The sequence below is a fragment of the Myripristis murdjan genome, chromosome 14, assembly GCF_902150065.1.
Source record: "Myripristis murdjan chromosome 14, fMyrMur1.1, whole genome shotgun sequence".
Classification (NCBI taxonomy): Eukaryota; Metazoa; Chordata; class Actinopteri; order Holocentriformes; family Holocentridae; genus Myripristis; species Myripristis murdjan.
In genome coordinates this window covers 25,679,056-25,790,931 of record NC_043993.1, presented here as the reverse complement: position 1 = coordinate 25,790,931, position 111,876 = coordinate 25,679,056, and the positions used below count along the sequence as shown (strand labels likewise).

Below are 111,876 nucleotides of genomic sequence, written 5' to 3'. Positions count from 1 at the left end.
ACAGACTGACAGACAGACAGGGGCAGATGTATAGATGCATCTCACCACAGCAAAATGACATTGATTGACCACTAGTGGGCACTATAAGGTCAAAACAAGGTGACACACTGTATTTGCTGCTGACTGCAGGACTGCAGTGTCTAAGTGAAGGGCGTGCTCTCTGCTGCTTTGATTTCAGGTTGTTTTCCCAGGTTTGGCGCTCCATCAAGTGAAATATAGAACATCTATCTTGGCAAGATTTTGTTATACTAGGGCTCTGTCCAACTCAATATATCAGGTCCATTTTTCTGTTTCGTCTGGGTTTTTTCTTTGGGTTTTCTCTAAAATGTATTTGATGCCATGAGACTCTCAGTGGATGCTCCCATAAGTGTCCTTTAGAAACCGCAGCTATTCACTTGTTTTGCTTGCACTCCCAAATGACCAGTTAGTGCAAAGTCTCAATTTACAAACTTTTACTCAATAACGTACTCTCACTGCTGTAATATCATTGTCTTCCTCCATATGGTCAGCAGAATCTGGAACATATGCTGTTGGAAGTTTTGATGATGCTTGTTTTTCATCTAAACTGTCTCTGAGCAGGGATTTTTTTTTTTTTTTTTTTTTCCCACGACGTAGCTGTGTTATTCAACAACAAACTTTCCAGCATGGTGTTCAGCATTAAGAGGCACCAAAATCCAGTAGGGAGCATTTCCTGTAATGTTGCACCTTGGGTCTAGTAAAAACATGTAAACACTGGCAAGACTGCCCAAAGTGATGGTGTTGTAACAGTGCTCGGTCAGGGCGCTCTTGTAAGCATGATTTTGGTGTATTCATGTCCCAGGATAAGGTCACTGACTAACAATGTTTGTGAGTGATTATGGGTCATTATTATGGCAATTCAAACCCCCATGCAACTAACCTTTGCACATGTGCTGTAGGTGCAGAAAGCAGGAGGGAAGGCTCACTGAAACAAGACCTGAGCTCAATCAGCAGCCCAAAACTGAATGGACTGTCAAATTTGCAGAGCTCACTTTGCCTTAAAAGGATACAGTAGAAAAAAGAAAGCCATTTATATATGGTGAATTTACATCTGAAAGCTGAACTGTAATTACACATCCTGTAAAAGTGAACGGCCAAGGTCCTCTGAGGCATTTGTGATCAGGGCTCAAGTTAATAATAATAATCGTTAGTAATGAAATCATGCTGTTACCTCACAGCAAGATGGACCCAGGTTTGATTCTCCGCTCTGTGTGGAGTCTCCATGTTCTCCCCATGTTTCCTCCAGGAGCTTCTGTTCTCCCACACATGCATGTCAGGTGTATGGGAGACTCTAAAACCCCCTGTAGGGGTGAATGTGACTGTGATTGATTCTTTGTCTATCTGTGTTAACCTTGTGATGGACTGGCAAGCTGTGCAGGTTGTGTCCCTGCATGGGGTAGGCTCTGGCCTCTTGTGACCCCAAACAGCAATAAACAAGGAAAGAAAATGAGTGAATAAATGAGTAATAATGATCATGTGATACTTAATTGATCCCTAGGGAACATTTCTTAGCTTCCTTTCGCTTGGCAGGGTCAGCTACAGGCATCAGCTGTTTGCTAACACATGGCCTGGATCAAGGTGATCTGGTTGAACAACCTGATCTCCTCCCAGGTTGTCAAATACCAACACTTTGTCCCACCCCCGCCCTCAGTGATCTCCTGCATCTCATACAGTCACCAGAGGACCCGTTTTGCGTTTGGTATGAGACGGCGAGGTGCCTGGGAGTGAGAACGGGCTGAGTTGAAGGACACGTGAAAAACCTGCTGCACCGAGAAGAGAAAGAATGCCACTTGGGGTGCAAATTAGGAAATACATCTCATAAATGGTGTAGAAATCTCTGGGGAAATAAAATGGTGAATTATTGTGGTGTTTTTGTTTTGTATAACCTGTGAACCTGAAAAGCGCTTTGAGGCTGTAACAGTGATTAAAGGTTCTAAATAAACTTGAACTTGTTTCATAGAGGCTACATCAAACATTTCATATTTCTTTATTTAATTTTCCCCTCACTTGATATGTGATAGATATTCAGCATAGGGCAGTCCTCACTGCAGGGCCCATTTTGAACTCTCGTCACCTTAACAGGCTTACAAGAGGCGTAACCGACACCTGCTGGGATTAAATGAATCAAAGATGAATCAAGAACCCTGACTGCAGATCGTGAGGTAACTTTCCAAACAGCTGTACATGTGAGGGGAATATCGCAGCTCAACCCTGCTCTCCCATCCCAGCAGCTCTAACATGGCAATGAAGGAGATCATATGAACACTGTGAGTGTGAAACGCACGCCATCAACCATCCATCACCTCTGTGGTGCCACAAGACAAGACAAGATCAGCTTTATTAAGCCTATCAACGGAGCTGGGTTACCATAGCAGCAAATAATACAGTGTAAAGAAGTATACAATTATTATTATTTATTTATTTATTTATTTAGCAGACTCAGGTCCATACATACACACATAAAACAGGACAGAGATGATGATATTAATAATATTAAAGATTAAAGATTTAATGTTTCCATGTTTCCAGTTAACTTTCTTGCTATATCTGACCAGCCGTCTGGCCTAAAGTATAGCTGTGATAACCCGAGAGCTGCTCCATCCCATCTGCATTCCTGTGGACGGTGAAAGGCTCTCCCTTATTGAGAAACCATAAAATACCAATGCACATCACTGATTCCGGTAAGCCTTGAGGCTCCAGGATGTCTCTGATGAGTCACGCTGGAATGTGCTCAAAATGATATGAAATGTGAGCGGGACCTTTGGTGTCACACTGGCTTCTGCTCTAATGTATATTTCTTCTGTATCTGTGAAGTTTTAAGCTGCATGCATTTGCATTGATTAACCTCCTCATCTTTTCAAGGAGCGTAGGTAGTCATGTTTGGTGCTAAAATGTTCAGGAAATGAAATGCTTCCAGTTTATTGCTGTCTGTGTCACAACTGTCAGTGCTGTGTAGATTTGGAGAGAAGGGTCTCTTTGCCCAGTCAAAGAAACACTCACCACACACCCTGCACACCTCACCGTAGTGCCATTGAGTGTCACTGTGTGGGTGTTTCTTTGAGTGGGTGTATGGACAATACTGGATTTAAGAGCCTAATTCAAATTCAAATTGTTTGTGCATATGTAATGAGCTGTTCCCTGCCACAGCGTTACCACCCACATAAAACATCCTGCGACAAACTTGCAATGATGACTTTAAACAACTCTGTCTCCCAAGACATTTATTTTGCTTTACAGAGAACCTCCTTTGAAATCACTGAAACTAATAAAATAGAATAGAACAGAATGGAATATAATAGATCAGATCTGCACTGAACAAAAGCAACAACAACAACAACAACAACAACAACAAAGCACTCAGTAGAGCCAAGACCTCCATTAAGATCCTCTTTGTGTTAAGTCACACCATCTTTTAGCAAAGTTTTTCCACAGGACACGCCCCTTTTGGTCAGTCACCATGGAAAAGGTCAGTACTGGCACCTTGACCGATGACCAATCACTAATTTGCGTTTCCTAGTGAAGTGATAGTGGGTGGTCATTTTGGCTTATTGGTTAAGGTTAAGGTTAAGGTTAAGGGAAACATTAGGGAAAGGCTGTAGACAGTGAATTTAAGCCATCTCGAAATTCTGTCGCTGTACTAGGAAACACAAACTCGCTAACAAATATCTCCACTGGTTTTTGTGATATTGCATGAATGCATTTGGAAGCCCTGTTTGCGCTAAGCCTCACCCATTACCACGCCCCCTTGAGGCCAGTCGGAAAGTCACTGAAGAGCTCCTTCCATGCTGGACCATGACCAACCATCGCACTGAGTTTCATGCAAATCCGTTTGGTACTTTTTGAGTTATCCTGCTGACAGAAAAGCAAACGGACAGACATAACCAAACACAAAATACTCATTGAACAATCCATTAGTCCAAATGTTACATTCTGACACACACAGATCACCACAGTGCGTCTGTGCCTCCTTTGTCTGCTAACCTCCACAGAGGGTAGGCCAGCGAGACCGTCCCGCCGCTCTGTCCAGCTGGCGGCGTGCTGCAGCCCTCACGCTCCGTCCACCGCTCTTGTCCTGCTGGAGCTCAACTCTGAACAATCACCGGACGTCCATCAGCCACCTGGGCCTCATGGAGCCGAGCGTTCTCACAGACGCCCGGCTCCAGCATGCCTCATCCCCCTCAGGACGTCGGCTGGTCGCGGCCTGTGTATTATCATCATCCACTGGGCGTCATTCATGCGTCACACGTAGTCATCCTGCTACATGACACTTTCTAAAACACGTCATAGCCTTCATTACGGCTCTGTGTAGTTAGTGACTCAGCACAAGTCCATGCAGTCATTTCTCTTATTTAGTATTCATCTAAGTCAGCAGCCTTTATTGCCTCTTTATTGCCTATCTCTTGGCTGAGTCATGTATCACACTGCTCTACTCCTGTTGTGTATTGTTTATTGTTTATTTTAGGATCATTAGCTAATGCACCAGCAATTACTAGTCTTCCTGGAATCCTCTGTGTTCGCTGAAATATTAGTCCATGCTCACGCAATCACCTGCTCTTACACTGCTACTCATTCATCATTATAATTCAGCCGTAGATCTACCCCTTTTACTGTCCACTGCAACTATCTACAAGTCATGTAGTCTGCTATTATGTGTTCAAACCTTGTTTTCTCTTAAAACAAGGGGGGGAAATCTATCAGTGGGATGAGATAACCCGCCACCTGTTTCCAATGCCAATCAACATTTTTTCCAGAAATTTCTTGAATCAAGTGTCATATTCTTGAATCGAGTGAATTGATCTGCCTTGTTCTGCCTTGTTTTAACATATTAAAAAAAAAAAAAAAAAAAAAAAAAAAAAATCCTGAAAAAAATTATGAGACCAGCTTGTTAAAATGACAGTTGCTTGCTGTGTAGATTTCATATTCACTTGTCATTTCCTGGTTACTGAGTGCGCTCAAATATATTCTTTCACATACAATGACTTCATGTGCTCACTGTGTGGGTTCAAGTATTTGGTCCTTCAGATCAGACCTGTTTTCTGCAGCTGTTGTCCTGTTGGCTTCATATTTGAGTTATATTTGAGTTTGAGATTATTTTCATTCAGGCTCACAGCTGGCAATTGAATAGAAGTAGAATTTACATTAAAAAAAAAAAAAGAGAAAATATGTATTCATGGTTGTACATCATAAAATATATAAAACTATACATATGTTTACCTACAGACATGCACCCATACATTGATGTTCATTCATACACATTCACTAATATATAGGACCATACCTTTACATACAACCATGCATGCATTAAACTGCAATATACAACACAAACACACACAAAAAAAACTACCTAACTAATAAAACCCCTGAGACCTCAGCCATATTTTGTTCATTTAAGGTTTTACTGAAAGTTGTACTGATATCAGACACCATTGATACATATTCAAAGTACACTATGTTGGATTTTGACACATTTTCATACTCAGGAAGGATGTCTGGCTGGTGCAGCACTGGGACTTGCATTATCAGGTTTACTGATGGTTACTGTTGCTACAGTGCAAGTATCATACAGACATATCCATTTGTTATTATGCATTGTGATATGAGTTGGTGGGCCAAATCTGAATCAGTAAATCAGGTAGAGACTTTTCTCCAGATAAAAAAAAAACTGTTAGCTGTGAGAACGGCCTTGCGTTTAGGCGTGGTGTGTGAAGGGCCTGCGGTCTTGGCAGGCGGAGAGATGCAGCGGCTCCTCAGGAAGCAGGTGTGCCGTCTCAGGGAAGAGTGGCAGCAGGTGAAAAACAAGCTCCCTTCCCAGAGGATCCTCTTGACTTTCTGGATGGGAAGAGGAGTTATGACTACAAAATGGACAGCTGAAATCTTGCAGGCCCATTAATATCCACTATGATCAAACGGATGCATCTGATGGAAACGTTAATGATTCCCTCATTTTCAGCCTTGTTCCAAAAATTGAGCCACATTCAGGATAATTAAATCATTCAGCGTGATTTATTTCATTACCGCAAGACGTGGAACTACTGGCACTGCTAAATGTCTCTGCTTGCTGTTTTTCTCAGCAGCTGTGAATGCTAAAATCACTTAACTGCTGAAATTAACATGGATCTGTTCACTGCATATTAGTCCTTGTTATCCTCACATTATTGGTGACTATGGCAGATGTGTTCACCACCACATGACTTGCAAAAATAAAATCTCTTGTACTTTGCCTCATTTGGCTGCATTTAGAGCTGGATGTTGCTGTGCTCCTGTTTCATAATATAGTACATAGTAAGCCCAAATGTTTTCCTGGAAACAGAGAAATATGGGTTTCCCTGCTGGTCTTGAAAGACCAAAATGTTGCTCAGTTGTGTAACAAGAGAAGAACTGCAAATATCATCATTTTCCGTGCATCTTAGCGAATACTTTTGTTAGAAATAAAATGAAATTAAATGTGCAGTGGTCTTGAAAAAGGCTTGACAGCTTCTTTTGAAAATAAGACCTTGATTTTGATCACAGCATCTCGAGTGTCAGACAAAATATCTAATCAGAGAGAAAAATGGAAGAAATCTTGAGAAGGACAGCAGAGAGAAGAGACCACTCCCTGGCCAGACAGGTGCGCAATAGGTGGCGCTCCAGTGGGTAAATGACCAAAGACATACATTTATAATTCAAGAAGACACTTACACTGAACATCTATTCAAACACATCTTATTATCATTTATTCACCTACTTTATTAAGCTTAATATCATTTATTATTGCAGTTTAGACAGTTGCAACACAATACAAGGTTCTCATTATGTTATGTTGTTCTCTGAGCCCAACCTATTAATCTTGAATAATCATAATTCATGAATAATATCAATGCATAACTAGGTAGTCATGATATTATCCAAAACAATAAACAAATTAATTGTAACATCTCTTCAGCCGAAAACTCTTTATCCTCTTGTGCAATCGTGTTTCTAAAAGATTGGAGCTGATGTTTGTATCCTGTAACATTTTGCAAGACACAGCTAACAAGGATGCAATTAGCACTGAGCAGCTAATTACACTTGTTTTCTTGGTGTGTGTGTGTGTGTGTGTGTGTGTGTGTGTGTGTGTGTGTGTGTTGAGCACACATGATTTTAGCACCAAAACTGAATTAATGACATATCCATGGTGCTTGGCTAATGTTTTATCCTTGTGTGATGTTATTTTTAAGAACCTCCGGAGGTTAAAGAAATAAAAAGATATGATGTGTGTATGTCAGATCAATATCTCAGTCACACAGCATCAGCAGTATCAGTGATTACTTTGCATCCATGTGGCATCACAAGTCAGGGGTCAGTTGTCCAGTTTACAGTTCTAGTAAAGAGTTTATATGTATTGACTGAACTGTCCTGGGACACAGGGGCGACATGCACACACTGTTATATTCTTATATTGATTGACTGACCCACATGGAGTACCCAGGTCACAATATACAAAATAAGTCATAATTTCATTTAATTTGTTCATTTATTCACTCTTGCTTTTATTCTTGTAGCTGTAGTAATTCATTTATAGTTACTTTCTCTTTTCCCTCTTCTGCCTTTTTATCTCTTTTACCATCTTTCAACATCCTTCTATTTTCTTTATACTGCGTTTGGCATCTTTTGTTCTCCTGGTGCAACCTCATCTTGATTTTCCCCTTAATTTTGTTTCGCTCTTGTTCTGATGTTATTTTGCTCTCTGAGCTTTGTAAACGGTGTTTTTTCAGGCGCCATATGAATAAATCATATTACTATTACTATTACTATAATAAACAAAATACATAAGCATGGATTCTTAAAATAAGTGACATTTCCCTTTAATTTTGCCTGCCTGCAGCCTTGCACCATTATCCAAAAGAAAGTCCTGTGATAATCTTGTAAGGACTGACAGTGTGTCTGCAGAACTCAGTAGTGAGACATTTCATCAAACTTTACAATAACAATAATAGGACTAACACTAATACTAACACTAATACTAATACTAATATTAAGTATTAGCAGAGTTGTTGAGCTTCCTCAGATACTACAATTGATTTCTCACAGGAACACAGTTCTACAAATGGCATGGTACCATCTTGTATTATAACATTGATGTATTATATATATATATATATATATATATCTGTAGTAATTCATTTATAGTTACTTTCTTTTTTCCCTCTTCTGCCTTTTTTTTGGGGGGGGGGGGTCCCAAAACAATCCCCCCCCAGCTCTACTAGGCCGCACGTGCTGAGTGTGCCACCGCTCTGCCTGCCTTCACCACATGTGTTTCGCCATTGGTCTGGGATGATGTCATCCGCAGCACAGACAATAGACCCCACCCCCCCATCACTGTCTGCTCACACAGGCAGCGCAGCTCAGAGTGACACACGCTCAGACATGACGCCGCCTGAGTTGGCCAAGCACTTTTGATAAACATTTATTTATTTATCTGTCTATTTGGAACCAGGCTGAGCGGTGTATCCTCTAGTCACAGCAGGAATTTATTATTTTCCTCTTAAAAAAAAAAAAAAAAAAAATCCATGAACAAACAAGCAGGCAGGGTAGGTGTTACACATCTGGATCATACCAATGCATCGGGTCGTCCTACTTGGGCCACCACAGACATGAGGATTTCTTCTTACGCTGCGCATAAATGATGAATACACTACGGGACTGCCATTCCTGATGTAAGTGATGTTTCATTTTAGTAATGCATTTTTGTAATGCACTTATCGTAGCAGTCGGTCGGCCTGCAGGCTCTTAGTCTCTGTGTCCCATCTCCAGTGTTTAGTGCAGCGGCTGTCATAGCCCTACGTGTCGGCGAGCTTTACGCTTACAGCTCCGAAAATCGCCGTTTGAATGTCTTGACGCTCCTCGTTAGTTATTTGTAGCCTCGTCAAATTGTCTCGCATCATAAATCATGCGCTGCATCCTCGTGTCATGTTATGCTGGGGATCGCGTTATGAAAACCAATCAGTGTGCTGTGTTTTTTTTTTTTTTTTTCCTTTGCCATAATAACCGGTAATTATTTATTGAGACAAATCACTGCAGCCATGTGAAAGCGCAAGGTGTTTGTTTTTATTCAAGCAGGGTAAACAGCCTCATAAAACAACACAGGCCGATTGGCTTGGGCCCTGCAGCCCCCCACATCAGCTTTGCTTTTATTTCCCTGTTCTCTCATCATCATGGTGAAGGTTCAAAGACTGTGCAACGAAGATGCGAAAAAAATAGAGATTAGGCAGTGCGCCATCCAGTGGGCAAAACCACGACGCAGCCAGTGTGAGAGTAAACACAACCAGAACTCTTTTTTTTTTTTAGGGGAAATGCATCGTAACTAGGGATTTTTTTCTTTATTGTGTTGCAGGATTCCACTTTAGACACGGATATGGGTAAACGGTGCTGGGTAATAATAGAAATTGTGATCAGAAATAGCTGGTTTGTTTCTGCTCGTGTTGTGCTGATGGGCACAACAGAGAGCTGATGCTGCTGATGTGGGGGGTTTTATGTGAGGATGGAGGAGACAGTGGTGGCTCTTTTGACAAAGGGGGGAAGAAAAACCCACAATGTAAAGCATACTGTTGTGTGTTTTTGTGTGTAACATGCCTCACACTGGTGTTAAACCAAGGTGCTGTGTAGGAAACAGTGGGGCCAGAGGTGGTGGATATTTTTATGTCAATGCCAGAAACACATGGGAGAAATGTTTTTGAAAGGAAGACTGGAGCATATCATACATGTATTTGACTGTAACCGTCATTAATTAAAGAAATTCATTTGGACATGTACAGTATCATAGTCAAATCTCTTGCATTTCCTAAATGGTTGTTGGTTTTGGTGCAGCTGTGACAAGAGACACTGGAAGTTCACCTCTTAAATTCTGCTGGTCCCATTGGAGGGTTTGTCATCACTGCATGTCCAAGCTTTGTTCAAACCTGCAAAACTTTATTTTAACTTCTAGTGGAGATTCCAAGGTTCACAAAGATACCAAATATGTCCTGTTGATTCCAGGGAAATTTGTATAAAATGATGCACAAGACATCTAGATATTTTATATTTCATGTAATAACACAATGCCATCTTGAGGTTGAATATTGCTGTAGCCTCAATGAAGTGTTGCAACCAGCAGATACAGAATATCTATGTGACATTATTGTCCAATATGGAAAACAGTGTCTTTTCTAACTTTGAAGGTACTTAATGGGACATTTACAGGAAAATTTATGTGTCAGGGGTTAATGAAATGCCCATCTGCCTTGGTATACAGAGATGGAGCGGCTGATCTATAATTACCTGATGAAGACTAAAAATGCCACGGACCTATTTGGAGGTCAAACACATTTTCATGGAAAAATGTATGAAGAAGAGATTTCCCCTCTCATGACTGCATTTACTTTCCAGCTTCATGCTTAAGATAATTTAAGAAATACAAGGGTTCCCAGCAATGCCAGCTCTGTATTTTAGCATTTCTAGGTTCAGTGTGAATCCAGCCTCCGAGCTGCAATCACAATTCGATTTTACTTTTCTCAAAGCGATAAAAATATTGTAAAAGCAGGCTATAGTTAGCTCACTTGTAAGATATCACGCACATGACAAGCAGGTTGCTCATCAAGAGTGAGTAACTTGACAGGCGTGACACGCTGTACAGACAGCCGGAGCACTGCGGTGCATGTGGGAATCACAATTTGGGTTATTACAACTGACAAGCCGAGCAACAGAAGGACACAAACAAGTCAATTTGTGAGAAAATGACAAAAATAACAAATCACAAATGGAAGACTTGAGATATCAGGCTTGTGTGTGTGTGTGTGTGTGTGTGTGAGAGAGAGAGAGAGAGAGAGAGAGAGAGAGAGAGCATTTGCATATGCATGTGTGGATATTAGAGAGCTCAGTGGCTCTAGGTCGAAACCTGTGTGGGATTGCAGCACTGAAGGATAAAAGAGAGACTTGACTAGAGGATCTCAGAGGCCCCACAAGGAAAGGAGAGAAGCCTTTTGCAGCGAGTTATTATTGATCATAAACAATGATAAATGGGTTTTGATTCAGGACATATATACTAACAGTCTCATCCTCTGACATGAGCAGGAAGCTATTTCTACAGGGAATGAGCTCTGTGGGAGAAAAACACACAGGGCTGTAACCTATGTGTGATTGCTCTGACTAGGTGTGTAAGCAGAGAGTCAGTGATGTATTATGGAACAAGGCCATTCATCGCTTTGCATGATAGAAGTTAGACTTTGGTAAAGATAAGTATGATTGTGATCCTCTTTTCTGGCTAATGTGAGCTGTTGAGTTTTCAATGAGGTAAATGCTTTAGGGTGTGAGGCAGCAAGTGTATTGGAATTATCTGTTCACAATAAAAGAAAATCATTGATCATAACAACGGGAGATTATTAAACCTGGAGATATTTATAAGATGAATCCATTGTTGCTGTCTGGTGAAAACACTCTATCTCAAAAAATGTCATCTATTCATGAACCAAGAGAAGCAGTCTTTTTCGTAGTTTGACAGCCACTCATTTTTTTTTTTACTGGTTTTGAAAAGCCTCCATTCACCCAACAGCAGAGCTCTTTAAAGGCATGAATGACCATACACTTTCAATTGAAATTAAAACATAAAAATCACAAACTGGATTGTGATGTAGGAATAGCTCTACTGAGTGAGAGATTTAGTTGGGCTCTATGGTGCTCAGGAGTTAAAATGAAAATTGCAGCTGTGTCTGTGTACAGAAAGTTACTTGTTATCCATCCTTTCATATTTAAAATGTAGGATTCAAAACTGTTGTTTCACTGGGTTTTACTGCAGTGTAAAGTTGTGCGTCGTCTGCGTAAGCGAATTAAAAAGTTGTGTATCGTCTGCAGAAGTGAATGTGAGAAGAGCAGCTTCGCAGTGTCACCATTTTATAGAATTGCTTTATTGTCACTTTATAATGCAAACAGTGGGAAGTATGCTATGTGAAAACAGAGGAGGAGCAGTGAAGCTGGCTAATGAAGCTGTATGAAAATAATTAGGGTTTCCAAAAGTTGTTAGTCATGATGTCATGCTCCTGTGAAGAAGGCTTAATTGCAGGCTAATCAGCCACTTCATGTCAGTATCAAAGTAAGGCCCTATAGCTCCCAAGATGATAGTCATTAATGGGCTCTGCAGTGATAAAATCTGAAATGGGATATTAAAACATGGCTACATAATTAGGGTTTAATACTTTAGCACTGAGCAGAAATGGCCCTTGGCTTTTGGTGGCCCCAGATAAAATTGTGTTTAGGGCCCCAAAACGCTCTAATCATAACCATGAGATTGCTCCCACCATCAATAATGTAATAATTCCCTCATGTGGCCCTTCTTCTTAAGCATGTTTATGCCACAGGCTGGCTAAGCCACTGAGGTGCTATGATAGCCTCAGGACGTCCTGTGTTGTCTTTCTCACGCGCGCACACACACACACACACACACACACACACACACACACACACACACACACACACACACACACACACACACACACACACACACACATTTCCTCCGTCTTCAAGAATACAAAGACACTCTCTCATAAACTCCAGAGGGCAAACAGAAGCAGGCTGCTGATGCCATGTTGCAACTAACAGATGTTGCTGTTAAATTTTTGTTCAAGTTGAGCAACCCCTTGTCAAACAGAATAATGTCAGGCTGTTTTTATTTTCCTGATGGCGAAGGTCTTTCGGAGGCAAATTAGGTTTGGGGACCCGTGGGACCTGCAGGACACAAGGGGAAACCCTGGATCTGTGTCTGTATCCGGACGCTGTTTGAAGTCTTAAGCTAAATTTAACTAAAGTTAGAGAGCCCAATTTAACTACCAGCCGAGCGGTGACACCATAACTGGTTCAAGCCTGAGTCCTCGCAGTGAAACAAACACAGGTCACATTGAAAACACTCACACAGTTGCTGTTGCAGCATGTAATTATTATGCCGGACTAGCATGAACAGGTTGGCTTGATTATTACCTTCATCAACCAAAATGGGAAGAGGTTATGTACTCCTCCTGTCTGTTTATTTGTTTGTTTGTTTGTTTGTTAGCACGATAACAACTGATTTAACAATTATCACTTCGTAGCCAGAATTATTATGCTCAAATTCTGGTGGGAAAGTCTGACAGCTGGGACTTCAAAGTTGGCTGCTTAACAGCTCTGCATCGCCGTTTTCTCAGAAAATCAAACCCGCAAGACTGAAAATAAACAAACATAATCTGTTATGAATGCTGCAGCTTCCAAAGTCGAAGAGTGGTTGAGCGAGTTTGTGTTCTCAAGGTTTGCACTCTGCCTTCTTAGTTGTTCACTGGGAGTTACTTCTTCAAACTTCTTGAGAGAAAAAATAATGTGTACGTAACTGATGAGGACAGAAATGTAACAGGGCAATAATCAAAGTAACAGAAACAGGCAATTTACATCGTTCTAAAATTATTTATTGGATTTATTGTGTATATATTCTGAAATACAGCTACTGATATTGTACGATGTGCAGGGTTTCAAAGTGTTTCAAAGACAGTTCTGGCTTATATAATGATTTTTATAGTTTTATGTATTTTTCTATAGACCTTCCACCAAGTTCCAACTTCGCTCTTTCATCAAGCATACATACATTTTTTTAACTGGTGTCAGTTTTTATTCTTTTCTTTTATTGCTTGTGTTGATTGAGTGTCTTCCTCTGACAAATTTAAAATGTGCAAGGCAAGGCATACGGTCTCTGAGACTGGTTAATGAAATTGCTAATGAGGAAAAAATTAGTCTTATGAAATAACCAGTGGGTGTCCAAGGGTGCACTGCCCATCCAGAGGCCGCAGGTCGTACAGTCCAAGTCAAAGGCAGTGAAATCAAGTCACGAGCAGAATCTAGTAAAAAAAAAAAAAAAAAGTTAAATTTGAGCTTGTGAATCTCAATAAGGGCATATTATATTAATGTTTATGAAAATTGTTGCGCTACAAATCACTTTTGTATTCAACATATGAGGCTTGATATGCTCTAATTATTTGTTAAAAATTGGTCTTGGCCTATTTTAGTAATGTGTGTATTTCCTTGTGGCAAGATCTGCCACATGTATTTTTTAAAGTTATTTTCTACAATAACTTAAGTGAATTCCTCATGGGAATAAATAACAGTGGTTGTTTTTAAACCTGAATGTGCTCTAATGTGAAAAGCTGTTTAGCCGGCAGAGAACAGACTTTTCACTTTGCTAATAATTTGAACAGCATATCAGTAGAATAACTGGAACCAGAGGACTGTTCCAAAATAATTTAAAAGAAAAATGGAGGGTGAAATCTATTTGAAAAAAACAACTTTTGTAGTATTTATGTTACTGCTACTTAAACCCCTCTTGAATCAAATTAAGACTTATTATAATTGGAATAATGTAGTTTTGGAAGGAAGTCAGTTTTACCCCAAAGAGTTAAATGTGCACCTTCTGTCTTATTATTTTCTCATTATGACAGGTATTAAATATTGTTGGTGTAACTGTGTGTCATTTTGGCATTCATGGAAATTATTTTGTAACTATCAGTAGTGATTACCATAAGCATGCCCCATGAATGAATATGTTTTCCTCATGCATTTATCTCGCTGTGGATTATAAAAGTTGTGTACCCACACGCATTCTGTCGGTTACAATGGAGCTTTGCTGTCTAATCTTAATGCACACTTGCAACACATTTCCTGCAGGCTCTTGCTCTTGCTGTGTGTAAATAACAAACCGCCTGAGCAGCAACTTAAGTTAGGAGAAATATCGAAAAGCACCATAATCATAATCATACAGAGAGGATGCAGATGGTTTGGCTCTGGATTTGTGTAGGTGACATAGTTACGTCTATGCAGTCCAAACATTTTGTATCACAAACTGAGTGGCCGGTCTGTGCTGGTCGCTCCCATCCCTCTCTGTGTATCTGCTGTGATGATGTGGCAGTGGGATACTCTGATTTCAGTCGATCAATGTACGGTAATTATTTTGACTTCCCCTCTGCAGCCCATCGCAGAGTGAGCTCTTATGAGAGGGCAAAACATAACAGATTGCAATATAAACTCTTTTTTGAGTCATTGGAGATGAATTGCAGACCATACAACAGTGCTGATTATGTTTTTAGTTCCACTTTTCTGACTCCACTAAACACCTTGTATCATGGATGGAGACATTTGGAGAAGTCAGTTTTAGGCTTTTTTACTAATAAACAGAAGGCTTCACTGTCTGTGCCTTTATTTTATTTGTGTTGCTACACTGTTGGCATAACATGTTTTAACCTCTGTTGTGACTCTTTTGCCTCACAACAAAGGCTCAGCAGAAATATTCTTCTCTGGCAATAATATTACAATCCTCCAACATATCTCATGATTTTTGATTTGATTGATCAGTTGATTGGCAGTCCTGGTACCAAACAGCTTGGTCTAAGAATTGGTTGACCATCTTCTGCTGCAGTGTTTCTTATTCGTTTCGTGGAGCATAATACTATTGATCTCTTTCTTCTGTATTCAACACCAATTTCTAGTCAAGAGGTTTTTGTTCTACAACCACTTGACGTGTAAACTGTGAAAAGACGTATGCATCAGGTGTTGACAGTGCACAAAGCAGGATCAATAACAGTGCCGCTCTCCTGTCTTTTTTGGCTTCACATAGTTAGACACGTTCACCGCTGGGTCCCGTTCTGTACATCAGCAGTGCCGTGCTGTCGGCTGCAGGGAGGTTAAATAGCTTGTTCAGAGCCACTTTTCACTCAACGTGGTAAGCGGCCCTCTGTGCAAGGTGCTGTTGTTGTCATAAATGAGATATTATTTATATCTCATTAACAGTTTGAAGGAGGTGCTTCCCTCCTGCTGCCCCTCCTCATCCACGTCCCGTCTTGATGCCTTGATAATTAATTTCTCCACCACGCTGAATTCTAAACAGGAGGCTCTGAGTGCTGCTTTGATACTGATGTCCAGACGCTGCCCTGTCACCACAGACAATGAATGGGTAGAACCGGTACGGGCCTTTGGTTCATGGCTAATTAGAGCATTTCCGGCTGGTTCACCTCGTCATGGCAACAGCGGTACACGTTCAACAGATCTTACCACATCGGCAGAAGAGTTTGTTCACGTCGAGAAAGCTGATGCACAACAAACAGAATCATGTTCTGTTTTCCCAAAAATAATAACCCTGTGGCTCTTGATTTTGATTTAAAAAAGCTGGTTTTTGGAGGTGTTGAGCAATACCTGGTTGTTTTGTACTGGCTTTGCCAAAACGTTATTCAATAACTTTGATTACAACAATGCAACTAATTAGGATTAACACAGCTCACATCTAATTAGCTAAACTTTTAACTTTAGCAGCACAACAGTGATTTTAATTAATTTTGTGTGTTAACTTTACCTTCCCCCTGGTTGTTGCTGCGAGCTGCGCACACGGTGACGGAGAGAGCCAGGTGCCTGCTTTCTCACAAAGGAAGTTTCAATAAAGTTATTCAAACAAACTCTTGTGCCGACGCGATGACATCAGTGAACGCTGTGGCAGTTTTCTTAGCAAGGTGCACCACCCGGAAATACCGCAGTCCCACGCTGGTTCTACTCATTCGGTTTCTGTGACTGTCACGCTGTGATATTTCTAATGAATTAGACTTAAACCACACCTGTGATGACTATGTAACTTGAATGCTTTGAGTAAACTGAGCCAAAAGTATCTTCCAGGTCCAGAAACACAATATTAAATATATTTTGATTATATTTTGCTGTTTGGCTGATTAAATTGAATGCCAAATCATACTTGTGTATTTAAATAAGCATCCTGGTATTCCTGCTTTTGCATTGATTTGTGAATCAGCTCATTCCTTTGTAAGTAGTTTACCAACATATGCACAAATTAAAGAGAATATTTTCTTCTATATTCAGCAGCCACAAGGCCCAAAATTGGCTTATGGCTGGAGAATCTTTCACTTTAAATATAATTGTAGCATGAGCAGTATGCAGCCAATGTATAGGCTAATTGCTCCAGTTCAGCGGTTTGGTGTCTAAGCTCCGGAGCTCCTGGGGTGGGGTTTAAAAAAAATGTTTAAACAAATATCATTCCTCTGACTGCCACCAAACAGATGGCACTTTCATCAAGTTTCTCATCGCATTTTGTTAAAAACAGACAGTGGTTGGGGGTAAATTACTTCATCTCTTTGGTACATGACAGCTATGCAGAGGCTCCTGTCAACCCGACTGTGTGTCAGTTTGCATCAGTTTACATGCAGAGATGCTGTTTTCATTTTATGTATGAAATATGCTTTATTTGTGTTTTTTATTATTACATGATGGAGTTATGTTACCAAACTATTTAGCCCACTCAATAAAAAATTATGCTTTTAAGCTGGCATTTCAAGATTTATGTTACTGGTGGATTATTATGACTTTAGATCTGTTAATAGGTAAAACGGTCTCAAGAAAGACAAAGTGTCCTGCTTCATGACTCGACGGCCAGTGGCTCTGACCTTCAGACAAAACAAAGTGCCCGCTACTGTCCAATCTCAAACACATCACACACCTGGTTCCTGAGGGCAGATTTTGCAGCTGGTGCTCCACCTGTCTGACCCCTCAGGTGCTGCTGCTGTGTGCGGGACGTCCGCATCCTCCTCTACTCCCTGTGCAACGCTGTCTGCACCTCCTCCTCTTTGTCTGTCACATCAGTTGTGTTTGTGGGTGACACAGCAGAGATAAAGAGAGGGTCCGCCTCCTGTCACAGTGCATCAACCCCTCTGAGTCAAACGTGCTTAAAAAAAAATCTGAAATGGGAAATGAGAAATGGGAAACGGGATTGTCTGTGAATAGAAGCGGCCTGCTCATCACCCTCTGGAAATCAATGTCTAAATTGTGAACACAGCTGAGCCGTTGGTGTCCCTCCACTATCATCAGCACCCTTTAATGTGATGAAAACATCCACTGTCCCTCCTGCAGCCGCAAGAGAGACGCTTGATATCTCACAACCAATTTTCACAAGTCAATAACCGAAAGCTTTCTCACATCACAGCCGGAGTTTTCCTCCGCCTCTTCCTGTGTCGGGCTCCGACACGTTGCCCGCACCGACGAGTGGGTGTTTGGCTGTCAGACGCTGTTGATGAAGGAGCTGTGTAATTCCAGGGCGGAGAAAAAGGACCGGAGGGACTGCCACCAATCCTGCACACACAGGCAACCATCTGTTCCCCCCTAAAAAATACCTGCCACCTCAACAAGCCTCTTCCCGAGAAGAAAAACACTCACCACTCCTCCTCTGCTGCTGCAACATACTGTCGGCCACCCTGCATGGAGCCACACACACTGACTGAACGCACTAATCACTGCATATTGGAGGAATAATACACCGTTTACACTTTATTCTAAGTCTTGCACTGTCCTTTTGCACTGTATGTGAAGCCCCGTTGACCCCTGCACCACGTGTCAGGATGTACTGTGGCACTGGTTAAGCTGTCAATATGTCCTTGCACCACGCTTATCAGGACATGTGCATTAATTGCACTTGCTAAACAAAGTTATTCTGATTCTGATTGACTTTTTTTCTCATTTTACATATCGAACAGTTATTATGTTATGCGAAAGTGATGTGATCGGCTGCTACGACGCCAGTTCAAGCCGATCCAGAAGGACAAAGCAGATGGAAATTGAAAGTATGATTTAAATCCTTTATTCTAAGGCAAGCAGGGAATATGTTTTATATTGCACATTTTCATTAGGTATTCAGGAACATAAAACATGTAGGTTGGTGGTTGGAGAGTTCAATCGTCAGGAAAAAAAAAAAAAAAAAAAACGTTGGTGGATGTGCAGCCCTCTCTCTCTCTGGCTCGTGGCTGTGACTGTAAGCTGTTATCTTTGTTGTGCTGGCTGGGTAGCAGGAAGCCGAGGGAGGGGAGTGTCACGGTCGCCCCTGTAGGCTCAGCTCTCACTAACTGTAACTGAGTGGCACTTCTCTCTTTTATCTGTGCTATTTTGTGTTTCACTTCATTACACTTGCATGGGCTCAAATTCTGAATCTAATAGCATTACCGCGAAGCTTAGCATACTTTAGCTCTTACCTTCCACGCTAATGCACACTTGATCGTACATTTGTATTTGCCTTTCCTTTTCGTGATCCATCCTGCAACATGTTTTTTTTTTTTTTTTCAAGCAGCTTGCCGCATCAAAATTTTCATGTATCCCATGGCTGTATGCCTCAGTTCTTCTCAGAGACTCTCATAATGTAATAAATACACACTTTGCTCTTATATTTTCAAGGTGTGTGCAGAATAACAGATGTAGATATGTGATCCAGAGCACTAATATTGTTGATTGTCTGACGTTAAGTTCTTACTTTAATGCAATTATGCGCTCAATTCTCAGTTGTAATTCTTATGAGAATGAGCTCTGCCTGTAACCTCTTAGCACATTCGGATTTAAGAGCTAATTACTTCGCTCAGTCCTGCTCGATTTATTCTCGCCACATTATGGAATCATTTACGAAGTCAGACATTAAGGACTGCCCGATGGCCCGAGGCCAGTAACACGTTGAATTGGGCCAGTTAATTGGCCCAAGGGTTTATAGTCTCACGGTTTCTCACCCAGTGATAATCCTGCTCCATTTTTCTCTCTGCTCTGTCACTGTTCCAGTGTCCTCTCTGTTGTATGCTTTTTCTTTCTTTCTTTTTTTTTTGACCGCTGAAATTAGACGACACCTGATCCTGAGAGAGTTGTGTGAAGCTAACTACAAAAGAGCTGTCAAGTTGCAAAGCAGAAACAGCCAGTTTCTTTCATCATGCAAGCAACAGTTTTCTGTGCTGAAAATGCATAAATTCCATACGCTTTGTACTGTTTGTCAGCAATTTCCAGGAAAGGTAGAGTGAGCTGGCTCATGTTTAAAAGCACAGATAATTAATGCGAACACACACTTGGTGTCCGTGACAAGACTCAGCAGTGCCCAGCTTGTATGTTGGCAAAGCAACTACCTGAGAGGCCTTTATTAGGTCCCATTAAGGTGTGTGAGAGACGGATGAAGTGAGGAAGAAACTGGCCCCATAAATTAAACATGAACATGACGTAGCACAAAAAGTACTCGTGCAGAGGGATTGCATCTACTAACACAGCCTTTTTACAGTCTTAGCCTTACAATAGAGCCCTCGGCAGTGCTTAGCCTTCAGAGACCGAATGCACATAGATCAGAAAAGATATAAACTCTCAACAATCTTTGGCTTGTCCCGTTAAATGTGTATCTTAACTTAAACCAACGGTGTCAGAGAAGCTGTCAGAAACGCACTCTCGAGAGAAACCAAGAGGGATATCAACTCTTCCTTTTCCTGAAAATGTGTCTTGATATTGGTAACATAAAATAAAAATGAAATAAATCCAGACTGGCTGACACATGATCAACCGTCCCACTGACAGATGACTGACGGTTTCCTCGAAGCGTTCCTGCAGAGCGCTCACATGTGAAGGGCTGGAAATCTTCAAAGTCTCGACACACAACTTTCTCTTGTTATGCATCAAACTCATTTACTTCCAAGTTTAACACAGTCGAGTGTTAACTTGGCTACTGCAGCACAGTTAAGCTGCTTTCTGTCATTATTGTGAGATTTATGTCTTTGTTGCTTTTGAAGCATCACCTGCTACAAGACTTATAAGTGTACAAAAAAAAAAAAATTGTTGTGAAGATTTGAATATCTGACTAGCCAAACAGTCCCAGTTGAACAAATGAAACAGATAACTGTAATGCTGGGTCTATTTGTTATTCTCCACTATGACTCACTTCTCAAATGGCATATTGTCTTTAAATGTCTCAGATGTGGTGATTGTTTTAAGGCATTAACATTTAACATTGGAATTTTTTGCTGCAGTAATTCAGTTTAGTATTTCATTGCCGTGGCCACTAAAGCTGTGACTGAGTGACTGAAAAGGCCACTGGGCTGCCCACAGTTTACAGTGTGTGAGCGAAAAGTGATCAGAGTCATAGTGACTTCCACCATGATAAAACTGGGTCAATGTAACCCCCACCCCCTCCACCACAGGCGAGGCTGAAAAAGGAAAAAAAGATGAGGATACCATCACCAGGCTCTGTGCGTGGATATAAGCATGGAGACACTCGAGCGTGGTTTGCTTTTTCTACGGGTCGGTATCTGTGTTGTGTGGGCCTGAACGTATTCTCTGAATATTTTGACGTGCTTCCTCCTCCCCTGTGGTGTGTGGTACATGGTTTATCGTGTCATGTCACTCTGTCTCCCTGTATTTTCTGTCTCCCGGCTCTGTCTCTGTCTGACAGTCTCTGTGGTGTCCACGGTATCTGCAGTGCTCCTTTCACTCCTTCTGTTAACTTCTTGGTGCTCCACTCCTAAGAATGATAAAGACAGCAAGGCTTTGAAGAAAAATCCACCTAATACCCCAGCACTGTTAACAACAGGTATTGGTGATGTAGCTTGTATTTGATTTTATTCCTGTGGATAATATGGACGACAGGATGCATTTAGATATTTCCTGTAGAGCTGCAACAGAGCAGAACAGCAGAAACATTTCAGGATTTGGTGTTGGCCCCTCAGCGTCCAATAATCATGCAGGGGAAATCCATCAGAGAAAAGCCAATTTCTGCACTGACAGTAGCCTCAATAAACCAAAATGCAATGCAGCCACAAGACATGTTGTGTATTGAGTAAGCAGTGCAACTTCTGATTTGCTCTGACTGAAAAAAAAAAAAAAAAAAAAAAATTCTCTTGTTGTGCAGCACATATAATTCTGGGAAATGTAGGAAGTTACAAACCGAAGGGGTTATTATAACATCATAAAAATCCCCAGAAATGCATTGAACTTTAAATACCGTTAACAGTGTAAGAGTGTCTGAGGGTGGATTTTTCCTTAAATAATAATAATAATCTGTCAAAATATGCTTATACCTGAAAGCAAGGCTCAGAATGAATGAAATATATAAATCTGGAGATGTAAAGACTAAAGCTTGAGTCTTGAAGGTGACCATAGGTGATAATATAAGACTGCCCATCTACAGCATTAATGCACTGTGTGTTATTTTATCACAAGGTAAATATTTGTAAGTTATGGTCAGCTGATCTCTGTTTTCTCTACAGCTGATCTGCAATGTTGTGTTTGTGGTTTCTCTCAGTTTATACTATGGCCTGGGAAAATGTTCACCTCTGATTGGCCCAAAGGTGTCAATTAACTTAATTTATAGCTCAGGCTGGCCCGAACGGTCCGAAGTGATTGGCTGGGGACAGGCCGTGTTGTTTCTTTTCAAATAACCGCACAGCTCTCAAGCATTAAGTAGCACTAAAAATGGATGTGCCACCACAGCGTAAGCATCCCACTGAGCCAATAGCTGACACCGTGATTGACTTTGTTGTTTTTTCCTGCCGAGCGTTCTGCAGATCTCCACAAGCTTGGTGGATAAAGCAGTGCAAAGGCAGCAGTGCAACACAATGACGACACCGTCACTGCCTTTTTGTGTCACAGTTTTCTGTAGTTGATGCAAAATTATTTCCCGGCAATAATCCTAGTATATGATTTTTTTTTTTTTTTTTAGAAAATAAGCTTAAATGGTTTTGTGGGAAAACTATAATTAGCTTGCTAGATAAATTAAGGGACATACTGTTTTACTGCATGCCAGCAACAGATTTTAGTATTAGTCTGCTGTCACACTGGTTCCAGAAATTAAATCTTTCAAACCTAAAATACACATTATTGTCTTTGTCAATGCAGCTAATAGCAGAAATATTGTTTTCCCATCAATTCTCAGACTGTAGGCTGAATCACAATGTTTATTGAATTCTCGTGATAAGATTTAAAACCCACTTTATGATTTTTGTATTTTATTGATCGCCAATGTTCAATGAATTACAAATTTCATAGACTGTTACAGCATCATCACATAGCGCTCTTGTGTCCTGCATAGTGAGCACAAATATTTTAACGAGGCTGGACAGTTTTGACAGTTGACTTGGCTTCACTTATTACTTAACATGGGTGGTTTCGATCCACTGACACAAGTTTGTACGACTTACTCGCCGTCGGTGATGTCATTGCATGGATATTTTCTCCAGAGGCAATCCCTTTTGTCAACGTGGTAGCTAGTTGTCCGAGCAAGCAAGCAGCTAACTAACGAATAGAAGTAAACAGGGTCAGGGTCACACTGACACTGGTATATTCACCTACTATGCAAATTTTCCCTCATGGAACATTTTTTTTGCCAGTACAGCTGAAAGGCGGAGTGATATGTGCAAAGTACGGGCTCCAGTCGCAAAATAGTTCCAGGATATAGCCACCCAATGGGTGAAATAGGCATAGGAATACATTATTGTTGTATCATTTTGTTGTGGATGATTTCAACAATTTTAGCAACTTTTTGTGGATTAAAAGTGTTGGCCATCAACTAATCCTGCCGCCACCTGGTCAATCAGATAATTAGTCAACAATGTCAAACACAGTGATTGCCTCCGGAAAAGTGTTCATGCATTAATATCACTAGCTGCAAGTAAGTCATACCACCTTTGTCAGTAAATCCAAAAACTATCTGATTAATTGCCCTAATTTGTTCTTTAAGGATGAGATGAGGAGTCATCATTGCTGCTGTTGCAAACAACTCGTTCATCTGATGTGGCTTACATGACTGAATTTCAAGTTTGGTGTGTTTATATGCCACCACATTGCTCTGTGAGATATGTTGCTTTCTGGCCAGTGACACCATATAGGTACATGTTTTTGAGGGCAAATATTACACTTTTTGGATCATACTTAATATGTTTAATTTAAACTGCAGCAGATAAACACACAATAATCTGCACAGGTACACCGAACAAAAGCAAAGCCCCTATGAACAATGTGAGCCCTTATTTTTCCTGGGGCGATTAATTCCAGCACCAGCAGCATGGAGCGATTGTGTTTGCTCCCCCCTCCCTCTAAGCTCAAGTGATAATAAGGCTTAGCACTGGCTCATAGGTGTTTTGGAATTACAAGAAGCCTCTTATTTTACATGCAGTGACTGCCCAATTTGCTTAAGTAGCGGGGTAACTTTCTGTAACGTGAGATTATCTTGTTAGCAAGGGCTGGGAGTGACTGCATTCCAGGTATTAGTCAAACCCTCAGGTGTTAACAAGGAAACGGAGATTATGTTAGCAGAAAGTTTTCATTTCAGCGCCTAACACCCCAAATATTATGGACGAGCATTTTCTTTCTGGCGAACGGGCCATGGTATAAGCAGGTTAACAGACTGTGACGTGTATGTTTAAATGGATCCAGCGAAGGCAATCACCCTTGGCCACAGCGTCATCCATTCAAACCTTTCAACATACACGTCATCGGGTCCCTACCCTTACATAATTCAGCCTTTCATTTGCAGCAAATGTGAAAGGAATTATGTCTGACATGTTTACGGTCAAAACTGAGATGCAACTCTGTTGGTCTTTTGGTTTTGTACAGTGTGGTCTTTGTATGTTTTTGGTATGCAAAAAAAACCCATCAACAACAGCTAAAGAATACTTCAAGAATATGCAAAACATCAGAATTTATTATTGCTTTCTGTGTGTGGTGTTACTATTAGTCTGGAGATTGAATTTATTTGACATTACACATATGGCATAATTAACCATGGTGAAGTTGACTGTCATAACCATATTACCCAGTATTTCCTCACATACCAAAGAAAATAAGCATCAGTGCTCGTAACTATAAATATGCACTGTATTATGTAAATATTTTCTAACTGTAAGGCAATATTTATTATTTGCATTGGTGTGTGAATGTATTTGAAATGTAAAGTAAGTGTGCCCCACTAAATATTTATTATGTTTGTGACAGTACCTGACCATTCTTCTCTCTGTTTCTCTCTCCTTCTTCATTGCACAGCTTTGCATAGACCCAGATGCCTCCCCTCCCTCTTGACGAGCGCATAGTGGTTATTCAGCGCCCTAAAAACTTGGCCCTGTGTGAGGGCTCCCCACAGACCATCCCGCAGCCCTCGTCCCAAATATCAGCCTCCGCAAATGGACATCTCGCCCACCCTCCTCATCTCCACCACCCCCAGTCCCATTCCTATTCGCCCACCTGTAACTCTCTGACTCTGGAATGCAAGCGCAGATCGTCCCGCGTGCAGAGGTTCAAGGGCGACCAGGCTGTCGTCCAGGCGGGTGTCAGACACATCCCTAGTCACTGCCACAGCAACGGCACAGTAACTCTCGGGCCGCGTCTTCCCTCCCACACACATACCATCGATATCAAGGTATCATTGGACAAAGGTGTAAAGGGAGGAGGGTACAGCAACTCATTAAGGCGCAGCTCGAGTGTAAAAGGTGGCAGAGGGAAGCGTGTGTCTTTACATTTGGATCCGGGGCAAGGTGAGAAAAAAAACGGAACTACAGGGAGGCCAGGTGGCGCCGATCACACCTCACAAAGAAATCACCAGAGTCAGCTGTCAGCTCCAGCTGGAGGGTTCCTGCAGTTTGTCCCGGCCCAGGCGCAGCAGCTTAAGTTAAGAAAAGAGAAGGAGAAGGACCAAGCTGGTGTTGCTGCTAGTTTCCTGCACAAAAGTGACCAGGAAGTCGCCTCCGTTGGGAATAAGAAGAATTCCAAACTGGGAACTGTCCATCAAAACCATAATCCTCACGGCCTGCCCTACCACCACAACTCGCTCCCCGTGCCCCATGCCGCCATCCTAAACTCTAACTACCCCTCATCCCCTCCCTGCCTCCCCACTCATGCCCCTACCTCGTTCCAGCAGCTCAGCCAGCCCCGCCCGTCCCGTAGCAGGGACCACCGCCCTCACATTCTTCATGGTCTACCCCTCTCCCCCTGCTCCTCCCACGGCGGAGGCTTCCCCAGCCCCGACCACACCTGCACCATAGATTTCAGCCACCCCTTCAGCTGTGGCTGCTGGAAGCTAGTGAAATGCAAAGGGTGTAGGGCGCATTCTGCCAGCTGCCAAGGTGGTGGAGGAAGTCCGTCCTCCTCAATTTCCTGTGTTCACAATGTTGGATCAGTGAACAGAGGCGGCAAAACAATGGGCCTGAAAACTCTGGGCGGGTGCCTCTCCACCGCCTCCACGTCCAACACCTCCTCCTCTAACAGCACTGTGTCTGACTGCCGAGCCGGCCTTTTCAAACCCCTCAGCTGTGCCTCATGCTCCAGCGAGGCTGGCAACTTCGAGAGTCCTGCTGTCCTCCGTAAAAAACTGGTGGGGGGATGCCTGCCTTGCACCCCACTGTCCTCCTCCGCCCCACTCCGGGCGTTGCAGAGCTGCGTGACCGGCTGCAATCCCAAAGCCAGTCAGACCGGCAGCTCCACCTGCAGTTACTGCAGCAGCGACCCCATAGTGGTGACTTTTAACCCGCGCCGAGGCAAGCCTCCGGGGAGAGGCATTGGCTCAGCGCACCCAATGGGTGTGTTCCAATCTGATGACGATGACTACAGTGTGCGCACAATCTGGCCTGATGAATTGGCTAAAAAGATGACCCATTCTAAAGCCCAAAAGAATCACTGTGCCGGGATAGGGGTTGGAATCGGGAAAATATGCATGAGCAAGGGGCAAAACAGCAGTAACGGAACAGGCCTCGTCCTCCTGGACTGTCAAAACCTGCGGGAGTTCACACAGTCGCAGCTAACAGACCATGCTGGCCGACGCCGGCTCCAGCAGGGCAAGATGGCTGCCCTCGATTTTCTCAGTTCTGGGTCGAGGTCTGGGCACGATGAAGGCCAAAACTCCCTGAAGAGGCTCTTGAATAAGGCTGAAGACCCAGGAATGGGAGATGCTACTGAGCAAGATGAAGATGCAGCATATCCTCGCTCCCCTTCTCCCCACTCCACCTCCCCCCAGTCACCCATTTCATTTTCACCCACACCATCTGCCCCCAGCACCCTCATCAAACCCAAACCCAGGCAGAGAGACAGGGAGGGAGGCCACTCTCTCCCATCCGCTCAGTCCCTTCACCTGGTCCTAAACTCACTCAACAGAGAGCAAGATGAGGAGAACAGCAGAGGTAAGAGCCACCTAGACTTATACAGGTGCAAAAACTTGCCATCTTAATATTTAATTTACCCTCAAATTAAAATCTTTATTTGAAGAAAGTCTTAAAACTTAAAATCTTAAAAAAAATAAATAAATAAATAAAAAAAAGTGTAATTATCTGCCAGTCGGGTGAAATATTGGCACTTATTTCCAGTGCAGTTTCACTTGTTTGAGTAATCAGTTTTTTTCAGGAAATATGTATAAATACATAGAAACAAAGCAGAATGAGTCAGATCAGCCAACTAGCATCAAGTAATTAATATTCATTGATACTGAATTCAATAAATTCAATAAAATTCTGAAACAAGTTGATCAGCACTGGAAACAACGGGGATTATCTGATCCCACTGGCAGCATTCTTAGCTTGTTTTAAGAAAACTAAGATTTTAAGACTGAATGTGAGATTAAATGTCTTTTTTTTTTTTTTTTTTTTTTTTTTTTCTCTGTGTGGTAACTGGCAGCAGACAGAAACAAAAGCTAGAGCAGGAGCAGGGGGTAGTGATATGTATTTGTATCTCACCAGCTTGAACTGTAATAACCAAAATAAAAGCAGAACTACTGTATTGTCTCGGTTTTGGCAGTGTATCCCTATCAGAACTGGAGCCAGTGAACCTCTTTCTTACTGTCAACTTAATCAAATCAAAGTACAGGCTCGTAGCAAACCATGTTCTCATGACAGTGAGTCATGGAGACGTAGTTTTCTATATAAAGCAAGCCAAGACCTGGGATTGGGTTTATTATAGAGAGGTTAAATCCTGTTCAGTTGAATGCTATTTATTGTTGGTGAGTGTTCATTTTAATAAAATGAATATGAGAACCTTTGTAAAACTGCAGGTTTTCAGTACTTGAATTGGGAGGAAAAGCAAATTAACTTCACAAAGTCAAGAAATGTAATAATTGAGATGCCATGATTTTTGGTGAGTGTATTTATACTCCACAGAGGAACATTTCGCTTGATTGTGATGACCCTATGAACCGATGATCATCACCTTTCCTTTATTGCTACTCTTATGGCTGTTCAGACCAAATGCAAAGTGAATTTTTCGTGCAAATGTAGTGGCAAATTTTTCACTTGAGTGGAAAAATTCTGCGTTTTTACATCATTCACAGCGCAGAAATTTGCCTCATTTGTGTTGTTTCCATCTATTCATGTCTTTAGATTCATTTTTTATGTAATTACGGCACATGAAAAACTCGCTTCACATTTGGTCTAAACACACAGGCCAAAATTTGGAATCTAAAAATCTATTGGGCAGATTAATCGAAGTTTGATGAGCATTTTGAAGCTCAAACTGGCACGCAAGATATCATTAATGTAAGTAACAGGTTGCCATGATATTTGGTGAGTGCATTCATGCTTCTTAGAGGACGATTCCTCTTTATTTTGATACACACCATCTTTCCTGTAGTGCCACCCTGTGGCCAAAATTTGATATATTAAAATCTATCAGGCGGATTGCCATGAACTTTGGAATTCATGCTACCCACAGGATGAACCCTGTAAACTCTGGTGACCTCATGACCGTTCCTGTAGCACCATCCTCAGGCTAAAATGTACAAACTTCTTAACTACTTTAATTCTTGCCAAGCCAGCGAGACATCAGCAGGGCCTGTGCTAGTTTTAGTAATAGCTCCAGATACCCCAGTAAAAGGTACTAATTGGGTTTTGTCTCTTTCCTACCACCAAAATATTATTTCTATAAACTTATTTGTCTAATGCCCCTTCATCTCATTTGTGCTTGACATCACTCAGTGGCAATAACTTGACTTCCCTCATACAATGCAGCAGACTTTTCTCACCATACTATATCTCTGTGTCTCGTTCTCCCAGTGCATCTTTCTTTGCCGCTCTCCTCTTCACTTCCGGCTTCTCTGTCTGACGAGTCCGTGATGACTCCTGACGCGGAGAATGCCGTGATCAGTCCCATCCTGCCTTTCCTGTTCCTGGGGAATGAACGAGACGCCCAGGACCTGGACCTGCTGCTGCGCCTCAACATTGGCTACGTGGTCAACGTGACCACACACCTGCCCCTCTACCACCTCAACTCTGGACTGGTGCGCTACAAAAGGCTGCCGGCCACCGACAACAGCAAACAAAACCTACGCCAGTACTTTGAGGAGGTTTTTGAGTTCATCGGTGAGTGTGTTTTCATAAAGTAAGACAGAATGTTTTCCATCAGATAGGAAGTGATTTAAGACAGAGGTAATAATGGTCAATGGAAAGACATTAAGGTTTGTACTGTGCTTACCAGGAGATCACGCATCTACTTGTCTTGACGTAATCAGTTATGGCATTTAAACTGGACAAAATGTGGCTTTTAGTTTTGTTGTCCTCTCAAAGCTGCAGAGTACTGTGTGCTTCTCCTCATGTCACTGGATCTGTGGTAGAAAATATTCGTCTTTGGACAAGCCTGTTTAGTGATTGGTAGTTAAATCAAGCTTCAGAGCCAACCCAGTTGTAAACTAAGTAATATTACAGCAGTAGTTTACCCAGTAATAACCAATTTACCCTCTGGAGTCAATAAAGTATTTCTGATTCTGATTCTGAATAGGACATTTGTTTTGTGGTTAAACATCCACCAAGGAACTGAAACCTCCCATCACCCCTATCCGTCTGTCTATCTGTCCAATTGTCCATCTGTCTGCCAGCAGGATAGCCCAAAAATTACTGGACAGATTTACATGAAAAATGGTGGAAAGGTTGATCATTGGCCAGGGAAGAAGTGATTAACATTTCGGGCCATGGTGATGGACAGGGCTTAGCACAAACAAGGCAGTAGTTTCCAAATACATGCACATAACATCATAAAACCCAATGGGACGCTTGTTCCAGAGAAAGTTTAGAAGAGAGACGGCTCACTGTAGAGCCATTCCCTGTATCTGTGCCCCGCCCCTTTAGGAGATACTATCACTTCCACCCATCCACAATGTTCACAGGACTTCCAACATTTCCAAATGAGGTGGGGGGGATACCGCGTCCACGTAGGAGACCACAGCTGTGCACCATTTCATAGCTTCAGCACAGCTTGTACTGTAGTATCTTTTGTACAGAGTATCTTTGGTTGCTCATTGGTTAAGGTGGTGCTGACCACCTTTACATGCTGACTGGCTGAAAGAGGTGTGTCCTATGACGACGACATTGTCTGGAGTGGGTGGAGCTTTGCACAAACCCCTGTTCGTTTGTTTGTTTGTTTCCAAATGCATCCATGTAACACCACAAAACATAGTCGGAAGTTGGTCATGGGTCAAGACGGCACAATGCAATTTTCCCTGCTGATTGGTCAGAAGGGGTGACATCACTTTTGTGGAAAGGAGGCGGGGCTTAGCCAATACAGGGCTGTAACTTCCAGCTGTGACCTTGGTGGAGCTCTTTAGTGCCTTCTTGTTTGACTTTATATTCTTTCATTGTTTCTCAGAGGGAATATTAATTTGTCCATGTATTACTAGATGGATTAAAAAGTAAGAGTAAGAATATGATCCACTGGTTGGTAGATGGGTTAGATGACTTGGTGGTTAGATGTTGACCCACATTTGTTGAGGATGCAACGTAACCATTGTGGCTTCAATTAATGGCATTTAATTATAAAAATTAACTGTTAAGTTGTGGTGAAGACTTTTCTTTGATGTTAAAAATGTATTTGCCAACATGCTCACAGCTGGAAAACAAGGTAACTTTCACTTTCAAAAAGCTGTGTAGGCAGATTTTAATGCTTTCTTTGATGTTTTTTTTCTCTCCTTCTTGTCCACAGAAGAGGCACATCAGAGTGGACAAGGCGTGTTGGTACACTGCCAGGCAGGCGTGTCCCGTTCTGCAACCATTGTAATTGCCTACCTTATGAAGCACACCCTCATGACTATGACAGACGTCTACAAATACGTGCGGAGCCGCCGTCCCGTGGTGTCTCCCAATCTCAACTTCATGGGCCAGCTTTTGGAGTTTGAGAGGGACCTCAACTCTGGGGTCACACCTCGCATCCTGATACCTAAACTCAGCGGCCTGGAGACGCAGGTGTAAGGGACGGAGGTAAGGAGCGTAAGGAACAGAAGAGAGGTTAAGGTTACGGCTCTGCAAGGAGGAAGAAACGGACGTTAAAGCCGGATAAACAAGAGTAAAATAACCCAGAAGGGGTGCCACGCACATAAGATTGGAAAATATGATAAATGCTGCACTGTCATTTGGAAAATGGTGGTGCATTTGGCATATAGTGCACTTTTATTACTGTGAAACATGGAACAAATAACCGGATGGTTCAGTTGTTTAGGTAGTCTACACATTGTAACTCTTAGACAACTTGATCATCATCCAATATACTGTTTATAAAATATGTGCCAATATTTTGTATAGGCCTAATGTCACTCTCAGATATCTCTCTTCTTTTGACTTTCTGATGCCTCTTCCTTTCCATTCCCATAGTTTACATTCACAGCCACTATAGAAAACCGCTGACACTGTTGCCATTAAATACAAATGCATGCAGAGCAGAGAACAGACACAAATACGGAAAGAGTTCACTGTCGGTATCCTACTTCATCTGTAGCACTACTCGGACGTTTCCACCACATGTAGCACCAGACAGGATGTCGCAATGCACTTTACTGCCCATGTATTTTTTTGTTTGTTTGTTTGTTTGTTTATTTGTTGTTTTGCCAACTCAGTTGTGGTGACGGAGTTCGTTTGTTTAATCATCAATGGCTGAAATGTCACAAGACTAAGGAGAATTTGCCACAAAGACCTCAGTAATTGTTTTTAACTAATTTTATTCTACTGTTTTGTTTGTTTGTTTGTTTGTTTTGTTTTGTTTTGTTTTGTTTTTGTTTGTTTTTCATCATTTGGGAAATGTGCAATAGAGTAGCACGGACCTAGCAGCAATGTGAGCAGCATTTATCTGGGAAAATTAATAATGAAAGAAAAAAAAACAACTCGTGGTAACGCTTTACAATGATCTAAGTCCAGTGTAGCAACATGAGTATTAGCACATTGAAAATTATTATATAGTATTATTTAAATGCAGTGTTGTATATAAAATAGTAGTGAACAGTATACAACATAATGAAACTGCGGATGTCAGCACTAAAGGTGTTATTATATGCTTGAAGTATGTTTTTATCCTTTAATATCCAGGTTGATACACTGGAATAAGACTATTGTAAAGTGTTAACCAACTCTTTCACTAAATCATAAGAAACTACAGCTGAGCAGCACTTCCAGTACCTCATCTTGGCTGTTATTTTACACATGACATGGTTTCAGAGTGAGAGACAGTGTTAGTCGGCAGGCGTTTTCCTGCTGTTATAATGTGCTTTAAACAACAGACCTTCTCCAACTGTGCCCTGTTTATTTTTGTGGTGAATTCATACAAAAAAAAATGTATTTATTTTTATTTACATTTTTGTAATGTCGAGATTACGTTGTGTGTTTGCTTTCATTTTAAATATAGATGTGGTGACACAGTAGCTGTGCTTGCCGTGGGCAGATTATAATCTAGTGTTATAATCAAATGGTAGAAATTAGAGTGTGTGGAGAGGACAGAGGAGCAGCAGAGACATTCACACCTGGCCTGGATGATAGCAGCATGTTTTACCGTGCGGTCCAGTCACATTAAATCAAAAACATTTTCAAGATCGCAAAGCCAAACTATTTATCTGTGTTTCATATTTGAAAAACTGTATAAATCCATCTAACTCATCTAAATATACAGACTTTCAACATGTGTTTTTTCCCATCTTTGTCTCTCTGCCCTCATGTCTGTCTGTCCATCAGCGCCTTTGTTTCCTTTTCTCCTCGATTTCTGATCTGACTACTTTACTAGAGTATTTATTCATATTTATTTGGGTTTTGCCATCAACTCAACAAAATCTCGTTTCCCAAATGTCATTTCTTTAATTTTGTGGCGATGTGAACAAGACTCTCAGAATAATTTATGCCAAGAAATATAATGGCCTGGCAGTCAGGTCTAGGGGTCAAAGAAAATATTGTTTGTTCATTTGTTTGTTTGTTTGCTTTTCAATGTAGCACAACAAAATCATAAGACAGATCTGGTTTTGTTCTCGGCAGCCCGTTCCTGCTTTAGCTGATTGCCACTCTTCCTTCCTACCCGTAATTCTTTTCATTTGCCTTTTTATCTGTGTTTAACTTTGCCTGTAGAGGTGTGTAACTATGCTGCTTCTCTTACTACTATGCATTATTTTGAATCATGAAGGCATTGATAGGATTACATGTCACTTTGTTAAGGTCTCGGCCCGGGTCCTCTCCAACATGCATCAAATAACTGGGGATTTGTCACTGCTGGAGCTGAATAAATGGCAAGTTGCCATTTGCGAAATATGCACAGTCATAATGTTCAAAAGGTGCACAATGATGGAGGCAGGGACATTATAATTAGCAGAAGTTGTAAATTGTCATTTGTATTTGAGCCATTTCTGCAAACACATTCACGTGTCGTAAACTGGGAGGATCTTCCTTCAGATCTGAAGTGATTTTTTGCACGTAAATGATCATTCAAATTTCTTCTGGAACCATATTTACCACCTTTGCAATTGTTTTGGTACTTTCATTCATATATAACTTATATTTGAATATTGTGTGCAAAATGCAATTTATCCAGCTCTCAGTTTGAGGATCATACTTCCATAAATCTGTTTCATGTCGAAAACCTGAACTTAGTTGGGGGCTAATAATCTGTGATCTGTTAAGTGTAAGAATTATGTTGCACATTTTCTAAACTGATGCCATGCAAATTTTGTCTTCCTTTTAGATCACTGTGGGTCATGTATTTACTAAGTTGAAGCAGCAGATTTCAAGTTTGGGAGGAAAATGCTTATTTTTTTCTTAGCATCAATGGACAACTAGTAGCATGTGTGTTACGTTTTTAAAGTAGCAGATTAGAGCCACTGAGCGGTGGTTTTCAGGAGCAGCAGGACAAATCTGAAAAAGGGCAGTTCCTAAATGCAAGGACCTTCCTTGCTGTTAAGCTGGCAGTGTAATCGAAAAGAAATTGAAATTTGGCATGCTCACACAGGCACAATGTCCAGTTTGCAGCCAAAACAAAGTGTCAACTAATTGGCTGTGTTTTGTTTTTGTTTCGTTTTTTTTTTTTACGTAGGTTATGTTCTTGAGCCTTGTGATTCCACTTTATTTCCTTCGTTCAAATTATGTTTGTGTTTGTGTTTCCTCCGCTCATTTCCCAAGATGACTCAGGGTGAGACGAGGCTTGCTGAAGTTATGAGAGATGTGCACTTTAATGCCCGTGCAAGCAGGGACTATAAAAGACACAGAGCTGATAGAAAACTCCTGGAAAGAAATCTGAAACAAATTGAGCGTCAACAATCATAATTTGTTCAGGACTGCATGGAGAACGCTGCAGCACTAATTATTGCCAGTTTCCTCTCAGCTCATAGCTAACAACACACTTTGCAAGGCTCAAGGCAATGTATAGATATTTGCTTCAGTTGCTGTGTTTGGTGTAAGATCGACAGCAGCACAAATTCAGTGTCCCGTCTTCTATGCTACCACATTTATTCCCTTGCAGAGAGATCTTTGAAGAAAGATGCATTTAAAAATTAATTTATGGTGGCCCAAACGTCAGCCAAATGTAAACTAAAGAGCCTGCCTGCCACAGAAAACTAAATTACAAAATCAAAAAAAAAAAAAAAAAAAAGTCAAATCAACTGACACAGCCCTTGACATAAATCCAGTGGTTTAATATTAAATGTATTTTGAAGTCGATATTTTGAAGTATCAAAAGCTGCATTTTGAAAAGAGAAGCTTTTATCTTGAAGGTTTCCAGTATTTAAAATAGACGATAGGGAACGGCTAAAATGTGGCTGAGCTGATTTTAAAGGACAAGATGAGATTAATTGGTTTAAGCAAAACAGAACAGATCCGGTATTTGCAGTAAAAAAAAAAATTAAGTGAAAATGCCACAAAAAAAGAAAGGAAGTGTAACATATTAATTATCCCATTAAGTAGCGCATTAGAGCGTCACACTGATGGCCAGGTGTCAGCAAAGTCTCCTTCCTGCAACCTCTGAACTGCTGGAATGACGGGCTTAATTATTATCCAAGCCGTCTTAATTAAATTTTGAAATGACACTGGGAATAAGAGAAGGTGCTCTATATTTCCAGCTCCCCTGACTCAACAGTCTGTGCAGTTTAAATGTGAATAAGCTGAGCTGAACCGAGCTGGGAGCATTTTGGGACACAGTTCACCCCCCGCTTGTATTTCCTCCTTATTTAGGGAAAACTCTGGCATGTGTATGAACTTCAATGACTGTCTGCAGAGAGAAATGATTTTCTCCTGTAACTGACTGGTCCAGACAACAATCTGTCGTCATCAGTACCTGTGGTGCAGTTATCGCCTCACAATGTCCCACCACTGCTGCTGGACCTCGTTCATAGTTTTATTAACAGACTGGAGATTTTTGTCACTTATAAAGTGAATGAGCCCAATACAGACACTGACATCAAGTGGCAGATCAGTGTGAGTTGAACCTTCAGGTGTCAGTTTTCACTTGAGGATTGAAACAAAGCGGATTAGCATGTCAAGTTACCGTTTGCATCTGAAAGTGAAAAAGAGATTATTGCCATCAATCATCGAGTCATACTCAAAATCCCACATGGATCGAGCTATAATTGATTTATTTACTGAGTCTGCAGTTTCTGTTGATTGCATTTTAGAATCTAAATTCATCCAAAACTGATAAATTGACAAAATAGAGACCATAAACTCTATCTGTGCCAGATTTCAGTACAGGAAGTACTGTTTTAAATTAAAAGTACAATGAATACTGAGATTCAATACCATACTAATATCCACTTTGTGTGAGACCTTTTTTTTTAAATTGAAAATTATCTGATCGTCACCCGTCCCGCTCAGCTTTCACTTCAGATTATTCACTGAACAGAAAATGGTTGCTGGGTTTGAGCGGGACAGTCTTGGCCACCCTGAGCCCCTCTGCCCTCCTTCGGCTCGCCTCTGCAGTTGATCGATTATTGATCCTATAGGTGATCATGTGAGATTTAAAGACAGGGCTAATGCTCGGCTCTGTCAGAACCCAAAACATTTATCAAAGCTACAATGAGAGTGAATGCGTTTGGATACAAACTTTTGTACTTGAGATAAGGGTTCACGGGAGTCAGGCTCAACAAAGTTTCGCCAGAAAGTTAATTATTTAGTTAATAAAATTTCAATCCACTGCCAATTGCCCCTTTTCCAGATTTTAATAAAGCCGTTTAATTAAAAAGGCCCTGCAAGCAGTTCCTACAACCAAAATGCCTTCAGTTTATCCTTGTATAATTTGGTCCTCCACTATTGTATACTATGATTTTGTAAATTAATAGTTTCTGAATTTTGTTTCTGGTATTTATTTCCTGACTGGGTGACTTCAATATAGGCTATCTATTTTTCTACGGTCATGTTTCTTCATTGTGTTCACACAGGTTTAGGTGTGCACATATATCCATGTATTTACTTTTTTTTTTATGAGTCTTTGTTTTGTATGAAAGGCGCACCGCTGGGACAGTATGGCATCTTCCAACCACGTAGCAAAAACAAGGATCTTAAGCTGTGCTTGCGTAGCATTACAGTGTTATATTTTCACTCCTATCAGACCTCAGCGAACACAGGTCAACATGCCATCTTCCAGTGTTTACCTCCAGCCTTTATTTGAAGCTGGGGAGCTCAACCCGACATGCCGCTCACCCTTTCCAGCTCATTTCAGAGAAGGATCTACTGCTGAGCTTTGAAGAGGGCCTGCCTGTTGCTGTTGCTCCCTCATTTTTTTTTTTTTTTATACGAACTTTATATGCAAAGTGGTTGTCAAAGCAATTTCTTTAACTACATATTGTATAGATCTACTGTGCAGTGGCTCGCTCACAGCTGACCTCAGAAGTTTGTATTTGGAAGACGCTTCATCTAAGGATGCTGGGCTGGGGGGGGTAGTGAACTTGAACTTGAGCTTTTTCTCTTTTTCATTGATATGAACTGGGAGGGCCGGTGTGTGTCGATGAAGAACCGCAGTGTCAGTGTGTAAAAAAAAAAAAAAAATCTTCTGTTTTTGTGTTTTGCACTTGAACAGAAGACAAATGAAATGGGCTACTTTATGTATGATAAGTTCTGGAAACATTGTGTAACTGTGCATTGCTTATTTGTGGAACCTTTATTACCCTCTGTTTGTATTTTATCGCTCATTTTTTAAACATTGTATTATTTCCTGTACCAAATATTGAATTCCAGGATACTGATGAATATTTGATGAGGAGAATGATGATGGTGTGACTAAGGAAAATGCAGATCACCTCCCTCAGTGCTGACGGGGGTAAGAACTCTTCAGGTATGACTATCGTAGTAAAGCTGTGCTGTTTCACCCCCGCCGCCCCGCCTCCTCCGGAGAGCAAAACCTCCATGTTAACCTCCCTGACCCTCGCTTTTCATAATGAATTGTTTCTCTTAAGCAAATGTAATATTTTCATATTGTAGTAACTGGTCATTGTATTTAGACAATGTTTTTATCTTCATGTACTAACTACCCTTCGTAATTCTTTGTAAAAGAGGTGCACTGTGATTAATACAATGCTGCTATATCACAAAGACGTTGTTCGTACGTCAAGTTCAGCTGATGCAAAGTGGTGAATATCACTATAGGGTGACTGGTACAAAGTGGGCTTGCATGCGGAGGCCGTGCTCACATCCGCTCCGACTGAATCCGGACTCCAGTGCACTGCCGGGGTGCAGCGCCTCATGAGGCCAGATGCATTGATTTATCTCAGTGTGACTGTGTGCACGAGCGTAGGATCTGTAACTGGGAGGTCTCCCTTACAATCATGATAGATGGATTGAAAATAAAAAAGTACGTATGGAGGTGAACGGGTGGTGTAAGCCGGAAATTTCTTCAAACCTCGTCTTATTTCTCACTCAAAATAAAACTGTGATGTTAATTTTCCTGCAACAACGGGCTTCATTCTGGCAACGGAAGTTTTGTTTAGTTTCAGTCCCTGTTTGAGTCACACAGTATGTTAACGATTTCATCCAAATTACACTTTGAAGCACAGGAACATTTGGCATTTTCCTATTGCTTTTGACACTTTTTTTCTCCACAAATATTTTTTTGTCCTGTCCAATTTAGGCCCTGTCCTGATATCAGTGCTCATGTGCAACTCTGAAGATATTTTAGAAGAAAACGGAGCTAAAATGCATCAGAAACATGCAACTGAAAACTGAACAAAGTTGCAAATGTGCATCACAATGTGCATACCTATGCATGTGGCGTTGACATGCACATTTTAATTGTAATTAGGAGTTTGACTGGCAGTAGGAAAACATATATAAAACTGTATGCATTGCTGTGTTTGTGGCTCTACATACATATGCGCCTAAATACAAATGCTAACTAGCTGTCGGTAAGTTAGATTGTGGTTATCATTTTCTGGTTTAGTTTTCACAGTGCAGTTACAAATTACAATGTCTATTTACAAATTACACTGTGCATGTTAACATTAGCATATTGTGATAAATATTTGCAAATTTCAACGCACAACCTTGTTCATGTAGCAAAATCTGGAGTTGATTTCAGCTTCAGAGAGGGTCTCGTCTTTGCTTGTTTGCTCGAGCCGTGCGTTCCTGCTCTTGCGGCAAAGCCTCCACACATTTCATCGATGTCACATGTACACACTCGGGTGCAAAGGTTGTGCACTTTGGTGTGCTGGCGTTCAGCTGCACTTTTGTGCCCCTAAAAGATCTCATGTCATGTTTCTTTTTCCTGGGATCAAGAAAGTTCAAATCTGGCAGGAAGCAATATGCTGTTACAAGTTGGCAAACAGCGTGATTCAGTAATCTGTGATCCCGCTCTGTCCGGAAGAGAGAGAGAGAGAGAGAGAGAGAAAGAGAGAAAGAAAGAGAGAGAGGCTGTCTGTGTGAGCGCTGGAAGGGACAGGGAGGAAGCGAGGGATGACTCACATATGCTGTGCTCTCATCTCGCTATTAATGCTAAAAAACAAAAAGCAACTGGCACAGCTTCAGGACAATGACTGTCCATCAGTCTTAATGCTAATTGGTTCACTTTTAGTCAGCGTAAATGCCAAATTATTTGGCTTAAATTTCATGACAAATGGTTTTCATGTAATCACTATCATGTAAAGACGTTTTTTGTCGACAAAATTAATACTCAACAACAATAATGCATATCCGTCAGTAATCTAGACAGTTACAGGTAAAATCGCTGTATGTTTTATGCCTGTGCAAAAGTCAAGGCAAAATAAATGAGCGACCGCAGCTTTTGCCTTTTATAGCCCATGTTTGCTGTTGGTGTAAACTGCGTGTGAGCATAGAGCAAAGAGCATTTAGAAACTGAAATGTTTCGATCTACTCCGTCACAATAAAAATGTGTTTTTAGCATACAGGCGTGATTTGGATGTGTCAGTCTGAGCCGATCTCAGACATGAAATATGTAGCACAAAATAATATGCAAATAGTCAAACGAGTCGTACCGAAATAACCTTCGTTGAGCACGTGTACCCAGCTCGCCGGCCATTTTCTTTGTTTCCCCCAGCGAGGCTACGTCAGGACTATCATCCCAAATAGAAAGGCAGATATCTGGACTTCCATGAGAGGAATCAGGGCGTGTTGGGACAGGCTCGCAGGTGTGGAAAGGAGCATAGCAAGTACAAAATGTCTTGACCCGAGCAGCAAGGTGACACGACTTTGCTGTTGCTGCTTGTGATTGTCGCCGCTCCGATGGAGATACAAGGACGCAAGCAACATACAACGTGCAGGGAAACTGATACGAGATTTGATTTAGACTTTCTGTGTGGCGAGCCGAGTCACATTTTCATGGGAGCGCTCACTGGGTCGACAGAACCGGCAGTCGAGACAGAGATTGCTCATAAATGTCAAACCGAGTTCACACATACTGTACTTTCTCTTCTGTTTCTTCAACGTTTGATTAGCAGCCGTTCGGAAAAATCTGTTCCCCTGTCGGTCACATGAATGAAGATTTTACACCAAGTGGTTTAATCAGTGTCTTGTCTTCTCTTTCTGTTGGTTTTAGCTGAATATGATAATGTTACCATAATAGCATCCTAAAGTGTGCAGTACAAAACCTGATGGCTGGATTGTGAAGTTGTTCTCCATGTTAATTTCTAGTAAACACACTGGAACTGGCTCTTTTAATAAAAAAAAAAAAAAAAAAAAAAAGATAAGCGTGACTTTGTGGGAATGTTTCTTCTGTCAATTTATTGTAATTTTAGGTCATTTCCCCATCTATAGATACAAAACAGCAACACATAGATGCATATAGGAGTGCACTCAATATGTGCTGATCACAGATTCAGCATTAATTGTTTTAACCCTTTGGCGCATAGCGGTCACTACAGTGGACAGCTGTTTAAAAGTCATTTTCTCCTAAATGCAATGGTTTCTATGGTGGAATTGCATATCAGCTGTTAGAATGCTCTCAGTTCTTGTCCTTGAAAACATATTAATACTAGTATCATGACATGGTAATACCAGTCCTGCATCCTTAAAGAAGTATGGAGACTCACAAAAGTGTTCATGCCCTAAGAAGAGTAAAAACACATAAGAAAAAAAATCTTGACTCAGGCTTTCATAATTCATGCATCAAAGGGTTAAATGATTCAAAATTCAATATGATTCATAATACAATACAGCATAGAAAATATTCCATAAAGTCCCCAAAGCCTCTTGAGTTTAGTTAGTTTTAGTTTTTTTTTTTTTTTTTTCTTGACATTTTTAGTTTAAGTGTTTTTACTGTATTACTCTCATTAAATCAGTAGTCTGGAACCTATATGGCTCAGGTGCCAGAAGTCACATGGATTTCAATAGAAACCACATTAGAAAACACGCAAAGTAAAATAACAAAAACAATTACTACTAAAAAATTACTACTATAGGTCTCTCTCTCCCTCTCTCTCTCTCCCTCTCTCACTCACACACTCACACACTCAGAAACAGAAACAGTCCTCTGACATATGAGACAGTGACGGTTGTTTTACTCATCCTTTTTTACAGTCGTGAAGCATCAAGGCCTGTTTTGACCCCGGCTCTCACACTTTTTTTACCGGGTTTTTCTCCCGAGTGTCTGCTCTGTGTTCTGTTGAGTTTCTGTTGTCAGAAGTATGTAAACTCACCCAAAAAAAACACAATGCACATCATGAATTTTTTCACCCTCGATCAGAACAAACATGGCCACAACAGGATAAAAAGCAAGCACGCTAGACAGTGAATAAAGAGAGGGAGCAGGAGCAGCAAAACAAATGTTATGCAAAGGTTCTTCAGGCTGATAGACCCAGTAGTTTGCGAGATTAGCCGAGGACAGACGCAGACACATAGGCAAACACACGATCCCCTCCAGGCTGCCACCTGGCAGAGACGATAAAAGACTCTTGGTCCACACTGGATCCAGCTGAATGGAGTGTGCTGAGAGCTGGCCTGAACTCAAACATCCACGTCAATAGGGCAAAGCGCTGTGATTGGCTGAAGCTCAGTCTGCTTTCTGAATGAAGTTATGAGTGTGTGGAAATCATTGAGCCATTACATTACAATCAATAGAACGGGCCGATTGCAATTGATGATGCAGATTATCACCCCGCCCATAGCTGCCTTGTTCATCATTACATAAGAGCTGGATTGGCTTACACTGGAGTGTGATTACGTACCCGTGGGTGGGAGGGTGCACATCGACCGCCTGGCTCTTACATGAGGTGTTAGGGAGGGGTTACTGCACACTGTCACTATCTGCCCAGCAATAACTACTACAAGCTAAAAGTATTGGCATGTATGGCACAGGATCGTGGCATGTGTTTCTGAGGTTCATTGTCAAATTAGGTGCTTATTCCACATATTTGGCAGTTGATACTGAAGGGTCCTCACTTCAATCAACCCATGACCAGTTCACATAATGTACCTTTAAAACTAGTGTCATAATTGTTGGAATATTAATGTAACGAGAGCGTGCTGGATGCCTAAATTGGCAAATGAACGCTACCAACCTGCAGCTGAACTGTTGGCAAATCGGTTCCCATCTGTTCTCCTGGGTAAGGATGTTGTGCTCTGGTGTAAATCTTTTGCAGCAGATTTAGGAATCTGAAACTCAAAAGTTGCACCGTCGTTCACCAAACAATTGCTGAATGATCACCTGTAGCATTTCATCATTTTACTCCCCAAAATTATGGAGAATTTTTAGAGGTAGCAACTCTGGACCTTGGTTTGGAAAATGCCAGGCTCTACTGACCAGGCGTTATTGCTCAGAGCCAGATAATGCATCATGCATAGCATGTTTTTTTTCTTCTTCTTCTTCTTCTTGCTCAACATCAACACCACAGTCAGACCTGAGTTTGAAACCCGTCCAGCATGTCAGTGTCTGTCAGCCACTGGGTGCCTTCATTAAATCAATGGCCTAAATGGGTTGATATAAAAATCTTACACCAACACTGTTTCAGTCTCTATTGATACAAACCACAGGCACAACATGGTGCTCTGTCTCCTGAACACAGTTGAATCATCACGTCCGCAGTGGACAGTCTGGGTTTAGTGGCCTGGGTCCCACATGCATTTTATCTGAATGGCTTTCAAAACAGGTTCCAGGTCTCATTCAGGCCATTCAGGTTCCAGTTCATTTTATTCGAGTTTTCTTATAAGTGGTCAACATCACCTACATACTGATTTACATGTGCTTGACAGACTGAAAGTTATATTTTAGATATGTGTGTAGAGCCCCGTGCCGTGAGTCGTATGTAAAACTGCATTCAGCGAACATGTCGAGACAGATCTGAGGTCTCCAGGCATGGGAGGCCCCCGTGTGCCATGGCTAGAATTAAAATGCTAATTAATTAATTATTATTTATTAATTAAAACAAATGAATAAGACTTGAGGAAATGGTTAATTAAACATTCAGTCAGCCCAATTAATTATTTAAATTCAAATGAGTTTATCTGTTTGAGACACTGAATTAGTCCATTTGCGTTTTTGTTGTTTTCTTTTTCCATTTACCACTTCATTTTCTAATTCCTTTTCAATTTGGAAATTCATTTGCATGTATGCTTCATCATTAGATTTTTTTTTCTTTTTTTAATTAGAGGACACGATGTTATTAGATGACTTTCATCTATTAGTTGTCATGCATTCGCAGTCCCACACTAATTATAACAGAACATAACCTGCAGAGATGTAACAGCAGCTCCCATCTGGTGATTTTTTTTTCTTTTTAGAGACATCCTTTGCAATTAGGTGCAGTTTGAATCTACTGGCAACTTGAGGACACAAACACTGAATGCTGAACGTTTGTATTAATTTGTTTCTGCACTATTTTTCCCTGATTGTGGAAAAGTCGTCCATTTTAAGTGTGTAATATTGAGAATATTTAATTGATGAGCCAGCCAGCAGACTGACTAACATGAGATTGAGTTGAAGAGCCTATTATAACACTCTGTTGCATTATCTGGCTAATTAACTTTACCTAGAGCTACAGTTTGCAACCTAAAGGTGGATCTTAGGATTATTATCCAAAGCTGCAAGCAATGTTTGCCAAGGCTGTTCATGTGCTGTTGAATAAAAACGTACTCTTAAAAACTGGATTTGCTGCTTAAAACCTTGTTAGAATTTGCACTAATGGCTTACACACAAGCTTTTCAGTAATTACTTTTGGGCTGCAAGAAAAATTACTTTTTAAAAATGGCTAAGAAAAAGCTGAAAACAAGTGAAGGTGAGTCATACAGTTGAGCTTGCTGCCGTGTCAGATACTGATGATGAATTTTTTGAACATCATTTTGACCCGAGACGTACGAGTCCGCTGTCAAACATCTCTCTTTCCATTCCTGACAGATCTTCAGTTTTTGAGACAGACCTAATAATAAAAAGATTATACATTTTTCAAAAGGGTTCAAATTACATTTGAAATTCATAATGGCCCAGTATAATAAAGGTCAGGTATCCATCCCAGTTTAAATTGGTGATATGCTTCTTCCAATTTACAGCAATGACTTTTCCTGGCTGCTGCGTGTATGGCTTCAGAAAATCATTTAAATGTCAGAGATTACATTTAAAATTCAATCGTTTTAGCTTGGGATACATGTTGGGTGCACTTTAGCTGCAGCTTCACCGGCCTGAACCCCACAGATGAACTGCTTCTCTGCCTCAACATTAGGCCTGCAGTTTGTTAGCAAAAAATTATTTGCAAAATATTTTCCTTGTGAAAAAATAACTGCCTTATTTATGTCTCTCTATTACAAGACACATCAAGCTATTAAATAAATCGAAAACAAATCTCTATGCATAGTGTTGTAGAGACAAAGTCATGTAATAAGGCTCTTTGTGTTATTTTCCGTCAAATTTCAGTGGAAAAAAAAAATATTTCAGATGTTTAGTCGGTCTTAAATTTGCATCGGCAGGGATGCAGGTAGGCCTGTCAGTGTTGTCCAGCAGATGGCGCCGTTACACTGCAGCACAATGTGATGAACTGCACACCCTGTTGTTCTCTGTCAGGCCTGCTGCAGTCTCCACATCAACGGTAGTAAACGATAAAATCAACGATATTACATTAAGAACAGTGCCTCCTAATCTATTTTACATTGCACAATTCAATAATGTGAGGAAACATAAAGTGCAGCTTATAATACCTTCATACTGTAAACAAAACAACAATAAATAACATGTTGAGCTCATTTGAGGCCTCACTTCTCTCCCTTCATGATGAACTACAGGTGCTCTCTGCGTCCGGGGTAAGACAGCGACGGCACGGCTGCACTCATGTCGGGATTTAATAATAATCACTGACTTGACACAGAAATGGCTGACGAACTGGGTGGCAGTGGGAAGCAGCAGCAAGCCGCGGGTTTGTGTGTCACTACATTAGATGTCGATGAGAAGAGTTCACAGCCAAGCGGATATATGGGTCATTTATCCAGACTGGTTTCTGATGCACAAATGATACTTCATGCAAGCATCAACAGTTCAAAAAAATTAAAAAAAATAAAAAAAAAAAATCAGACAGTCACTTGCAAACACAGATTAAAATATATTGGATTTAAAAAGGTGAATGCTACGCTGGCTCAGCTAACCTTGTGGAAGCAGAGTGAGCTGCTGTCATCACTTCTGGCATCAACCCGCCGTGAACTTTCACCCCTCAAATGGCCTGGACTCAGCTCTGTGAAACTTAATGAAAGGGGAAAACAGCTTGAAAAGAGTGATGGCAGCACTATCTGGCCTGTAAACCATCATTTAACATAACCTAAATATTTAATGCTTCAGCATTTTGGGTCAGCCAAGTCACGTCTATTTATAAAGCGCTTTTAAGTGTTCCAGATCCTTTACGTTATAAATAGATCTTCAAATGTCATGGCTGGGGATAGGAATAATTGTTCTTCAATAGGTTTCTCAAGCATATATGGTTTGATTACCGGGCTTTTTCTTGATTTAACCGGAGGAACATCAAATAGAGAAAGTCACAAAACTGGGTCCTGATTGGTTGACAGCTCTGATTTCTCTATTTTGAATGAGCCGGGTTTATGCTGGGAGAATGACTGAAAAGGTGACAGACGCTGAAAAAGAGAAGAATCCCTCAGAGTAAAACGTGAGGATGGTGTAAAAGACGAGTGGAAGATTTCAGCGCTCTCATGAATTTGTAGGATAGCTGTGGAAGAACGAGTAAAATAAAAAATCTGCTATATTTAGCGCCCCAAATCACTGTAGGCACACGAGTTTACAACAAACAAAATAGCCTACGACAACACCTACTTGACTTGAACCCTCATAGTGGGCAAGAAAAAACTACCCAAAGCCCCTGAGATAATGCAGAGAAAGGAGCAAAATCTTGAGATGGCTGGTGTAAATGTAATATCATTAGATATTAGGAAGTTGTGATCCAGCTGGACTTGTAGAAATTGTATGGGGGAAAAAAGTATGAATGTGTCACAAAAGAGACCAATCAGAGAATGGGGAGGTTTGGGAATTTAGATGGAATATGTGGTGAAATTACTCATTCATACATTAATTTGTTCATAACAGCCGTTTTGGATTGAAACAGATGAAAATGCTTTATAAAGGAAAAATGTAAGAAATTGAGTTTGCCCTTTTAGCCTGGGATAAGATGAAGGGGCAAACAATTACGTCTTATCAACAAATCATCACAAATCATCCTGCGAGTAGTGTGACTAGTCAAGACTATAGACAAACAAACAAACAAACAAACAAGCATTAAAGCCATTTTCCTAGACTTCACTAATTAGGAGACACAACAACCTGCAGCTGTTTCACTCGACAATCTGTGGACAAGAACCCTATATGCATCATTAATTTACTTAGCCTACTTACTGTTTTCAGTTTTGTTTTTCTCTTTTTCAAGAATAAAGCCTCTATCTGACTTTAATCTATAAATCTGGTCCTGGTCCTTTTCCCCATTTAAAGGAAAAGCAAAGCAAAGGAAAGGAAAGAAAAAAGAATATAAAAGAGGAAGACATTTTCTCTATCATTTCTTTTATTGTAAGTAGCGTCATTCCCACAGAAGAATCGGGAAGAGTGGCTCTCACTCGGTGCACCTACGGCAACTACAAAGGACAATTTCTAAAGGAAACGCGTGAGGCGAGGCTTCTCTTTCTGCAGAGATAGTAAAAATTGGAGAAGATGGCCCACCGGCGGAGAATAAAATCACGGCCAGCCTTTAATGCAAAGCCGGAGCCTTTCCCAGACCAGCAGACCATCAGACAGGTGCGCGGTGTCCTGTGTGGGCCATCTCGCTACATTTTTTTTCCCTTTAAAACTGCTGAATAAGTTTATAATGAAACTAGCCTATTTTGTGGCGCAAAATGCCAAAAGGGTAATAAAGTGGCATAAAACACAAAGACTATAATTAATCCAGAATTGATGTTTTGGAGATATAAATCACATCCTATTCATTTTTTGTAAGCCGTTGCCATGACGCCGGACACTGATATTTTTCCCATGATTCCTCTGCAACACATTCAAATGGCGTAACCTGGTGCGGTTCCACTCTCTCCTATAAAGGCTCTTTGGACTTTGGGTCTTAGCGCATCACAGGAGCCGCCAAACACCGAGAAAAAAAGCATCAATAGAAAATAATAGAGTGCATTATTTTCTCCATCGACTGTTCTATGCCTTAAATCACTATAACGGCACGTGCAGCGCGCAGGGAAACCAGTTTTCATTGCATTATCAGCCCATATTGGAAATAGTGCCGAGCCATGGTTTGCCTGAATAGAGGAGATCAGTCATGATGTAAAATCCTCAACCAGACTGCAGCAGTCCCCATAGCAACAGAGGAGAGGGGTGGGCATCACAAGCGCGCGGAGGAGCAGAAAATAGCATAGGATTTGGGTTATTATGGTGCACATCCCAAACTGAATTCACTCCTAAGGGTGAAAACAACACCGCAGGACATAATAATCTTGTTTCATAGCCATGCCTGAACCTGAAATCCTCCACTTGCCCCCAAGTTTTGCCAGCGCATATATGGTACGATCCAGCCTCATATGGAGAAATGTGCACCAATGGCCTCCCCTCCCCTCTGCTGGCAGGTACCACTCAGTGCTGAGGGGAGATCCTCTTCCATGTAGCACAGATCTGGTGCTCATTGTAGCAGAATTGCAGTGCACTGGACTGTACAGAGCAGGGTAGCATCAAGGCTGTTGTCTATGAGGGGTGGGGTCCAGCTACACTGATATCACACAAACATATTTGCTGAGAGAGGGTGAGAGGAAGAAAAAAAAAGAGAGAGAGATCCAGAGAGAAGAGGGGGGAAGATTGCACCTGAAGAGGAATATAATACGGGTAAGGAGACTGGGGGGGAAAATGGGGTTTATGAAGGAAGAGGGATGAGAAAATGGGGAGAGGTCCAGGATTCGGTGTCTTTGCTGCTCTGCCTCTTTTTCTTGTTGACAATCCGTCTCTCCTTATTCCTCCTCCGTTATGCTCTTCATTTTTTTTCCAAGGGTGCATGCACATTTATTCCTTATTTGTGTGGCTTATTGTGTGACCATCGTGCCCATATGCAGACATTTCTGTGATATGTTAATTCCTGCTTATAGTGGGGGACTCTGTGTGGGCCATGGAGAATATGTGTATGTGTGTGTGTGTGTGTGTGTGTGTGTGTGCATTTGGCCCAGTTTATAGGTTTCTATTGCATTTGAAAACATTTTTTTTCCTTGGGCCCCTGAAAACGGCTTAATACAGCAGTGCCTATTCAATGACAAAATATCGATTGATATTTATATTGTATCACTACAGATTGACCGATGGCTTGATGTTTGATTCACTCCAAGAATTGCTAACTATGTGGCTGTAAATCCTGTAAATTACTGATATATGAATGTCCTCTTTACCTTTTTAATTTGTATTAGATGTGATACAATGATGCTGTGCTTTGTTTTGAGATGAAACTTTGCCCCTTGAGCTCAACTTAATAGTAATTCACAGCCATGGCTCATATCAGGAAGCGCCTAGAAACTAATATTGCTATTAATAAACCTAGGAAATTCACAACTCAAATGTCACAATCTGCAAACATAATTAACCCATTTTCATCCGTTCTGAACCAGATTTGAATATTCTGTCCAAGTGAAGTATTGTATTTCTTGGTGATAAGAGCAGCAGATTTGTCATCGATTAGGGACGAGGTTGTGTGTAGAGAGGAATTGGATGGTGGCCATTTATAAAAAGAAAAAAAAGGCCAAAATCTTGACTGTGAATGTGATCATATTTGTGGATTTTTCCGTCACCCATGGGCCTGCTGTAGGATGAAAGGAGACACCCCAGTGAATAGCACCATGAGCGTCGGGCAAGCCAGGAAGCTGGTGGAGCAGCTGAAGATAGAGGCCAGTTTCTGTAGGATAAAGGTAAGACAGACCGGATGCTTCCGATTCAGATATGAAACTTATTCACAGCCACAACTCATATTGTACGTTATCCAAACGTAAACAAAGCTGCAGCTGGATCACCACAAACAAAACTCTGCACCACAGGACATTTTTTTGTTTGTGTGTTTGTTTGTTTGTTTGTTTTAAGCTCAAATGAACTGATGGGCCTCTTGATCCGGAAGCTCAACATCAAAATGTTAAATATTGTCTAGACATAAAATAAATTATGGTTTTGGTGTAAGTTAAAGTGGCTTCTTTATATTGGTAAAGCAGATAAATACTGAATTATATTACTGTTTAATCTGTTATTATACAATGAGTTACATCATTTAAAAAAGTTGCAAAAGCCTTTTCTCCAACTATAAATTGAATGATATCAGCTATATCTGCTATATTTATGAATGGCCTCCCATGTGATGTTGCAACAGGCTGGTCACATATGCCCAGTTATTATTCACGAGTCCTATGATGATGTTGCAGACACTGGACATGCCGTCAGTGAGCAAAGAGCAACTTTATTTTGCAGCTGTTGTGTCTGACGCTGCTGGAAGGAACAGAGGTCAAACCTAAAGGACAGCAGCCGTATCGTTGTGTTTTTGGCAAAATTTCATCAGCAACACTGGAGAGCAGACATAGAGCGACACCAGTGACTCTCCCAGATGCTCTTTAAGTCAAGGTTACGTGTCCCGTTGGATGTTTTCCAAGTGTTACTCGCCTCCATCACATTCCTAATGGCATCCCAAGCGACCTGCAGAGCCACGCTGCCGATTGAAAAGCATAAACCATCGCTGCGAAAAAAAAAAAAAAAAAAGGGAAGCTGAAGATGAAAGTATCACACCTTACATAATAACACTAATATTATGTTTCATTGGGACTATTTTAGGTTGCTGTTACCTCCAGTTGCTTAGAGGCTAAACAAAATTTCAGGCAGTAAATCCCAGCTTTAAGGTTGAAAGTTTTGCCGTGAACAGATGGAGGCAGAAGTTTGAACCAGCAGTCGTGTCTTTTTGGCTGCACTCAGCAGAGGAAGAGGTGCTTTTTCCTGTCAGCTCTGAAACACTCTCAGGTGTAATTTCCACCAAGAGGCTCGGCTCTCCTTTGGCCTACAACCAGAGGACAGTTCAAGAGCAGGTAGACAGAAAACGACAAATAGATCCTCTGTCAAAACTGATTAGACTAGTAAGTCAGCGATGATTTACTGTTTCAGTGTATAGAATACCATTTATATGAATCCACACAGCTACTCTGGATAAACATGGATCAAGCCTGATCCTAAACTCAGCTGTCCCAGGTCGACCTCTGGGGTGGGGTAACTTATTTCATCTTTATTAGACACAATTTAAAAAGATATTGTTCTGGATTAAAGAATGCACAAAGGAAAATTCAAGCTCTTTGGGCTCCCAATGGGCAGGAAAATACAACCACTTGTAAATATACATCAGTTCAGGATTTTGATTCATCTGAACATACTAATAACAATGTTGCCAGTGTTGTGTACATATTTATAGTTTCATAATTGTCATTATTTGCATAATTCATGTTTATTTCATAATAAATAAGCAGGTAATACTGTAATATCTGTTCTACCACTCTAAACAACTAGAAGAACTGTAGTGAATCCATACTGTGCCCCATACTTTCCTCTTTGCTTAACTGGTGTTGAAACGGTCAGATCTTTATTTTTATTGCTTTTTTTCTTTTCTTTTTTTTTTCTATTTTTTTTCATATTCTGTTTCCTTTTTAACTGCTGTATCCTGTAACATTTGCTTCTGCAGCAATCTGATTTCCCAACATGGATCAATGAAGTCTCATCTTATGTTACCTCATCTTGTGTTGTGCCATCTCATCTTATCTTGTGTTATCTCTAGACACATGATTACTTTTATTTCTAGAAATTCATTATTCGTGTTTTTTTTCTAATCTTGGTAAAGAAAATTTAATTTGTCTAGATTCTGTCAGTGACTGTAATATCATGCCTGTAGGATGTAAAGATCTAGTCTTGAGTCACATGGCCTGATGTCACATTTGACCTGATTTAAATTAAAGCAGCCTCTCTGGAGTCATGAGCAGGGGCCCAGGTTACGTGTTTGTCCAGAAGAACAAACCTGCCTCAGAAAAGTTTCATTATCCCATCAGAGTTATTAGATCTGGGCTCCCTCCATGTGAACACTTAACCTCAAACCGATGCATCTCGAGGGTGTCTTTCACAGATGAGAACGAAATCTAGTTGCGGACGAGTGACACGACTTTTCAGCATTAATCTGTTTGGTAAATCAGTTTGGTCTGGTGTGAGGTTTGTACCCTGTTTGTGAAACTGGCTCTGAAAGACCTGCAGAGAAGGGGAGGGGAAAAAGGGAGCTAAAATACAAAAACCCATCATATTACATATACACAACAACCAGGATTTATGGCTCAAAAAATATACATAACTAAATATATAGTGAAGATATAGAAGACATAAATAAATATTGGAACCCTGTAGAAACAGAGGATAGTCAGCTTCTTCCTTAAGATCAGAGGAGACACCAGGTTTTAAAATGACCGTTCATAAAGTTTCCAATCGTACAAGGACTGCTTGACTGTCACTCACTTCAAGTCAGGGGTCACATACACCCCTCACACAACCCATAATACTTGCATAAGCTCAGTCCCCATACTCTTCAATCTTTTCATGGCATTTTAAATGGCAGATAGCTGTTCTCTGAAAGTTTCCTAGCATAGGTTTAAATCTAATTGTCCCTTATCTGATTTGTACTGTTTGTATCTGACCCAAGTCCCCACATGTATTAGCCACAACAAATAAGAGACAATGAGCTGGTCAGTAGATGCAATCAAAATTCTGAAAAAGAGACTGATAGATTAATTCAATCAGGGAATACATCAATGTTAATTTGGCTATTGACGTAACTAAGTGGAATGAACAAAACACAGCTTCTTTCAGACATGGCGCTTGATATAATATGATGTATTCTGAGGTGTTGGTGATCTGTTTTTGAAGGTGACCGTCCTCTTCTTCACCTGCAGGTATCAAAGGCAGCGGCCGACCTGATGGCGTACTGTGATGCACATGCCTGTGACGACCCCCTCATCACCCCTGTGCCCACCTCAGAGAACCCCTTCAGGGAGAAGAAGTTTTTCTGTGCTCTCCTTTAAGACCAAAATCAGGGATTGTTGTGATAAAAAAAAAAAAAAAAAGTACAACTGTACAGTATGTACATGTATGTACAGGATGTACATGTACTTCAAATCTAAATAACACATCAATGTACAATAGTAACCTTGCATAAAAGCTGCCGATGTACAGTACATACTCAACTACAAAATGTCTTGAGCTAAATTTCATAACTGCTAGTCTTGATGTTAGAGGGGGAAGAAACACAATATATGGGGATTCCTGATAAAAAAAAAAACATTATCCACTTATCAATAAAGAATCGCTGAGTTTTCGCTATCGAGACCTGAACAAACCGCCCCTAACTTGGTTGAAACCATGTACATCTCATGTTCAGATGCATTACAGGTAACTGCCAAAAAGGAAAACACTGACATCAAGTGTCTTCAGAGGGTGTTGCCCTCGCCACAAATCACAAAAAAAAAAAAAAAAAGAAAAAGAAAAGAAAAGAAAAACAGCTTCAGCGAGCCTTAGTATAGATTCTGCAAATGTCTGAAACTCTAATGGGGATGCTGTGACACTCCTGAATTCAAGAAAAAAGAAAAAAAGAAAAAAAAAAACAAGAAAAAAAGAGTTTCCTCCATTAGATATTTGGATCATGGTGGTGCTAAATACTGTCTCAGATGCTGCTCTGATAAAGTGGCTGCTGTGTCTCTAATAAATAAGTCCATACATCTGAGAAACGGCAGCTGAGACAGGCTATTTACTGGGCTTTCTGGCTCTTTGGATCACTTTGTGGGGGTTGACGTGAGGTAACAGGGGCGGCCGATGCCAATAATTTACGTTGTTTCCATGCTCTTTAAACCATTTCATAACCACTTGTGCCCTGTAGATGGAGGTAATCTCATCCTGTAGCCATCAGTCTTCCATCAGGATAAAAATGAGGTAATGGGTGATCATTCAGAGTAGATTTTTTTTCTCTCCCCCTCATCAACATTTTACCTTCCTCTTTAGGGATTTCAAACCGTGAGATACACCCCACCTATTTTGTATTCCTCATTTACCAAGGTGTGTCTATTTTGGCAGTTACTTGTATCTACCAAGGACAATAGCTGATTGTGAGTGGAGTGTAATCATCCTTTCAAGGTTTTTGTTATATTTAAAAGACATTTTAGTCATTTCTATACTGTTGCTGTAGTGCGTGAGCGTGTGTGCGTGTATGTATAGGTGCTACTGTGAAACTTAAAGCAACAAATCTGAGCATTTGGTCACTGTTTAATCCGAGATTTTATAGTTCAAGCATAGCACACGGACCCAAAACATTCCAATGGTTATGGATCTATAACTAATCGAAGCCATTTAAAGCTAAAATCAGCTATTGGGTTATGATGAGTCTGTCACATTAACAGTTTTCTATTGCTTTAAGGCGAGAATAAATACAGATGTTGGACAGTACTTTTACAGACAGGTGTGTAGTGTCATTTGAGCACATTGTGGTGCGAGAGGTTCTCTGGAGCAGTGGTTCCCAAAGCGGGGTCCGTCAAAGGTTTCCCCCAGCAAAATGAAGGAATAGTTTGATTGTTAATACTGATATTAGGATATACGATTGTGACAATGATGTAGGAACATCCATTTTGACTCAAGGTTTCACTTTCCACATAGCCAGTTGTTTAGTTGTGTATCAAACCATATTCATCAACAAAAAATACTCTCAAATTAGGGAAAAAAAAAAAAAAAAAAAAAAAAAATCACATTCAACAGGGGTCTGTCTATGGTGGGGTTGGGGGATGAAAAATGTTTGGGAAATGAAAATGCCTGGGAACCCCTGTTCTAGAGACTGTTTCAGAAGTTGACCATTTCAGATTTCTTGCAAAAATTTAATTCTGAGCTTTGGCTAAACAAACAAACAAACAAAAAAAGTAACCATGGAATATCAAGCATTGAAATAAAAGCTCCTGTCACCACACATTTTCACTTTGTTTCATTTTATTTCATTAAAAAAAAAGAACCTTTTTAATGAACATGTTAAAAAAAAAAAGTCCAAATCTGACACTCTCCCTTCATAGCTTTTAATAGGAGCAATATAAAAAAAAACACAAAGCCTTTCACAATCAAACACATCAGCCAGTGTGTCAACAAGCAGCATCTATTAAAACACTCGTAGGAAACCGGGCTGCTATACAGGGTTCACTTCTGTCTTCTGAACTGGTGTTTTGTGGGTGCAAGCATCAAATTATGCGTGGAGGAGGATGTGACACTGGGTAAGCAGCATGGACGTCTGCATGCACTACTCAACAACTCAAGGTTCATTGGATTCACTAAAATGTAACAACATGCATTAAGGCATCTCACATGTAGAAAATATAAAAAGACAACATCAAGCTACTGCAGATTAAAATCAGCAAATGTATCGACACTTGACTAAATTAGGCTTGTTGGTCTTCAATATATATATATATATATATATATATATATATATATATATATATATATATATATATATATATATATATATATATAATAAGATGGTAAACTATTTTCATTTAAAGCCAATGGAAACTGATTTTTTTCCCCCAAGCGTTTGATGTAGGCTACAAGACAGATAGCTTATATTATTTCTGCACTGAGTGAAGTCCAGTATAAGATTGGTTGTCCTGTCTGTGGGTTTTTGATTCACAGGGCGAGACTGACAGGGACCTGCTTAAGTTAATCCCAGAATTATCATCTCTGGAAAATAAACAAATAGTCTGATTTAGCCATCTAACAGACAAAAAGAACAAACACTGATGCATCATGGTCTCTGGTACACTTAGGATGGCTGCCGCAGCATACTGATAGTGTAATGGGAACGAGCACTGATTTATATGCAGTAAAGTTAAGTCATACAACAAAATACATTCCCTTACATTAAAAACAAGTCTTGTGGCAGCCATTTTAAGTACATCTAAATGGGCATCTTCAGCCGATTCACTGTAACAAACTTCTGTAGTGACCCTCTGCACTTTGGCTGTTCAAAATGACAGTTTTTAATCCTCTGTTGGGCAAAGCTGGTGGTAATATCTTGTTATTTTGCTGGACATACAGTTGCAAAGATCATCCTTTGGGCGTACAGCCTACACTCATCAGCATCACTGACACATTTTAGGCAGTGTTTGAATTTGCTGCATCCGCATCTTTATTTTTACACCCTTGCATTCATTTTCAAACAGCCTGCAAAATTACCACTTTGGCCATGTTGCTTGTTCTTCTGTAGAAATATTCAAGTTTACTCTTCACATCTCCAAACGTTTACAAAACAGTTTTCTTGGCAGACCAGTCTCAGCACCTGCTCTGATATTGTTTACATACATTATATCACACCCTATAAAAGCCATTTAAAATTTCTGACAGGTGATCCAAGGTTTAAATATAGTCTGTGGATTTTTGTCACTACAGCATTGCCTTTGATATTACGGTGGGATATGAAAATGACCTTTTACATCACCTTCCTTGGGCTTTAAATGAAAGAGGCAAACAGTGGCAAACAGTCCAAAAATTGAGGATGAGTAGAAATATTTAACATTTTCTTATGGATTGTACTGATAAATCATCACCTTTCACAGAAAGAAATGTGTGGCGAACTTAAATTTGAAATTATTTTGGGAAAAAAAAAAGGAAATTGAATTGTTTCTGTGAGGCTAAAATGTTTACTTTTACAACAAGCTGGCATTAGCGAGCATCGCAATATGCCCCGTGAATTACTATATCAATGAAAAAACCATAAAAGTAAAATCCGATCCAGTGATCTTGGAGAAGGTTTAACTGGACAAACCTTCCAAGATCAAGAGACTAGAAAGTGTAAATTCTGTTCTGGATGGATTTTTGGCTCTAAGGACTTCATAGTTTTTACAGTAACAATTTTAGATATACTTCAAAACGAGCTAATTTTTATTAACCCCTATTACTGTGTACAGTGTCAGTTTATATATGGTGTTGCTGTGTTGATTCAATATCACTGAAGAGGTAATGTACATTTGGGACTTCAAAAGTAGAAACCAAAACAAAGAAAGGGACCGGACGCTTTATAGGAAGGAGTCACACCATTCGCGCAGACAGCCGTAGCAGTCACCCTGCTGTTTGGCATTTGCCCCGCAAGTGTCTTTCAGCCAGTCACGGAAAAGCTCCTCGTCTTTCTTTAGCACCAGAAACTGCCCAAGGACAACATATGCCTGTGGCGGCAGAGGAGAGGAAGGAATTAGCACAACAGAAAAATTATCTGCAAGGTCCTATTATGTTGCTGTTTTCTTGCACAAATGTAAATTATATGATATTAATTATATGATACAGTCTAGATAAATTAAAAAAAAAAAAAAAAAAAATCCATCCATTTGCCACACCCACTTATTCCTAATCAGGGTTACAAGGGGCTGTAAGGGACATTGTTGATAGGCTGTAGTCAGAAAGAAGTAGCAAAGATAAATTGATTTTTCAAATTCATAATACGTATTTCCGTGTGACAGCTGAACTTATGGCCAATATTTAAGACAGATTTTTGCAAGCTTAAAGTCATTTTACATGATACTTTGTTTTTGCTCGGTGCAGGAGGGACAGCAGTGACAGTTTAATAACCCAGTGAAACACGGTGTTTGGATAGTTTTGCATACCAAACTTCTTAACCTTGACATGCATTTCTAGTAACATCCTTTTATTTTGAAAAGTACTTAGGAGACCACAACTGTGATGTATAAGGTGTCGGTTAAAGGCAGAATGCGTAGGATTTTCCTAAGGAAAAAAAAATGTATGGACTCCTACAAAAATAATCCCTCTCAATCATCACTTATGCTCCTCATGCAGTGTCAAATCGATGGCCTAACATCCAATAGGAAGCTACGAAAATCAGAGACTGAATTGGTGATAAAACAAAATATAGTAAGGAGAAACACCAAGCAGACAAAGGTCGTTCCACAACGTGAGTGAATCTGGGATTGGCTGTCACCCGCTGGTGAGTACTGAGGCACAGGTAAGTGTTGCTGCGCCAATTTTTTTTCCCCCTAGGACAGCAATGAAATGAACAGTTGCTGTCCTAGGAAACTAAAATTTAGCCAGGGAGAAGAAGCCAACTTTGAGTGTTGGGTTTACAAACCGCAACCGATAAATCCTACTCATTCTGTCTTTAAACAACAATAAATCAAATTTTGTAAAACACAGGTAAAATGACTGTAAGCCAACATAATCTGTGAGCCTCTACACTGCCTTTATCACACCAATATATTTTACTGTGTGTGTGTGTGTGTGTGTGTGTGTGTGTGTGTGTATATATATATATATATATTTATATATTTGTATGGTGCAAAAAAAAAAATATGAATCAATGAACTTCACATCACCTTGTCGAAGCCTTTTTCCTCGAGTCTTTTGCCAAGGACGTCGCCGATGCCCGCAAGAGCCATGACGGACTTCTCACCCATGGGCTCCGCCACGAAATCTTTGTGTTTCTGGGATGTCGATGACATGGCTGCTGTGTTAGGTTTCACAGATCACCAGCTACTGAGCTGTAACGCAAAGAAAAACATGGAGATTAAAACACAGTACACTTCCCTCAGGAGGCAGAGCAGCTGCCTGCTAATCAGAGGGTTCCTGGTTTAATCCTCTGTGTCCAAGTGTTGAACAAGACACTGAACACCTAAAACACCGATGGGCAGTGTGGCACCTTGCATGGAAGTCTTCAGAGTGTGTGTGTGTGTGTAAATGCGAGGCAAACACTGTAAAGCATTTTGAGTGGTTGGTAGACAAGAACAGTGCCATAGAAATGAAATCCATTTGAGTTGATTGGAATCATCTGCTGATCAAAAGTGATTTTTTCAAATAATATCTTGCTGCTAAGAAAAATATAAACAAGTTCCTCTATATTTTACTACAAAACCCAACTAGCATGAGCCTCGACTAGAACTTCAAATGTAAATGAGATCAAATACATGCAACGTTTTGTCTCTTTTACATTTGATGCACTCATCAAAATGGGCGCTGTTAAAAATGTAACCAACAAATTGTGTCATACAAATTGTTTTTTTCATTGCTAGTAACTGATATTAAGCATTCAAATAAAACACTGCCATACTGTGTGGAAATTACATTTATCATTCAATATGCACTTGTCCATATCCAATTACAGAAGATGAGGCTGCATAAACTGGAAACAACTCCAATGCCTCTCAACTTTTCTTGATGAGGGTAAAGACCTTTACTGATATGGCACAAATGATGCATCACTGTTTTATAACTAAAAAAAAAAATAATGATGCAGAAAGGCTAAAACAATCATACACTGGATAAAACAAGTTGGCAGATATGACAATACAATACGTAAATACAAGTTCTATAAAGGCCAAACATTGACATGCACTGGCAGTGCTGTTGTTAGTCCGGTTATTCAAGTAACTTGTTTTTCATTGAAATCGATCAGTGGCTGATTCTGGTGCCATTTTTCTTGTTGGGGGGTTTAGAAAGGTGAATCTTACAACAGTGTCATGATATTTGTTTTCAGGGGGGAGGTGGGCATGAAATGGACTACACACCTGCATGTATACAGTTTACACGCATTAAGCCACACAGTAACCACTCTAAATGGCTTACTGTGGCAGGTGAATATATTATTCCTCTCACTTCTTCTTTTCTTTTTTTTTAAAAATCTGCACAAGCCTACATTCACCCGGTGGTTGCTATATCATTACAAATTAGAGCCACCATTTCCTTCCCATGTGTTTGACATGAGCACACTAGACGAGGCCTGTAATATTTAATTTAGTGATTTATTTGTGGCAACAGGGAGACTCAATAGCAGAAAGCTACTTAATTAAACCTTAACAGGAGTGTGGCCTTTGAGCAGGTTACTGCATGCAAATGCAAACACTGCCTTTGATGTAAGAAACACACTCTGCGCCAGTCCACCCTTTGAAACATTTAAACCTGGACAACACAGTGTACATAAACACATCTTGGAGTAATTCTGAGTGAATCACATAATAAAAATATTTTTATTTCTACATTATCTGTTTTGACTAGAAACTGCCGAGGCCAACCGAACACAGCCTAAACACACAAAATACACTTGAAACATGTCATTATTATTGTCATCAGACTGTTTTAAATCAAAGAGGTGCACCAGAAGGGGGCGCCACAAAAGATACAAAACCGGAAATTACATCACGCGCAAGTTGGCGGTCATATGTCACAATGAAACTATATGATAAACATTTTCATGAAACAAGTACTCTGAGTTGTTCATTTCTGTTTGAACCAAGAACCTCGCTGTTTCTACAGTTATTAGCGCGGACTGGGAATAAAATTATAATAATAAAAAAAAATCAATAACTCGCGCATCATAGCCTACATTTTTTAAAAACTGTGGTTCTGTTTGTTTACATAAGTAATGTTACGTAAAACTACATTCAAAGTAGCTACATTTATCAGTGAGATAAAGCCTAAACACAATCATTTAGATACATAAATTTTTAAAAATATATGTGACTGCGCCAGTTTACTTTCGAAATGCTGCCCTCGGAACGGTGAACGCGCGCGCACTACACCTCCATGCTAACGTGAGCTAACTAGCGCTAACTAACGTCTGACAGCGCGCGAGCTCTAAACACGGTCGAAAAATAAAAGACACGTAGTTTCATGGCGACTCGCCCGTCCCTGGCAGGAGGCACCGTTTCCTATTTTAAGACGTTCCTCGCCGTGCCAGCCATGACGGCGTGCTGGAGGCTAACAAGAAGAAGAAGAAGCAGCAGCTCGAGCGCGTTAGCCTAGCATTCACGCGCATTCAAACTACAGCCCGGCTGAACTTGGCTGCGGGTTATTCTCTACTTTTAGTTTGAAAACACCTCTTAATGATAATAATGATAAGAAGAATCGAGGTGTGTGTTGACTTGCCTGTGTACAATCCGCTCTCCTCGCAACAGGGCCGACCTGGAGATGTGAGTGTATCCTGAGCACCGGCACCCACAATGCAAAGCGGCCGCCGCTCGCTCCAGATAAGCGTTCACGCCCCGTGCTCAGCGACGCCGAGCCGTAACCCCGTTATGCCCTGAATTTACCACGACGTGCGCACACACACTGCCCAAACACACACACGCACGCACGCACTGGGGTTCTCGGTAAGCAGAATAAATTGTAGGGTGTTACTTTATAATTGTAGCTGTTAGATACTGACACTGGTGCAGAGACTATGCATTCATAAAGCACTGGATAATACCTGTGGCGTGTGTCTGCTGCAGTCATTTATCCATGTGGGTCCATGTAAAGGATCACAAGTCCTCCTGTTCGCTTCAGATTTACCAACTCCAGCACCTTAAACCTCCAGAAAACATTATAATACAAATTGTTACCCAAGTTTGTGTGTCTTGACTATCTAAATAGCCTCTGACATAAAACATAACCTAAGTTCTTGTGGGAATCAGGTTTTTCTCCACCCCAAATGTCACATTAACTATCAGTAGTTGTAGTACTACTACAGGTGTGCTGATGTTAAAGAATATTTGAGACAAGTCAGTTTTTTTTTTATCGTTATAAATGGCATGTTACAGTTCCTCAGTGTCATCCAAACCAGCTAAAGCGAATGTGTGTAAAGCCTAGTAACACCTACAGCTACAAAATGTGTTTAGGACATTGAAAATATACACTAGGCCTACCAGTCAAAAGTTTGGACACACCTTCTCATTTAATGTTTTTTCTTTATTTTCATGACTACTTACATTGTAGATTCTCACCGAAGGCATCAAAACTATGAATGAACACATATGGAATTATGTAGTAAACAAAAAAGTCTGAAATAACTCAAAAACATGTTTTATATTCTAGTTTCTTCAAAATAGCCACCTATTGCTTTGATTACTGCTTTGCACACTCTTGGCATTCTCTCGATGAGCTTCAAGAGGTAGTTACCTGAAATGGTTTTCCAACAGTCTTGAAGGAGTTCCCAGAGGTGTTTAGCACTTGTTGGCCCCTTTGCCTTCACTCTGCGGTCCAGCTCACCCCAAACCATCTCAGTTGGGTTCAGGTCCGGTGACTGTGGAGGCCAGGTCATCTGCCGCAGCACTCCATCACTCTCCTTCTTGGTCAAATAGCCCTTACACAGCCTGGAGGTGTGTTTGGGGTCATTGTCCTGTTGAAAAATAAATGATGGTCCAACTAAACGCAAACCGGATGGGATGGCATGTCGCTGCAGGATGCTGTGGTAGCCATGCTGGTTCAGTGTGCCTTCAATTTTGAATAAATCCCCAACAGTGTCACCAGCAAAACACCCCCACACCATCACACCTCCTCCTCCATGCTTCACAGTGGGAACCAGGCATGTGGAATCCATCCGTTCACCTTTTCTGCGTCTCACAAAGACACGGCGGTTGGAACCAAAGATCTCAAATTTGGACTCATCAGACCAAAGCACAGATTTCCACTGGTCTAATGTCCATTCCTTGTGTTTCTTGGCCCAAACAAATCTCTTCTGCTTGTTGCCTCTCCTTAGCAGTGGTTTCCTAGCAGCTATTTGACCATGAAGGCCTGATTCGCGCAGTCTCCTCTTAACAGTTGTTCTAGAGATGGGTCTGCTGCTAGAACTCTGTGTGGCATTTATCTGGTCTCTGATCTGAGCTGCTGTTAACTTGCCATTTCTGAGGCTGGTGACTCGGATGAACTTGTCCTCAGAAGCAGAGGTGACTCTTGGTCTTCCTTTCCTGGGTCGGTCCTCATGTGAGCCAGTTTCGTTGTAGCGCTTGATGGTTTTTGCGACTGCACTTGGGGACACATTCAAAGTTTTTGCAATTTTCCAGACTGACTGACCTTCAGTTCTTAAAGTAATGATGGCCACTCGTTTCTCTTTACTTGGCTGAGTGGTTCTTGCTATAATATGAATTCTAACAGTTGTCAAATAGGGCTGTCAGGGCTGTGTACCAACCTGACTATCTTACTTATCGATTCATAAAATCCAAAAATCGATCTTTTAATTTAACTAGATTTTTCTTCTTTGGACGTATCGTGCAGAGAAGCAGCCTGTGGTGTCAACCCAGCTAGTCTCGCGGGATCAGCATTTAGCGCTGCATTTCATGGCACAAAATCTCGTGAGATGTTGTTACTGCCAGCAGTCAAACAACATGACTGGAGCGAGTACAGCGAGTTTAAAAAGCTGATGTTTGGATGTATTTCGGATTTAACAACAAGCATGAGGAAAACGATGATATGCAAGATATGCCTTGTGATTTAATTTAATTTAAATTAATTCATTTGTGTGTGTGTGTGTGTGTGTGTGTGTGTGTGTGTGTGTTGGTCAGGTCATGTTGAATAAAAGTACATGATTAATGTAACTGGTTTGGGTTCAATTCTTAATGTAAACACAATTATTAATAATGTACCAGGTCAAAAGGTTACTTGTTAAATTCACAGCATTATTTCTCAGATTTTTTTTTAAATATCCAAGTAAAATTGGTATTTTAACTAAAATATCCCTGACTGAATCGATATCGAATTGAATGATTAAGAAGGCAAGAAATTCCACAAATGAACCCTGACAAGGCACACCTGTGAAGTGAAAACCATTTCAGGTGACTACATTATGAAGCTCATTGAGAGAAGGCCAAGGGTTTGCAGCGCTGTCAACAAAGCAAAGGGTGGCTACTTTGAGGAATCTAAAATATAGAACATATTTAGAGTTATTTAACAATTTTTTCTTTGCTAAATAATTCCATATATCTTGCTTCATATATTTGATGTTTTCAGTATGTATCTACAATGTAGAAAGTAGTAAAAATAAAGAAAAAACATTGAATGAGAGGGTGTGTCCAAAGTTTTGACTGGTAGTGTATGTTAATTTTGTTTTCACCCACTTGTCCCCACTAAATAAAAAAAATATGAGCCCCCCCCACCCCCCACCCAAAAAAAAAAAAAAAAAAAAAAAAAAAAAAAAAAAAAACAATATTGAAGATGTTAAACACTGAATTGGGTCAATGGACCTCTAAGATAACAGGAGGGTTAAGAAGCTCAGTCAGTGTGCTTAAACTACACACCTTCACCTGGACAGCATGCTCTTCCACTCCTACAGCAACATATTATTGGAGTAATTTGTTTGTAACATTGACTGGAAAAAAAAAAAAAAAAAAAGTTTGGTCTTTACCACAAAATTCAAATAAGGTAATAGAAGTCTCATTGAAGCTGGTCCATGGATCCTATCCAGTGAAACATTCTTTAAAAAGTTAGAGTGACATAGAGGTGAACTGTTCTTTATGTGAATTGTTTCCTACAACTTGCTCCCACTTATTTGGTCCAAATTTACACATGGACCCCGGAGAGGTATGAATAATTTCATAGCTAAGAACATTTTCTCAGACTTCACTCGTTTTTATAGAGACGTGATATTTGGTTACCATGTTCATGATGACAGAGAGAAAATTGTTCATGATGACAGAGAGAAAATTTTTTCTTATTAATTTGATTTTGCTTTTGGCTAAATTTCATATTCATAAATGTAAAATTGCAGGCAAAAAACAATTTGTTGTTTTAACGAAGGAAGTCTTTGTAACACTCATTTTTTTGTTACTTATTGGTTGTTTTGCGTATACCTTTTTAATGTGTTATTTTGTTATATTCTGTTAGAACATTGTTGCTGCCTCTGTATGCAAGCAATCTTTGTCTTAAAATAAAGTTTTGGAGAGAAAAAAAACCTCTCGCCTTCACTTGAAGCACCACACACCACTGCCATCTATGAATTGCAAAATATGAACAGATTTGAGTGAAAATGAAATGATCAGTACTTTGGACTGATCAGACTATAACAACTCACTCAGCTGGCACAGAGACACACACACTTTGGATCTCAAGTGATGAATCTACTGAGTCTACAGTATTTGTTTTAGTTTCATGTTTAGTGTGTGTGTGCCTGCTGTCTGCCTTTAACTGGATTATTAATTGGCGCTCCTAGTTTTATTGTACAATGACAGTGAAGGCCTTCTGGTTCCTTTGAGGTGGGTGTGTTACAGCCCGAAAGTGTTTGTATCTGCCATGTTAATGATTTGATCAGTCGACCTAAATCAAGGTCATACTTTTTACCAGCATTTGCAAAAGTGTTGCATATGTTGACATGGGTCAGTACAGGTCATCCTGTGAATATAAGTATCAAAACATCAAAACATACGGTCAAAAGTTGTCCTCATGTGAGGCACCAAACCTAAAAACCTCTTGTTTGGAATCATCAAAGTGCATCAATAATTGGTAAATCTGTTTCTGGATATCTGGATCTGTGTCACAACTAAGTGCCACAAATAATAACAGAACAGGGGGATCATATTTATTGACAATAAAATGGTCTTAGACATGTACAGCTGTGCACTTCTGTAATACACAAGACTCAAATGTTGTCCTATTCCTCTGATGAGACCTGATCCAACCTGATCGTCCGATCAGGTTGGATCAGTTTGATTATTATGAATGCTTCTGTGCCACAGGAATTTGTTTTCATTGCTGCATGTTATTGTGTGATGGCTTAAAACTGTTGACTCCTAATTGTTGATGCAAATACTTCAGTCCTGTTCTAACATGCTACAGTCCAGCATGTTCGAACATGTTCAGTAACAGTTTAGTCTTTCTGATTTGAATTTTATTATGGTCTTCACCTGCTTACATTAGTCTGAGATCAAAAAAAAAAATGTTGACATAAATGTATGTAGCCTAACATGGTAAACATCACAACACACTGTCTCCAAGCGTAACTCAGTATATGGGTCACTAAGCAAAAGCATGTCTATGAAATATAGGACAAGTAGGTGATTATTGCTTACAGGGTGAGTTTTATTTACTTAAGCCTGACAGTATAGAGAAGAGGGTGTACAGTCATTTGGAGTGCCGTTCATGTCACAATTGTGCGCATTAATAAGTTCTTTGTGTTTGCGGACATCAGCATCCATCTGATATTTGCACCCATCTTTGGGATGACAAGGAAGCTTTTAAAGGGCGTGTTGGGGTTTGTTAGTGCAAGAGTAACAGCATTCAGGGTGTGTAACTAGGGTGTTGCTAAGCTCTGGATCAGCCTACAGCTCAGACAGGATGTTGGAGGCCAGGCTACAAGTCAGGCCGGTTCCGTCAGGCTCCACGTTGAGCTTCTTCACAACGCCGTCCTCCACCAGCATTGCGTATCTGAAATGCAAGAGAATAACAGAATCAGGATCAGAAATACTTTAGTAATCCCCAAGAGGAAACTGGGTCAGTTGCTCAATTCTCTAGAGAAGAATGTAGAAATACATTTCTAAATAATGTAAGAAATAAGCATCAAAATATGTGCATTCGAAAACTGTCAAAACAAAAGAAAAAACTATGTGCATTAATCCTCATCTATAAAAAAGTATGTGAGACGTGCATTATTAACAATAAATACAGAAGTAAGAAAATGAGAATATGTAAAAAGTATACCCGGATAAACAGGTCTATTGCACTACTGAATTATTTTAAAGTCCTACTGATATAAAATGATTGCACAGATAAATTGACTGATAAATAAATAGTTAAATAGTGTACATGTATCTGACCCTCCACGTGGGGCATATTAGTTTATAACTATACACATAAAAGTATATTAACAAGCCAGATAATATCTGCAACTAGACGTGGAGCGCTATTCTAAATCTAATTTACAACATGTTTTGAAGAAAGAACAAAACCAATAACTTATAGTAACACTAAATCAAAGATAGAGGAATGACTATAGCAGAGAAGTGGAAAAGTGTTTAAAAAAAAGATGTGCGCGCGCACACACACACGTAAATTCACTGAAAGACATTGGTAAAACAAGTCTATTACAGTTTGCTTTTAAAAGAGGATTTTGCCTTTGTGTAACCCTAACCCATAACATTAAACTACACTTCTGCTCATTTGGCCTTAAAAAAGGTCAGCAATGCAGCAAAACTTTTAAAGACATGTAAACCTTCGAAAGCAATTTTATAGCAAAAGGTTAACCACAGATTTAATGTTAAAATTGTGGTGATGTCTTCTTTTGGCACCAGTTAAATCCTAATGATGTACAGTTCACTATTTTGTAAGTCAGTGTTTCAGGCTGTAGAAACTTCAAGCACCACAATATCTTGCAGATGATACAAGGATCCAGCAAGGAATATTTAAATAATAGATATTTGGTTTAGATTGGACAAAATATTTATTACTTGTTAGCAGATTAATTTCTACAGTGTTACTGTAATACAAATGAAAAGAAATTACACTTCCCATGTTTAAAATGGCTTCAGAGTGATGATCAAACACTAAAACATGCTATCGGTCTTCTTTTCTGTATTACAAAACTGAAATAAGCAGAAGGTGTTGTTACCTCTTGGATCGCTTGTTCCCAAGTACCTGCACAATCTGATCGCTGTCGAGTAGCAGGTCAACCGCCTGGAAATCACAGAAAAAGAGAGAGATGGATGTGCACATTCGGCAATAAAACAGTAAACAGGAACTCTGTAAATCGGAGCATTGTGTTGTACCTGTGTAAATGCTCCAGTAGGATCAGCCAGCATTCGAATCTGAAAAACACAGCAGCAGTGAGCTCAATACTTTTCAGTGAATGTGAAATTTATCCTGTAAGAATCCAGGCATCTTCAAGTGCTGATGACAGGAGAAACCGTAGAAATTAAAGACTAGAGTGCACCCGATTTTCAAACCAAAATTAGCCAGTGAGGAAATTCAGCGCGTCAACACTGAGTACAATCAGATTATCTTTGCTCTGTTTGCTAACTGCTAAGGTTGGGGACACACTGCACAGTTATCGAGACAGTTTCCATTAGAGTGGTACATCTTCGAGCGTAAAGTCCACACGACAAGGTCTCTCCAGCTTTGGCTCTAACCAAACCTCCTTTTTGCATGTGTGTGTGTGTGTTTGTGTTTTTTTTTTCTCCCATTAAATTGAATATTAATACATATTCACTCACACTAAATCATGCGAGTTCCTCCAATATTTGTCAGCACTAAAATCAGTTATATCATCAGGTGTGTGATTCCTTGTTCTTTTCTAGTCATCGAGTGTGAATGTTTCTATGATAAAAACTAAATCTGTGAAATCTGTGTGACGAGATTTCTTCTCAGCATTGAGATTACAAAAGCCCTCCAGTGTGTTTCCAGCCTAACACACTCTATTCAGGCTGTGATCATTTTAGCCAAAGGAGAATCCCCTACTTTCAAATGATACTGATCATTACAAAATATCAGGCAGGACGATGAGCATCGAAGATGGACATTAAATCCAACAGTTTTACTCTAAGACCCTGAATTACGTGGTGGGGATCTGTAAATGATTCTGGACAGCTTTCAGCCACTGGCCACTTTCATGGCCAAATTGTAAAGTGACTTTACGGAGACAATGCTGAAAGAGAAGCAGCTCATCAGTGTATGAACTGCATTTGATACCTTGCCCTCTGCTCCATGCTCCTTCCCCCAGGCAGCCATCACAAACGCATCATTGACAGCAATGCAGGCGACCTCCTGGATGCCTTTACCCCGCAAGTCCCCAGCCTGCTGCACAAAACCTGGGAGATGAGTCTGGAAACAATGAGAGAAATGTTGAGTCAGAGAAACTGCGAGAGTCATGCGCTCACGACTGGGTGAGCACAGAGCCAGACTGTGTTGAATTGATTAATTAACTGAAGGGAGAGCGGACCAACCTTGGAGCAACCAGGGGTGAAAGCGCCTGGCACAGCAAAGAGGACTCCTTTTTTCCCCTTGAAGAGCTGATCCATGGCCACTTTGTTTCCTGGCTCGCCCTCCTGGACCTCCACCGCCGGCAGACTCTCACCAACCTGACAGGGAACAGAATGAGAACAATACAGAGTTACAGGAGCAAATGCATGATCTTAACTCTGCATAGGGAGGCACTGGGTGTAATTTTGGAACGAGCTGGAAAACATCATTACCTTAGAAGCATTCCCTTCTTTGACTATTTTTAAAGGCCTTTGTGAAAGAAACATGTTGTTTTCCATAATCTCCTTCACTTGAGGTGGCCTGTGTTTGGATATTGCTGGTGTGGCCAGCATGCCTCTCTTCTTTCACTATTTCCCTTGAGTAGCTTTTATTTATGTTTGTGTTTTTAATGTGAAACTGATAAATAAATTAAAAATAAAATGTTCGTCTGTCCCGGCAGGTCTGTGAAAGCGGCACAGTTGCTTCACAAGCAGTTGCAACTTTTCTTTAGTTAATCGTATCATCAAAGCTTTCAGGATACTCACAGGATACATAGCCTTTGTGGTAGCACACTGCAAATTTCATATTCACAAGATAACATTTTTTGCTCTGGGCTATCTTGATGACTTTCTGATCAACTTTTGAGGCCAAATGCAATGCCACTGAGCAATACTTCATTTGAAACACAGTCACAGTTGCTTGAGAGAAGGTTTTAAGCATCTAAAAACAGACTCTCTGCTAAGTTTGGCTTTGTGGCTTTGACTTCCCACCTATTCTGTTAAAGTTTTTTTTCCCCTAATCTTTGTGCAAATCTGACCACAATGTTCAGAAATGCTTTGCCACTTACAGCTGCACACATATTTTGGTGAATGCAAAAACATTTAGAGAAATAACTGCAATTGTGTGAAGAGCATTTGCACACACTGATGCACACTGATGACTGCACAGAGCACACAACAGATTATTCCAGCTTTTCAGCAATATATTACTCCTAACTTCTGACAGCTCAGTCTCTATGAACAGACTTGAGGATAGAAAGAAATGGGTAGTATTCTCTCAATGATCTGTCATTCAGTAATTCCGCATTTATACAATTTCACCACAGGAATCACTGACGTTTTGCATCGTTTTCCAATTAATTGTGAATGCAGGTTTTTCTTTCTTTTCTTTTGCAAAAGGGAGAGTTGTTTAGGTTCACAAATTCTGATTGAATTTCATGATAGAAACAAGAAAGAAAGGCCATAGCAAACGTGGTTATTTACACACCACTGGCCACTGGAGGGCGCTGCACACCACCGCAGGCAGGTGTGGGTAACGGGGAACGGCCCCTGTGTATTTAAAATGGCTGAATTGCTTTTCTAATTTTGAAACTGACATTGAGCCGAGTCTCTGCGTGTCACTGTGCATTTGGAGCGGGCAGAAATAAGTTAGTTAGCACTAATAAGTGACACTATTAATCACTTTGACAACTGAAAATGCCCCCCACCTGCGATAATAAATAAAAACCATGTCGCGTCTTGGGAGTTTTTGTACAAAATTACAAAGTAAACGGCGCAGTCGTGAAGTAAAAGCAACATTGTTTATGCTTATACATGTTTTGATTTACCCAATGAGCAGGACGCGGGCCGTGCAATTTAACGGCAGGCCTCCAAAAAACGAAGATTATTTGCAACTAGCTACTGACAGGCTACAGGCCACACAGTGGCGAGCCAGCACAGGAAACGTGAGGCAAGATAACATGACAATTTTACATTTAATAGCACCAGATTAAGCTTAACACGTCGCCTGGAAGCTGCAGGTGAAGCCGCCGGCACGACGGAAGGTATAAAACGAACGAATGCGTGTTAATGAGAGCTAACGGCTGTCATGGCGACCGGATCCGTGGAGAGTTTAATAAATCTGCACTCCGTGGTACGGCGGGGATAATAATAATAACAGTTAGCCACTGAGGATGTTTCATACAATCTAATGCCATTAGCAGCATTAGTCACTTAAACCACTTGTAATAGAGGCGAACAAGTGTTACCTTAATGGGCATTTTCGCGACAGGAGCGGTGTGTAGCAGCCTTAGCGTTGCTCCCTGAATGAGCCGGTTGCTTCTGAAAGCCGCTGAGATGGGAAGCATGGTACGGTGGGTTTGTTGTATAATGTGCTGTTTCCTCCTGCTGTCGCTGTTGTTGCAGAGCCCCGACACACACACACACACACACACTCAATTCTCAGTCGTGTCCGGTAGGGATTTAGACTTGCTAGCTTCCACGGTTTGGGTTACACTAATGGTTTATTCAATGCGCCATCTGCTAGCAAAAGCCCGTTTCCGTCTCTGGGTGACTTAAGACCTGCTTGTTTGCACGACATAATGCTGTTGACACAAGAGGTGGGGAGAGTTATGTGAAATATAGTGCCACCAGAGTTAAGTTTGTATGGGATAGGTACGTTTCCAGACCTCAGTGAGAGAGTGAAACTTGTGCAACTGCAGGTACACACTCACTTTATCAGCTCCACCAGTGCAAATGTTCTGCCATAAATTCTTCCTTTTTAATAAAGTTTGGCATGTTCACTTTTGGTTGACATTGTGGGGAATGTGTAACTTATAAATCTAAGTTTATTATTGAGGCTGTAGTTTGCAGAGGTCTTGTACTGGACTACATTATACTGAGAGATGTTTCTAATTTTTTTGTCCTGCGTATTTATATACAATGAGAGGGACAAAATATTGGAAACACCTCAATCAAATGCAGTCCAGTACAACAACAGCTCTATTAGCTCAATGCCGAACATAGAACTGAATGAATACCTCAATGCCGAACAACAGGTAAGATAACGTTTTACACACAAGATACTCTGGACCATGAGAGTAGATACACTACTCACAAAAAGTTAGGGATGTTCGGCTTTCGGGTGAAATTTCAGGATGAACCTAAAATGCATTATAACCTTTACAGGTGAACTTAATGTGACCTTCTGTAAACTTTTGAATGCACATGTCCAACTGTTCAGTGTTTCAGTACTTTTTGCACAAGTTGCTGTTCTCTAACAAGGAGTTTAACGGCAAAATTCACATCAGGTGTTTGATGCTCCAGCTCATCGAGGTCGTATCATTAGGGAACGGCTGCTGGAGACTGGGGTACCTCAAATGGAGTGGCCTGCACTTTCTCAGACCTGAATCCCATAGAAAACCTCTGGGATCAGCTGAGTCGCCATGTAGAGGCTCGGAGCTCTGTACCCCAGAACCTCAATGTCCTGAGGGCCGCCCTTCCAGAAGAATGGGATGCCATGCCTCAGCAGACAATAAGTCGACTTGTGAACAGCATGAGACGTCGTTGTCAAGCTGTAATTGATGCTCAAGGGCACATGACAAGTTATTGACACTGACATTTTTTGTTGTGGTATATCCACCACTGTTGTTGGCTTTTGTTTCAAGAAATTGTTTGAGATGAGGAAATCACCAGTGTATGCTTCTACTTAAATGCCCTACTTTCATGATATAATATCACTGTAGCGTGAACATTTTACATTTTCCATAAATTTCACCCAAAAGCCAAATATCCCTAACTTTTTGTGAGTAGGTGTATAACGGGACAAAAATAATGACATACTTCAGGCATTGGGGGCGCTGTGTTAAAATCTCAACTTTTAACCCTCATTACTGTCAGATGTTAACTTGGAAATTATCTTTTATGTCCATCTGCTTAGCCAGACAAGGTAGAAAAGTGGAAATGACTGAGTAAATAATACACAAGAAATAGGGGAATTGATCAGTGAACAAACATGTAGATCTGCATACAAATAAAGAAAATTTTGAAAGCCAATAAAAACACATGAACATACACCCATCAAACGCTCCATAGTATATTTTTAATGTGCATATAATAAGTGATATTTTTACTGGCATCATCATTACATTAGCTGTAACCCACAGGTGCTGAGATCAATTTAGGTAACCTACTTGTTAATTGTGTTTGTTTTTATTTATAAAACCCTCGAAAGACTTTAACCAATCAAAAGCCCAAGTCCAAGTGCCAGGCAAATTTGTCATTAAGCACATACAAAAATGCAAAGGACAAAACTTTAAATGGGTACAATCCTAACTTAACATTTTCACATTTATTTTTTTTTTAAATCTATTTGTTTATTGTTTTGCTGTTTTTTTTTTTTGTTGTTGTTGTTTGTTTGTTTGTTTGGTTTGTTTTGTTTTGTTTTGTTTTTTGTTTTAGATAGAGTACAGCCATTTAAGGTTTTGTCATTTGCAAAGTGCTCTGGATGCTCACTTGCTGTTGCTGGTGTTTTGTTGGCTGACCTCTAAGCAGTCACTTCACTTTTTTCCTCAAAATATTAATCACAATATTCACTTTCTATGTAAAAGTGGACGTGCAAATGACATTTAAAGGATATCTAGAGAGCTGTCAGTGTTAAAGGAAATCTGTGAGCCAAAACCCACTGTGTTTTTGAAGTTTGACAATAAGGACACATAGCATTGAAAGACCCCCGTTCCGTTCAACACACACAAACTCACACGGAGACATAACGAGACCGATGATGTGAGGTGGTGGTGTGTCCATTTATTACACAGCACAAAGCACCTACAATGTTCCACTTGCCTGTTGCTTCAGAGTGGAAGATTTCAGTTTTTTCACAGTGATTTTTTTTTTTTTTTTTTTTTTTTTTTAATGTGGACATGTTCAGACATGGACATTAAACTCTTATCTAAATGAAAAACAACAAAAAAGAAAGATAAAGAAAAAAAAGTAGCCTATACACAGAAATTCACATTATCACACACAAATATAAAGCAAGTGTCAACAAACAACAGTAAATTGAGTAAAAAATAGAATTTAATCATTTAAATAGTCTTTCAAAATACAAACATTGATTTTAACTTCTAAATAATATAACATTTAGTACAGCTATTCTTCATTATAACTGGTAATGTTAAATTTACACTGTGGCTATACAAGGAAATGTGACATAGGTTTGGTAATTTCTTGTATTGCTCATTTATATGAATGCGCACATACTTAATAGAAACTACAAATGACTGTATAATTTAAACCAGTGACACTGAAAATGACCTGCCTGCCGCCCACCTCCGCTGCACCTACAGCATATTGGTGTGTTTTTTAAAAATCTAACATTGTGTCAATGACCTGATGAGGTACTATGGAGACGAGCCTGATTTATTTTTTAAACAACTCTTAAACTGGACCCAGGCATCTGTAATTGTGTAAATATGCTTCCAGAACTCTAACTGTTAATTAAGAAATAACGTCAGTAAACAACAAATCAGAACCAAGAAAAGAAAAAAAAAAAAACATTTTTACACAACATTTGAAGATGTAAGCTGTAACTTGTGAGACCTTGGTTACGGTCACGTGTCCAGGACCCATGAAGAGTTGAACAGGCTGGTTTAAAACACAACCAAACACATCAGAGCACAGGTGAACGAGAGAGTCGACTCGATTCGAGCGGAAGAGGTCGGTCACGTCTCCAGAGCGCCAGCTGGTGAACACACTAGTTGCCAAGTTTCACTAAAAAAAAAAAAAAAAGAGAGAGAGAGAGAGAGAGAGAGAGAGAATCCGACCAAAGAGCTGTGTGTAAAAAGCTGAACCGTTTGATTTGTGATGGTGTGAACTGCCTCTGTAACACATCCACTGCTTTGGGTGCACCAGTAATGTTGGGAAACCACATAATACACTGGCTTGCCCTTCAGCTTATCAGTGCCACCTTTTACCGAGACCTGGGGCTACTTGAAGAAGCACGATTAAATCAGCCAAACACCTCTCAAAGTGATAGGGGGTTAAAAATTCTCAGGTGTTGTTCAGTTGATACAACTGCAAGACATCAATACGACCCTTTTTCCGTCTTGGCAAATTACTCAAAACATCCGGAATGACACGTTTTGTCTCCACAAAATAGCCAACTCTGCGTCCTCTGTACCCTCAACATGCCACAGGATCCATACGGCCGTGTCAAGTGATCCCTTAAATGACAGTCAATTTCAGAAAATCCTCAACTTCTAATGTTTTAAAAAGAACTAGCATTCAAAACATTCTCAGTGGATCACTTTATTTCGGTTCCAGTCCCACGGCTGGGTGTCACAATCTAAATAAGGTGGCTTGAAAACCTCGTTTCAAGTTCTTGCAAATTTCACTAAATCGTGAGCTGCACAAATATAAGTAATTCTCTTCGTTATAGTTACAAACTGCATGGCTCTGCTGATTATTTAATGTAGAATTCTACATGGTTATTAGACTAATGGCCCAAAATGTTTATATATAGCCTTTCAGAATCCAATTTTGACATGAGATAGTATGGCATGGTGAGTATGGCATGTGAACCTTATTATACTGAAATCATCATTTATAAATTAAGCATAAAAAACAGCCAAATAATGGGAAGAGCTTGCTGAGTGGGTTCAGACAAGGTTTTAAATTTCCAAAATCAGGATCAAATGTTGCCCTGAGCCCATTATGGGCACTAATAATTTGCACTTTAGCAGATGTATATTAACAGAGGGATCTCATATTGAAAACAATCAAGATCCTTTATGCAATGTTCTTCACCTACAGGGGAAAAAAAATGCAGCAAAATCTTATGACACATCTATCAACTGTATGTATGTATTAGTGTTGCACTCCATAGCCCACAAACCAAATAGGTCAAGAATGACACTATTATTTATGACCTGCGCATTCTATTAATGTCTGAAATCCTGGTCAGATCTAGTGAACGACGATAATTAAAAAAAAAAAAAAAAAATACATAAAGGGGAAAAAAAAAAACAAGTGAATGGGGCATTTGCATTCCTGTTCTCTCTCCATCACTGCTGTAGCCACACTGGCTTTAATGTCAAAGAGCTGTGTTTTTCCCTGATCTTGGTGTGTCTCATTGGTTTTGATTGCACATGCATGCACACACATATGCATGCCTGTATGGAAGCCAGTTTGTTGTGTGCCTACAAGATTTACATACAAGACTGAATATATTACCTTCCAAGTAGAGCATTTTATGAGGACACAATCTTTATATTTGCTTTTCTTGGACAAAAAAATTAATTGCACAGCCTTTCATAAAGCACTCTCCACATCATAAACTGTTTACACGAGTGGCTTCCAACTGTGGTCGGGACCGATGTTTTTATATTGAACCAAATTCACCTGACGTCCCGGGTCAACATCAGTCTCTATTAGACAGCTGGAATGAGAACCAGCAGGGCTTCAAGTCCTGAGGACAGCAGTTGAGAGCCACTGGTATACACACATGCGCACGCGCTCACACACACACACACACACACACACACACACACACACACACACACACACACACACACACACACACACACACACACACACACACACACACACACACACACACAACTGGCTGTCTCACCATTTTATCCACATTTTCAATGTGACAGACTGACAATCAAGTATTTGTATTGCTTTTAACATATTGCAAGTAATTCCTATGAATTTGCCAATAAAAGGCAGACTAAATTATAGTAAATACAAGCACTCCGTAGTGCGTGTCCGTCTGACCCTACGCTGGACCCTCCGTCAATGGCTGTTTGCCAGATGTTTCATTATGGCTTTCATGGGTGGATATTGCATTATTTGCAAAAAGTTCAAAAGCCACATGGTTGCAGCCTGGTCTCGGGTACCTTGACGTCGTTCTTGAGTGGTTATGTAACTGCAGATAAATGCTGTGATGGAGCACACCTCAAAGATGGTAAAAATTGAATGGCATTCACGCCGAATGTCTTCACTTCAGTTTTTTTTCTCCACATCTGGATTGGAGTGGGTCTTTTTAACCTTTCGCTGAAGTTTGGCAGTTATGACTTAAGTAACTGACTCCCACTTAACAGGGACATGGATACACAAGGGTTTTCTTCCCTCATATTCTTATCCTTTCTTCATATAGCCTAAAAAGAAAAGGAATTATCCTCCTCATTATTAATTCTATACTAAAATCTTGCGGTTCACGCTGACCACTCATTCACTCTTGCAGACTAGATCTCTGATAAATCTTTCCCTGCGTCCTCTTGCTCACACTGCTTGTCCCTCTAGGGGGAGTCCATCATGGCCTCCAACATCTCCAGGAAGAGTTTGTGCATGGGTACGCCACCACGGGTCTTGATGCTGTAGAAAGTGGTGAGGGCACGACCAGCAGTCTGTCGGAGGAGAGGCAACGTGAGGAGGAGGCGTCCTGCCCGCTGGGGGTCCTCAGGGCGCCGCTGACACTCCAGCTCCAGTAGCGCCTGGTGGAGGAGGTCACGCAGCTTCTGCACAGCTTCCATGTCTTCTATGTAAACAGAGTCTGGAAGAATAGTGAAGCATGGTTAGGCTGCATGTGAGGGTGCTGGTGTTTCTTCAGCTTGTGCCACAGGAAATGATTTAGAGCCTGTCTAGTTAGGTTATTTAACACGTGTAAACTAATGGCAGCTTCTGTTTACAAAACAAACAGTGAATCTGTCATGGAAGCAAGCCACAGGTCTGTTGTTGACAGTTATCGTCAGCAGACTTTGTGTCACTCCTCCTCCTTATATATTCATCTCTATTCTATATGTTTCTCTGTCATTTAAGACCTGTCGGCTAAAGGCCTTCAGAAATTCAAACATTTTTGTTTTGTATTTTGTTTTTCGTACTAGTCATCACCTCAGACCTAAAATGAAACCATGTCGTTCTTTCACAGCCCGTGCAGCTGGTAGATCTCTTCATGTTGTTGTGAGTCTTTGGCTGCTGACTTGCACATAATCACATCCAGCGGGTGAGCAGCCGGCCCTGAGCACTGCAGCACTTCCAAGCTACAAACTGGACTACAGATGTTGTCTGCCACCGTCCTCCTGATCTATTCTCTTTGCAGCCACCCATGCTAAATTTAGCATTTAGATGAGGACTGATAACATCATTGATTTGAAAGCTTATTCCATGAGGCAAGAGGTACACAGCCCCACAATTGTAGGCTGAATTGTTACAAGAACCCATCCGCACTAAACTCAATAAAGGCTCCTAAGCCTAAATAATGTGTGCGTCACTAGGACGAGAACAGAGTTCAATTTTCTGTTATGTGTACGGTCTACCTATTTTTTTGCTCAGTAGCACCACCAAGGATATGTCTCAGTTTGGTTAAATCATGGCAAATGATATGAAAAAAATGTAAGCAAAGATGTGCACCATAAGCAAACATAGGTTGACCAAACATTTTCTTTTTTCTAACAAGGCATACACAAGATTGTTACCGCCTACACTTGGTGATATGCATCAAGCGTACCTGAGTTAGTGAGTGCAATGGCTTTTAGCATGACAAATTCCTCTCGGTCCACGTTCAGGGCACGGAAACGGCGAGCAAGCTGACTGATGGCTGCGTTTAGCTCCGTCAGTCCAGCCACACGTGACATTTCCTCATCGAGAACAAAATCCTCTGCGAACACCACCTCGTCCTCACAGCCGAGGGAGCGGTATGCCACACCCAGCACCAGCACCTCCAGCCACACTGACTGCAGCACTGACATCTGGTCTGCAAGGGACAGCGACAGGAAGCCTGCAGGGAAAAACGGGATAAGACATCAAGATTTCAAGCAGAAAGTCTGATTCTCTTTGCACCTGGCATCTCATTCAGTTTGTATCTGGATGAGATTTACTATATTACATTTGTTGTTAAAAATGTGTCATGCTGTCGTTCCTAATATGCATGTGGAACTGGATTCTGGATCGTGATCTGATCCCTAAAGAAACATTTCAGTTGGGTCACTGATAGGTTAAAATTAGTTGCAATAAACTGATGTAAGAGATCTGGGTGATTACACTCTAGTGACCGTTGGTCATCTGTCTTAACAGTGTACATAATGGCCAAACTGGAGCTTATATAACTACTAGCTACCCAGCAGCAGGCAAGGAAACCACAGACTTAGTTTGTCAGCACAAGTCCAGCAAAGAAGATGAGAAGAACACAGAAAGGTGAGTATTGCATATTTCAAATCACAGCATACAATGTGTGGAAAAAAGCTTCTTAATTAGTTCAGGTTTGTCATGACAATTGGAAAGTGGTTCCTTGTAACTTTTTTTTTTTTTTTTAAATCTTATCTTTTATATAATGCTCTGACAAATGACCAGTATTTACACGAACAGCTAATCAAAGCTGGCACTGTGTGTGTGTCACTGTGTGACACAGTGTTAACTACGGATGTAACAGCTTAACAGTATTACTTGACTCACACTACATGAGCTGCTCTCCAATATGCTCCTTTCAGCCTGCAAAACTCCTCTCAGCCAGCAGATGCCGCAGCAGGATGCTGTGTGCACCATTGTTTTGGTCTTAATGAAACCTAATCCTAATTAACAATGGAATTTGATGGGATTTTTGTTATTTTCAGTGAAGGTGACAGTATTCACTTTGGCTTTATAGTGTTGCGTAAAACCATATCGGTATGCAAATTCTGCATCGGTATCACAGTTCTGTTGGTGCCATTACAGAGAACCAGTGGATTTATTGGCTGTACAATAATAATGCATCACAGTTATGAATTAAAACCGAGAAATTTAAATATAAAACAAAAATGTTTTGTAGTTAAAGGTTAGTTCCCTATTCACACATGCTTTCATTGTTTTCAAAAATACATTATAAACAGTATGCAGATACAAGCTGCATACTGACACTTAACAGTAGGTTACTTAACATAATCCATTTTAAATGATGACTATAGCAATTATTTCTGATTTGACTTCATAATGCTATAATCACTATAATCCAACAGACAGACTTCCATTTTGCTTTAAGTTTGGTTTTGCCTCTTCTCTAGCAGTGGACAGTAAAAGAAAAGGAGAAAATAGTCCCATTAAACTGCGACAGTAACCTGCATGGTAAAGTCACATTAGGACAAAAGCACAACGGTCGTCTCTTTTAAAATGATGGATTGTGTTTGTCAGTGCAGCAGTTTGTCACTGCAAGCTGTTTTCAATGTACTTTTGAAGACAATGGGGAACCTGACTTTCAGAAGGTCAGACAGACCTACAGCAGGACAGACAGCAGGAACTTCTGACTGTGGCAAACACATCGAGAGGTTCCATCTCTTCATATGCATTAATTGTAATGGAAAAAAGCTCATTTAAATGTTATTGGCCTTTAAAATACTCAAACTTGGTACTGGGCTGAGGAACTGAGGACTATTACAAAGCTATTATAACAGTCTGAGATGATTAGTTATCGCTTTTAAACCATCAAAATCAAGATCATCCAGGCCATTTTTTGAAAATAATGGTCAGTTTCTAATTCCCTGAATATACACAAGTACATCAAATTTCTGCCTGGTCAGTGAGATCAGATCACTGTCTCTATCACTGCTACCATGTTAACAATATTTCATCTCTCCTACTTTATCCTTCCCGTGTCCCTTACCAGGAATGTGCTTGGCCCAACCGATGATGACAACCAGCTCGCGGTCAGCAAGGTCACAGAGAGTGGTGAGGGTGCGCTGGGCGGTATCGGGCTGCAGGGGATCGGGCATGGCAAACAACTTCTCTGGCTCTGCCACTAGGAGGTGGGACACGATGATGTTGGAGGAGCCTGTGCCACAAAAATACACAGAAAACAATATGTTAATGTGATTCACAGATGTGGCAATGCCCAAAATATCTGGATTTTCACTGTCTAAATGAATGGACAAAAGGAACAGCTCATCCAAAATACATAAAAGGTGTTTTCCCACTTACCCTTAGTGCAGTCTGTCCATCCAGATAATTTTTGTGTGACTGGAGAGGTTTCCAATCTGTCACAATCTGTCTCCCTTTCATCTGCACACAGTGGTGCTGGGTGGGCATTTGTTGGTGGAGCTCAAGCCACCACAAAATTACATGTAAAAAACTCAACATCTCTCTCTAAAGACAATGACACAGGTACTGAGTATTATCCACAGCTCTCGGGGGCAAAGCATTTCATCGGGAATTACTTTCTGCCGAAGAACAATAGCAGACAGTATTCATCACCCTGAATTACTGCTTGTTTTTCTCTTGCAATTTTTAAAAAGTGACTTGAAAAGCGACTCATTGTGTCGAAGAGCACCGGCCAACTCCATCTATCTGCCCCCGAACAAGTGCGAATTACAGGCAGATAGATGCAGCTGAGCTTTTCACAAGTTAATTTTTGCTGGTTTGAGCTCCACATACCCATCCAGTCCTGCTGCACTGGGGTGACAGGAGACAGGGAAACCTTGCCAAATCACACAGAAACTATCTGGATGGACAGACTACACTAACTAGGGAAAATATATTTTTTTGCATTTTGTGTGAACTGTCCCTTTAAAGGTTTTTGTTATACAACATGCAGGGCTACACCAGTGTGACAGGAATTATATGCAAGTATAAATATCATCACTGAGATTGAGCAAGATTGCGACCTGTGTGTTGCAATTGCTTTACCAACCCACTTGACACACATAAACAGATACAGAAAATTCCTGTTTCAACATGGTTCACAGTTTTTGCTTTTAACTTACTCAAATCATAAGATGAACTCAAATTAATCATAGCTACAAGTTTTGTCATCTAAATTCAGATAAAATAGCACTGTGAGGTTGGAGCCGACTGCACCTACTCAAAATCTGGTAGAGCAACTTGTGACACATAATTTAGCTTCGGCCTCTGGTTGGTTGGATAAATAAAACAAAACCAAAAACATGCTCGCTCTCTGGTTTGTCTGGTCCAGAAAGAGAGAGCATGTTGTAGAGTAAAAATCTAATAAGAGCCAAAAGAACACCTTTTTCACTCTCCTTTCTCAGAGGTAGAGGGGCACTCTGGTAAGTTGCACTCTCCACTTCTGGACGCCTTTTGTACTTCTGTCTTCCCCCTCTGACTCTGTCAAGACGAACTCCTGCATCATAAAACAGAAAAGAATCAGGACTGATGTAGAAGATGTAGAAAATACAGCATAAACATGTCAAACTTAAACATATCAAATGCTGACTTGTTAAAGTAATACCATCAACGCTCACCTTCTTTCAGCATGCCTACTTTGAGGCACTTGGTGAAGCGGCATGCCTGGCAAGCCTTTCTGCGCCTTTTGGTGATCTCACACTCATTCGATGCTGGACAGCTGTATTCAATGTTACCTGTTTGGGATGACATAAAAGTAAATTTAGAGTTCAGAAGATGAAAAAAGAATACAAATGTGGGTGGGTATCAGATAGAAAATCTGCCCCCCTTCTATTTCTTGACCACTTCTTTCCTGATCTTTTCAGCACACTATCTACCCATGGTGGAAATCACAAACACAGAGCTGCAATTTCCCACAGTTTTTGGCCAACCTCCCTCAGACATACAGAAGGAGAACTACATTATATAATTGTAGAGTGACATGCCGTGACATTTTTGTTTAACATACCATTATATACAGTACCCATGGTGCTGGTTGGGGTTAACTGTTTGTAATGAGCCATGTTAAAGAATAACACCATTTTTATGTGGGTCATTTGTCATTCCTGCATGAGGTACATCCTCACACTGTCATATATATATATATATAAATATGTGTGTGTATAATATATCTATATCTATAGATACAGATATGGATATAGATATATACACTATTGTAGAAAAAATAACTACAAATAAAATTTTTGAAAATTCTGTCTTTCATTTCCATTCATGTAAGAAAAGAGAGAAAGTTACAGATCTTGAATATGATCCTTGTTGTGGAACAGACAGTTGTAATTATAATAACTCTGTGATCTGGCTCTAAAAATATGGGCTTTAGAATAGAGGAATGTGGGCTGAAAATGGACATTTTGTATCAAATGTGCTAAAAATCCTTCCTTCATGGGAGTTTGTGCATTTTAAATGACAGGTGAGGAAATTAAAAAAGTGGCCGGTATCATGTAAAAAGGACCTACTGATGAAGGGCCATTAACCACAGGGTATACACTGCACACTCCAAACATAAAACAAGTCAACTGTTTCCATTACATAAAGTGTCAGAGGAATGCAGTTCCTGTGCACGACTTGTATGGTTATATAAACACTGTGAAAGTGAACACACCTTGGATGGTTCTCTTGAAGAAAGCTTTGCAGGCCTCACATGAAGCCACGCCGTAGTGGTAGCCCGAGGCCACATCGCCGCACACTAAGCACAGCCTCTTGGGTAGCGTGCTCAGGGCGTACTTGCACCGCCCTCCTCCGCTGCCAGTGGAGCCCTCTTCTGCCCCGTCGCCACCCTCCTCTTTGAAGTGGCAACGCAGAGCCGTTGTGTACAACGGTGGGGAGTAACGCCTCACACTGTCCCCTCTTGTCCCACCACCTCCACTCTGGGACGAGTCTGAAGAGGCCCCACCAGGGCTGGTCCGACCCCCCCCACCACCCTCCGGACTGCTTGGTTCTGCCTTTATGTAGAGATCTGACCGGCGCTCCCTAGAAGACATGACGTTGTCTAGAGGGAAAGAAAATAACAACAACAACAAAAGTTAAAAGTAAGAAGCTGTTTGAGGAATGCCATCAGTTTCTAATATTTAAAGCTACAATTGTACATCAAATCCCTGCTGTCTCTGTAGCCCAGTAATATGGTAGCAGATCACAGGACTCCACGCATAAAATCTGATCTTGGCAAGGGTGGATTTTGCTATCAGGCACCTTATTACTGAAACAGACCGCAAAGCACTGTGAAATTAGAATTTCTTATCCCCCAAAATGATTTTAAAGTAATAAAATCTCACATTGGCAATGATGTTTGCAGCTGCTTTTTATGACCTGCTACATGTTGCTGACTGAATGTGACCGAACTGTTCCTACCGTTTACCTGTCAATTTTATGAGTGACTTTTCAAAGACATCTTGATCTCAGTGAATTGTCCTGATAAAATAAAGTCAAAGTAAGGCAAAATGTTGCATTGCTGCCTACAATGCCAAAAATAATCCTAACAGCAATGATTTTTTAATTATGTTATCTTTTTTGTCTATTTTGCAAACTAAAAAAATGACCACAGGCACAAAGTGTAACAGCAGACTAATTTCCCGATATATGCCTGCCTGTACAATAACTGACTGTACACATAAAAAATGTGGCATCATCCTCTTTGTTCAGGACACAGTGTGAACAAAATAACACCTTGGCAAGGTCAGGGTCATGCAATGATTTTAAATATTACAAATTACTACTGGGGTCTGCTTCACTATTTTGCATTAAGCAAAAGGAAAAATACCTCGAGGGCTTAAGTAATTATTCCGTATGTGACATCTGAACACTAATTCTTAGCACTTTGAATCTCTGAATGAGCAAAGGAGGCACACTGTGTCTCCAGCAGGGGTTTGAGTAAGCTTGTCTCCCAAAAACGTTGTTGTCTCTTATTCTTGAAACTGTTCTAATAAGTAATTTCTGAATCTGACTCTTTTCTAATTAGTGAAACAGTACAGTGAAAAACTCAAATGTAGTCAAATATTATACACAACCTCAAGCTGGTAGCCGGTGTCAGCATTAAAACACAGACACACACACACACACACACTTCTACCAAACACATCAAGAACCAAATATGGCTGTCTTACACTTGATTTGAAACATCACAGCCCTCTAAGCATCCCCAAAGTATGAATTCTTTGTCTGTGACATTGCTAGAGGTCTTAGCAGGCAAGGTGGCTGGATTCCTCTCTCTCTCACACATACACACACACACACACACACAACCTATGTTCAAATAAGGCAGTAAGAGCACTGCAATATTGTAATCCTTATCAACATCCAAAATGCCTGAGGTCTTGTAATTCACAGGTCGCTCTGATCACATCCACTATAATGTATGTGTGGTATGAGCAACTGGCTCTCTGTCCTATGGTGAATAAATACACACAAAAAAAGGACCCAATGAATACATGTTCATGTGTGCAAAATGTAGTAAAAGATATATTAATGATACCAAACAGAAGCAAACCTGAGCCTCATAAGTCTCCAGACTGTGGTTATAATCAGTCTATGGCACCTTTAACTTTATACATGAGTAGGAAATGATGCTGTGGTCAAATATGAAGGGTGAAGGGGTCAGGCGCAGTCTGCAGGTCGCCAATTTGCCATGCAATACGTGTTTATCACTTAAATTTACCCATTAAACATTACAGAGTATCTTTCTAATCTCAATACTATTTAGAAATAAAGTTCTATCCAAAAAGAATAATAAGATTTTTCACAATACATGAAAGACCCAACCATATTCACCTTCATACACTAAAGATTTCTACACTACCACTCTGACTTCTGGAGACTCACACGATTCTCTAAAGGTGAGGATGCCACAAAGACAAATGCTGAATTCTCAAAAGCTGTATTCTAATTGTAGCTCTCTTTGTGCTGGCATATTAGTGACTCACATTATCCTTCAGTGAGTCAATAGCACTGAGTTTAGACAATTTAACAGAGGCATGATTTTTTTTGATACAGCTGATGAATATGCACTTGCAATATCCAAAAATGCTGCCCTGTGTTACGCTTCATTAGAAATAAAACTTTCTTTGAGGAAAAATTTTTTAAAAGAAATTCAATAACTGTATGAGTTATGAGTGTCCTGCACCAAATGCAAACTCAGTGGTGAGTAATATAAATGGTTCGACCACTATGAGTAATACTGATTAATGCTTTCTGCCCCGATGAAAAACACTGACATAAACTCTTAATGTCAGTCAAACATCATAGCCCAATCTCTTTGATCTAAGGTTATGTTGATATGAAAACGCACAACTGAGCAAGCTAATGAGTGAATTTTTGGGGTTGCAGAGACACTTTGGTTAGACAAGAGAAAGTGGCTACAATCCCATCTTCAGCCTGCTGTGTTTCCCAGATTAGGGTCATTTATCCAGAACACAGGCTCACCATTCCAGTAATTAACCCCCCATAATGAATCCTAGTAAGAAATTTGCCAACACTCAGGACCTTCTCCACTGGAATTGCTCCTGATGCTTTGTACCAAGTAAAGACAAGGGTGTAACCCCCACTGATGGCAAAGAATCTTTATCAACAGCACATCAGGAGTCAGAAAATGGGTGAAAAAAATAGGTAAAAGGTGAAATTGGGGGAGGGATGTATTCTAGCTTGCACCATGTCTGTTTATAATACTTCATTTCCTCTCAAAGCCATTGCTTCTTAGGCTTCCACTGCACTCTTGTTCCAATTTATCTGGACTATGACAGAGGCCATGCGCCCTAAGTGGTCTGAGTCCAGCTGAAAGAGAGGATGATGCGTGATTTTCTCGTGCATATAAACTGGCAAACCAGTACAGTGATGCAACATTTTTTTTCCTAATCAGTTGGGTAGATAATCCAGTTGCAGCCTCGCTGTTTACATAGTGTTGCAATACTGGAGATGCATTGCTTATAGTCGGGCCATCGTTCCAATTCCTCCCCCATATGACCACATTTACAGAGGTATCGGTAGATATAGTAAGTATAAAATGTATATGCAATTGCACTGAAATTGCTACTGTATTTTTTGGGGGGTGGCATTTTTGTAGCTGTAAATGAATGTAAAGGTAACACTGACATGCAGTCTCTCAAAGGATTACCTGCCCAGCCTGACTAAAATGTAATCAGCATCAACAATTAATTCATGTTTACAACATACACTCCACATGCAATCAGTGCTGACCAGTAGAATACTCCACTTGTCTTTAAGTTAGTCTGTGCATTATGATGAACTGTTACATGATAGCTATATATTCTCAGGGGCATGTAGCATGACTGAACAGGCCTCTGCTGCCTGACATCCTGATACGTCATGTCTAAATCACAGGGTGTGTTTGAAAAAATTCAAAATCCAGTTTTGTGTGCTGCTGCTCTCCACTGCATAAACATCAACATTAAATGCAAATCTGAAGGACACAAAAAGTGTACATGAGGCAAGGTACACATGGATTATGTGTCAAGGCACCCTAAACAAAGATCAGAGTCAGACTTTTATTCTGCTGATGCTGTGAGTAGGGCTGCAACAGTTCCTGGATGTCAAAGAGATTAAGTATGGATCGATTTGAGATAAAAATCACAGAGAGCAGAGATGCCATATATGTTGCCAGCAAATTTCTATATTCCCATCGGGGTACGGCAAATAATAGTACACAGAACATTTAGAAGCAGCAGGATGTGCTAATGGTTTGAGAGACCATCTTTCTAGCAGACATCCCCGGTTCAAGCCACTGAACCAGACACTGAATCTCTATCAGCTCCAGGGTCTGTAGCTGACCCAGCACTGTGACCTCCCTGGAGGGGAGCAAGCAAATAAATATTTCCCTACTGAAATAAACAAAGTATCATATTATTATTATTATTATTATTACTACAATTAACCTTCCAATAGGCAATTCAATAATCTCATGATCAGGGGTCTGTGTGATGCTACTGGTCAGAGAAACAGGGGTGCAATGTGTAGGATGATCCCCCTTTTGTCTTGGCTGGTGTATATAGAGCACTGGATCATGAATCCAGTAGCTGGCAGTAAAGCTCTGTGTTTGGAGTTTGCCCCCCTTGGACCTGTGTGTACGGTAGCACTGTTTTGCAAGTAGCCAGAGGGGTGACACGCTGTTTTAAAGTATAGCCTCCCATTTCGACTTCACTTGCAAGCTCAATGAATGGATCAGCCAAGACCATGAGGACTAACTAGTCCATGAGTCCAGAATACGAGCCACGGGGTTAAGTTCATCTCAGGCTGTAAGCAGTGTTTCCACACAAGCCAGCATGTCAGTACCATGTGCAGCGCTGGCCACTTCCACCAGGAGACGTCAGCTTCAGTACAAAAAAATGGGGAAAAGGTGACCACATTAGCTAGATCGATCACTGATCACTCATCCGACTGGGTAGAGCTGAGAAACAGTGTGTGCTGCCAGATATCGTTGGAGAACGCAAACTCAGATTAACTGGCAAGCCTCCCGTGGTTAATGTACACTAAAGTGAGCCAGCAACATGCCCCGGGTGACGTTAGCATTAGCCACCACTGCAGGTCAGCTAACGTTAGCCAGCTAGCTATCTAGCTAGCATAGCTCTAATCCTCACTGACTCTCTTCCTGGGGCCGAGGCTTATTTTTGTCCCCCCCAACCCAGGATACACGACAGCTTACCTGGCAACGGTGACTACTGACTTTCCGCCTGTCCTCGCTGTTATAACATTTAACAAGTTTTACAGGAAAACAGTCCCCAAACGTGAATAGCCGGGTTAACGGTAACTTGTTTAAAACGCCACAGAAGGGCTAGCTAGCTGCGGCTGGCTAGCTCGTGTTGAGATGGGAGGTCTTAACGTTAATGCACATCGCTGGGCCGGCCTACAAAGAGGCTTTCTCACAAATGATAGACGTTGATAGCTTTAATTAAAAAAAAAAAAAAAAAAAAAGATGTTTATACTGTAGCTGGCTCATCATACACACCCCCAAGAGTTTGTTTACTGCTAGAGGATAGAAAACATAGTATGGAAAGCCTTTGGCCGGGGTTACAAAGGGCAGCGGACGCCTGGATTTTTATTTTGCTAAAATAGTGTTGACACTGTAATTTGAGAAAAACACATCCAAGAGGGATATGGTGACACATTCACACATGAGAAAATACAGTAAAAATGTTCCTAAAACTCTCAAAAGGCATTTGAGACACTTGTTCAGCCCTAAGTTGGCAGGTTTGCTGACTGACAGCAGGAGAATAAGTCAAAGGTTCACGTTATTTTACTAGAAACAAAACACTGGAGGAGCGTCCAAATGATGGATGGATAAATGCCAAGATTTATTAGCATTTGACTAGTGCTTGGTGGTGATTTCATGAAGGTTCACCATGTGTTTTGTAGGCATTTGGAAAGCTTTTTTTTTTTTTTTTTTTTTTTTAATCTTCCTCTACTTTCTTTTGGATAAGTTAACTTCAACTTCTAATACGATACCATGATGATATTGAATTAAAATGGAGTGAAATTGGTGCAGAAAGCTGTCCTGCATACAGCACCCCTGGTGATGTGGCTGAGGTTGTCCTTCAGGACTGGTGCTATAAATTGTTAAAAAAAAAAAAAAAAAAAAAAAAAAAAAAAAAGTACCCTTAAGCCTCCTCATAAATTAAAAAAAAAAAAAAGATGGCCCAGCTGTGATCTTGAAAGCAAAGATAAAATGTCAGTCAGCCCCTCAGACTGATGCCTACACTGCCACTTTGTCCTCATTTTATATGTTAAGAACATTTTCAGATTGAAAAAGAAAAAAAAAAAAAAAAAAAAAAACAGTGCTCCAATCTCATTTTTTACTACTTCTCTGTAGGCTAATCTCGTTTTTCTTCTTCCTTGCTTTAAATGCTATATCAATTTTGGGAAAAAAAAAAATCCTAAAAATCTCCACTCAGTATTTCAAATTGCACATGATTCTATCTTCAAAAACATGAACAAGCACAGGTGACTCCTAACTTTAACTTTCACCCATAAAGACCGGTTATAAAGTTGTTATGGAGGTTTTTTCAAATAGTGACTGTCTCATTTTGGAATGAAACTCTATCCTTTGTTGTTACTGTATCCTGGTACACCTTGAAACTCTTGTCGCTTATTAACCCTTTGTTATGACTGAATCATAACTGCCTCCACAGGGAAATCACTACCTGCTCTTAAAAGCTCCCATCCTTCACATTAAAAGCCCCCCTATTGCTCCCCACATGCTCCCAACTGGAGAGTGTTATCACAAAATGAGCCTCATGCAGTAATGTAATGATAACACATAAAAGACACAGTTTATTGGGGTGGTGGCCTTGCTTTCATTAAACAGGCACCTTTTTTTGTCCTGATAATGATCTGTACCAGTGAAGCATTATTTTGGTAAAGCTTCACAGATATTGCTATTGCAAACGTTTAATAGGATGTTAAGCTTTATGAAGCCCCCCCCACCACCCGCTACTACAAACAAACTCAAGTCAACATTTTCAAAACCACCATTCCCCCTTCTTTCTGCTATATTTCCCTTTCTATATCTCCGTCCTCCTTGTATTCTTGGCCCCCCCTTTGTAGAAACGGTGCTAAATTTGCCACCTAAAAGTACAACATAGTCTTACATTTCAGTCATCTGATCAGCATTACAGTGGTTTATCTGCCTTGCTCGGGGCAACATCAAATATGGTTATTTCTGGAGAGGAAAGCCAACATTTGTTTGTTTCCCAGAGGGGCTGGGAATTCAAACCAGCAGCTTTAGAGTCACAGGTTACTGCTGCTGCCATTTGTAATAAGTTCGGTTTATGAGGCTTCATCTCTGAGAACAGCTGCCCTGCTGAAACAAGAATGACTCTGAGGGAGGCTTTGCGCTACCCTACATGAATAACACACCCGATCCCAGCTGAAACATAACATAATGAGTTGTTTTCATCAATAATAAATGATGTGAGGAAAGATTAATTACCTGTTTACCAAACTGCAGTTAAAAATCTGTTTTTCCGTCTCTTCTGGTGGTTGCTCACTGAGGTGCTGCTGGTTTGGAGTCGGCCGAGAAAATGAGCTCAATTCTCCGGTTATCAGGACACCTGCAGAGAAGGCAAAAGAGCATCTGAGTGCAGCCGGAGAATTTACAGCCAAGTCAACGTCGCCACTGTCCATGTTAACCTCCTGTTTGTGATTTTGACGTGTAAACTGCCACAATCGCATGATGTCCTATTCACACGGCTTCATAACATCTGAGATCGAGTTGTATAATTAGCTTATTATAAGGGACTCAATATTAATACCATAAATCAGTCCCTACTGAACAGTGCGAGTATTCAAATGGGCAACAGGAAGCCTTTATAGTGACAATAACTTTATTTCTTCAGTGGCTGCATGCTCACAGCACTGACTTTTCCCCTCCTTAAATACATAGCCCACTGTATCTTTACACATTTCTGCACAGTGCTCTCCTACCCTCCCCCTTATGCTGTGTGACACACTCCAAAGGTCACAGTCACAGGAATGCTTGAAGGACAGACAGAGTAAAACCAACACCTTGTCTCTCACTCTTGCTTACTTAGCAGATATAAGTTTGGTTATAATTATCTCTAAAAAAGTAAAGATACTAGGCAAGAAAACAATTGATAAAATAAAACATACATTTATAGATATAAAAAATATACATATGGCTAATATATTTTGGGCATTTAAAAAAAGAGGACATAATACAACAAAGCAATAAAGTTATTCAGTTTTTCCTCATGCAACTTTAACCTTAAGTGACAAGACTTCAACATATGGAAATAAATTCTTATAAATAAACATAGTAAATAGTTTCTTAGAGATTGTCACATGACAGATGGGAACTTTATTTTGAAAAGTTCAATTTAAAGCACTCAGGCCATGCATTTAAAATAATTTTAGAATAGAATTATTGTAGCAACATGACAAACAACGTGAATAACAAAACTACTGACTGGCATAAACTTAAAGGATCTGGTTAAATCATCTCACACAGTTTTTTTTTTTCTTCCCCCTGCAAATGAAAACGTCAAACTTTACCAGCAGTGGGAGTCTGCAGTCATTCCTTTGTCTTGAACTAGTTTCTTTTGTCAGATTTTTTTTTTTTTAACAGAGAGGACCACCGACGGTGTGTGATAGGTCACCTATAGTGCAACACACTGTACACATTAAACTCATCTGAGAGCTTTACATGCGGCGCGCTGTGGAGGCGACGAGAACAGCAGCCAGGGGTGACCTTGCCTACTGATCTCGAACCGGTGAAAGGTTAATTGCAAAAGTGGATTATGTCTTAAAATCAGCAATCTCAATCCCGGTCCGGTGGGTTGTGTGCCTTGCACGGGTCACTTTGCTGAGATACGGTGCAGAAAAAAAAGCGCAGGCGGGAGTTAAAACACACGCCGGGCTGTTATAGTTGGAGAAGTGTGGGTGTAATTTGCCCAGGACTCGCCTCACAACTGAGGACAGCGAGCCAGACGAAGACAATGTACCTCTGATTCCTCTATACGGCCTGCATCACTCCTTCCCTCTATAGACATGCCTGCAAATACCATTTTATTGCGGATTATTGGGAGTTTCCATGGGATTTTATTGGCGATTAGAGGATAACACATTGCACAGATTGTTGCAGCATTGTAGCCCGGCGAGTGGATTAGTCATAGGGACATTTATGTGTGCATCGGCTGTAGGTTTAGTGGTAAATTGTTTCACTAATGTATAGTTATTTATTGCTGGTGCCCCCACCCCCCAATAACGTGGTCACGCAAACTTAGGTTTAGCCTGGCGAATCATGCATGCAAATTAGACAGACTACATCGCAAGACAGGCGACACTCTTACCAAATAATGATGTTAACAATAATAATAAATGAGCTATGCTCCGTGTAAGCAATGTAATGCTACTTACTGGTAAAAGCAAAAACATCGTAGGGTTGTCTTTATAAGTCAAGTCAGCCAAGTCGCTGCGGCCGGTAAGTCCAGCGCCTGCATCGGTTTAACTTCGCTGTAAAAGCCTCGCAGGGGTGCTAACATTGCACCAGCACCGTGTAATAACCATAACCAGCAAGTGACCACTCTCTTATTAGCCTGTCCGGTTCCGTACACTGGTGTTATAAATTCCCCGTCTTTAGCTGCCACAACTGAGGTTGGAGTTACGTACCAGTGTCAAGTTCACTCGAAGAAATCCGGTAGTTCCGGTTACAAGTTTCACAATAAAACCAAAGTGACGAACATCATCGTGCAGCTTTGCTTGAGCGATGTTAAATAGCGAAGGGGAAGTGAAAATACGTTTGTGGTTTAAATGGATACCGCTTAAAATTGCATACAACCTCCACAGTTTAGGTGTTGTTTTATTTTATCCCACAGTGGCAAAGTGAATGCTTTTATTTCAAAGGCCCCACAGCGACGCTTCCGGCCATGGTCTCCCTGCTGATCGGCTAGCTTGAGGCAGACGGTGACGTCAGCCTCTATCCCGTGTCCTCTCTCCTCCCTCTTCCCAATTGCGTCTGCTGTGTCTCCGTTACGTCGGCACGCACCTTCCACCAGCGTCATCAGCATTAGGCCTGTAACAAATACAAAAAATATGACCTAGTCCACTCTAATCCTAACGGTGTCCTGCTGCATTAGGATCCAATCCCTTCAACCACCCCGACTTCCAAGAATTTCATCTCAGCAAATGAATTTCCTCACGCAGCTCGGCGAAATGTGAGGATGTTGTTTGAGCGGCAGCATCCCATCCCCCAACACAAATCACTGTAATGTTCCTGTATGGACACCGACAGGAGGCTGTGTCATTTCATGTCATATTCACTTACAGGTTTAATAATATTTCTTTCCGCTTAGTTTAACCTCTTTTATCCTAAAATTCATTACCGGATTATTTCACTTCTTTTTTCACAAGAGGGGGTATTAGAATGGCTTTTAAGGCGATTTGCAGATCTCAGCTGGTATCAATTCTATATTTCCATACGTTTTAAGAGACTGCGGGAGGAATAAATGTCCCAATCAGTGCCTTAGTCTCTCTCTCTCTCTCTCTCTCTCTCTCTCTCTCTCTCTCTCCCTCCCTCTCCCTCTCTCGTCAGAGCCGGTGGAAAATGTGGTCATGCAGTCAACTCGGTCTTGTGACACTGACCTGGCTCACTCTGCTCTACTAAAGCGAGCTCCTCTCTGGGCTGCAGCCAAAGTGGTGGAGATCAGTGAATCACCGCAATGAGTCGAGAGAGGAATTCATCAGCGACTGTTTGAGAAAAGCGGCCGGCTAATCGGCCCACATAATTTGCCACATGAGCGTCGAAAGTATCATCAAACAGAATACCTGGCAGGTGTCCTGAACGTCCATAACGAACGGGGGCATAAACAAAACATAAACTCAAGAGATCTGACTGTTTTTCGCACACTGTTTTCTGGCGAATAACCTTGTCCTTCTTCTTGAAATAGGCTACCGCCTGATAACTTGGACATAACAGCTGGCACAGAAAGGCGCCTTGCAAAAGTTGTCACAAAAGAGCTGACAAGCTGGCCCCGTCATTTAAAAATAACAATAAAAGAAGCAGGGAATTAAATTGACTGTGAAACACAAGGGCCACAGTTTCCTTTAGATGTTTTTTTTTTTTTCTAGTGAACTTATTGTCAGCTTCCAATAATAAACAAAGCGTTAACCTAGTCTATTTAATAAACCACACTTGAAATTTATCCACAAAAAAGTGCAGGACAACAGCATGTGTGCGTTTTAATTGAATAATGTGTGCAGAGAGCTCGGGGCTTTGACAGGATTTTCGTGGTGCGCGCATGAGAGGAAAAACTGACGGCAGTGTCACTGCGACCTTGAAGCAAGGTCATTTGCAGTCTCTGCAGACACTGCAATTCAGCGGAGCTGCATCATATTGGTGCAGAGTCTGCATTATCAGCCTGTTGGAAGCAAATCTGGTCATGCTTCGTATATTCACCGAGAACCGCATCATTTGATTTCTCTGCTCTGGCTACACACACTTTAGATTTGCGTTTGGCGGAGATGTGTTGCATTATTAAAGTAGGCCAACAACTGCCTCACACATCACAGGCTGGTGCGCAGTGAGTTAGCCACTGGTGTTGAAACCATGAGGAGAATAGATGTGGGTGAAACACATTTTGAATGCCTGAGGGGTCCCAGAAGCGCTGCTTACAGCCGGCCATGACCTGAGACAGGTGTCGGCTGCAACAAACACTGACAAGTAATTGTAGCCTGCATGTGGTTCACAGAAGGCATTAGGAAGCCACAGACCCATAGATAACAGAAACGAGAGACAATAGTTCATGATTTGTTAACATTAGTGATTTTATTAATTCCCCTGTCCCACACCTTCAATGCCGAGTGGGGTGAGAACTGAGAGAAATATGGGTTTAAAGATTTATAACTTGTAACAGCGGCATGCTCGTCTCCAACCTGCTCTGGTCTGTCCCAGAGAGAATAAACAGACGGCCTCACAGAGACAGAGGAGGGAATGAAGAGACCAGGAAACGCCTTTTTGTAACACGCTTAATTTACATGGCATTACATTTTTAAGAGTACCTTCATGCAACTACAAGCAGTTATTCTTGATCACTTTATGGCCATGTTAATTCCAGGTGGCCCATGCAGCAGCGGCCGCCCCCTAGTGGCAGGTTGAGGTACCGGCAGTAATGTGACCGGTGACGTTTTCACAGCTGAGTGTCTGTCCTCCAGGAAAAGGTCACCCACTGTCACTGCACATCATCGTTGCCTGCAGACTTCCTGATCACTCCGCCTAAACACAGCCTCCTCTGTGGTGAAAGAGTCAGGTTTCCAAAGGCTGGTCAATATTCACAGGCTGCCTTTCCTTGACACAGAGGAAGCGACAAAGCCTGCGTCGATTGGAATAATTCAAACACCAGCTCCAAACAATATGCAAAAGCAAAGTTAGAGAGATTAGAGCCAACTTGTGTTCAGATTGTCATAAGGACGCAAAGTGTCAATTTCCGCCATCTGTTGGTGCGCTTTTGGAAAAAACATTTATTTTCCCTATAGGGGAATTTTAAACAATTTGTTGATGCATTACACCTCGAAGATAAATAGATCAGATATTTAGCGCCATAAAGAAAGAATAAATAAGTTAATTTTTTCCTCATCATTATTATTTTACGTTGGCATGACAGTGCAACTACATATACTTGTGTAAAAGGATTTACAACCAAAACCCTGCTGCTGCACCATTGGCATGCACAGGATGTGTGCCGGTTTCCGTGCTCAGATTGAAACACCAGAATAGCACCAGAAGGGGACATGACTAACACTGATCAGCTGAGGAGTTATAAGATAAAAGGGGCTTATAACCGCTCTAAAGTACATTTGTGCTACAGTGTGTCCACTATGGCAAGCTATTCAGCCGTGGCCCTCTGTCTCCTCAGCAGCTTGCAGTGGTCAGTAATAAATAAAAGCACATTAATGTTTTCATACACCTTATTAAATCGTAAGACTCTTACCTCCTTCTTTTCCCCTCTTTTTCCCTTCAGAAACTACATTGTGAGGGTTCTACGTGATATTTCAAAGTTGCTCAATTTAATATTGCATTTCATACTTGTAATTTTCACATCAGATTGGATCAATCTCAGTGAGAGGTCAAAAATACAAGTATATACAAGGCAGAAAATGCTCTGCCTTGAAAGGGTACATGCCACTGTGCAAAACCTACGAGAAGTGAGCTTTCAAAGGCAGATTCTTAGAAATTTCTGCCTGACAGAGCAACATGCCCCTATTTCCCTTTAACTGTGAGGAGATGCCCTCTTAAAGATTATTGTGATGGCATTTCTGCTTTATTAGACTGTTCACAGTGAACAGTAACAGAAAAAGACGGGGCAGAGCAGATGCAACAATGGAACAAAGGTTCAAGACCGATGTTAAACCGAAGGCACTCAGTGTGTGTGGAAGACGTCTCAGCCGGCTGATTCACAGGACCGTCCAGAAGCTGCCATTTTGCATGAACTTATCCCCTGCCCTGTACAGCACTCTGTGATTATGTCACATCTCTGAAGTAAAGGGAGGGCAATCAGTAGCTCCACTTGCCCTGACTCCTACAGGCTTTCACCTTTTTGATCAAAGATGTGGACACCTTTAGACAGCAGGGACAGCCATCACAACCATCAGCACATCAGGCTTGGTAGTCTTTTGGAAGGCAATGTCTTCTGGAGAAATGTCAATTACAACCACAGGACTGCGGTGTTTCAGTGCCACCAGATCACTTGAAACACAGAGATAACAGTTTTTTAGGATAACACCTCTATTTCAATGGAAACAGAGATGCTGTCTCACCTTGTGTTGTGTAATTTGAAATGTCCATACCCTCCAATCCTTGATATCTAGTTGTCACCGCCTTCTGTTAAATATTCTTAAGATGTGTGTGAGCAATGCACATCTATGAAAAATTCACTGCCCTGGTTATGAGACCTCAGTTTTGTTTTGTTTTGTTTTGTTTTTGTTGTTGTTTTTAAAGATTTGGAAGCAATGCTAATAATAATGTGAAAGAGTCATTTTATGTGGTTTAGAGGTTAAGATAAATAAAATGCTCTAAATCATTAGTTTATGTGTTTTCATTTAGATCAAATCTGGCAACGCTATGCCACATAATTTTCATGGTCATGGATGTGAAAATAAATAAATTACAATACACGTGTTTCCATATTGCTGTATATTGTGTAATTAAGCCTGTAAATTATCTATCACAATCTATAAACAATGATGACTGTGATATTTACTGTATGTTAAAACCAGGGATCCTATAGTCTCATAGAAGAGGCCAATGCTGCCACCAAGAGGCTTCAGCAGGATCTTCTGATATTGTGATCCTGTTGGCCAGCTCTTCCAAGATCCAACATAATCACAGATACTGGACATGGCCAGCAGCTCCAATTGGCCACGGGAGTTCACTTATTATTTTGAACCATTTTTCATTTTGATTCAATAACAAAAACAATTTCTGACAAAAAACAGTACTTTCATGTTTATTCAGCCCACTCCAATGCAACTTATGCTTGCTGATAAGTTTTGTTAGAAGTGTTGACTTAACATTTTTTTCTTTAGAAATTTGAAGGGAGTGCTTTATATAACACACTGTTTGTAGTACAGCTATTATTAAGTTTCCGAGGTATTAACACACCCCACTGCAACAGAATCTTAAAGTTAGAGCTCAAGTGCTTGTATAAACATCTTCAACATGGCTATGAAACTCAATGCTGCTTTCATTCCAAAACTGTTTATTCCACATTTGCAATACAGGAAGATAAATGTTTATCATTGTCTCAAAATGATGATATTATAGTTGTACAGTATTAAAAAAGTTATGTCAGTATTCTGATGCATACTTGATATGTACAAGACTTTGTTTAATTGTTGGCAGGATTCAAGACTAACTGTCTCAGACCAAAGCGTTTTATCCTTGATGTGAAATCCAGTTTTCTATGGCAAACTTCTCGCTGAAAGAATTTCAGGCTGACCTTTCTATATTCATCTTTTCCACTATAGATTGGTTAAATGCCAAAAGCTTGTGTGTACGAGCCCTCATATTTAGAAAGTGGTAGTGCAATTCCACCTTGGCCCAGCAGAGACCACTGACTCCACAGAAATTAATCAGCTGAGAATAAAGGCATAAAAATAACTTCATTATCTTTGGATTGAGGCATACACAGTCTCATGCTTTCAGCATCAAAGGCAAACCACGAGTGGTTAAGTTTCCACAACTTAAGGTATCTGTAAGTAAGCAGTGAATTAAAGCAAATTAAACTGCTACAGTAAGAACTCCTCTGTCGGATTTTGAATACATCTCATATCCAAAAGGATGTTTGTGCCAGCAGTGCAGTTCCTGTCATCAGCTCACATCTTAAGACTCGGGTGGTAAGTTTGGAATAGGCTTGACGGTTCCATTGGGCTCCTTCTTTTCTGGCTTGGAGGAGTTGTTTTTATGGTTTCTATGTGGCAGAGGTCTTCTTTGGCGTCTCCTCTTAGGCTGACGGGAGCGTGCTAAGTTGGGCTGTGCAGGATCCAACAGAGGATTCAAATGTAGTTTTCCACTCTGTGTATCTGAAGACTCATCAATGAAGGCGAGGTTCTCCCCAAAGTAATCCAGAGGCTGAGTAAACAGTGGATCTGGGACAGTATTTTCTTTTTCAGCCTCAACACTTTTTCCCTCGGGCACATGGTCCGTCTGAGTGACCTGAGATCCTGTTTCTGATCCAGATTCTGATTCATTAGAGGAGGAAGAGGAAAAGGAGGAAGATCCAGATTCGGTTTGGCTGTCATTCTCTTGTTGCTTCCCCTCAGGGTCACCAGCAGCTGAGACGTGGTTCCCATGGCTGCGAGAACCATGGCGGCGCTTTCGCCGCCGGCGTTTGAAGGGGTCATCAATTCTTCCTGCAATGCGAAAGTCGACTGACATGTTCTGGATGTTCTGAGTCCAATCAGTCGCATGGGCCCGCAGTCCCTCCATCTAAGAGGAGATGATGAAACAAGACATGATGAAAAGGGATGGACACTGACAAGGTGTGATAAACCTAAAGGGGAGGGAAGGTACCTCAGCTCTGGTCTTCTGGGACAGAACCCGAAGCCAGTTACCAATCATCGTCAGGATAGATGCAAAGTAGGCGAGACCTAGCAGAATCCAAAACCACACCAAAGGTTTATACCAGTGGTCACTCCCTGCATCTCCAGAATCACCTGAAAAAAGACACATAAGCCTAAGTATATAAGGCCAGGCTAAAGCAATACCTGCAAAAATGAAATATCCCAGGAGATGTACCAGATGAGATCATCAATAATTCATCTCTTACAAGAAAATGAATAATTAAAAAGGTAAATGAAAATTGTTTGTGCAAAGTGAACTTAATGCATTACACCTGACATTTAAATAGTGATGTTGCTGGATTCGTGGCAGCATATCCACTGCCATAGAAATTTTACATTGTTACTAAAGGTCAACGTTCCCATGTGAAATGTAGACATAAATAAGACTACAGTAGAAACCTTGTTTTCTCTGTTACTGCTGTCTTTCACTGACAAGGAAATGTCAAGATTGAAAATTTAATGATTAGTTTAACAAAATACCACACGTTTACGGTGATGGTGGGTGTCGATGGGCTGTGTTTAGAAACATTCAGCTGACTGATTTACTGTCACTGTAAGTTTACCTGCAACATAGTCTCCAAACCCCACTGTTGTCAACGTAATGACCACAAAGTAGGCCGATTCCAGGAGCGTCCACCCCTCCACCTCCTGGAAAACCAGAATTGGCACCGCAACAAAGAGCAGGCATCCCAACAGGATAGAGAGGACAGCTGAGATGACACGCACAATGGTTGGACTGACCCGCCACTTCTATGAGGATCCAGAAACAACACAGCGGTTTAAGACAAAGAACATAAAGGTAAAATGTAAGCAAATAAACAACACATTAAACCTCTTCTGAGGGTCTAACCAGGAAGAGAGTCTCTATTTTGGCAATGGCTTTCCTCAGTCCAGTGCCCAGATGGTCTCCAACTCCAGCCAGCAGGATGCCAAACATGGGGATCCCCACCAAGGCATAGAAAATGCAGAACAATTGCCCACCGTTTGTCTTGGGGGAAATGTTTCCAAAACCTGGACACAGTGGAAAGGCAATGGATTTGAAACCGCAAAATGTAAATGATAGAGATCAGGTGTAACTGACTCATTTGTGATTCGGTGATCTTGACAAATTTAATGGAGACCCACCGATGGTTGTGATGATCGTCCCTGAGAAAAAAAATGCACTGGCCAGGTCCCATTGGCTGGCAAAGGTAGCGTTGCTGCTTGGATCCACACCTGCACCAATGGCATCTGCCACCTCCTGGAATGGGACAGTGGAAAAGAGAAATGGAGAAAAAAAAAATAAGTACTGGAGCCTGTTAAACAATATGGACTCTGGCAGCAGGGCATGAAGACCACGCAGAGACAGAAAAGTGAGCAGTGCTGCTTCCTGTTGGTTCTTGGAAATCTGAAGAAGCTCCATCACTGTCCAGAGCAGAAATACTGCCCACAGAAATAATCTAATTCTCTAATTTAATTCCCTATTTTGTGTCCATTGGTACTTGAAGATGTCTGCTGACTCTGAGAGTGATGTTGAATATGAAGCTGTCTTTTTTTTTTTTTTTTTTTTATTTAGCTGTGAACTGCAGACTTCATTGGTTTAAAAAAATTAGGGGTTTATTCTCACACAGAGACAGAGCTGAATCTGGTAAATTCTGTCTCCTGAATTAAAGCCACTTTGTCCGGTTTCTATTACAACCAATTTGATTGTTGTAGTAGGAGTAATTGATGGATAGGTCTCTAATGCTGTCCTAATTCCCTCTGTGACTCACTCCCATTTGAACCACCGACTGCTAGTTTGCCAAAGTCCAATTTTATGTACAAAAAAAAAAAAAAGATAATAGATTAAAGACAATAGTTAAAGATAAACAGGGCAGCAGATAAAAACCAGTGGGTTGTATTTTATTGTGCCTGTTTTCAATTTGTTGATGTGCCAAATGAAATGAAGGAATTTTGACCTAAACAACATCCTGTCTGTGCCTGGAGTTCTGCCCAGATCCACCTGGAGTGTTTTTTTTCCCCAAAAGATTGTATGACCTCTTTAAGAGCACCTTGGCAATGTGTTGAGTTTGAAAAGAGTAAAAATCTTATGAGCATACTGACTGTTCCTTTTGGTCTCTCATTTCACTTATGCAACAATTAATACAATCTTATACACTGGGTATGGGGCTGCTGTGTATGTCTATGCTTACATCTAGTGGGTATGAGGCTTTGCTGTAGGGATGCACTGATACCACATTTTCAGTGCTGATAACAATACTGAATGTGAAAAGTTGCCATGTACTGATTCAATTTATTATTTTCACTCAACAGTTTGAGCTAGAACCATTAGTCGGGGCTCATTGGACAAATTAATTAACTAAAATTCATTTTTTCCAGCCATTTCAGAAATGCAGATATCTGTGTGCTACAGCTGGAAAAAACCAAAGCAGTTTGCTTTTATTTCTGATATGTTACATGTGGCCTTTGGTATCAGATATGAGTAAAATCTCTGATGTCGATACTCCATTTCAGCCCAGTATTGGCACCAGTATTGATGCATTCCTAACTGGTAGAGGAAATCGCTTGAGGTTTTGTGGACAGAATGGTCTGGAGTATAGAAAAAAAAGATACTCTTGCTGCTGAACCAGCTAAAGTGAAATTAACCTAAATGAAGTCAGGGTTAAAAGGTTAGTCTTAGAGTTCAGCCACCCTGTTTCCCATGAGCACTTCTGCCTTCAGGTTTTTCTTTTCACCACAGCAGGGAAAGACGCCTGGGCTCTTTGAAGCCACCAAGAGAATATTATCTTACCATCTCACTACAGCAGAGTACTATAATGTTATCAAATAGTTTAGGAAGTAAGATAGTGGTGGGAAATGCTAGTCACAAGGGTGTTGTAAACTTCAGCTTAAGTACAGTCATGTATCGCCATACTGTGCCTAACAGTGAAACTAGAGGTGTAACATTACATGCACAAAGGCAAGTGATACACAAATCACATTAAAACAGAGACACCAAGGCTATGATGATCAAGACATAAAAAGTAAAAGTGACTGATAAAAAGTAAGCACATGTAACCAGTTATCTCGCATTTAAATGTGGCATTTAGTTTCTGGAGCAGACCAAGACAAGTATCAGTGAGGCGGTCTTCGTTTCATCGATGAAGTTATACCAGCCTTTAACAAATCATTTTTTCTTCACAATCTGTAATTCATTTCTCTCAGTGCAATGAAGGCAGAATATTAAAAAAAATGTGCATGCAATTATGTCTGTCCGAGGCATGCGGGGCGTTTATCACAACAGGCACAGTAGTCTTGAGTGAGATAATATATATATATATATATATATATATATATATATATATATACATATATATATATATATATATATTTTTTTTTTTAATCTGAGACAGTTACGCTATACGCTATACAGAGGAGTGAAACAAGGATGTCCTCTATTTCCATATCCTTTTATCATGGGCATAAAACTTCTTACTCAAAGAATAAGTAACAAGAAGATGGAGAGTTTAACAATTAAAAACAGTTTAGAATCCTAAAAGTCATTGTATGCCGACGACATTAATTTCTAGGTTCAGCCCAGCAGTATTGTCAACACTTTGGTTGAAGTTCTATATAAATTCTCCCAAATTTATGGACAATTGGACAAATTGGATCCTTGAAGGTTATAAATACATAGCTTCTTGCAACTGCCAGAGAAAAAGGACAGATGGTCCTACAGATGTAATAGCATCTCGGAGATATGACATATCTTGTAAGAGAACTTTAATAAATGACTTCAAAAAGTTTGCAAGGAAATTAGTACTTGGAGACATATGCACCTTACAATTTATGGAAAAATAGCATTCATAATCTTCTAGTAATTCCTCAGTTCATATGCCAGTGTCATTGTCTTCACCAGATGATTATTTATTTTAAAAATATGAGCAACAGTGTTTTTTTGTTTTTTTTTCTATGGAATGCCAGGCTGGGGTTAAATAAGTATTCGTACAATGACTGCAAACATGGAAGTGTCAACCTTCTGAATTTAATTTCTCATTAAAAGCATCCCTTAGCCCTAAACCTTTTTAAAATTAACAGCAGTTTTCAGCAAAACTACATCTATGTGTATCAGGCCCTTATTTAATACAAAAGAATAAAGAAAACCAAAACTCATTTTACCTGTACAATGACAATAAAGGTACTGTATTGTATTGTATTGTATTGTATTCTACTCTATATTCTACTCTGTAAATTGAGCTTTCAGCAGTCTGGTTTATGTGGATTTTATGAAGAGGAAGAGGAGTCATTACTTCATCCTTTCTGGTATGGCTTGGCTTTGGGTTGAAAAGTGGATTTGTGCTCACTCAATTTTTTATAGTTGCCCTCTCACAATAATGTTTGGAGGTCTAAGTGAAGAAGAGGATGGAAAAGACTTAAATAACACCACAGTTGTGATGGGGAGCACTGAAGGCTTTACTGAGCATTTTAAGATTTTTTTTTAAAGCATCAGGGGTTTTGAAAAGAACATTAGCACAAGTAAAAACCAAAAATTACACTTTGACCACAGCCGGGCTGCTGTGAGCAGTGGTGAAGGTTGAAGTGACAAGTGTAGGAAGATGTGGGGGGTTTGAAGAATGAAAAGAGACAAAGATAGACTTTTTTTTGTTATCTTTTGACATCTGAATGAAATAAAGAGGACTGAATGGACTGAGATGACCCTCTTATTTTTTTTAAAGTGATTAATATTATTTATTTTTTGGGCATATGCTTTTGTATTTTATTTTGTTTTGATTTTTGTGTTTTCTTTTTTTCCCTCACTGTTGGTGACTAACCTCCCTTTTTAAGAGCCATTAATATTTTATAGATGTATACAAAAATAATGCTGTTCCCCAAAGAGTGTGGATAGAGGCCTTAATAAATAAACAAATAAAGTAATGACCAATAATGTAATGCGTTGTTGTACTATTGGTTCCAGGTTTCATTCATTCATTCATTCATTCATTCATTTTCCAAACTGCTTATCCTACTTCGGGTCATGAGCCCACATTATTAGCTTTATTGTACAGTATTATTACATTATGAATGGTTGTTACATTATTGGTCTCTACAAAGCCGATCTGTTTCTCAAGTGATTCTAAGTTCCATCGATAGGGAAGTGCGAAAAACGAAACGGCTGATGTCTGCAAAAAGTTCAGGCTTGGTCATTTTTTCTTGACCAACAGGCTTGTTGATTGCACAAAGCCAAGGCCTTCACTCTGCTCTATGAAAAATGTATATTTCTATAGTGGCTTCTTGATTGTCCTACCTTACCTTTACAACTTTTTTACAGTTCACTTTGTACCAGAACATGCACAATTTTGGGTGGGAAAAAAACATTTCAGCTCCATTTTTCACTTTTTTGTGACCAATACCAATAGTAATAACAATAGCACTAATACTACTACTAACAATAATAATAATCCATGTTTGTTAGTAATGTGCATGACATTACTTGCAACTGATTTCGTGAACTTTAATGTGCTTTCAATCCTTTAATCTTGTCCCATCAGCAAACAAACAGGTAAACACCACAGACATCTTTTCATCAAATAATCTAAAAACAAATATTTTTATCCATAAGGCCACAGTATTAAATATGATTTTGTCATATACCTTTCACTTCCATGCCAATGGCAGTTACTGCATCTATGGATCACTTTACAGGCTAAAAAAGTAATTTACAGCGTCGTTTTAGAGCAGTGACAAATATCAGGGGATTGCAGCACAGCTGCCAAAATTGTAATGAGTTGGCTCAGCTGTCAGTCACTGAGTCGCAGCCTGGCCAGCTCTTTTTAGCAAAGCTCTAACTCTGACGGCACCTGTTATCTGACCTGAAGCCATGTCGCTCTACTCTGCAGGGTCACAACAGGCTCCACAGGTCTGTCGGTGCCATGGGGTCCTAAGGTTGCACCAACCCCAGACAGATCAGATGGGTCACCCCGAGTGCCTCAAATTAGATTCGCCATATGATAAGTCAAGTTTTCTACAACCCTGTGAATATCACAAATGAAGCTTAGCCATCTGTCTGTCAAAGACACAAAGCCAAAGTTTATTATTAGCTGGTGAGAATTTGTCAGTCTCCAAGATAAAATCTAAAAATCTGCAGGTGAATTTCAAAACTTGTTTGATGTTTGTTTGATGGGAGAGCTGAGAATGTGAACAAACTTTGACATTATTAGCTGGCAGCATCAGGAAGTTTTCTTACAGAATTTGTGTTTTTAATGTGGTCAGTAACAGATAAGGTTGTGTAAAAGGTTTAAAAGAAAAGAAACAAACAGAGCTGTAGTCATTTGTCGGCAAAATTTCACATCACTGAATTAAGAAAAGGCTGAATCTGCAAAAGTCATAAAGGAATATCAGACATGCCACCTGGAAATGTATTATTTGACAGATAATTTCATGCCGTTTCAGCTTTATTAAATAATGTAGAGAGCGTCGAGAGAAATAGGGAGATGTGAGGAGGAGTGAGATTGATGTGACAGAGACCGTGCTGCAATCCCCTGATGTTCGTCACTGTTAAAGTAAAATGATTTTTTTTAGTGAGCTGGGTGAGGTATGAGATGTGAAAGCTGACATTTGCATGAAGGTTAAAGGCAAAGCATGACAGAGGTGTGATAAATACAGTGGTTTTTAGGTCAGACACAAATTCATTTTGTCTTTAGATTGTTTACAGTTGGACAAAAAGATGTGTGCATTTGGATTGGATTTGGATTTCAGAAATAAATAGAACTGAACTGGTTTAAGACAGTAAATCTGATTGTCTGAAACCTTGCACCCAAAAATATCATCCTAGATACACCTGATAATCATATGTGTATTTTCTTTTCAGACAACAATCCTTGTAAAGCAGCTGTTAAACCGTGTTTGAGTGGGTTTTGGGTGGTTATACTTAAACAAAGTCAAATGGTAAGATATCTACCCGGTGACAGAAGGCATTATCCAGCACAGTAAGAACACTGAGAGGAGGTTAGCATCACCAGTGGCCTACATGCCTCTTACAGGGTGAGTAAAATTGTAGAAAAATGCTCAAAAAGGGCAAGCTAACCTTGGAAAGACTGAATTCACACTGGTGCATGGCTGGTGCCCAGTCAGCCACTAATAATGCCCTGCTCCCTGGAAACTAAGAGCAGTAAGAAGCCTTGCTGTGTAATTTGAATTACTGCATTTTTGATAGAATGGTTATGACAGGTGAAAGTCCCTGGGACACTGAAGTTACCATTTTACTTTTGTTTTTTACATTTGCAGAGCCAGAAGTTTTGCTTACAAATCTATTTACTATTGAAAGAAGCATATTCTAGGTGCCTGATTGATTTACAGTGCATCAAAAGGATTTTTCTTTGAATTTGTGATAAAGTTAGATAGACTAATTCAAGAATTACATTGTTGTAGCAGACTCTGCAAATGCGAACGATAATCTCTCTCAAAATAACATAATGCACCTTCAAACAGAATAATATGTGTCTCTTGTCTTGTGTGAAGTTGCTCTACCTCTATGAGGGCCTGCAGGTTGTCCGGGTTGACGCAGGTGAAGTTGGACAGGAAGTCGCGGCGAGTGTCCTGCAGCTGCATGTGCTGGCCCTCCTCGTGGGGCGCCTCCAGGGTGCGGAACACCAAGGCACCCAGGACCAAGTAGAGGAGCACCCCGGTCAGGATGGCTAGAAGGGTGGAGCAACGCATGGCTGCACCTCCGCTCAGTCCGAAGGATGCCTGCTGTTTCTCTCTGCCACCGTCAGTGCTGGAACACTCCGGATCCCAGCTGCTGCAGCTGATGCATCAGCAGCCACACCAACACGCAGATTACATATTGACCACAGCGGCTGACAGCAGTCCCACTGCTACATGCCTGCAGCCTATTAGCTGCAAGCAGGACATTAAATGGACTCAAGACTCACCACAGTGCTGACACACAGCAAATGCAACATCCCTGAACAAAGCCTGCACATTTGTGACATTTCAAACAGATGTGATTTCACACATTCCAGGCTTATCATCATAAATGCACAGTTGGGTGCGCCCATGACAGCCGTGGTTACCTGTTGTTATCTTTATCTTGTGCACGCCTTCGTCTTTTCCAGTCCCTCTTCCCACTATGCCTGAGAATGGAGTCCCTGGATCCGTAGCCACTGGGGAGGCCGTCCACCTCACACTGTGAAGGGGGGGACACTGAACAGAGTATAGAAAATACAGTTAATGTTATATTCCTCATAGAAAACAGACTTTAGAGGAACGGTCTGCAAACATAACAAGCAGCTCCTCACATCACATCACATCACATCACATCACCAGGCATGATGTTGCTCAGAAACACTGAGCACTTAGTTGTAAGAAAAATGTCACTGGAGACAGGTGGAGAAGCTGTCAGGCTTGGCTGTGTTGCACGCAAAGCTGCTCATGTTGGGGAGAAAACTGCCATCCATTATATTATGTTTTTATTTTTTGTTTCCATGTTGTGATACCCATCTGTTCTTATCAAGCTTGCTATTGATAAGATCAAGGTTTGTGCATTTTTTTTGTCACATGCGCCATTTATACCTGACGCCTTTGTACAAGAGGCAGCAGCTTTGTTTTCCCACCCACTCACATTTACATGATTAGTGTAAGATGTTTTGCATCAAGGACAGGCTGTAGAAGGAGTTTTTGCTCTGGATTGGAGCCATGTCCTGTTGTAGAGGGAAATTAAGGTATGTTTTGTTAAGGTGACCCTGTTCAGCTGTTCAGGGAGGAGCATGGCATAGTAACAGGTGCCCGCAAATAGGTACTAGTTTCTCATAGGCCTTTGTGCCCAATCGCTGCGAGTAAACACTGAAGAAGCAGCAACTATGGAAAAGCACATGCGTCCATTAGTGAAACCTGTTGCAGTGTTGTTGAGATTATACTGTATGTTGGTCATAATTGGCTCTAAACAAGAAGAACCACTGGAGCAAAATCTCAACATCCTGATGCATCTTCATCTAGTTTAAGTAATGGAGCTGAGAGACTGATAAATGTCTCAGTGAGTGACAACGCTCCCTTGTCCAGGAAATTTTGGAACAATTCGAGAAGGAAGGGTTTTATCATTTGGACCGGGAGCCCGGCCACTTGCAATTCACTCTGCATCATTAAATGCAAGCCAGAATGAAACAAGCCTCTTTCTTGTAAAGTAAAACTTCTGTCCTTGCAGACTTTCCGTCAGCAGATCTGTTGGCCTTGATTCAAAAATAGACCAATAAACTGTCACCGGGCGACAGCAAAATATACACTACCTAGCCAAAGAGTTTTCGGGCTGCTCGGAATAAACAATCTGACATCACAGCCCACTTACTAAATTGAAGATGCTAACACTGGAAACACTTTACTGTAAGCTGTTAGCAGTTTATGTTAATCTCACACTAACATTACACTAGTTTCATCATTTCAGTCTTTTTTTTTTTTTAAATCAATACCTCATTCTTACATACGTGTCATGAATACTGTTTATAAACATGGTATGACAAAAATTACACCAGTGAAACAACAGAAGTGTGATTGCCACATGTAATCTAATGTGCATTTCACTATGTATTTTTTTTTGGTTCATTATTGTAGCTTATTCTGGTCCATTTAGAAAGTACAAAAAAACTATCTGGGCATGCAAACTGTTCTCAACATGCATCTGTAAACAAACAACAAGCACAAATTCCTGGATGTGTATAAAGGAAATAGCTGATGCACAGTCTATCTCCTATGTGCACCTACCTTATGCAGCACCACAGGAACGCCAGACAGATTATGCACCATTAGACTTGGGAAACAGTAGTATGAGCCACATTAAGTGCCAACAGTATTGCTGCAACCAAGCCATCGCTGAAGTGAGCCCACTTTATTACCACTTAGTGTCCCTGTGGGTCCATAAGATGTATGGCGCTGACCAGTGCGCCAGACAGCCCAGCCTCTGTTTGCTTACCTCAAAACCAGCGATCATACGAATCCAGCGTTTCAGTCGCCTCATGCAGAGTGTTTCATGAGTTCAGCCGGCCACACACACACACACACACACACACAGAGAGAGAGAGTGCATGGGCGTGTGTGTGTGTGTGAGGGGGGGGAGACAGAGAAAGGCTGTTGCTGAGTGCAGAAGAGAGAAAAAGATACTGACTTTATGTGGGGTGAACAAGAGGGAGAGTGAATTAAAGAGAGAGAGAGGGAGAGATGCAGCGTGTGGACGAGATGAGAGGAGGGACTGCTGCTTTCAGCCACACTGAGCCTCCGAGTTTATTTAGGCACTGATGCGGAGCCGTAGTTTCTTCAGATATGTGTGCAGATGGGTGCACAGTTGCATCCATTTGCATTTTATACTGTGGGTTGAGGCTTAAGAGTGCACAAACAGTATACATGATGGCACAGTTTATCTGGGCTTGGAGCTGTGAAGGTAGGCCGCAGTATCTCCATCCAAACACACACCAGTCACTCTGTGGATTTGTGCTGTCTGTAATTACAGTGCTCTTTCTCCCTTTGCTCCTGTAGAACGGTGATACTGTAAGCTCGCTTTACGTTGCAGCACGAAGCGGTAACTAATATCTGTGGCCAAATGTTTACATATCGATGTCTCTATTAGAGTGTGACAGGTAACATATTTATTCCTGAGCTGCTGCTGGTGTTACATTGCCGACTCTGCAAGGGGAAGCCAGCTCAGCCAGCCTTCACCCTGCCCCCAGTAACACGCCCTCCTCGCAGTCAGCTTCAGAGATCTGCTGCCAGTCTGTTTCTGTGTGTGTGTGAGAGATGCATGCACAGCGGAGTGAGTCAAGCCTATCCATTGGAGTGAAGTGAACTATCAGATGAGAATGAATACAACAGGATTACGAGCCCTGTTGGCAATTTTGTGCACAGATTTTTTTTGGCTCCTGGCTCCAAAACGTGACATTGTTACACATTCGTTTCATTACTTCACGTCTGTCACATGATTAGGCTTCGTCAGCATACAATTTCCGCAGGTAAATGATTCTGGTTTTGTAGTTTGAATAGTTTTATCACCATTTATGTGAAAAGATTCCTGTAATCATCCTACGTGTAATCAATAACGCACCATCAACGTCTTTTCTCCCCTCTCACTGTAATCTATATCTTACCTCATTCTGACCAGCAGACTATTCCTGCATTCAGCCCGCTGGTCAAAAGCTTCAGATGTCTGTCTTTTCCTCTTTGCACCAGCAGCAGCATAAAATATACAACGGCGATGTCGGGCATTTTGCTTATTCATTGCATCAAAACATGGTGAGGATTTCTTTGACACTGTGGCACTAAATCAAGCTGATTGTTAACAAAAAAAAGGAAACGGTGATGGAATAGAAGATGCATAAACGTTGGATTGTTATTTATTAGGGTATTTTACAGTATTTGCACCTATTTTCCTGATACTATCAACAGCAGATGCTGTCTCTCCACTGCAATGCCACCGAGATGCAACTGAGGCGAGGCCAAACAAGGCTTTTTAGATTGAAAGTAAGCACAAACAACTGTGGCAAGTTGCATCACATTTTTCTCGTTTATGAAAAGGTTGATTATAAGCAATGCTGTGAGCCTGGAGAGAGAAAAAAATAAAAGATTTAGGAGGCCAGTTTGGCATTTACCCAAGGTGCTTCACTGTTGCCCAGTCAGGGCCAACCACTATTGTCTGCAGGGATCAAATACATTAGCCTGTTACTGCAGCTTAACAAGGACTTTAAAGGAAAACACAAACTTGATGTAAGTGTCTGATGGACTGATGCTGAGCGGCCTAATACAGTTAGTCACTGCCAGTTATTACCGTATGCACTGAAATCATCAAATTAATCCAAAATCGATGCTTGTAAAACTTTTGAGAATGTAGAATTTTTCTGCAAATACGTATTTTCCCTGTGTATGCCTAAATGTATCTTCCTTGACAGATCTATCTAAGTGTTGTCATTTCAATATCTTTATGATAGGAAAAAAAAATCCAATCCATGACAAGGCCATACTCCACACAGTCCTTCCCAGGTACGCCTCCTCCTCTGCTCACAGACTCAGTTTGTCCACTGTCCCCGCTCGGCCTGAGAAAACGCTTTGGCACACTTTGCCACTTCCCACCTTGCAGGCCCATTCACTGTGTTGAAGTCCCTGCCAGCTGCAATGTAGAGTTAATGAATAGAAATGAATTTATTACCTAGAAAGAGGGAGTAACCTTGGGATGAAATGTGGCCTGGTACAAAACAGTGAGCGAGACGGGAGAGGATTTACCGTTGAGGAGGAAACTGTTTGGACAGCTGGAGGAGGCTGGGGGCTGGGAACCGTGAGGAACATACTGCAGGTCAGCTATTAATGAAGTTTTGTGTTTGCATGGTACATGTTTGTCATATGTTGATATGAGTTTGGTACCTGCTATATGTTCCTGTGATGGCTCTTGGGAGGTAATTGCAATGTGAGCCTTGGGTGAGACGCCTTTCTGATAGAAGCCACAGACGAAGGCAGATGCAGAAAACATTTGAGTTCAATATGTTTCCAATAAAGCAAAGATTAGCTGTTTCATCAGTGTGTGTTAGGGTAAATTTGATGTGAAGTCTCTCAGCTGAGGAGTGACTGAATCAGAAAGGGATTTGTGTTTCCGAGGTGGCCGTGCTGTAGCTCCTAAACTCTGGAACAGCTTCCACCATTTCCATCACATCTGCTGAATTGCATGTATGTATGTATACATGTATTTGCGCTCTGTGTATGTGTGTATTTTAATCCTGTGTGTTTTAAAAAGTGGCATACACTCAGTGGCCACTTTATTAGGTCCACATGTACAATCTAATCCAATCCAATCCAACTGTTGTGCCATAAAGGTTCCTTTCCTGCTGCCTGTAATGCTCAGGTTTTCTTTTTGTCACAGTAATAGAGGTATTTATTCACTTCTATGTTTGGCATTGAGCTCATAGTTAGTGCTACTGTTGAGAGCTGTTTCTACTATACTGTCCCCCCTTGTGTATATAAAGAGGGAGGACAAAAAATTAGAAACACCTCTAAATATAAAGTTGTCCAGTACGAGACCTCTACAAACTACAATCGCCTAAAAACCCTTGAAAAAGAACGCCCTGAAAAGTGGCGTTCTCCAGGCAGCACATCACTGGAAATAACTTCAGCGATGAACTACACACAAGTTGTATGTGTCATATACCAATAATTAAAAACATAATATAGCACAGCACTTTGACAGCAACGCATCGAAGAAACACCCACCAATTACACAAGTAATGAATTAAGTCGTAGTGTGCTGAGCCGACACACAACACACACCCTGTGCACGCTGGATGGTGTGTGTTTGCCAGAATATTCACAGCAGTTTACTTGTTTATGTTGGCGGCCTTCAAACTGTCCAATCAGCCTGTTTCTCCAGAGGCTCAGTGGGATGACATGGTTTTGGTGTGTGTGTATGTGACTGAAGTTGAGAGAGAGAGAGAGAGAGAGAGAGAGAGAGAGAGAGAGGTGTGTTTGTGTGTGGTGGTGGGGGGCAAGACACTCCCACATGGTTAAGGTGAAGGTTGTGGCTGGGTGAGGCTTTTCACAGTTTTCACATTGACGCTGTTTTAGCCAGCAGAGACTTTGGTTGCAATGAATTTTCTGACCAATCACAGCGCTTGTCCAGACACTGTACTGGCATTCATAAAAATCATGCGAATATGAGGGGCAGCGGTAAATTGCAGTGAAGAGCAGAGTCACTGATAAAAAGGAAAAATTATATCTGCATTTGTTTACAGTCAAAGACAGCAATCCAAGTAGCAACATATTTATCCAAAGTATCCTGGTTTAATCAGGGGGGAAAATGGATAGTAATGTATGGAAATATTGGTTTTGCTGTACTGGTGAGTTGTTTTGTGTTCAAAATACATTTTAAATAATGCGTCTCAGTGCTCTATTAAGTATTATAATGTGTTACCTTCATTTTTATACGTTTATGGAAGACTAGTGGTAACCTGCACTAGGATTCATCTCTTAAGTGTCTTTTCCTGCAGATCTTTTCTCGCAGATATAACATCCTTTGTCCATCCTTTGTCTGCAGAGTGGCAGAATTTGATTTGTTTTATGCACTCGCTCACCAAATAAACTGTTAAACACATTTAGCTGCCTCAATCCAATCTGCGAGAGAGCTGCTGTCTTCCTGTCGCCACTAAAAACTGAACCGAGGCCAGCTGCTATGAAACAGGTGTCTGATTACTTTGAATAAATCGGGGCAAAGCCTGAGTGTGCTGTGCAGAGG

At 40.7% G+C, this 111,876-nt stretch overlaps 6 protein-coding genes across 10 annotated transcripts; 2 read left to right on the top strand and 4 right to left on the bottom strand.

The window, feature by feature from the left end:
- Nucleotides 1-26,797: 26,797 nt before the first annotated feature.
- On the top strand, nucleotides 26,798-32,496 carry LOC115370924 (dual specificity protein phosphatase 10-like). The gene is made up of 3 exons (XM_030067997.1): nucleotides 26,798-26,960; nucleotides 28,821-29,126; nucleotides 30,739-32,496. Exons 2-3 carry the CDS (start codon nucleotides 28,880-28,882, stop codon nucleotides 31,002-31,004), a joined length of 513 nt encoding a protein of 170 aa, XP_029923857.1. The 5' UTR covers nucleotides 26,798-26,960; nucleotides 28,821-28,879; the 3' UTR covers nucleotides 31,005-32,496.
- Nucleotides 32,497-47,609: 15,113 nt separating this feature from the next.
- On the top strand, nucleotides 47,610-53,878 carry gng3 (guanine nucleotide binding protein (G protein), gamma 3). The gene is made up of 3 exons (XM_030069208.1): nucleotides 47,610-47,784; nucleotides 48,749-48,848; nucleotides 51,894-53,878. Exons 2-3 carry the CDS (start codon nucleotides 48,750-48,752, stop codon nucleotides 52,020-52,022), a joined length of 228 nt encoding a protein of 75 aa, XP_029925068.1. The 5' UTR covers nucleotides 47,610-47,784; nucleotide 48,749; the 3' UTR covers nucleotides 52,023-53,878.
- A 312-nt stretch (nucleotides 53,879-54,190) lies between these two features.
- Nucleotides 54,191-60,044, bottom strand: banf1 (barrier to autointegration nuclear assembly factor 1). The gene is made up of 3 exons (XM_030069207.1): nucleotides 59,893-60,044; nucleotides 57,348-57,512; nucleotides 54,191-56,189 (listed from the first exon to the last, which is right to left on the bottom strand). Exons 2-3 carry the CDS (start codon nucleotides 57,471-57,473, stop codon nucleotides 56,043-56,045), a joined length of 273 nt encoding a protein of 90 aa, XP_029925067.1. The 5' UTR covers nucleotides 57,474-57,512; nucleotides 59,893-60,044; the 3' UTR covers nucleotides 54,191-56,042.
- A 4,228-nt stretch (nucleotides 60,045-64,272) lies between these two features.
- prdx5 (peroxiredoxin 5) lies at nucleotides 64,273-70,025 on the bottom strand. The gene is made up of 6 exons (XM_030069206.1): nucleotides 69,692-70,025; nucleotides 67,650-67,784; nucleotides 67,396-67,527; nucleotides 66,477-66,515; nucleotides 66,320-66,384; nucleotides 64,273-65,139 (listed from the first exon to the last, which is right to left on the bottom strand). Exons 1-6 carry the CDS (start codon nucleotides 69,788-69,790, stop codon nucleotides 65,034-65,036), a joined length of 576 nt encoding a protein of 191 aa, XP_029925066.1. The 5' UTR covers nucleotides 69,791-70,025; the 3' UTR covers nucleotides 64,273-65,033.
- Nucleotides 70,026-72,207: 2,182 nt separating this feature from the next.
- On the bottom strand, nucleotides 72,208-91,224 carry esrra (estrogen-related receptor alpha). 5 transcript variants are annotated; one of them, XM_030069204.1, is made up of 8 exons: nucleotides 90,969-91,224; nucleotides 89,023-89,143; nucleotides 81,694-82,080; nucleotides 80,651-80,767; nucleotides 80,416-80,529; nucleotides 79,060-79,227; nucleotides 76,936-77,205; nucleotides 72,208-73,193 (listed from the first exon to the last, which is right to left on the bottom strand). In XM_030069204.1, exons 3-8 carry the CDS (start codon nucleotides 82,070-82,072, stop codon nucleotides 73,177-73,179), a joined length of 1,065 nt encoding a protein of 354 aa, XP_029925064.1. In that variant the 5' UTR covers nucleotides 82,073-82,080; nucleotides 89,023-89,143; nucleotides 90,969-91,224; the 3' UTR covers nucleotides 72,208-73,176. The 5 variants fall into 5 exon arrangements, with proteins under 5 accessions (XP_029925064.1, XP_029925060.1, XP_029925062.1 ...); XM_030069200.1 differs by lacking the exon at nucleotides 72,208-73,193 and adding an exon at nucleotides 75,043-75,981; XM_030069202.1 differs by lacking the exon at nucleotides 72,208-73,193 and adding an exon at nucleotides 75,043-75,981 and having other exon boundaries at nucleotides 81,694-82,077.
- Nucleotides 91,225-96,927: 5,703 nt separating this feature from the next.
- kcnk4b (potassium channel, subfamily K, member 4b) lies at nucleotides 96,928-105,380 on the bottom strand. The gene is made up of 6 exons (XM_030068115.1): nucleotides 105,153-105,380; nucleotides 98,793-98,907; nucleotides 98,518-98,678; nucleotides 98,231-98,417; nucleotides 97,618-97,760; nucleotides 96,928-97,533 (listed from the first exon to the last, which is right to left on the bottom strand). Exons 1-6 carry the CDS (start codon nucleotides 105,339-105,341, stop codon nucleotides 96,928-96,930), a joined length of 1,401 nt encoding a protein of 466 aa, XP_029923975.1. The 5' UTR covers nucleotides 105,342-105,380.
- Nucleotides 105,381-111,876: the final 6,496 nt, after the last annotated feature.

Coding starts and splice junctions, on each gene's coding strand:
- LOC115370924 (XM_030067997.1), top strand. CDS start 28,880: ATGACTCCTGACGCGGAGAATGCCGTGATCAGTCCCATCCTGCCTTTC. Junction 29,127..30,738: donor GGAGGTTTTTGAGTTCATCG/GTGAGTGTGTTT, acceptor TCTTGTCCACAG/AAGAGGCACATCAGAGTGGA.
- esrra (XM_030069200.1), bottom strand. CDS start 82,072: ATGTCTTCTAGGGAGCGCCGGTCAGATCTCTACATAAAGGCAGAACCA. Junction 80,530..80,650: donor AGTAGGCATGCTGAAAGAAG/GTGAGCGTTGAT, acceptor TTTATGATGCAG/GAGTTCGTCTTGACAGAGTC. Junction 75,982..76,935: donor CATTGCACTCACTAACTCAG/GTACGCTTGATG, acceptor CTATTCTTCCAG/ACTCTGTTTACATAGAAGAC.
- banf1 (XM_030069207.1), bottom strand. CDS start 57,473: ATGTCATCGACATCCCAGAAACACAAAGATTTCGTGGCGGAGCCCATG. Junction 56,190..57,347: donor AGGAAAAAGGCTTCGACAAG/GTGATGTGAAGT, acceptor CTGCCGCCACAG/GCATATGTTGTCCTTGGGCA.
- prdx5 (XM_030069206.1), bottom strand. CDS start 69,790: ATGCTTCCCATCTCAGCGGCTTTCAGAAGCAACCGGCTCATTCAGGGA. Junction 67,785..69,691: donor TCGCGAAAATGCCCATTAAG/GTAACACTTGTT, acceptor GTTCCCTGTCAG/GTTGGTGAGAGTCTGCCGGC. Junction 65,140..66,319: donor GGGAACAAGCGATCCAAGAG/GTAACAACACCT, acceptor CTTGCATTTCAG/ATACGCAATGCTGGTGGAGG.
- kcnk4b (XM_030068115.1), bottom strand. CDS start 105,341: ATGCGTTGCTCCACCCTTCTAGCCATCCTGACCGGGGTGCTCCTCTAC. Junction 98,908..105,152: donor ACCTGCAGGCCCTCATAGAG/GTAGAGCAACTT, acceptor GTCCCATTCCAG/GAGGTGGCAGATGCCATTGG. Junction 98,418..98,517: donor AAATAGAGACTCTCTTCCTG/GTTAGACCCTCA, acceptor GGATCCTCATAG/AAGTGGCGGGTCAGTCCAAC.
- gng3 (XM_030069208.1), top strand. CDS start 48,750: ATGAAAGGAGACACCCCAGTGAATAGCACCATGAGCGTCGGGCAAGCC. Junction 48,849..51,893: donor CCAGTTTCTGTAGGATAAAG/GTAAGACAGACC, acceptor CTTCACCTGCAG/GTATCAAAGGCAGCGGCCGA.